This window comes from Lissotriton vulgaris, chromosome 3_1 (genome assembly GCF_964263255.1).
Source record: "Lissotriton vulgaris chromosome 3_1, aLisVul1.2, whole genome shotgun sequence".
Lineage (NCBI taxonomy): Eukaryota > Metazoa > Chordata > Amphibia > Caudata > Salamandridae > Lissotriton > Lissotriton vulgaris.
The window spans coordinates 1,413,789,860-1,413,934,038 of record NC_141689.1 but is presented as its reverse complement, the minus strand read 5'-3'; positions in this window follow the sequence as shown (position 1 = coordinate 1,413,934,038).

The window sequence follows — 144,179 nt, the reverse complement described above, 5'->3', positions numbered from 1 at the left end:
TTTCCTGTATTTTTATGTCCCTTTCTATCTGGTGTTTCACCCCATATGTCTTCCTCATACACACCCCCTAGTAACCACCTTCATAGCTTCCCATTCCGTGAATCTGTTTGTCGTAGATCCCCAATGTTCCTCAAAATAGTTAGTTATGGCCCCCAACACTTGTGCCGCATAGGGTGGATCAATGAGCGCTTCAGCCCGTAGTCTCCATAATGGGATCACAAGATGGCCTTCTCCATTTTTCAGCGTCAGTAACAGTGGTAAATGATGGGAGAGGTATTGGGCAGATAAGCTATTCCCTCTGTCGCCGCTGACAGCCCAGGCGTCAGGCAGCAATGGTCTATGCGACTTAATGTGTTAGCTGCCAGTATGTAGCATGAGAATGTTTTCTTATGTGGATTCCTAGCTCTCCATTCATCTCTCAGCTGCATGTCCTGCATTATTGTTAGTAGTGATGCAGTCATTCAGGGTTTTGTTTTACTTCTAGGAGGCTCTCTATCTACTGTGCCATCAAGGATACAATTAAAATCTTATGTGAGTATAATCTCCGCACCCATACATGGCTTCATGATTGTAGGAAAAAATTCTGAACAATCCGAATTCGGTGCGTAAACATTTATAATACAAATTCCTTTCCCTCCCATTTTCCATGCAGTATAACGAATCTCCCCTCTGGATCTAGAACATGATGTAAGTTCCGGAAGGGCACCACAGGTGTCACCCATTTGAGTGCTTCCCTTGCATATCCTGAATAGGAGGTCGCGTAGGTCTGTCCCCTCCATCTCCTCCTCACACTGGTAATCCTACCTCCCCATATGTGAGTCTCTTGCAGACAAGCTATTGCCACTTTAGATTGTTTCAGGAAGGCATGCATTCAGTGTCTTTTATCAAATTCCGCTATACCCCGGACATTCCTGCTATTAATCTTTAATGCTTGTGCAGCCATTATTAATTTTCTTAATCCTTACTTCATCCCTTTCCAATTTAGCATTGTCCCTTCTCCCCTTCCGTATACACTGGGTTTGGACTGGAACCCTTGTTTTAGACACAACAATATGATCTTCCCCCAACTTGATATAAAATTCCCAACTGAACTGTCCCTTGTACCCTCCCTCCCCGTGGGCAGTCACTTGGTTCTCGCTTCTGCCATTTATAACTGATGCAAGTTTCAACACATACCACCTCATTACCCTCTTCCTCGATACATATGTACTTTTAGCTTTTATAACATTGATTTCAAAGATCAGGTAACCTTTACAATTATTGAACCGTAGGTATGTGCTAGAGTTCCTGTAAATAGTTGCTGTGCTAGTGGACTGATCTCCGGCCGTGGTGCAAGGGGACTCCTCAAGCTCCTCAGATAAACTTCAGCCTCTGTTGGGGGAGAAACTGCTCCTCGATTGCCCGCGAGAAAAAAACAGAACACAGTCCTCATTTTCAATGCGTAGCTTTGCTGGTAACATGAGGCTATATTTTAGGTGTAGATCACTGAGTCTTCTTTTGACCGCTATAAAGATTTTTCTCTGCTCCTGGACTCTTTGTATGTAATGCTGGTACACTGAAATACCTCATAGTGAATTTGTCCTATAGTGCAGGTAGCCTGCAAAGTGAAATCACGATCCCTGTAATTAAAGAATCTGGCAATGATGGCCCATGGAGGTGCGCCCGGCCTGAGAGGGGGAACTAATGCCCTATGTACTTTCTCCACATTGAAGAATTTAGAAAGTCTAGTAGGGGCCAGTTCCTTAATGATCCAGTCGTCTAGAAATAGTTCCGCTGAGGGGCCCTCTGCCTTTTCTGGAAAACCAAGAAATCATAAGTTGATCCATCTTGATCATCCTTCAGAGTAAAAAAAAAAAAAAATTGATACTTGTATAGCGCACTACTCACTTGCAAGGGTCTCAAGGCCCTTGTACGAATACCGCTGTGGAACCCATCCTGGCTTTCCCTGTGAGGCGTCCACTCCTGGGCACCCCCATGGTGGAGGTCAGGCATCCTTAGCGTTGTGGGGGCCGTTGTGAAGATTAAGCAAGCTATTGCCCAGAGTTGCAGAGTGGGACTCCACGATTGGAATAGGCACCGAGGCGAGAATTATCAGGTCCGTGGAATTTTGAGCCCAAGACCCGCCGAGGCAAGGAATTGAACCCTGGTCCCGGGCCAGACCTCTGCATCAGGGTCTGCCGCTCTAACCATTGAGCCACACTTCTCCACTTGTCCACGAGTCCTCTGCCCTCTCAACCAGCCTTATTACCCTTTTTTTAAGCTCAACCACCGTGGTGCTAAAATTGCGCACTTCCTTCTGAAGTGCATCTACGTTGTTTTCAGTGGTGGTCACCTGTCCGACACTTGCTCCACCTAACTTGTGCAGAATTTTCTTGATGCAAACGCACAAAAAGTTGCATCAGGCCTGTGGGAATACCCGCATCAATCAGAGAAGCCCACACTGTGTCGCAGAATTGGATCAGTAGCGGATTTAAGATCCACAAACATAACATAAAGGGCGCTCCTTCCCAATGACAACAATCTTCCAAATGACCAATAAAAAGCATAACACCAAGGTACTTGTGGATGCCCTAAAACCAGCTTGCAAGTGCGACAATATCCTATTTTCTTCAATCCATGTTTGTGTCTGTGTCAAGATTAGTTTGCTAAAAACTTTCCGTGCAGTATCTATCAGGCTAATTGGCATGTATTCATAGAGTTCCCTTTATCCCCTTTCTTGTAATTTGGGCGAATTTGGGCACCATTCCATGGGGTTGGAATTTCCCCCCCACGAGCAATAGTGTTAAATACTAGATTGAGAATATAGCCCCATATGGACGGCTCTGAACAGTAAAGATCTCCAGGGATTCTGTCTAGCTCCGGTGCTTTGCCCCTTTTCAGACTACCTATCGCTGTAACAGTGTCCTCCAGTGTAAAGCTAACTATATGACCCTCCCTCTATGTCTGGAGGCATATGCTGGACTACCTCCACAGTCCCAAATCCCCCCAAAACAGGTGAGTAATTGCAGCACAAATTACTCCTACGGCAGATATCAGAAGGTTCTGCTCCAATCTGAGTCTTGCGAAAATTAGTTGAGACCTCAAAGTGATGTAAATTCACAAAAAAATTACTCGAGTACCAGAAGCAGTAACATCACTGATCCCGTGATGACATAAGCAACAGCCCACCAACATCATCACAGGAAGTTTCATTGCGTGACCATTGACCCATGTGACATCACAGCAAGTGACATCACTAAAGTATAAAGTTACTATTAGTTTAAGAATAAGAAAGTAATAAAGTTACTAAAGCAGACAACAACTTTTTTTTATAATTTATACATACATTAACTTGGGTATTTTCATATATGCTAGTGATGCATTAATAATATATAAGTTGCAACCCCCCCTTTATTTCACACTTGATGATCAAATACAATGTTCTGCTTCATATAGCTAGTAACAAGCTTATGCCACACTCAGTCTCATGTTAACCGGTTCAGCCTTCACATGCAGAGATAAAGACTCAAATGCCAAATCACTGCCTCATTTGTGTAATTACTAGATTCATATTCTAAGAGCACCTCAGATGACAGAGACAATCACTAAATGCCCATATGCCTCCTCATATAATAAACCAAAACCAAAGGGGATGATGGACGGAGTGTTGAACAATACAAGCACTCACCCCCAGTCAAATTATCTGGGTTTAATCCATCTTCATTCTTGAGCTCACATCGCCACCCCAGTTCAGACATGGCCATATGCAAATCAGTCTGACCCTGTGCCTCATGGGAACAGTCCAGCCCGAACTGCCAAGCCATGTCTTCCCTGGACCAGAAACAAGCATCCTGGGACCGGTTTCTGGCTAATCAGCTGTCATCAGCCAGGCTAGCTAGAATCCAGTGGCAAAGTGAGCAAGGGACTGGGGTGAATGTATGACATTGTTCTGCATTCTGTCCATCAACTGTTGTTTTTGCATTCTTCATATAATAAGGCATAGCACCATATATTCAGCATCATATTTATCTGGACAGTGCATTTTGACATGGCCAAATTTTGTTTCTTGTACCCAGAACCGACTACAAACCTAGCAATAAAATTGTGTGCCCACAATGATCCCCAGATGTAACATTCTAGCCTCATATGCCAGCATCAGCCTCATCTGCACAGATATGGCAACATATTACCAGGCTTACACTTCTGTATCTAGTTAGATTCTCATATGGCCTTGAACACCCACTCACCAAGAGAGGCTTTGTGGTTGAAAAATGCCTAAAGCCCTGATTCACATAGGTAAACGTACTCTTTAGTTTAAGTTTACTATTCCTTTTGGTGTTCACAAGTGGCAAGTATAATTTTATCAGAGTCTCAGTAGCCGTAAAAATACTATTGGTAAAATCAAGCTCATAGTTCATGAATACCAAAAAATAGTAAACTTACACAAAAGTAAGAGTTTACCTTTGTGGATCATGCCCTTAGTATGTAGCCCACTGCAATGCTTGTAGAACCCTCCGAATAGTAACTGTCATTGCTCGTTTGAGGCATATGTGCATTCTCAGGTACAGTCTTGAATGCTCATATCAACCAATTAAGCTCAGTAAAACATTAATATTACTCAGTTGACCAATCCAAGAAAGATGGAACTTTGAGTTGTCCTGTCTGGCATCTGACTTCCTGAACTACACTTCATGGTAGATGTCAACAGTGAGCATGTACCTAACTGAACGATTTTGCAGTCATCAAGTAAAAATGTATATGCCTAGATAATGCATTATATACTTAAACTTAGCTATATAATTTCTTCCAGTAGTCTCATATGCCAACTGCAGTCTGACATGGACCGCACACCTCTCTTAGGTAGCTGGGTAAAGAAAGTAGCGCTGTAGCTCTTCCCTCAATATTACCCACTCCTTCAAGCACCCCTCCTTGGGCAAGGAGACACTAGGGCCTGATTAAGAGTCTGGCAGTCCAATGACCACCAGACTCATGGAGGCGTGGTGGTGGCAGGATCCCGACCACCCTATTATAATCTGGGCGGTGGGACTGCCATAGCCCCGCCGCAGATGCCATGGAACCACCATTCCCTGGAGGTGTTGCGGCGGTCAACAGGCAGTAATATGCTTGGCAGTACTGCTGTGGTCCCTCCAAGCATATTACAAGTTTTGTCTCCACCACAGTTTTCACGGTGGTTCCACCACCATGAAAACTGTGGTTGAGAAGGCCCTCTTGTGCCTCACGCCCTGTAGATGCACACACGGGGGCACATTGTGCCCCCCCTGTGTGCACACACCCCAGTTCCTGCAAGGCATGGACTTTACAGTGCATCCCTAACCCCGTTATTAAATCAAATCACGAGCTCAGGGGTCTTTCCTTTGAGCTGGAAAAAGGCTTGTATCAGACCTATACTAAAAAAAAAATGCTCGATCCCTTAGAGACCAGAAACTACCGCCCGATCTCCTGCCTTCCCCTACCCTCCAAAATCCTGGAGAAAGCCATGACCTCTGAACTGACGGCATATTTGGATCTAAATAACATTCTGGATTCCACTCAGCATGGCTTTAGATCTCTGCACTCTACTGAGTCAGCCCTGATCATGGCGACAGAAGAGATCCGTAAGGTGATGGACGGAGGTGGGAGGGCCGTCCTTATATTGCTTGACCTTACCGCATCCTTCAATACCGTAAATCATGCGGTAAGGCTGCAGGCTGTCGGTATTAGTGATCATTGCTGTCAGCCAGGGAGCAATTAATTCACTGGGATGGACTTCTGTCAGAAATGTTTACTCTCCCAGGTAGAGTTCCCCAGGGATCGGCCTTGTCCCCAACCATGTTTAACATATAAGTTGCCCCTTTAATAAGTCAATTCAAAAATCTTTATTCGGATACAAGAATATATCCATAAAAGTACAATCAAATGACGACATAATGCAATAAACATGATCCAATAACAAACGGTAGACAAATAAATAAAAAACAGTTTAAAATAAAAAGTTTCCAATTAAAACAGGTCCTCCAATGATACAATGCACATTAAAAGGTACAGATGCAAGACAAAAATTCATCAAGAAGTTTGTTTATCAAAGTCAAAATAATATAAAAGCGAAAGTAGACATAACAGACTTCAAGGAGTGCACATTGAGTTACGAGTGCGCACTGCAACTCTCAAAAAGGATCCGACCCAGAAGGTTAGCTCTTCATCTTCCAAGGCAATAACCTTCCCATAAGCTGTCTTATAATCAATCACAGGTGTGGCCTTAAAGAATGTTATCAAAAACCTTCTGGTGTATTTTAAATAGTAAATACAGAAGAATAAAAATGCAGCATAGATTGTCTATATTGGCTATTACAGGGACATGGTAAATGATCAAGGGTAGAATTGTACCCCACTGGAAAGCAAAGCAAAAATGTCATTGTGTCAATCCTCAACTGAAAAAGCAAACCCCTTTCCCAATGACCAATAGGTTTCTTAAGATAGCTAGATGGGGCGTGGGAAATGTTCTTGATATGCATTTATCTGGCAACAGAAGATTTCTGAATCTCTTTGTCATTTCTAGCTTTTCTGTATAATGCATATAAACCCCTCTGAAGGGTTTTCTTACTTATAGTACCAATATGGGGCGGATTTAAAAATAAATGCTCATAATTCACACTAATTAGACTTTTGTGAACAGCGGCTAGCCAAGGTATTTCCATGCCCCTATAACATTTTAAGCAATCTGATTTAATCTCCCGGGTGAGTTGTGCCGCGGGATTATGCCATTCTGAGAGCCAGAATAGTGCGGGACGAGCCTTGATATAATCTTCAATGTATGGCAAATGAAGTTTACTGTGGCAAGCGTACTGTGAAGAGGAGATAGGGGCACCCAGGATTTTACGGCAAAATCTATTCTCTTTCCCCAGATACTGCCGCAATGGGTAAAGCCCCAAACTTCTGCACCATAGGTAGCAGTTGGAATACATTGAAGTTTAAATATCTTAATGATGGCAGATATGATCTCCGAGTTCCTAGGTTGGGGCAAACCAAGTATTGTATTAGTGGAATAAAAAAACTTTCTCCTGCTATACACCACATGATCAGCCCACAGTCCATTAGAAGCAAATACCAATGAGTGTTACTAATGACTTATTCAAATCATTAATATAAAGGATAAAAAGAAGAGGTGCCAGGACACAGACCTGCCTGACCCCTCTACCGACCTCAATATCTTTCTATACCTCTCCAGCCCTACCGATACGCACCGGGCATGCAAGTCTTTATGTAAATAAGCTAAAAAATGTACAAGAGACTCATCCAGGCCATAGATTAAAAGAATAGTCCAAAGCCATGAACTGTTGACGAAGTTGAAGGGCGAGGTAATACCCATAAAAGCTAAGTATATGGGTGATTTTTTTTGGCAATGGTGTATTTACCAATAATCAAGTGGAGGTTGAGGCACTGCTCAACAGTGCCGATATTACTTCTGAACCCCAGCTGACAAGTTTGTAAAATGTGGTCATCCTCGGCCCATGCCCCAATCCTATTGTACAGGACCCTCCCCAAGATTTTCAGCGTGTTATCGATCAGGGAGATCGGCCTATAACAGTTTGGGTTGGAACAATTACCCTTTTTAAAAATCGGCACAATAATACTGGTGGACCAAGTGTTAGGTATAGTGGAAACTGTTAAATTATTCAAAACATTTAACAATAAGGACGCCCAAAAATCAGGTTGGTTTTTAATAAGGTCGATGGACAGGCCGTCGTTGCCTGGAGCTTTGCAGCCCAGACTCTGTTCGATAGCCTCCTCTACTTCCGACAAATTAATCGAGACTCTGGTGGTAACTGCATACTCATTATGGGCTGTAGCTGAGACTGGTGCAGAATACATCTTGGAAAAATGGACTTCCCATGTCTCACTGGCAATATTACAGCTAATTGTATACAAGGGATGTCCTAAAGACCTCATATCTTTAACGGCCAGCCAGAAATCCTTCCCTTTTTTTAACGTGACTGCGCAGGCAAGATTGTCCCAGCGTTCCCAAACTATTTCCTCCTTTCTAATCGAGATGGCTACTTTATAGCGTTGTCTAAGTGTTTTAATGAGGGTTCTATCTCTAGGTTTTTTGGCGAGTGCCCTTCGAAGAGCTCTGTTAGCTGCAGAACAATCAGAGTTAAACCAACTTGGGCCGGGTGTGATTCCTTGATGGGCCTAGATAACAAAGTTTTAGCGCCCACACTTAGCTGCATAAAAGCAGCGAGTACCGCAGGATTATATTCCTTAGAAGACAGACAGGTAGGACCTTATTATCTATACCACGCCAGACCAATCTAAGGTTGTCAGTGGAGGGGGACAAATCCCTTGCTCCACACGCTTTACTATAGATCGGTCCAGGGGGCAAGACTCAAGGTTACGTTGATGGGGTTATGGTCCCCATGAACAGTAGGAACAACCTCGGCTTTCAACATGCACTTTTCTAATGAAGAGGAAATAAAAATGAAATCAATGGTGGAAGCCGAGCCCCTGCCTCTGTATGTAGGTTCTATAGGGTTACCTATTGTAGATCCTGTGGCGACCGCCATCACGTACATAAAGTTATTAGTGCTTATATAGTTTAGTAATTGGGCCCCCCTGTTACATAATGGTGCCTTGCTGGTGGGGTGAATAGCAGAATTAATTCCGCTAGGTAGCTTAACATTGAAGTCACCCCCTAGGCAAATTCCTACACAGCTATCAACACATTTAGACTTCTGTAAGAAGGAAATACATTTAAACAAATTAATAAAATTAATGTTAGGGACACTGTTAAAATCATTATTATAAAAATGTATTAAACAAACCGAAACCCCCGTTTATAAATTATTGCCTAAAATGTATAATTTTTAGTGTCAAGGACTCTTGCACTACCACCTGACATGATATTAATCCAGATTGAAAGACCTCCTGTCGGTCCGCCAGAATTTGGAATAGGGACTACAGTATTAAAACATTTGAATCCCTCCAGCAATAACTCCTGTGTGGCTCATGTCTTCTGAAACATTAAAATATCCTGTTTTTGGACTAGCTCCAACCAGTCAGGTAAGTTTATTTTAGATGCCAGACCCGCAACATTCCAGCTTAATATTTTCAGAGTGGAATCAGTGTCAAGCGTAATTGGATTATCAAGTTTGCGGGGTGGAAACACAGTTGAAAAGGAAACTGGCTCAGCTAATACTGATGGTGCTAGTGGGGGAGACAGTCAATCCTGGCTATCCAAACCCAATAATGGCAAAAACCTATTATGTTGAGAGAGGGGAGGAGCGGCAGAGCGAGCATCAGAAAATGTAGCTCCCAGAGGGGGTCTATAAAAATAGCCAATGGGTAAGGCGCATATGCTGGTGGCAATATTGGGATGAGCCTCCTGTGCCATTATTATCGAATTAGCCACTGATGGATTACGAAAGTTAATGACTATACAATCCTTCTTGATATTCTTTGGGGACTGCCCCACCCAACTAACTCTGCGTACCATGATGATATTTTTGGTGAGTGACGCCCTAAACCCTTTATGTTTAGATAGCCAATCAACACTTTTGTTGCATAGTTGATCCCACGATTCAACTTGATTAGCCTTAAGAGGGGGTGCACCCGCCAAGACCACAATGTAAGGGCAGGCTGCTGGGGGTAAATTTAGCACCTCCCTACTACCATTAGAACTTAACATACGTGTAGTATTGGTACCACCCACACACAATATGCTACCTCCGGGGATAACACTGGTCTGGGCTAAGCATGAGCGAATTTTGCGGATCTCGCGTTCGCGAATTTTGCGGATTTGCGGATTCGCAATCCGCAAAATCCGCGAATTCCCGCGAATTTGCGGATTTTTTTTTTTTGTGTTCGCCCGTGTTTCTGCCAGTTCGCGAGGGTTTTGTACACTTTCGCAAATTGCGAACTTACCTGTCGGGTCGCAAGTTTCGCGAACTCTTTGTTTCTACGTGTCCAGCCTGTTTGGGACACTCTTCTTCATCACTGCCACTCTCTGTCACCACTGCCACTCTCTGACTACTCATGCCACCCTCTGGCCCACCCATGCCACCCTCTGTTTCATCACCACACCCTCTGGTTGTCCAGTGTACATTATTTTCGGCAAAGCAAAGCACACCTTCCCTGCCTCAAGTGACCTGAATTAATTTGGGGCTGATTCATGTGTCACAGAATATTTTTTTAGCTGGCACCTGCTTCCTTAGTGCGCCCTGATTAGTGATCTTTTGCACTTGCTAAGTGCTTTCATTGTTGCAAAATTAGTTACAACACCTGCCCTGCCCCAACTGACAATAATGAATTAGGGGCTGATTAATGGATTTTAACTTCCAGCCTGGCTCCTGCTTGTCTCCCTTAGCTGTAATTCAGGACCTTTGTGGCATATGTGTAACTATTCTGAGGTTCAGAGCAGGGTCACATACTAGTTTCAACTGGCAACTGAACTCTGGAGGGGCCCCTCAGGAAGCACTCCAGGAAATGGCTACTAATGATGAGCCTGAACTTTTGAACCTGGTAAGTAGTTACTTTCAGTTTTGCTAAGATCGTATTTCTGCAATTTTGCACTTATTCGCGGGGCGCGAACTCACGCGAACAGTGCGAGCAGTGCGAGCAAAATCCGCTGCTCGCGGATTTGCGGATTTTGCGGGAAATTCGCAAATCTCGCGGATTGCGGATTTCCCGAAAATCCGCAAAATCCGCGAGCGGAACGGATTTTCCGCCCACGCCTAGTCTGGGCTACAATAGGTGTACTAACAGGGGTAATACGCTGGGGCATACTTTTAACAAGTACATTTTCTACACCACTGTTGTTAAAGGTGCTATTTTCCACACTACTGCGCTCAGGTGCAAAGCACTCCTTAACTTTGTTACAAACACCACAAGAATTGGTAGATGGAATAAGTTTAGGTGCACAGAACAGGGTATTAGAATTGTGCACGTTGTTAGATGGTGCGATTGGTTCTGTTCTCCCGGATATGACATGCTCATTAGAACTGGCCTGAGTGCTTGAGTTCATGCCTATTGATTCAGGCTGGGGCAGTCGTTCCCTCAAAGTTGCAAAGTGGCTGTCGAGTAGATTTTTAACACGCTCAAGGACAGTATCCACAATACGGTTATTGAAGGCTTCTTCGTAACTGCAACTGACAGAGGAAAACAGGCCAATTTCAGTCTGAGTACTAACTGAACGACAAGGTTCAATAGTTGGAGGGTGCACAGAAGCAACAACAGTCTTGGGGGTTGAAGAAGCGCGTATCCAAGAACTCAAAACAGTACGGGGTGTACTAGAGCGGTTGGGTTGCTTCCTCTTGGCGCTGATGATTTTAGCAGGCTTTCTTTTACGTTTCGCCCCAATGATTGCCTCAGGGACCGTCTGTGTTTCCAGAGGATCGAGTTTGATGAGGGAGTGTCAATTGTAACACCATCAGGGGGTGCATCAAGGGAAGCCTCTGAATTAATATTAGTACCGTTGGATAAGGTAGCGTACAAATTGGTGCCCATGAAGCTGCTTGGAGGAGGGAGTGCCCCCATGCCGAGGGAAAGATGCCTCTCCATCAGTTCAATCTCGTTAGACACAATACTGACAGCCCTTTCCAGCATGCTGTCAATGCTTGTAGTTCTTACTAAAGACAGAGGTCCCTAGAAGACAAGCATACATCAATTGATTAACATAAGCTAAATAGACAATATGTTCCTTGTCCAGCCGGACAGAATTTATTTTCAACAATATGATTCTAGTGACAAGATATTTAGACAAATTTACAAGTGGAGCGCGACCTGCAACCCATACGGACAATACAGGGAAAAAGAAAATTTGAAAGGGGTTCAGGCAAGGAAAGGGAAAGTCTGCTTTCTGTTTCTCTTTTGACAGACTTGATTTTGTGTTAGTACCACTGTGCGTTACATCCACAATAATAAGTGCCAGGTGGTACAATAGTGTCGACGTTTCGATCCCCTAGCTCAGATACATGGGATCATCGTCAGGACAGTAGTTATACAATTGCCTGTCATTGCATAATAGTGTTGTTGTTTTTTTTTTTTTGTTTGTTTTTATTGAGAGTTCAAATATAGCAATGCAATACAATTGAAATCCAATTAATATAGTACGAGGAAGGAAAATACTGGAAAGCATTCATACAAATTGTTGTTTTAACATTTAAGTTATAAAGTGCAAAGTTGTGTAAGAGCAGACAGTTAGTAAACTCGTTCAAATAACCAAAAGATTTTGTTTAGAATTGAAAAAGTACATAGCATACATATATAATAAACGTTTTCACATTTAGTATTCCAAAGATAAGTTCTAAAGTGCAGCGTGCGGAGGTAGAACCGTCGTGTTAGACTAATAAATAATTTCAATAAAGCATAAATCAGGTTAAGTAATAACAAGAGAAATCTAAACTTCGAACACACTCCAATATTTATCATATTTTTTGAGAGCCCCTGATCTAAGGGCATATTTTTTCTCCCTTCCCTGGATTCGCTGTAATTTTGCCTTCCATGCCTGGAAGGATGGGACAGAATCTGTTCTCCAGGACTGTAATATAAGGGATTTAGCTATTAGAGAAGCTATGAAAAGGGGCTCATCATATTGGGTGTGGACAGGAGAGCAGCATAGGAGGGGAATTAGGTCGTTAAATATAATATTTGTTTTAAGGACGATTGAAAGATATTTTTCTATTTCCTTCCATAAAACCTGGATTTTTGGACACTCCCAGATAATGTGTTTCCAAGTGCCTTTTTCTTCACATCGAAAGCATTTATCGGCTACTAGGGGGAAGATATTATGTAAAAAGGACGGGGTTCTATATAATAACCATTTATTGTAAAATTGCATACGTTTAAAGTTTGCTCCTCGAAAGATGGCTTTATTGAATTTGTTTATTTTGTCCCATACCTGTTGATTAATTATAATATCTTCCCTTTTTTCCATCGTTCAATTATCTTGTTGTAAAAGTTCTGGTCCTTACTTTCTGTTAATATTTTAATCCAGATACTCATTTTCTTTTGTGTTTTGTTATTAAGGGAAATGGAAATATTCTCTTTGTGGGATAAATTTCCTATATTGAGTTCCCTGAGTTTTGGATTTATCGTAATAAATGACCAGTTCAGAATTGTGTGCGAGTGAATTAACTGGCTGTAAATTTCATCCCAGGATTTCCACCTATTTCCCAGTAGGAAGTCTTCAATTTTTTCAAAACCATTTTGCTTCCAAAGAGTTATTATATTTTTATCCATATGTCCTGCTTCTCCCAGGCTAAAATTCATTAAATTTGTCTTATTACTCACATTGGGTAAATCATAAAATTTAAAAAACTGAGTTTTGACCTTAAAAATCCACTGCAAAGTTTTATATCGTACTTTTTTTGGGTCTTTCGTGGTTCTGACCGGATCATAGATTTTCAATTCCAACAACATCCTTTTCATAAAAAAATTGTCTGTCTCATGACAATCTAGAAAAAAAAAAACCTATGGGTGTAATGTGCAAAAGACGCAAAATATTATTCTTTGATATTTGGGAGGGACAGCCCTCCTTGTGTGGAAGATAAATATAAAGTGCTCAGTGCAAGTCTAGGGGATTTTTTTGCCCATAGGAAAGAGGAAATCAGAGCTTCTATTTTTTTAAAATATGAGGCCTGGATTGCGCAGGGAATCGCACTGAAAAGGAAATTAAAAAGGGGTAATATCGACATTCGAATTAGCGATGCCCGCCCTATAAGAGACAGGGGTAGTAGATTCCAACGATCTAAGAGTGAACCCACCTTTTTTAATAAAGGTAGAAAATTTAATAAGTAAAGGTCGTCTAGGTTATCCGATATAAATATACCAAGATATCTCTTTGGGTCCGTGTTGTATATCTGCCTGAATTCAGGAGCTAAAGTGTCTATAGTGCAGTTAAGTAGAATCATTTCTGTTTTGTTTACATTAATTTGATAACCCCCTAGCTTTTGAAAGTCAGAGAAGATTTTTAGAATCTTCAATTGACTTGAGGGTTTAGAGTCTAAAAAAAGGGCAATATCATCCGCATATAGTTTTATATTTGTCATTCCTAAAATTGGGGCGGTGTCAGCTTTAATATTCCTAATGGCGATCGCTAGAGGTTCAATAAAAAGTGCAAATAAAATTGGCGACAAGGGGCAGCCTTGTCGTGTGCCTCTAGTGACCTCACAGGACCCAATGTTGGTATTATTGATGATAATTTGTGCCCTAGAATTCGTGTACAAGTGTCGTAAAAGAGAGATAAAAGCATTCGGGAAGTTAAAACTATGTAAAACTGCAAACAGACAATCCCAGGAGACTAGATCGAAGGCTTTCTCCGCATCTAAAAACCAAATTTGAGCCTTCACCTTGTTAGTTTTAAAATAGTCTAGCGCCTCCAGTAAAAATGTAGTGTTGGATTGGAGATGCCTGCCTGCAATAAAACCGCACTGATCATAAGCTATTAGTGATCCTATTAGTTTATTTAATCGGTTTGCTAAAAGTTTAGTAAAAATTTTATAATCTGTGTTCAGAAGGCTAATCGGTCGATAAGAATTTATATTTTCCTTGTCCTTTCCCTTTTTTAAAATACTGACCACCACCGCTGTGTGAAAGGAGTCCGGTGGGGGACCACCTTGAAGTAAATTATTAATTAAGTCCAAGAATTCTTTATGCAATATTCCCCCAAATTCTTTAAAGAATTCAATGGGAAGGCCATCCTCACCATTGGCTTTGCCATTGGGGAGAGACTCTATCACTTCATCTAGTTCTGATAATGTAAAATCCTGTGTGAGGTAGTTCTTGCCCTCAGTATCCAATGGCTGAAGAAAATCTGTGATAGATTCAGGTGTAGTCTCTGCAGTTGCTTGATATATCCCCTCATAATGTTTTAAAAACAGCTCACCAATGGCAGTGGTGGTCTTAACTTGATTTTTAGTGATGGGGTCAGTTAACTGATCTATTCTGTTTCGAGCCTGCTTTTCTTTAGATTGCCAGGCCAGAAGCTTTCCTGTGTACTCACTCTCCTCATAGATTTTTTGTGCCTGAAAATTACTATTTGTCTCACCTAGTTCATAATAAAATTCCTTCATCTTATGCTTCGCCTCATGGAGATTGTGGCTGGAAATCTGGGATCTAACCCTATAATGCTCTTGGGTAGCCTGTGACAGTTCAGTTTGAAGTTTGATTTTCTCCTCCCGTTTTGCCTTTAGTTTGGGGATCTCTTTAGATGTAATTATTCCACGTAGAGTAGCTTTAAATGCATCCCAGATTATGTTTAAAGGAGCTGTACCTCTATTCTGTGAAAAAAATAGCTCGATCTTTTCATTAATATCAGTGCACCATTGTTGGTCAAGGAGGTTGAGTTTGTTAAAAAACCATCTATTTACAGATCTTGCTTCATAATTCCCCAGTTTAACCTCCATGCAAAGAGCCACATGATCCGAAAAGGCATTGGGTAGGTAAGCGTAATTATATAACTCTAGATCGTGGGAGGACAAGAAAAAATCCAGCCTTGACGCAGAGTTATATTTTGCTGAATGGCATGTGTACTCACGCTTGTTGGGATTCAAATTACGCCAATGGTCAATAACATCAAGATCTATCTTGCAGCTTTGAACAGCTAAGGAGACTTGGGGTTTATTCTGTCGACGGTCTTTCTTGGAGGAGTACAATCGAGGGTTTTGTAATAGATTAAAATCACCCCCCCAAATTATTGGTCCAGAAAGGCCGGTTAATGCCTGCTTAACCTGTAAAATAGGTTGTGGGTCGTCCAGAATAGGTGCGCAAATTGTGGCAAAGATAATGTTGACATAATTTAATTTACCGTGTGCGACTGCCCATCTGCCTCTAGGATCTATGTACGATCCTTCAAGGTTAAAACCTACATGTCTTCCTATTAGAATGGAAACTCCTCTCTGGGCCAACCCTGCAGGAGCAGATATGTTATAGCCCGTCCAGTTTTTAAAGAGTTTAACTGATTCTGCCTGATCTTTGTGATGGGTTTCCTGCAAATAGATGACATCAGGTGTTAGATTTTTTAGCCAGCATTCAATAGCGTTCCTTTTACGAACGTTATTCAGCCCATTAACATTTAATGAAATAAATTTCACCATGTCATTGATGTTCAAAATATTGAACGTAGCCCTCAATTAAAGTGCACGAGTGCAGAATGAGCAAATATGCAAACAGCAGCAACAACATGAAAAACTGAGAAATATTACAAATATATAACAATGAAAAAACAAAAGTAGCTGATATTCATAGAAAAAATCATAAGAAATCTAAAGTTCAATGTGCAAATATGCAAGCGAGCAGCAAAAATGTAAAGTGCTATCTGAGGAGACCCATCATTCATTACACAAGACATGAAGATAAAAAAAGATAGCAGCTCGGTTTTGAAAATTTAGATATTCAAGACATTGGACGTGGCCCCTAGCTGAAGTGCAAGTATGCAGAATGAACAAGCATATAAGCAACAGCAGCAGGATAGATCAATGATAACTAATAAAAATATTTAACAATAAAGAGCAATAACAGGAAAAGTTCATAGAGATTTTCATAAAAATCTGAGTTTCCATGTGCAAATATGCAAGCTAGCGGAAAAAGTGTAGAGTGATGTATGGGGAGACATGCCATTCATTGTACTGGACATGAAGATAGATGTACAATAGAGTACCCTTGTCTGTGCAAAATATGCAAATAAGCAGCCAAACAATTCCCACAAAAAAAAGAAAAATTAGCAATAAGTTTAAGACACCTCCCAGTGCAAAATGGACAACTATATCTATATGGTCTTGTCAATTTATCGTTATCCATAAATGAGCCAAAGTGACATGTGCTAGAGATCGATGAATAACCTTCATACCGTAGTCATAAGAGTGTGAAAAAACATATTGCATTTGAACTCTCTTTTTTTCCCCCATGCGACACCCCCCTTCACCCCCTTCCCTCCCCCCCTGAGTGGACGGAGACCCCAGAGTCCCACTTCCGTCCTACTCTCTTGTCTCTTCCTTTTGGATGCCATCTCTTTGCATCCTTGTGTGCTTCCTGTTTCCGAGAAGTATCCGCCGTGCATTAGTGATTAGTGATAAATTCAGCAGAGTACATCAACTTGATTTATGATCCCCCAAGGCCGTCAAGTAGTGTCTGGGCTTCGTGTAGGGTCGTGAATATAAAGAATTTTCCTTTAACCAAAACTTTAAGTTTTGATTGCTGCACTATCATGGCCTGGGCTCCCTTGCTCTTAAAGGGGTCTATGAGCTTCACAAAGTCTCTGCGTCTGTGTGCAGATGCAGCCGACATATCGCCAAAAATCCTGAAATTATTCACCCCCTCTGCATTGAAAGTTCTTTTAGAGAATGCGGTATTTAGGATTTTTTCTTTAACCCTAAAGTCTGCAAAGTTGAGGAGGATTGTGCGGGGGAATTTTGAATTATTGGGTTTATGTGCAGGAACTCTGTGCGCCCTTGTTATAGTCAAGTCACCTTGTAGTTCAGGGATAGCTTTTTTTAATAATGAATCTGACCAGCTAACTACATCCTTGTTTTCAAGGCCCTCTGGTATGCCTACTAATCGTAGATTCGATCTCCTATTGTAATTCTCAAGGTCCTGGAGCTTTTCCTCTAGATGTGTTTTCTCTCTGTTGGCCTCTGTAAGATTTTTCTGAATTGTAGACAGTGAGTCCTCTAGAGATGATATTCGAACTTCGGCTTCGGAGACCCTCAGAGGAATGTTCCCAAGGCACTCTTCCATCTTCGAAAGCCTGCTGTGCAGAAGTGAGATTTCCTGAGCCTGAGATAATTTGAAATCTCTTAGTTCCTGGAGAATCGTAACTAGGATATCTTCCATCTTACTTGCTTTTGTAGCACTCGGGAGAACGCGCAAGACATCATCCTGGGAGGTCAGGGAATTCTCTAAACTTAGGGCTTGGTTCGGAGCTGTCGTAGTTTGATTATTGCCTGGGGCTAGACTAGAGTTCGCACTTGTGGTTGGCGACGACAGGGGGTGCAAGAGAGGGACCACATCCAAGGCGGAAACCGTTGGTGAAGGCAACGCTGCTCCTTCCAGCCTTGCTGCCCCAGCGATGTTTAGCACCGGAGTCTTCTGTGGCGACTTTTGCGTTGCGGGGCTGCCTGCTCTCCCTGCCGTGTTGGAGGACACCCGTTCTGAAGTGACTCTTGTATCCCCTTGTTCTCTCTCCCCTCGTGAAGGAGTGCTTGAAAGTTGACCCTGCTGCAAAAGGGGTTTTGAGAAGAGAGGGTATTGTTTGAGGGTAGCTCGACTCTCAGGGCGCAAAGAAGGGGATGTATTAGCGGCCTTAACCGGTTGGTCCACATTGACAACGTCTCCCCCCCCCTGGACCGTTTTTGTACCCTTATCTCTGCCATCCTCCTCCCCCTTGTCCCCCTTGTCGCTGGCAGTGTGCAAGCTCAATTCTGCTGACAGTTCCGACAGAGTCAGGCTTTCTGCCTCTTCATCCTCTTCGCCCTCCTCTTGTTCATTGTCCCCGTTGATATCATTATCTTCCTCCATCTGTTTCCTTAATACATTATACTTATTTTTTCTACTTTGATCATTGAGTTCCATTACTTTCTGTTGTAGAGCTTCTTTTTGTTGCTTTTTCCTTCTGCTTTTTCTCTCCCCCCTTGTAGTTGATGGAGAGCTAATTGGAGTAGGGAGTTTCGCTTCCTTTCCCAGCTCTGGCTTGAGCTGTTTGCCCCTCGCTCTTGCCGCCATCAGGATTCGTAGTTTGCAAATGTGTGTGTTTTTTTTTTTTTTTTTTAAGGCGCACCTGTCTTTGCTCAGGGGAATAAGAAAATTTTGAACAAGAGGATTTTCTTAATTTAACAGTGAGTCAGTGAATAGCTCCCCTCAAAGCAGATGTAAATGTGTAGCAAAATCGCAATGGTACAGAAGCCAGCCTATCTCCTTTGCTCTCCTTACGCCATCAAAAGATCAAAGACAGCAGCGTGCAGGTTAATGAAAGATTGCAGGGGGGGTGTGGTACAAACAAAGCGAAGCGCGAGCTGGGAGAAGCCCTGTCAGCCCTGTCCAGCGCGCCTCACCTCGCAGAACAGATCAGACCAACGGTCTCCCCCGACTCCCGGTACCTCACCGTTCACTTGCGGGACCCCAGCGTTCTTTTGCTGCTCTGGCTCACTTCCAATCGCCTCCAAATGCTGGACAAGATATATTGCGCCGGGTGAGGTCACTGGGTGGCGCTCTCTCCTGCCTTAGCGCTTGGAAGCTTCTTGCTGCAGCCACCACAGCCCTCTCCTCAGGGGCCTGCGTACACCATCCTCCGCGGATTTCGGTCTGATTAGCGGCTGATTAGTGGCTCCCCCGCTGCTGCAGAGAAAGCAGGGGAAGCCCGTACACCTCTCAAAAATCCGCGCTGCTGTTGTTGTTTGCCGCGCTGTAACAGCCCGCAGGACCCCCTGGCAGCTCCGAAACGAGAGACAGCTAGCTAGCAGAGCAGCTAACTAGCGAGGACATCAGGAGGTCGGGGAGCATCAGGGAGCATCGGGAGCGGGAGCGGCGTTGCGGCGAGCATAGGCGTGCCCGAGGCGTGCCTGAGGAACAGGAAACAGGAAGCACAGCAGCGGCGGCGCGGGTGGGGCCGCGTCAGCCGTTCATCCTTCTGCTGGATCCCCACCTCAACAGGAAACAGGAAGCACAGCGGCGGCGCGGGTGGGGCCGCGTCAGCCGTTCATCCTTCTGCCGCATAATAGTGTTGTTGATAAACTAAGGAACGGCCAGATGACTCCACCTGAAAAATGCAGGTTCTTCGAGCGCTTAAATCCGCTCTTTAGGAGCTGAACGTATTACCAGGGGTTTGAACAATATGCTTCCAGCCACAATAACTATTAAGTCAGGGAGTGGTGCCAATCACTGTACTTCCAACCACGATAACTGTTAGGTCACGAGGTGGTGCAGTTTAATGGAGCCATCGCAAATGCGCAATTACGGCAAGACTTGCTGCTGCATTAGAACCCCACCGTCTGGCGCCCTCACAGAGTATCTACTCGGTCTTTCCGTAATTGCGCATTTGCGACGGCTTCATTAAACGGCACCACCTCGTGACCTAACAGTCATCGTGGCTGGAAGTACAGTGATTGGCACCACTCCCTGACTTATTAGTTATCGTGGCTGGAAGCATATTTTCAAACCCCTGGTAATACGTTCGGCTCCTGAAGAGCGGATTTAAGCGCTCGAAGAACCTGCATTTTTCAGGTGGAGTCATCTGGCCGTTCCTTCGTTTATCAACGACACTATTATGCAATGACAGGCAATTGCATAACTACTGTCCTGACGATGATCCCATGTATCTGAGCTAGGGGATCGAAACGTCGACACTATTGTACCACATGGCACTTATTATTGTGAATTTAACGCACAGTGATACTAACACAAAATCAAGTCTGTCAAAAGAAAAATAGAAAGCAGACTTTCCCTTTCTTTGCCTGAACCCCTTTCCAATTTTCTGTTTCCCTTTATTGTCCGTGTGGGTCGCAGGTCGCGCTCCACTTGTAAATTTGTCTAATTATCTTGTCACTAGAAGCATATTGTTAAAAATAAATCCTGTCCGGCTGGACAAGGAACATATTGTCTATTCAGCTTATGTTAATCAATTGATGTATGCTTGTCTCTAGGGACCTCTGTCTTTAGTAACAATTAATCACCCAAGGTCCCTAGTGAAATACCTTTGGGTTCCCTTGTTTCCTGAAAAGTCAATGCTTGTAGGGACAGGCGTTAATGGCGGCTGCCCCCTCGCTTTCCCATGATTACGACACAACTATTAGGTCAATATATGCGTTCTCACCTCAAATGTTTTGCAAAACACCAGCGAAAGAGGTGTGACCCAGCCCAGTCTCATCCGGGCTCTGACCGGAGCAGAAGGGCCCGCCTTTGGCCCAGGCTTTGCCCGGGCACGTCCTGCACCGCATGGGTGAGGCAGCGCTTTGTGCGCGATGAAGACTCAAGCGCCTCCACCCTTACTCGCAGCACCTGTGGTTGGCTCGGTGCACCCTGGGAAATGTAATCTCCAACCAGGGTGTTGGCGGTAATAGCGTGGCTCACTGGGGGCCCTGGTATTCCTGTCCCACCAGGTAAGGACAGCAGGACAGCGTACACCACAAAGACACAAGGGTTCAGCAGGCTCCCAAGATTAATAAAAAGCCATGGGCTTATGCTTGTGTCGTACGCTCATGACACCCAGTTAATGGTGTCCGTAACACAAACACGACAGCGGAATAGTTTTGCAACTGCCTCACAGCACTGATGTCCTAGATGAAAACCAACTTTTTAGAACTTAAGACAGAAAAAAAACGAGGTTGTAGAGTTCGGTCAGAAACCATCGGTTTGGAGCCAATTATGGTGGCCCTCTGAAGCCGGAATATGCCCTGTTCCGGTGTCCAAGGCTAAGAACCTAGGCTTCCTGATCGACAAAGTTCAAACGCTTGCCCCTCAGATAAACCAAGTGTCCTCAGCCTGCTTTAACATGCTGAAAGTCCTACAGAAGATCCTTCCTTACATCCCTTGCTCCCTGAGGAAAACGGTAGAGGGAGCTCTAGTTCTATCAAGAGTAGACTACTGTAATGCTCTTTACTTGGGAGAAGGCGTAAGTCAGTTCTCTAAACTCCAATCACTCCAAAATGCAGCAGCGCAAGTACTGCTTAATCTACTCAAACACAATCCTACACCCGCTAGCATAAAGCATCTTTACTAGCTTCCAGTAAGACGACTGGTGGTTTTTAAGAATCTTTGCTTAGTGCACAAAGCCTTTTACTGAGGTGGGGCAAAGGATCTACAATCTTTTCTTTATTTCCTCGCTATGTGCCATCACGCTGCCTAAGATCTACTGATACTGGATTGGTACACCTCCCCAAGTTAAAAAGAGTAAGGTGGGGAGGGAAAAGTTTTTCATTCCAAGCAGCTAAGCTATGGAATTCCCTCCCTATACAACTACGACGTCAGTCCAGCAGGCTGCCGTTCACGTCACGAAAGATATAAAAACTAGCTTTTTTACTCAACTCTAAATCTGTCAGCTGTTTCGGTTTGCATATAGCATAGCGCCAAGACGCCTCGGCAATAGTGCGCTTTATAAATATTCAGTCAGTCCGCAACTGTTTTTGGCATTCCCATTGTGGTGCCCATTTTCAGGTCACCACCTTTGGAACATCAAAAACAAAGCCCACCAGTCAGGAGGAAACTCCTAATCTGGCAGGCGGTCTGACCATATCTTAGGCGGTGTGACGGCAGGGCGGACCCAGCACTGCACCGCCAAAGTCGTAACCAGGCCCTAGATAGGCTCATAGCCTCTCAATGCCTTGTGCACTGACCACCACTGTGCCAGGCGGAGGGATGCCATCAGCAAAAGGCCTAGTCTTCCTTCGAATGATTGCACTCACTACTGCTTTCTTCTCTTGTCCAGTGCATGAGGCTCTGGTGTCACAGGAGGAACCTGGAAGTCCTATTCTCTGAGGAATTCTGACAAAGCAAAAACGGCTGACAGCTCTTTGGTAGGACTTTCCTTCCTGTAATACACCCAGGGGGTTTAGCAGAAGGAGGTCATGCAGAGGCATAGCTACCATTGGTGCAGCAAATGGGCCATTGTTCTTGGTTGCACCAGGACCCATAGCATCCTTGTTCTGATACTAAGGTCATGATTTCACTCTTTGTCCTCATATAGTGAAATAGCAGCAACCATGGCTTTCTGCGGACCATGTTTACTTTCTGTTCTTCCAAGCCCCTTTCCCGCTGATTATCCATCACTTCCTACATGCTGCTGAGAACCGAGGGGGAGGACAAGCAATATAAACTCTAGAAAGGACACGAGCATCTTCAAGAGCTCTACTTACTTTTTGCCCTATGATTCCTGAAAAAGAAACCTAATGGAAATGTTAAGGGCCCCAAAGCACTAGCCAGGCGTACTGTTACAGCATATTGTAGCATCTCTCCCTCCACCCAATTGTAAGCATTTTTGACAACTTTGCCTTTTCTGTATGTAGAGTTAAACTTCTGAAACTAAAAGTTACCAAGAACAGATTTTGTTGTGTTCTACACAAAAAGAATGAGAGTAGTGATACCTTAAGTCTTTGCATTTCACATGGCCTGTTTCTAAATAATGTTAAATGCAATAAACACGTCTTTTTAGGGCTCGCCCCTTTTCTATTTCGCAGAAATAGAAAACAGGGGTGAGTCCTTATGTCGCTGATCCAGTTCTTTCCCCAAAGGCTCTCTTCAGGCAGCTGATTGGCTCTCTTCAAGGAGGATTTCCAACAGTTCACATGAATCCCAATCACGTGACCTGCTCTCATGCACGAGCCTTCAAAGCCTCAGCCATTTGCTTCCCAACCAGCGCTGCAGGCCGTGACTCGCATCAAAGGCAGCCCAGCCCAGCTTCTCCCAGCAGGTAGCCCACCCCCTCCCTCTCTTGACTTTCAGTGACTTCACACTTCGTGCCCCTGTCCCTTCAAGGCAGCCCAGCCCAGCTTCTCCCAGCAGGCAGCCCACTCTCCTCCCTCTCTTGACTTTCAGTGACTTCACACTTCGTGCCCCTGTCCCTTCAAGGCAGCCCAGCCCAGCCCAGCTTCTCCCAGCAGGCAGCCGGGTGTCTATAGATTAATCTTATTTCACCTGTAAACCTTGTGAGCAAATCAGAAAAGGGCCTTTTCTTTTGAGGAAAATAAATGTTTATTTCTAAAGCGCTACAACGTATCCAGGGTTTCTCAGCGCTACATCGAAATGTTTATAATTACATGTTTTTTAGCCTGCCCAGCCTGTGCCGTCTCTCCCTACCCCTTAACCCTTCACCCTGCCCCCACCTCCTTCTGTCTCCCAGTCCCTTGCTGTCGTCCAGTTCCTTGTTTCATATTTGTTTGCCCTCTTCTTTCTCTTTCGTTCTCCCTCCAAGTCCATCTCTGAGCTGTCTTTATCTTTATCTTTCTGTCCCTCCATCTATCACCATGTTATTTTCCCCCTGTCGCCCTTTTCACTCTCTCCCTTCTCCGGCCGCGAGTTCTCACAGGCTAATAGCACCCCCCCTCCTCCCCCAGCACACAGCGCGCACTTCCCTTTCTCTTGTTTTTGTTAAGGGCCTTTTCTTTTGAGGAAAATAAATTTTTATTTGTAAAGCGCTACAACGTATCCAGGGTTTCTCAGCGCTAGATCGAAATTTTTATAATTATATGTTTTTAAGCCTGCCCAGCCTGTGCCGTCTCTCCCTACCCCTTAACCCTTCACCCTGCCCCCACCTCCTTCTGTCTCCCAGTCCCTTGCTGTCGTCCAGTTCCTTGTTTCATATTTGTTTGCCCTCTTCTTTCTCTTTTGTTCTCCCTCCAAGTCCATCTCTGAGCTGTCTTTATCTTTATCTTTCTGTCCCTCCATCTTTCACCATGTTATTTTCCCCCTGTTGCCCTTTTCACTCTCTCCCTTCTCCGGCCGCGAGTTCTCACAGGCTAATAGCTCCCCCCCTCCTCCCCAGCACACAGCGCGCACTTCCCTTTCTCTTGTTTTTGTTAAGGGCCTTTTCTTTTGAGGAAAATAAATGTTTATTTGTAAAGCACTACAACGTATCCAGGGTTTCTCAGCGCTAGATCGAAATTTTTATAAGTACATGTTTTTAAGCCTGCCCAGCCTGTGCCGTCTCTCCCTACCCCTTAACCCTTCACCCTGCCCCCACCTCCTTCTGTCTCCCAGTCCCTTGCTGTCGTCCAGTTCCTTGTTTCATCTTTGTTTGCCCTCTTCTTTCTCTTTCGTTCTCCCTCCAAGACCATCTGTGAGCTGTCTTTATCTTTATCTTTCTGTCCCTCCATCTTTCACCATGTTCTTTTCCACCTGTCGCCCTTTTCACTCTCTCCCTTCTTCCTCGCTCTCTCGCTTCCTTCTTCCTCTCATTGTTCCTCACGCTGGAAAGAACGTGAAACACAGTGCAAGAAAGTGTGTTGTGCATATGGAGCGGTGTAAAGCTTTCGAGACTAAGCTGCTCGTGTGGCATTATACCAACACTTTTATTAAGCTCACTGAGTCGATAATGCTGATGTTTGTTGGTAAAGCGAGTCGGATATTGTGCAGCGCGTGCACCGTGCGACACCGGTGTGCAGAGCAGATTGCCTCTTAGAACACGCTGAAGTTGTGCAAAGCACCCTGCTGCAGATAAAATAACACACCAAACCAGCTGGACATTGACCATCATCTATTAAACCCAGAGCACTTCAGTTCCGTCCCTCCTCCCCCCTAATTACATCCCTGTCACTCGAGCCCTGAAGCTTTTTACTGAGCCTGCAGAACCACGTCCTTTGCTCTTTTTTCCAAAGCATTGTTCTAGCCTCCAGCCTCCCATCCCCAAATCGAGGGGCTTTTGTCCATGAGCAGAGATTTATCCTAGTGTAGGGGCACATCATAAGGGCTGTCACAGGGGCACACATTTTCGAGTAGTGAAGTGTGGACAGTTGATCCTTCATCAATACTCATTACAACTAGACTTATTCGGCAGGGAGGACACTAAATTATGCATCAAGGTTGTCTAAATTATGAGGCAAGAAAAGACAAATTATGTGGTACAATGTGCAACATTTTTAATACTTTTAATTCATTATTTTGTCATTTTACACATGGTAATGCTCTCTGATGAATGATTTGAGCACCAGTTATGTTACACAAGGACACTTTCATTGTGTGGTAGGGAGATAAAGTGATTTGATCAGAATCACAGGATGCTGAGCCCACACCGAGGCTCCAACTCGGTTCCCCAGCAGCATTTGGCACATCAAAGGCTTCGCTGCCCCGCCCCCCGCCGTCACTTATTCACGGCCGCAGGCCTGCCCTCCTCTTGCTGTCTGTAGTTCCTTTCACCCCCGCCGTCGTCCTGCTGCCCGTGGTAACTCTCACTCATTGTTATTAATTCCCAAAATTTCAAAACAAAAACATAAATAATAAATTTGTCATTTACAATACTAATCCCTCAAACTTTACTAAAGCGAGCCCTATTGCATTGCAAATGCTTGTTTTATAAAACGTACGAAAAGTGTAGTACTTTTATGTCAATTGCACCAATAAATTGCCTACTTCTGAGCTTTGCAAAATAGGTTGCATACTCAAAACAGTCAGTCTTATAACATCACTTTGTAGAATGTTTGGTAAATTGGCATGCCACAGAATGCATGCAAGCACCTTGCCTTTAGTGAATGCGCACCCCAGAGGAAAACAATCTCCTTGGCCCAAAACATTAAAATTATGTTGTGTAATGTAGCTGGTGGTAATGAAATGCACACCAATACCATCAGGTTGAGTTTGTGCTATTCTAAAAAAATAACTATGACTGTTGGTCCTTTCTGCATATGGGCCAATCCCTGGGGGCATATAGTTTTGCCATGGATTTGTTTTCACTGCCAGACGTTTGCCTTTTTAAATGGTTGCTTACATGTCTGATTTGTTCCTGGGGGAAACTTATTGTTGTGCCTGAGTCTACTTTTGGCCCCTGTCTGACTCAGATATGTCTTTGTTCAGTTGTCTCCCACCTACAATTTTCTCTGCTGCATGTCAGTGCCATAATAATGTTATGTTACGTGAATTTGTGTGGCGCAGCTTTTCACCAATGAGGGTATCCAGCAGGACCGTAGGACGAGTGGTGCTTCTAGTTGAACACCCAGGTCTTCAGTTTCTTGCTGAAGATGAGAAGTGACTTGGTAGACCTGATGTGTAGAAGTTCATTCCAGTTTTTGGCAGGGATGAAGGCGAATGCACACCCTCCTGCCTTGCTTCTATGGATAAGAAGAATTCTTGTGAGGAAGAGAGAGGTGGAGCATAGCTGTCTGTAGTGTTTCTAGAGGGGGAGTCAAACAATGAGGCACGCTGGTCCTGTGTTATGGAGGGCTTTGTAGGCGTGGATGAACAGCTTGAATTTCCAATGTTTCTGGATGGGTAGCCAGTGTATTTCGGTAAGGTAATGAGTAATGTGAGCACTTCTGTGGACATCTAGAATGAGTATGTTGCCAGTGTTTTGGATGGCCAGTGGCTGGAGTAGATTCACCCCTTTTACATTGAAGTATATTGTGGTGTTGTGTATGTGGCAAGGTGAAGTAATAGTTTGTGTTTTTTTCCCTTTTTTAGAGTCTTTGGAGAAGCTGTATCAATCAGATAAGTATTTTTTGCTTTTTTACTTACAAACATCTCGCAGCCGCACACACACACCCATTGATAAGTACTTTGACACTCTGCATCACACGCTAACAAGACATAATATCGAAGTAAAAATATAGAATGGACATAATATCGAATAAAAAATATAGAATGGACAAAATATCGAATGGACACAATATAGCGGTTAAAAATATCGAATTGAAGGTAAGGAATATCGATTGTCAAAATATCGAAATCAAAATATCGAAGTATATAATATAGGCATTAAAATATATCGAATTTTTAATATTATCGAATTTTTTTAAGTGTTTTGTATGTAAGGGTATGTGTGAAAAGTGTATATTATTTTTGTAATGTATGTTTAATTTTTTTGAGTAATGAATTTTATGTTATTTAATTTTAGCGTAATTTAATTCTGTAGCGGGTTGTGGGTTTATAGGGGAATAGGGTGGGAAGTAATTTAATTATATTAAATTAAATTAAATATTAATTTTTAGCAATTATTAATTATTTTTAATTTAATTTTGCTTTTTAGTGCTGTAGCGGGTTGTGGGTTTATAGGGGAATAGGGTGGGAAGTAATTTAATTGTAATTAATTAAATATTTTTATTTATTTATTGGTATTAATTTTGAATTATTGGTAAATAATTTTTAATTGGTAATTATTTTTTATTAATTGGTAATTTATTTTTATCAATTGATTAATTGATAATTATGTTAATTGTATTAATTTATTTTCCATAGCGAGTTGTGGGTTTATAGGGGAATAGGGTGGGAAGTAATTTAATTGTAATTAAGTAATTTTTTTTTATTTATTTAGTGGTATTGATTTTTAATTTATTGTTAATACATTTTTAATTGGTAATTATTTTTATTAATTGGTAATTCATTTCTATTAATTAATTATTTGATAATTATGATAATTTTATTAATTTATTTTCCGTAGCAGGGTGTGGGTTTATAGGGAAATAGGCTGTGAAGTAATGTAATTGTAATTAATTACATATTAAAAATACTTTTTGTATATTGATAATTAATTTACTGTTCATTAATTATTAATTGGTATTATTTTTTATTAATAATTCGTTTTTGTTATTGAAAATAATTAGTTGTTAATTAATTATGAATAGGCAATTGATTTTTAATAACTAATATTTATTTGTGTTTCTAATTAACTAATTATTACATAATATTAAATTGGTAACTAATTGTAATTAATGTTTTATTGGTATTGATATTTAATTTCTTTTTAATATTATATTAAATCATTACTTTCCCTACTGTTAAACTCACTGGAGTGGGAATAGTAATTTTTACTCCTACGCTATCCAACACATTCCCTACTGTTGCACTCTCTGGAGAGGGAAAAGTAATTTTTACTCCTACCCTATGCAACGCTTTCCCTACTGTTGCACTCTCTGGAGTGGGAACAGTAATTTTTACCCTCCCACTATCCAACGCTTTCCTTACTGTTGCACTCACTGGAGTGGGAATAGTAATTTTTACCCCTACGCTATCCAACGCTTTCCCTACTGTTGCACTCACTGGAGTGGGAATAGTAATTTTTACCCCTACGCTATACAACGCTTTCCCTACTTTTGCACTCACTGAAGTGGGAATAGTAATTTTTACCCCTACGCGATCCAACGCTTTCCCTACTGTTGCACTCACTGGAGTGGGAATTGTAATTTTCACTCCTACGCTATCCAACACTTTCCCTACTGTTGCACTCACTGGAGTGGGAATCGTAATTTTTTACCCCTACGCTATCCAACTCTTTCCCTACTGTGGCACTCACTGGATTGGGATTAGTAATTTTTACCCCTACACTATCCAACGCTTTCCCTACTGTTGCACTCACTGGAGTGGGAATAGTAATTTTTACCCTTATGCTATCCAATGCTTTCCCTACTGTTGCACTCACTGGAGTGGGAATAGTATTTTTTACCCCTACGCTATCCAATGCTTTCCCTACTGTTGCACTCTCCGGAGTGGGAATAGTCATTTTTACCCTCCCGCTTTCCAACGCTTTCCCTACTGTTGCACTCACTGGAGTGGGAATAGTAATTTGTAGCCCTACGCTCTCCAACGCTTTCCCTACTGTTGTACTATTGGAGTGGGAATAGTAATTCTTACCCTCCCCCTATCTGACGCTTTCCCTACTGTTGCACTCAATGGAGTGGGAATAGTAATTTTTACCCTCCCACTATCCAACGCTTTCCCTGCTGTTGCACTCTCTGGAGTGGGAATAGTAATTTTTACCCCTACACTATCCAACGCTTTCCCTACTGTTGCACTCACCGGAGTGGGAATAGTAATTTTTACCCCTACGCTATCCAACGCTTTCCCTACTGTTGCACTCACTGGAGTGAGAATAGTAATTTTTACCTCTACGCTATCCAACGCTTTCTTTACTGTTGCACTCACTGGAGTGGTAATAGTACATTTTACCCTCCGCTATCCTATGGTAAAAATATTGTATATTTTTTATTAATATTACGTTCATATATATATATATATATATGTATTAAAAAATCAAATTGTATGTTTTTTTTAACTTACAATAATTATTTATTAATTTTAAGGTTATTTAAGTATGTTTTAGTTAATTATATTTATTATTTCATTAATTTTCAATTAATTTTAAGACAATAAAAAAAATCGATATTTTGACTAACTATATTTTTTACAACAATATTTTTGATTCAATATTTTTGTACTTACCTGTTTGGAGATAGGAATTCGATATTTTTGCATTCTATATTTTTTCCTCGATATTTTGGTAATTCTATATTTGTGTAATCGATATTATGTCAGTGATCTGCATCACACATCTCACAGACTGATGTAGGACAAACGTTTTTGAAGGTAGGTTTTAGACAGTCAGCAGAGATGGCGTCTTGATGGTTGACTGCTGCCGAGGCCCTAAATGAGTTATGGAAGAGAGCTCTGAGACAGGATTAGATACTGAGCAGCATTTGAGGGAGAGAAAATTGGAACAGAATCTGGAAGTGATTGTTCAGTTGGCAGAGTTCCATCCAACAACTAGTTTTACAATGGTTCTGATGGACATGATGATGGCAGTTATGCTGTCCCTTTACAAGTATATCTGACTTAAGACCTTGTATAAGGCTACCACACTAGCCAAGATAAATTTAACAACAGTACTGGTAGGTCTATTCAGCAAATGAGAAAGGAAAAGCAACACAAGGAAAAAAATTTTTTGTTCGAAACTTATTTATCTTATTCAAATCAGGTTCAAAGTCGTAAAAACGTACAAATTCAAAGGAAATGGGGGGTACAAATAATCAAGAGAAAAATGCATGTAACTCTTAGGTATAAGGAAAACAGTAAAATCAATCCATAAATACATAAGAGGAAGTCTAGTCTGGAATTCATAAACATAAACAACTCCTTTTTAAATTGATCAGAGAGTTAGATGTAGATGTAGACATAGACTTTAAGTGTCGACGTTTCGGTCTCATATGTTAGATCCAGAGACCATCATCAGGACGGTTGTCTTTTGATGCAATGTTCGCCCTTTGATCCGTCTCGACGAGCAGGAGCGTCATTCTGACAACCAATCAGAACTCGATTTGTGAAATTGGATAAACACGTGGAGCATTAACCAAGGGATAATCTGTGGAATCCCTAAGGATACAAGTGACTCTGTACCTTCACAAACAACAAATGTATGCGTTTTCTCCATCTTTATGAGGGTCTCTCACATTGCATCAAAAGACAACCGTCCTGATGATGGTCTCTGGATCTAACATATGAGACCGAAACGTCGACACTTAAAGTCTATGTCTACATCTACATCTAACTCTCTGATCAATTTAAAAAGGAGTTGTTTATGTTTATGAATTCCAGACTAGACTTCCTCTTATGTATTTATGGATTGATTTTACTGTTTTCCTTATACCTAAGAGTTACATGCATTTTTCTCTTGATTATTTGTACCCCCCATTTCCTTTGAATTTGTACGTTTTTACGACTTTGAACCTGATTTGAATAAGATAAATAAGTTTCGAACAAAAATTTTTTTTCCTTGTGTTGCTTTTCCTTTCTCATTTGCTGAATAGACCTACCAGTACTGTTGTTAAATTTATCTTGGCTAGTGTGGTAGCCTTATACAAGGTCTTAAGTCAGATATACTATTGAAAAAAAAGTGACTGAACACTACAGTCCAATAGTCTTAAACAATAATATAGACTATAATAAATCTGGTCTTTACCAAGTTTTTCAAAAAAAATCCCTTGCTGGAACCTTTCTTTAACAGTCTATCTGCCCGATCCCGCAAGGGTCTATTGGGTTACCCACTCCTCTAAATCACGTCCCTTTACAAGCACACTCTGTGCAGATTTTGCCTGGGCAGAGCTCGTAAAGTTTCCCTCAGTGTAATTCCACGGAGTTACCAAAACACTCCGCCAAAGTCCCCAGAGTTCCGTGAGAAGGTGGAGTTACCGGCTTCAGTCCAATTCGAATGCGTGTGAGGTCCTGTCAAACCATTACAATGCAGGGACACGAAAAGGGATACCCCTACCTCTGAGAAATCCAGGGATAAATGTAATCTGCTTAACAGTGTATCCCAGAGATATCCCCTGCCAGCCCAGGCTTAGCTCCAAATGATCTCAGGCACTTCAGCTCACCCCCTTGGGGTCCACAGTTTACAAGAATGGAGGGCTACTCAAAAAGAGGCAGAACAATAATCAGCTAAGATTATGACCTCAGTTTGTTATTTTTGTGGCTCTAATTACATGCAGTATCTGTACAAGGCCAGCCAATGAGCATGGATACTGACCTGTGGCATCCACTGATTTTACGTTACTGGGATCCACGTGCAGCTCCGTCGATCACCACTTATCGACACAGTGCAGTAGAGTGAGCAGCAGGATGTCCTCCTTCCCCAAATAGCAGTGGTGCAGCTGCTCATTACTCTTACAGTGAATATAGTGCTTGACAGCATGTTTGACTACGCTACCAAGCAAACACTGGGGACCTGCACACAGTAAGTATATTAGTGCAATAGCTCTCCTGGGGATCTCGCCTTTCTCTGCTCACATCCTTGATGCTGGCTGCTGGGGCGGTGGAGGAAGCCGTCTCTAGTGGCGTTTTCCCATGCCACTTCGGGTGTGCATGGTTTGGCCAAACTGTGGGCACAGGCTCCGGGGGCTGCACAGAGCCTGGGCTGTGGGGCAAGAGGACACAATTCTCCTGCTATCTACGGGACTAGAGTGGCTCCCCTGAGATGCCATCAGTAGTGCTGCTGAAGAGTTTCCTGAATGCTGCCTCTCACTACTGCTGCATTGCTGCCTCTCCTGTAAATGCTGCTTTGGCTTTCCAATAGTGTGTGCGTCTCTTGGGCTCTAAGCGGTTACACTACACGTACGCTTGAGCTACTAGCTGGGGCACGTGCCAGAGTAAGTTTCATTAAATATTCATCAGAAAGTATCCTCTGTTTTGTATACGTGGAGGAAAAACTGCTCTGACTAAATCTTTGGCGTGAAATTAACCGAATGCCCCTGACTTAGTCATGCTAACGCTATACTGAGGTGGCTGGTATTGGTGTCAGGCTGGCACCCAAAGATTTTGTGGCTCACTGCTGCCAGCTCTCGTCCGTCTGAGCCCGCTCTCCTCTGGGGAGTTCCGGCACAACGACCACCACCAAACAAGGCCTGCAACAGTCTAGCACCCCATCATCGCCATCTTGAATCCCTCAATCAATCAATCAGGGGTGTGTAAAGCGCAGCTACTCACCCGTGAAGGTCTCAAGGCGCTGGGGGGGCTCCATTGGGTGCTGGGATCATCTGAAGAGCCAAGTATTGAGGTCCTTCCTGAACTGGAGCAGTGTAGGGCTTTGCTGGAGGTGGAGGACGTTTCAGGTCTTGGCTGTCAGGTAGGAGAAGGACTTTCCACCTGTTCTGGTCCTGTAGATGCTTGGGATGGTGGTCAGGTAGAGGTCAGCTGATCAGATGTTTCTCTTGGGGGACGTGGTACGAGAGACGTTTGTTTAGGTATGCTGGTCTGTTGTTGTGGAGGGCCTTGTATGCATGCATGAGGAGCTTGATGGTTCTTCTTCTTTCGATGGGGAACCAGTGGAGATCGCAGAGGTGTTGGGTGATGTGGTTGTGATGGGGGATGTCTAGGATCAATCTAGCTGCAGCGCTCTCAAAGGTCTGGAGGTTGTGGAGGAGTTTTTTATTGATTCTGGAGTAGAGGGCATTGCCGTAGTCCAGTCTGCTAGTAATGAGTGCATACATGACAGTTTTTCTGGCTTCAATTGACAATTGACCTTTCTGGAACAAGGTCAATTGTGATTGCTCTGATATGTGGCCAGATGCAGCTGTGATTGGTCTGTTGCATGCCTGTGAGGGTAGGGACTCTGAGTCTGGCTCCTAATTTCTAAAGAAGATGAGCTGAGCGCTAATAAACTCTGCCCAGTGGCGGAGCGCAGAGTTTGGTTGAACTTTGTGTTCTAAGTGGAGCGTGGAGTGCTAAAACCTCAGTGAACTCTGCCGGTGGAGTGAAGTTTACCACCGAACCCTAGTGCAGAGGAGCAACCATAGCAGGGTCGATCAACCCAGAGAGCAAAAGACACACATATGATGGACGGAATGCTGAGCAAATCAAACATCCACCCAGTCCAAGGATGCTTATTTCCAGTCCAGGGTGGACCTGGCCTTGCAGTTCGGGTAGGACTGTTCCCATGAGGAGCAGGGTCAAGACTGATTTACATATGGCTGGGATTAAACTGGAGTGACATCGGGAGCACATAAACAATGGATTTCGGCCCAGATCTCTTGGCTGGGGTGGATCTTTGACATTGTTCAACATTCTGTCTATCTATTGCTCTTTTTGCAACCCAGAGAGCAGGAAAATGTGGCAGAAAGCACAGAGTGAGGGGTCTCTTGGCAGCCCTCAAATTCACAACTTAGTGCAGCTCCAAATGATGCTGTTCACTGGCAAGGCTGGATGTAAATTAGATACATCTAATTCTTTGCAGAATATCTACATCCATCTCTTTTTGGATGTTGACTTCCTTGAGCAAATTGTGCAGCCAACACATTTACATGTTGAACAATTTCTGGGGGAGCACGGAGTCCCTCAAAGGCCTCAATCTAAGGCACACCAGTGGACTCCAGCTGCACTTGAGGAGTTGAAGAAATTTTTGGGCCTTACGCTCAAAATGAGGTTAGCGCACAAACCAAGGTTGCAATCCTACTGATATACTGACACGGTTTGGGTAACACCCATCTTTGCAACATACATGAGCAGAGGTCGGTTTTTGCTATTGCAGCATGTGTGCTGCATTTCAATTTTAATTTGGTTGCAGTGCCCCAGGACCATGAAAGCAGATAGTAAGCAGACTTCTGAGGCGGAAGCCGGGAGTCAGGGACCAGAACTGTTTTAAGAATTTGTATTATGGTGTGATTCGATTTAATTTGTACCATTTTTAGATCGCTTCTGTGAGGCATCTATGAATTTAAAATGACAGAGATCGCTGTGCTGCTACATTTTGAATTTTAAAATATTGCCCTTGCCCCTACCTACTCCTTTGCCTGCCCAGAGAGTCCACGCGGTTCGTTACTGCCGATTTAGGGCACTTTGAACGCGGGACCAGGCACGACTCATCTCACCACAGGCGCCATATTGGGCGTACCTCAGGTCGGCCTGCTAGTGTTCAGGGCGATCAAGGCCCGCACTACAAAATGCCCCTCCTACCTCGTACGCGCAGCGGGTGCGTCGATGGCGCGCCGGAGGTGCGCCAGAGATAAGCCCGTCAGCGCCCGTCCGCGCCAGGCCAAGCTCAGAGCTCAGCACTAGGGCAGTTGGCCATCTTGTGCCACTCGAATACTCCAGAGAGGCTCTGCTCCAGCTAAGACAACTTGCCCCACCCCTTTGCTCACATTCCATTTTAATGAATGGTCCCTTTAACCATTTTCGTCATTGCCCCTTTAGGCTAGCAGCTAATGAACCCTGTTGTAAATATGGCCCTTGTAAACTGAAGATCATTACCAAAACACGCCGAAGAAATCTATAGGACTTTAGAGGACCTCCAGCTGGAGATCCTCTTTCTAACAGAAACCTGGATAGGGCCTGATTCAGACCCAGATATTATAAAATCTCTTCCTCCAGGCTTCCTTATTCAACATGTTGACCGTCTAAAGGGAAAGGGAGGGGGAATCGCTATAATCTATAAAGACCATTTCTCCTGCCGACTTCACGGCAGCCCTCTCTCAGATTGCGAAAATGTTAACTTTACGATCCAGATCTCCCCATGTAAATTCCTTTCGGGAATTCTCATCTATCGACCTCCAGGCGCTCTGGGACAATTCTGTAGCTCACTTCTGGAAAGTTCGTTCACCCTGGCCACCACTCTTTCAAATCTTATGATTCTTGGAGATCTTAATATCCACTTTGATAAGGTCGGAGACAAGCTGTCCTCTGAACTGTTATTGGACCTAGCAACCCACCAGCTTTAACTGAAAAATCTCCATCCCACCAATACGTTGGGGCATCTCCTGGACCCCATCATTTCTAACATACCAGGCATCAGGATATCCACTCCCATTCCGATACCTTGGTCAGACCATTTTCTTATACCACTTTGTTGGCGGTCTCTTACCATCCACCACCCCAGACCAACACCCAGTAGATCTACACGCTCTTGGGCCAAACTTGACCCGGACAAATGGAAGGATATCCTGGAGCTTTCAAGATAAACATACTAAGATTCCCCCATGGTCAATTCGTGCTTTCTTATGTGGCAAAGCTCATCAGTTTAATCAATTAGCCTTCTTAGTAACATAGGTACAACAAAATAAGTACTTTCATTTTACGTATTTTATTTATTATTTCTTTTTCTGTAGTGTATCAAAAATATTTTTTTCCTTTTTTTTAGATAATTTCTTGTGTATACATCAAGTTCATAGATGTTGGTTCTAATTCAATCAATTATAAAATGCAGTAAAGAATACCATGATCTATACAGTGTTTTTAAAATCTAATTATTTTTACAGTACAAGACAAAAGATCCCTGTCTGTCACACACCAACCATAAAACACACTTACTCATTCATACATCTTCACATTTATTCCAATCCCAACAAAAACTATTTCTAAGGTTGAGGTAACACAGATGTTGTTTGTGTATTTTCCACGCCAGGTCTACGCGCGTTTCGGTGGGTTACGACCACCTTCCTCAGGACCAGATCAGAAAGAGTTTTATTCTACCTTAGATTGGATGATAACCAGAAGTATCTGGATTCCTTTATGTATGGGTATAAACTTTTCTTTGTAGTGGATAAACAAACAAACAATCCCCAAATTTATCATAAGTACATCACTTGGGGAGTATTCCTTATCTTAGTTTGTAGGGAGGAAGCAGGCATTTTTTGGTGTAGGTCTTGTGTTGAGTCGTCCTTTACTTTAGACGATAGAGTGCATTCTTTGATCTTCATTTGCATTCATAATGTATGGTTCAAGTCGATTCCCTTTCGATTCCTCACTTTCCTGGTAGGAATGGTCTTTTTTGATAGTTTCTAGCGATGTGCGTGGTCGTCTTGCCTCGTCTCCCCTGCTCCAACATCGTGCGATACGGATCCTGTAGCAGCAGATATTGAGTTCTCAACGTGGATCGGAAAGGCACTGGACACAGCATTACCGAAAAAACCCACCTGCAACCCCCGAGGTAAAACCACTTCGCCCTGGTTCACTACCGACGTACCACTACTAAAAAAACTTTGCAAAGAAACTGAAAGGGCATGAAGGAAGAACTTCGATCCCCTCAAGAAGTTGGAATACAAGCGTATAATCCTTAAATATAAAAAGGCCCTTAAAATTGCACAGTCTACTTTCTTTGAAGAAAAAATCAGGTTATCGACCAATTCCTCGAGGGAAACCTTTCAAATAGCAAAAACTCTTTTAAAAATTCCTGACCCACCTTCCCCTGTAGAGCCATCGATCAGCCGCTGTAATGAACTAGCTGAGTTTTTTTATTGTAAAATCAAAAAAATTATTAGTTCTCTCCCCCCGCACACCATTGATACCATTGATTCGCAAGACCCACCTATTTTGATATCCCAGACATCGGAGATCAAACTGGATCGGTTTGTGCCAATAACAATAGACACTCTGTTCTCTGTTTTGCAATCAATTAAAAGCGGATCTCCACTCGACCCTGCACCACTAAACATCTTAAAATTAGTGACCCCTACCATACTTCCCTATATGGCGAAATTGATTAACATTTCGCTATGCCATGGGATTGTACCTCCGAGTTGGAAAAAGGTAATTATTAAAACATTGATTAAAAAACCCAATTTGGACCCCTTTGACCTGAATAATTACTGGCTAATTTCCATGCTGCCTAGCATCAGCAAAGTTGCTGAAAAATTCATTAATCACCAGCTACCTTGAAGTTAACGGCCTACTTAAACCTTCACAGACGGGATTCAGGCCGGGCCAGAGCACGGAAACCGCAATAATTGCGGTAGTAGAGGAGGCCAGAAAGATCATAGACTCAGGAGGATCAGTGGCAGTGATCCTCCTGGATCTGAGTGCGGCCTTCGACACTGTTAACCACTCCACCCTGGTCCACAGACTTGAGGGTTTGGGCATTTCAGGATCTGCTCTGTCCTGGCTGGAATCCTTCTTGAATGGCCGGTCTTTTCAGGTGGTACAAAAGGGGGTGGTGATGGACGGAGCATCTGAATCAATCAAACACTCACACCCAGTCAAAAGATCTGGGTTTAATCCATCACCGTTCTTTAGCCCACTCTGCCACCCTAGTTCAGACATGGCTATATGCAAATCAGTCTGACCCTGTTCCTCATGGGAACAGTCCAGCCCGAACTGCCAAGCCATGTCTTCCCTGGACCGGAAACAAGCTTCCGGGGACCGGTTTCTGGCATTCCAGCTGTCTTCAGCCCAGCTTGCTTGAATCCAGTGGCAAAGAGAGCAAGGGACTCACGTCTGAGCATACCCTGCCACACTTATGGCGGCCAAAAGCGGGACAAAAGGGGCTAGTGATGGACAGAGCATCTGGATCAATCAAACACTCACACCCAGTCAAAAGATCTGGGTTTAATCCATCACCGTTCTTTAGCCCACTCTGCCACCCTAGTTCAGACATGGCTATATGCAAATCAGTCTGACCCTGTTCCTCATGGGAACAGTCCAGCCCGAACTGCCAAGCCATGTCTTCCCTGAACCGGACCTCACCTTTACCACCCAAGCCCGAAAAACTGTTGGTATTTGCTACGGCCTCTTACGCACCACCTGAAAAATCCTACCTTTACTTCCCACCCATTCCCAAAAGCTGCTGATTCAGGGACTTGTATTGTCCCGTTTTGATTTCGGCAACGCCCTATATCTTTGGGCCCCTAAGAAAGTGATGGGAAAGCTCCAGGTCGTGCAAAATGCTGCTGCCCGACTTCTTACGGGCACGAACAGCTGGTGCTCAGGCAAACCAGCCCTTAAGTCACTTCATTGGCTGCCCATTCAAGAAAGAGTGCATTTCAAGGCCCTTTGTACTACTCACAAAATCTTACATGGGAAAGCACCTCCCATTCTAAAGGATCTAGTCATTCCCTACAAAACTAATAGAACTCTTCGCTCCACACACCTGCACCTGACGTCTATACCCAGGATCAAGAGGGTTCGATCTGGAGGTCGTCTCTTTTCATATAACGCCTCCAAATTGTGGAATGCACTGCCACTACACATCCGGGCACAGCCCAATTTGCTTTTGTTTCTCAAACTTCTGAAGACATGGCTGTTTCCTTAAACTACCCTTTGTCATCCTTCTGTTCTATCATTAGTGCTGGGACGCTCACGGGCAGCCATGCGCTCTATAAATCTGTAAAATAAATAAAATAAATAAAAAGGTTGTTCAAAATTCGGCCTGTTGTGGAACATTTTTTTGCCAGATTTGCTAAGACTTATACTCTTGTAAAGAATATAGCTATTGAGTCCTTGATACTGTACAAAGGGCGGCTGCTGTTCAGGCAGTACATTGCAAGCAAAAGAACTCGCTATGGCGTCAAGTTGTACATGCTGTGTGTGAACTCTACTAGCTATGTACACATCTTGAGAGAGTATACAGGGAAGGATTCAACTCTAAACCCTGTAGGTTGCCCTCCCATGCTAGGAGTCAAAGGAAAGATTTTATGAAAGTTTGTCCAGCCACTCCTTTACAAAGGTTATAACCCGTAAGTGGACAACTTCTATACAGGAGCACAGCTGTTTAGTGAGATGTACAAAGCTGGCACAATGGCATGCAGTACAGTCCGCTATCACCACAAAGGATTCCAACAGGAGCTTGTTTGTAAGAAACTCCAAAAATATCAGAGCACTGCATTGTATTCCAGTTAACTGCTTACAGTCAGGTTCTCTGATAGGCGTGATATTTACACTCTCTAGGTACGTGTGTAGTGTAGTTCCTAGTTTCCCACTAGGCCCTGCGCATTGGAATAACATAAACAGTAGTATCGACGTGGAACTGCGGATATTCCAGGCCTCCACTGACTATGCTAAACTTAATTGGGTTGTGTTACCAACTAGCTCAGAGGTCACTGGAAACTTTCTTCTCTGCATAGGAAGTGATCAGCTTCCTTGGCACAGACAAGAAGGGATTCAGCTTTCCAACAACCGTGCAACATGACAACTTTGCTCCTCAGATCAAGAGTCAATCTCTAGGGTCGTGTGAAACAATAGACATGTATTTCACTCAGTCAGTCTAGTGCAGTTTACTTTCACGAGATGTAGAGAATAGAGAGACGGGCGTTTGTCAATAAAGGGTTAACATTTATTGAACAGTCTTTCTTCTCGTACAAGAGAAATGTATTGCCACAATTGCAATAATTGTTATTATAAAAAGTACGTACAGTAAGATAAGTATTGCTGAGGCGGAAGCCGGGAGACGCTGCATTTTAAAGTGTGTAACTTGTGTTTTTATACCTTACCTGCTGCTATTTGCTGACTTGCACATCGAGGGCTCCGTGCAGCGGATCCATCGCTCACGTGACGCCCTCCCAACGGCTGGCCACGCCCACCTCCAGGCCACGCCCCCTTCCCGCCCTTCTTAAACGCCAGCTAGCGAGCGCTCATTTGGTTCTATGCTCCTGAGGCGGAAGCCGGGAGACGCTGCATTTTAAAGTGTGTAACTTGTGTTTTTATACCTTACCTGCTGCTATTTGCTGACTTGCACATCGAGGGCTCCGTGCAGCGGATCCATCGCTCACGTGACGCCCTCCCAACGGCTGGCCACGCCCACCTCCAGGCCACGCCCCCTTCCCGCCCTTACGGCCGCCTTTATCTATGTGTCAATATAGAACGCGCAGCGGACGAGCGCAGCGGGAGCGCCGACTTCGCGCCGAAGTCGCGCATAAGTCAAGCCCGTCTGCGCCCGTCCGCGGCCGAACGGGGCAAGGGGCACGACGCTATGCCCAAATTATATCATATTCCTCCAAAGACCTTATCGCCCTCCAAGGCACCTGGCCACTTCCGGACCCTGTCCGTAGACTCGTCGATTCATTGGGCCTTGCCCCCACCCTCCCTGCACTGCCGCACTCCCCGCCGCAATCTCCCCTCCCACCCTGCCTCCCCTGCCCTGACCCACCCCCCTCCACCCCAGCTCTGTCCGTTATTCTACTCAATACCAGGTCGGCGGTCAAGCATCACCACGAGCTGTTCGTCCTACTCGATACCGAGAAACCTGACCTACTGCTCTTGACCGAGACCTGGTATTGCGATACCTCCCTTCCCGCTCTCCTGGCCACCCTTCCACCGTCTTACGTGGCCCTACGTGCCGATCGACCGGCCGGCAGGGCGGGCGGTGGGGTCGCACTAATTACTAGGTCAGACCTGCACTTCCAGTTACTTCCCTCTCCCCCTATGGCCCCTGTCGACTTCCTGGTGGCCCGTTCCCTCCAGACCGCCCCTCCCATCACTTGTCTCCTCATGTACCGCCCCCCTCAGCCCTCGCCTTCATTTCTACCTGCCTTCCAAGACCTGCTGGCAAATCTGGCGGTCAACTTTGCCTCGGTTTTGGTGCTGGGGGATTTTAATTACTGGCCCTCAGACCCACACGAGTGCTCCGCCTCAAAAGAATTTACCGAATCTCTGTCTTCCCTCAACTTTGTCCCACACATTTCTGTCCCCACTCATTCTCACGGGCACACACTTGATCAGGTCTGGGCTCTTAACCTCCCACTGGCTTCGGTGGCGGTCTCCCCTTGCCCTTGGTCCGATCATGCCCTCATCTCTTTCACCATCCCCCACAACTCATCCCCCAAAACCCCGCTTGCCAAAAACACCTGGGCGCGGAACTGGAACAGGTTGGATCTCCCCTCCCTGACCTCCCTGCTTCACAATTCCATCCCCCCCCTCTCTGGCTTATCATCGGCCTCACAGGCCAAGGCCATTAACACCTGGCTGGCTGGAGCCTGTGACTCAGAGGCCCCCTTACGACGCATCTCCATCCGCCGGCTTAAGGACTCTAACCGATGGTTTAACGACCATCTAAAAGAACTTAAGCTGAGCGTTCGGAGGGCGGAGAGGCAGTGGAGGAAGAACTACTGCCCGTTATTAAAAACCCACTTTCTGACACTGTTGGCTGATTACAAATCAGCAATTCTAGCTGCTAAGACCGACTACTTCTCTACGAGAATAATGTCGGCCGCCAACAAACCCAGGGCTATTTTTGACATCGTAAACGACCTGGCGTTCTCAGATCGAGCCTCGCCCCAAATCCCTCCTTCCCAGCTTCTCTGCGACCAATTAAACAACTACTTCGTGGATAAGATCACCAATATCAAGGCCAATATCCCTTTACCCTCGCCTACCTTCGTCGATCCCTCCCCCCCCCCAGTACAAAATCATCTCACTGTCATCCCTCCCCTCACTCAGGAATCCTTTCTGTCGATTCTTCCCAAAGTTAAATCTGGGTCACCGGCGGATGTCTGCCCTGCTCGCATCCTACAGCAAATCTATTCTAGCTGCCCTGATCCCCCGATTGCCTTCCTCAACAGCGCCTTGGCACAGGGTGTGGTGCCCCCGGTACTAAAAGCAGCCACCATAGTACCCCTGCTGAAGAAACCCGGCTCGGACCCTTCTATCTCGTCCAACTTTCGCCCCATCTCCCTGCTGCCCTTTCTGGGCAAGGTGATGGAACGCCATGTTACCGCGGCTCTGAGCACCCACATTGAGGCGAATGGGGGGCTGGCTTCTCGTCAGGCAGGATTCCGCCCCAGGCACTCAACAGAATCGGTCGTAGTCGCCGTCCTAGACAACCTCAGAAAGGGCATGGATGACAACAACCACCAGGCACTGGTCCTCCTCGATCTTTCCGCCGCCTTTGACACGGTGGACCATACCATCCTACTCACCCGTGTCAAGGCGGCTGGCATCGGGGGATCAGCCCTTGTCTGGCTCTCCTCCTTTCTGAGGGACCGCACCCAGGCGGTCCGTCTAGGCGACTTCACCTCCACTCCCCTCCCTGTCACTTGTGGTGTTCCCCAGGGTTCCTCTCTCTCCCCTCTTCTCTTCAACCTTTATATCTTTCCTCTCATCTTTGCTCTCCAGCAGTTGGAGGTCACCGTCTTTAACTACGCGGATGACCTCCAGCTCATCTTTGATCTGTCCCCCTCTTCTCTCTCGGTCTCCAATTTCCAGTCTACTATGACATTCATCAGGGACTGGATGAATCACAACCACCTTAAACTGAACCCCGATAAAACTGAGCTGGTTCTCACTGGTGGTTCGTCCAGTCCCTGGAACTCTCTTTTCTGGCCCCCCTCTCTTGGCCCTGCACCCTCCCCCTCCACCACTGGGTGTAAAAATGAACAATCAGCTCACTCTTCACTCTCACATCAGCTCCGTGGTCTCCTCCTGTTTCCTCACTCTTCGAACTATCCGCTCTGTCTCCCGCTTCTTCACCCCTCAGGCCCTCAAGACCATCATGGCCGCCCTGGTAATCTCGCGTTTGGACTACGCCAACGCTCTTTTCCATGGCATCCCTGCCTATAGTTTGCGTAGACTCCAAGCCATCCAGAACCAGGCGGCCAGACTGATATTTGGCCTCCCACGTTATCACCACTCCACCCCCCTCCTAAAGAAACTCCACTAGCTCCCCGTGAAACAACGTTCCCTCTTCAAAATCGGGTGCATGGTTTTCCAGGCCCGTCAGGGCACTGCCCCTGCTTTCATCACTTCACTTATTAAACCCTACGTCCCCGCAAGAAATCTCCGGTCCTCCTCCAAGTCCCTTCTCCTGATCCCCCGTTTCTCGCGCAAAAAATGGGGTGGATCCAATTTCTCTACTCTGGCCCCTTCCTTTTGGAACTCTCTCCCTGATAACCTCCGCTCCGCAACTCAGTACCTTTCTTTCCGTGGAGACTTGAAAACTTTCCTATTTAGCCAGGCTTTCCCCGCCTAAATTTTCTCCCCGGTCTTCCTTCCCCTCAGCCACTGAACCTTCAGCGCCAAGAAACCGCAAGGTGTATGCTGCGCTTTACAAGCATTTTAAATTAGAAATTAAATTAGAAATTATTGCGAAATAGAACTGTAAAAGCATTGATATGGTTTCTTAGCCATACAATGGTTTAAAAGTAATAAAACATATATACAGTCATATATACATTAGGCTAACATACTCAACTGGTGCTTCTAACTAAGCCTACCCCAGTGTGCCTGACCTAAGCCTAACACGTGAAAGGGGAGTAAGTAAGTAGCTTTAAGTTAAGTTGGTTTTGCCAAGGTTTCTTTCAAGAATTCTCGTCTAAGGGTTTAGTCAACACCATACCTCTGAATAGAATGATGGAGGATTGGTATCTCCTTCAGGGGTCTCTCTCGATATCCCAGTCACCCGCGAGGGTAAACGGGAAACGCCGTGGCTGGATTTCTCTGCACGAGAAAGGCAGCGGGTCTCTTCAGCGCGTCGAGGAAGGAGGGGGGACAGCGTCCGCGGGCAGCTGGAATCTGCTGGATGTCTTCGCAGAGGACAGCTGTTCAGCTCCTTAAGCGTACTGCACCATAGTTCGCGCTTTAGCGGCGATAATGGTATCAGCAGCTTCACCACCACAGGATAGCAGGCTGCAGCGACAGAGTGCTAGATTTACCAACACGGGGTCGTGCAGGCAGCTGGCTTCAGTAGCTCGTACAACAGACATTGCTTAAGGCAACGTTGGTAATATTTATACCTGACAGGTGCCGGGTTTGACGCAAGTTTTCTGGACATAAGACGTCAATTAAAGATGTCACTAGGAAGTGATAGTTATCAGTTGCTCATTAGAGTTCCATTACTAATCAAAACATAGCAAGCGGGGATTTCCAGGTTTGCTGAGTTTTTATCTTGTTGAAGAACTCGGAGTGTTATCTAGGAATATCAGATAGTGACTACTGCTCTGTCATTGCACTAATTGGTCGCAAAGGAAGTGGCAGAGGGAACTATGCTGGAATGTGGCTCTGTTCGTGTGAGGCCAGAGATGACTTTTCAGAAAATCGCACTTGAACGGTTATGCCAATATAGGAAATAAATGGATTTATAGCCGAATAGGGGCATAAGGTCACAGTATCGATCAGGAACCTAGATAAACACGCAACACCCACTCCACGGGTTAATGTCCATCAAAATTACTAAAACTAAAGCAATTAGATGCATGTGTAACATTGCCCACCCCAAAATACATAAATGCATTTGAAATAGGCGTACTTGTAATACATGAATTTAGGTACTGTACGTTTTTTAAAGCATAGAAATCATTCAAAAAATTATTGCATATGAAATCAATGAACGATTATGCAAAAGGAATTACACATGAAGTATCTCTGACAGAAGAAAAGCGAGATAAATCATCACATAAAAATGCATTGTAATAACATGTGTGCTAGAGGCTGGTGTAATGTTGTTATGTCTCTAGATGTGTTTAGAAATAGAAGTGTGAAGCTTCTGTTCTCTAAGAATAGTTTTTACGTTAAGCAAAGAATTGTTTGTGCCAAAAAAGGTCAAAATTAGAAAAATTGTCCAATTCAAAGAAAATAGATTTCCAAAGCTCTTGGCAGTTTTTGTTGATCAAAACTGAAGGCCGAATTCAGAGTTCATGGGAACGCTGTGTGTCGGAAAGCTTCTAAAAGTTATTGTTTCTCTGTGGGTGAGAACATCGTATCAGACAGGCTCTCAAAGAATTGGTCTACAAAATCAGGTGATAGTTCAACCAAATTAGATAGCGCTGTAACTTGGCAGGTGTGAGAATGATTGCTGTCATTGAAGGCAGGACCAGCAATGCTCACAGAACGTTGTACCTGGATGATGTTGCTTTTGTCACTCGCTCCACTGTTACCACTTGGTTGTAGAACAGGAGTCTCCACGAATGCCGTCATCAGGATTGGTAGCCGCTGGGGACAACACAATGCGTGAGCCGTTATTGGACTGAGCAAAGTATCGACGTCCATTGGTACTGCTGATGGAAGTGAAAGACAGATGTCCAACACGCATTCATCGCCGCAAAGCATACACCGTAGCACAGGTAAAATGCAATTTTGCCATATCGGTCTGAATGAAAGGAACCAGGTCATGTTTAGATCTCTCAGCCTGGCCAATCCAAGGACGTTAGTTATCCTGTCCCGGTAGCGCATTGCTAGGATTGTCTCTTCCATTCCCATGGGAGCTATGTCTGAGCCGAGGCTTGCCATAACGTAGCAGGAGGGTCAAAAATAGAATCCCTGCGACGAGTCCCAAAAATAATGGTATGCCGCCAAAAATGGAGTGCACAAAATTAGGAAAGATTCCCAAAATTGCCTGGAAGGGTGTTAGCAGTCCCGTAAAGACTGTCTTAAATATGCCTGGGATGCTTGTTGCACTTGACATGTTAAGGAGTTGGCTGAACATTTCTACGAAATGCACGGGGCAATTTGTTGATAAAAGGTCATGAATTTCAGTAGCTGTCCTTGCAACTAGAAGATCATACGTCTCTTTAGATGACGTTATAGGCACTGTTGTCTGTAAAAGTACAGATTTCATTTTGCTTAATGTATCAATTCGTATAGAATAGAGATTCAGACGAGGCCAGATGGGAGTCACTATGTCTGGAGGCCCACTCGGAAACAATGCTTGCATACAACATTTGACCATGGACGTTACTTCTATTAGATAACTTTTCCCTGGCGTGAGGCCACAACATCTGTGATCCGTTCTAAGAATGTAACTCCCGTTCGAAAGTTGCATAAAGAAGGGCTCTATCTGAGTTGCAGGTGTGACTAGCTGGTGGCATGAAAGGTTGTTTGAATTTCCATCACATGCTCCGTGTAAATTAATACCCTGACACAAAAGTATACCGCTTAGTGAATGTTTACAATTTTCACCACTAAGAAATACATTTTTGTCACTGTCACTATAGCAAGAATGAGTGTATGGTAATTTCCATTCGGATTTTACATATCCTTTACCCAATTGTTCATATTGGCCAGCAGGTATGTACTCAAGGCACTTTTTAAATCGGAAAGTTGTTATCGGAATTGTGATAATTCCGTGTATTATCCATTCAATGACAGGACTCTCTGACATTGTCAATGGTAATCTCTCGAGTTTTTCGATGCTCAGGATTGTATAGTCTGCTCCTTTCTGTGCCAAACTGATCTGTTTATCAGTAAGGTTAAAACTGGAAAATAATGACGTCGTGTTGATTAAACGCCGAGGCACATAGCCTGAATGAAGATTTTGCAGCGTCCAGCCTAATTCTATAATAGAGCGTAATTGAGATTGGCCATGTTGTAACATTAGCAAATCTCTGTCTATCACATCAAAGGCAGAGGATACAATATTGTCCAAAGAATATATTCTGGAAGACAGAGACGTTAACCCATTGTCTAACACAGAAAGTGATTTCTCTAAATTAATACGATCAATTTCTCGTATTTTTTCAGCAGTTTCAATTTGCTTTACTTTCCAAGCCTCGTTGTAAGCAGCATAGATACTGGTCGCTTATGAAACGCTTTTGACGCTGTTTGCGTGGTCCAAGAATGAAATCGCGCAAATCAGCACCATCTTTTAGTAAAGACAAGTGTTGCTTAATTTCAGCCAGTGTGGACGAGGTTAGCCATTCAAGGCAGAGTTTCCCTACACTGTATGTTGTTATAATCCCTGGATGTTGTCTCTGGGAATATCTAGGGTCTAATCTGGTCATTTTTAACCCCTGTGTTTTATTCAGGAATCTATCTTGACAGCTATTTGTGTCTGTAGGCCAGATTAACCACTTTTTCCAATCAGGATGTGTTCTGTTGAAATGTAAAATTTGTGACACGTCTAACTCAATATCTGTGGTTGTATTCTCAGGTATTGGCTTCGGTATGGACGGTGTTTTAAGGTCTTTGATCTTAGCTAGGCCAAGACAAGATGTTTGGAGTATTGTGTCATTTAAAAATAACATTTGTTCTGGTATCATGCAGGTTCTAAATAGTGCTTCAATGCCTTGCACCTGCCAATCTTTTGTACCCCAAATTGTTTTCGTTTCAATATTATTTTTCCAATAATCAAAACCAAATGTCATCATTTTGTCATAAAATGCTTCTGAATATATCAATTTAGGATTTGTCAGCATTGTTTTCATTCCTGTTTTATCTAACAGTTTATAATAAAACGTTTCTGCATCACTGGTGTTAAACCCTGAGAAGTATTTGAATTTCGCAAAAAATGCTTTAGAACTGCTTTTAGGTGGTGTAGAACAATGTTCCCATTGATTATACATAAAAACATTTCTAGGCTGTGCAGATTTATGCAAGTAATGATCCCCATAGTGGGTGTAACAGAATAACTGCTCATAACTAGATGAACCTTGTAAATTATCATGATCTGTGAATCTAGCTGACATTACTAAATCAGACATCATGTCATTAATACTGTTAAAGTCCCAATCATCAAAGAATGTACTTGGTGTTACAAAGTCACTTAAGGAAACCTTTAGTTGATGAGGATACTTCAGGATTTCGACCGGACCATAGATCTCATAGTCTGTTTTCTCCCATACTACCCCACCAGGTATTGGAATTGCTGTGACATTTACTGTTGACAGTTCTCTTTTCTTCATGTGGGTTGATCTGTGTGGTTTCAGGACTAGGTTGATGTTCTGACTTGCTGTGTCTATTGTAATATATTTTCCTTCAATGAATTTTCCCAAACATAGTACCATGATGAGCCAAAGCAGGAGGAAAAATACACCTAGACCGAACCAGAACTCTAGCCAAGGGGAAATAAGGTAGATTTCCTTCAGTTGATGAAAGAGTTCCGTTGCTTTTTCTTTAAAAGACTTTTTAGTTTCTGGCATCACTTCGGGATCGTTTTGATCTTCAGAGAAGTTGTCGAAGTTGATGAAATAACCAGAGGCAGTTCTGTCAATTGATGGGATTGTTCTTTCAATCTGTCTCTCGGTAGCACTTTTTGATGCCACATCATTGTAGACCGGTGTTGTTTCTTGACGAACTGTTTCAATCTGTGTTTCAAGAGGCACGAGTTCCATGGCATTATTGCATAGTCCTTCATTGTGCACTGCAGGCTGATCGAATGTGATTAGTCTTTCAGTTTGAACCTCTTGGATTGTTGCAAGTTTGGGTATTCTGTTGTTTCTTGGGAGTCCACTGGGCCTACTGTTGATTATAGGCCACATGCTTGTGGTTTTACCAGATCGATAGACACGACTCTGTTCTCCTTATTACCAGCAAGGGGCGGTAGCACAACTGATCTTGTTCCGGTGACTGCCAAGACAGGTACTGCTTTTCTGTAAGAAGGCCCAAATTCCTTCTTAACCGCGATCTTTCCTCTGACTAGATCCCCAATCTTTGGAATCCAGACAGGCCTTGCTGGGGCTGTTGCGGGCGGTGCCTTGTCAGTGGTACTTGGCTGTTGCTTTAATTTTATGTTGCTTAATGATTTTCTTGTTTCATTCAGTTCCTGTAAAACAGCCAAACGATCTTTGATGTCAAAGTCTGTTGTTTTTTCTTGTACCACTGACATCTGACTATCGAGGCCCTGAACTCGCATTCTAATTCCGAACAATAGTTTGTATGGGCTGAAACCTTTTAGAGAATTTCTTGGCATGTTGTTAAGACTAGTCTGGACACTTATTAAATGTTTGACCCACCCAGCGCCTGAACCTAATACCTTCGCTGTTATAGATTGCTTTATGTCACGTTTTTTTCTTTCTACCACACTGTTCCCTTCCGGGGTATGACGGACAAGAATACCGCAACCCAATTCCCATGTTAGCCATGGCCTCCTTATAGGCTCGAGAGCTGAAAGCAGGACCCTGGTCAGAATGGAACGTGGTAATTGCGTATGTGCCGATAAAGACTCGCAAATCTTTTATAACCGTTCTAGCGTCAGCCGAGCGCTGGGGCCACATCCATATGAACCTCGTACAGGAATCCACTGCTACCATGATATATCTATAGTTACCGTCCCTTTGTAGGGGACCACAGTGGTCCAGGTAAACACATGCAAATGGTTTATCCGAGATGAGAAGGGGTGTCTGCGCTGGTCGTTTTACTGTTGATACTTTTATCCTTTGGCATATGTCGCATTCTAATACATACTTTTTAGTTTGTATTCTCAAGCGAGGCCACCAATATCTCTGTTTTAATAGTGATATTGTTGCGGAAACGCCAGCATGTGCAGAAGCAATCCCTTCGTGTGCCGCTTTGATTAGTCCTAGTCTGTGTTCCCTGTTTGGAATTACTCTATCCCCCACTCCAGGGATTCGAGCAAAAGGAACATTATTTGTATTCGTTAAGTACAAGTACTTTTCAGGAAAGCCTTTTGGGAGCGTTTTCTTATCATTATTTACTGACGCACTGACAGCTTGTAGAATATCGCTGTCTATTTTTGTTTGTGACCGAGTTATCGCAGCTACGGAAGCCGTTTGCACAGCTGCCTTCGCGGCTTCATCAGCCAATGAATTCCCTGCAACGTGAACGCCATCACGTTGATGACTCAGTGTATGTATCACGTGAGTCTTTTGTAGTTCTTTTTTTAAAAGAACTACCTGTTCCCAAAGCATTTTATGCTTTATTGTGCCACCTTTTGCATCTTTGAAACCATTTTCCACCCAATTCTGCAAGTATTCATTATAAGATTGTACGCAATAAAAAGAATCGCACACTATTAGTGTGGGGAATTCGCGATCGGTATTTTCTAGCGCCATCTTAAATGCTACTAATTCAGCTCGTTGAGCCGAGCAATCTCCTAGAGATTGAGTTTTAGTGACCAGTGGTCTGAATTTTCCTTTGTGCCAGCGACCTTTTACAATCGCGCACGCAGCACTGTAAGCTTGCTTACCCCCAACTGCGGGTTGTGCTGATCCGTCAGTATATATAATACTTCCGTATTCTTCGAGAGGCAGGATTTCAATTGGCAGAGGACATTCATATTCATATTGTAAAAATTCCTGTGTTTTTAAGTTAGGATCAAATTCGTAAACTACGTCTGTTGCAGCAAGAGAATTAACCCACTGAATCCATCTCGGATGTAAAGCTTTAGCATTAGGAATGCTTGCTTTAGTTACCGCTTCTAAAGCCGGTATAGGTGTTACGATTATTATTCGTTTACCTTGTGCTAGGGGCCTTTCTTTCGCTACAGCAGTCTGAACCGCAGTTAGAATTTTCTCAGTTGAACTGAATTTTATTTCAGCCTTTGTGTACAAATGTGATTTGTAAGCTATTGGTACCTTTTCTCCCTCATTAGAGGTCAGGTACGTGAATCCGCATCTTCCTGGGATGACTCGGATTACAAGATCACGTGTGTTGTCACGTGTATCTAATTTAGTTTTTGATAACATGTCTGTTTGCAGTGATCTCAAAATTTCTGTGTGTTTTTGAGTCCAATTGATTTGTTTAAAATCAGGTTTAATTAGTTCGTAGAGAGGTTTAACCCTCTCTGCGTAATTTAGTATGTAAGTTCTTCCGAAATTCAGAAAACCTAGAATGGATTGTAAATTCTTCAGCGTTTTTGGAGCTTGGAGTACAGCGCACTTCTCTAAGAAGTTGTCCGCTAGGCTTTTCCCTTCACTTGATAATTCGTACCCTAAGAACAGTACTGTCAGATGGGCAATTCGAGACTTTTTAAAGTTGAATTTGTAACCCTCTGCTGCGAACCCAAGTATAATGGTGTTCACTCTTTTCAAGTGAGTATCCAAGTCGTCGTCTGTGAGATAAATATCATCTACGTAAGACAATGCTTCATCATCATAGATTTGTAGTAACTCTGTTACCCTGGCTGAGAATAGTCCTGGGCTGTTCTTGAACCCCTGTGGGAGTCGACAGAATTTTTTCTGCGATCCAAAGGCAGAGAAAGCGGTCAAATATCTGCTTTCTGGTGCAATGTTTTGACAAAAGAAACCATTAGAAATGTCTAATGTCGTTTTATATTTTTTCCTAACTATGTTATTCATTAGGGCTGCACTATGCGAGTTTTGTACTGCAAAAGTTTTGCAACATGTATTAAGATGTCTGTAGTCCAAAACTAGACGATATGAATTGTCTGGCTTGGAGACAGGAAACAAAGGATTGTTCATTTGAGAGGAGCATGTTTCAATCCCCCCCTGGTACTCAAGTTGATCTAAGATCTCCCTGACTTGTTTTTTAGCTTCTTGCTTTATGGGATACTGCCGTTGGGCAGTTGGTTCACTTTTTAGTTGGATTTTGTGAGGAGGTGATTCCTCATCCCATCCTACATGATTTTTATATAATGCAGGTGCCTGGGCTACTGCCCATTTCCTTGCATATGTATATTTTTTGTGAATCGGTATGTGATTCGAGAAGGCAGGCATAATCACCTCTTCGCCACGAGGGCACTCCCTGACAAACTCTGGGGGCCAATCTTTTTCAGCTAACAGAATATCATAGCCTTTTGAGAGCTTATCCCAAAATAGACCCTTAATTTTCCTAGTCTTATCACCCTCTATACGCAATGTTATTTCGTATATTTTATGGGGCTCGCTAAGTCTGGCGTCGGCAGTTTCAACCTGAATGTATTCATTCGTGTCCACTGTCTTCAGATGACTCATCAAGATCTTGCGCGCTATACTGATTTCTGCTGCACTGTCCAACATTGTCAATGCCCACTCCCCGTTTTTCAACTGTGTCCTCAGTATTCTCGGCATGGTTGATTACTCTAATACTGGCTACCTTCTTTTTCTGAAATTGAAATTTCTTATTTTGAGCAGGTTCCTTGTCTTTGGACTTGGTGTGCTCTCCTGGGTCTGACCGTCCTCTTCTTTCCGAATTCTGTGGAAGAGATCGAGAGGGACGTGTATCAATACTTTGATATCTATCAGGTTTTTTCAGATTATCCCTATTTCTAAGGTTATATCTTTTCTCAGAGGGCTCCCTCTGGGGAGACTGGCGTTCTCGAGTCGGAGTTCTTTCCCTCCGTCGAGGAGACCTTCCTCTGGACTGGAAAACTTTTTCCTTGGGAGTGGATTGTTTATTTCCATCCCAGCTCTTTTTAGGAGTATTTGAATTATTTTTAATAAATAATTTTTCAGGATTTTCGAGCAGTCGGGGCTTAACTGGTTTTCCACCCAAGCTGTCTCTACCTAATTCTTCATAGCATTTTTCTATGATTTTTGCAAGCTCAACAGGATCTTTTATATCTGTTTCCTTCAACTTCTGGCGGATCGCCACAGATGCTGCTTCTCCCTTTATGTTGGCTAATAATATAGCCGTGGCCTGCTTGAAGTCTTTCAGTAATTTCATACCTAGATTTAAAGCGGGTTCTGGACCGAATTCATTTTGAATCTGTTTTAGCACTTCTGGTATTACCGCCATAGACGGAACACCGTGTGTTTTTGTGTAAATGGAAGCAAAGACTGTACCCCAAGTGTCACAGTCCTCCACGTGTGGTGCGATTCCCATAGGAAGGCAGATGGTCAAGATTCTGTGTTTATCAATAGGGGTAGTATTAGGAAATACTGCCTCTATTTGAGTGATTTTCTGTGCTAACCAGAAAGGAATTTGTTCCTGTTTTACGGGTGTTTTACCAAGACATGACTGTATGTTCTGTGGTGTAATTTTATTTGTGTTCCCCTGATGAGGGGTCAGCTGTGGTGTATTAACAGCTGGCTGGACTGTTGCAGTCCGCATTACATATTGGACTAATTGCCTATGTATTTTTATTAATGTGTTTAGCTGTACTAACAGCTCTTCCTTAGACATTTTTGCAATGTCAGGATGTGGTGTGTAGCTGGCTAGAACCGGCCACGTGGCTCCTGGTCTACCTAGTGGACCGAGCCTGGTAATGTGATCATTGTGTTTTAGGGCGCCATTAAACCAGAGCAGGTGCTCTTGAAATTTAAGTGGGATTTCAATCTCCTCGAAAGGAGCGTACTCTCCCGGAGGTTCCTCTATTTTGTAATAGTGAAACTCTTTTGTTATAGCGTTTACCGCTGGAAAGTTTATCCATGAATAGAATACCTCTGTCTGCCGATACTCGTGAGCCTCTATCACGAAAATTACTGTACCACCTTGTGGTGTCAGTCCATTTTCTATAAGTTTTAAAGTTATAGATCTTCTTAAGTGGACCGGGATGATAATAGCATTCGGGTCTGTGTATTCGGGACCTTGCTGAGTCGCATCTGCTGCGGCCCCATTGGTTCCGTTATTTTCTCCTGGCATTGTTAAAATGCAAGGTTTGCAGAGTAGGTCTCCAAGGAGACAAAGATTAGATGCACAATATTTTGGAACACTGTATCCTTCAACGTTGAATAAACCAGAGCTTTACATAGGAATCTCTTCCTACTAAGGTCGGGCGGATTTTAACCTTTCACCCACTCCAGACGTCTATTGGAGTATTTACGGGAGAAAGGGGTGTGAAATATGCACGACTGAGTTACTCTAACTGTCTTGCGTTAGTTTATCGCCTTACCAAACGTTTGGGCGCCATGTAGTGTAGTTCCTAGTTTCCCACTAGGCCCTGCGCATTGGAATAACATAAACAGTAGTATCGACGTGGAACTGCGGATATTCCAGGCCTCCACTGACTATGCTAAACTTAATTGGGTTGTGTTACCAACTAGCTCAGAGGTCACTGGAAACTTTCTTCTCTGCATAGGAAGTGATCAGCTTCCTTGGCACAGACAAGAAGGGATTCAGCTTTCCAACAACCGTGCAACATGACAACTTTGCTCCTCAGATCAAGAGTCAATCTCTAGGGTCGTGTGAAACAATAGACATGTATTTCACTCAGTCAGTCTAGTGCAGTTTACTTTCACGAGATGTAGAGAATAGAGAGACGGGCGTTTGTCAATAAAGGGTTAACATTTATTGAACAGTCTTTCTTCTCGTGCAAGAGAAATGTATTGCCACAATTGTAATAATTGTTATTATAAAAAGTACGTACAGTAAGATAAGTATTGCGAAATAGAACTGTAAAAGCATTGATATGGTTTCTTAGCCATACAATGGTTTAAAAGTAATTAAACATATATACAGTCATATATACATTAGGCTAACATACTCAACTGGTGCTTCTAACTAAGCCTACCCCAGTGTGCCTGACCTAAGCCTAACACGTGAAAGGGGAGTAAGTAAGTAGCTTTAAGTTAAGTTGGTTTTGCCAAGGTTTCTTTCAAGAATTCTCGTCTAAGGGTTTAGTCAACACCATACCTCTGAATAGAATGATGGAGGATTGGTATCTCCTTCAGGGGTCTCTCTCGATATCCCAGTCACCCGCGAGGGTAAACCGGAAACGCCGTGGCTGGATTTCTCTGCACGAGAAAGGCAGCGGGTCTCTTCAGCGCGTCGAGGAAGGAGGGGGGACAGCGTCCGCGGGCAGCTGGAATCTGCTGGATGTCTTCGCAGAGGACGGCTGTTCAGCTACTTAAGCGTACTGCACCATAGTTCGCGCTTTAGCGGCGATAATGGTATCAGCAGCTTCACCACCACAGGATAGCAGGCTGCAGCGACAGAGTGCTAGATTTACCAACACGGGGTCGTGCAGGCAGCTGGCTTCAGTAGCTCGTACAACAGACATTGCTTAAGGCAACGTTGGTAATATTTATACCTGACAGGTGCCGGGTTTGACGCAAGTTTGCTGGACATAAGACGTCAATTAAAGATGTCACTAGGAAGTGATAGTTATCAGTTGCTCATTAGAGTTCCATTACTAATCAAAACATAGCAAGCGGGGATTTCCAGGTTTGCTGAGTTTTTATCTTGTTGAAGAACTCGAAGTGTTATCTAGGAATATCAGATAGTGACTACTGCTCTGTCATTGCACTAATTGGTCGCAAAGGAAGTGGCAGAGGGAACTATGCTGGAATGTGGCTCTGTTCGTGTGAGGCCAGAGATGACTTTTCAGAAAATCGCACTTGAACGGTTATGCCAATATAGGAAATAAATGGATTTATAGCCGAATAGGGGCATAAGGTCACAGTATCGATCAGGAACCTAGATAAACACGCAACACGTGCTCACTACAATTGATGATGAGAACACTTCCCCCATCATGGTTTGGAGTCAGATGTCTGAAGTTAGCAAGTCCACATGTATATTTAATTACAAGTACATGGGTGGAGTGATTAACAATTGCCAGGTTCTTCAGTCATATAATGTGCGTCATAAAACCTGCAGTTGGTATAAGAAGCTGGTTACCCATTGATCCAGATGGCAGCATACAATGCGTATGTTGTTTATTGTCAGACCACCACAGGAAAACTCATGTAGTTCCTTGACTTTCAGTTGACCGCCGCCATTAAAGGTCTTACTGTTACAGAAGCAGCAGCCTCCACTTCATATGCTCTGAAGGACGTGCATGGCTGCAGGATTGACACTTTGCCCCAACATTCCTGTCACAGCTAAAAAGGCTCAGCCATGCATTCTAAGCCTTACACAGTACTTACCCAGCATGTCTCAAACCCAACTCAGATTTCAGAAACCTTCCTGATACCTTTGCTCAGCTGGAATCCCACTCACACATATCCCATGCATATGCAATCCCAAAACAGGGAGAAGTGACTTCTCCCAATTTGCTCCGAAAGGGCGGAATGACAGGCCCCTATCTGCACGGTCTCTAAAATTATTGCATTCTGCAAAAAGCTGAAAACTTGGCTCTTCAACTAGGTGAATCCATGGATCAGCCATGATTGCTCCTCGGTCAGCAACAGGATACCCTCCCAGGTGATACTGCACTTTACAAACACACAATACGTTTCAAGAAACTCGCACCCAATGCTAAAAGTATGGGTGATGTGTCCTGCTTGCCATGTTCATTCTCCATCAGAACATAATAAATGTAATGACAAGTTCATTACAGTTACAGTACTGAAGGTAACAGTGGGCGGGACATAGGCCACGTTCTCACTGACTACCCTGTATGTCAAAAACGAATGTTCATCATAGTTTAGGATGTGCACTGCCAGGAATTGTCTTCCCCAGTATGATTGCCTTAATATCAACAATAGATATGCTCACTCACTGTGGGCCTTGCATGGAAGTCTGAGACACCCCCAGCTTGCATCCACAAACTGCAAGGAGCTGGATTTAGCCCAGTGGGTTGGCTAAAGGCACATAAAAGACACATCATCTTGAGCCTCATGTGTTTGTCATAGCGGGCATTAGTAAATGTTCAGTAGGCACGCAAGCAGAATGTTCAGGTTATGTGATCAAAATATTGAGTTGTAAATAGCGAGAGAAAGAAATATTTCAAGAAATATCATGATGCAAAAATTTAATGGTGCTGAATTTTTTTGTCATTAATAATGTTTTTACAGGTAAAAAATATTGTTACTAACAATATCGTTGTAAATATGGTTTTCAATAATATAGTTGTAAGCCTATTTTTTAGGTAATTTCAGGTTCTAGTTTATATATTAATGTTATGTGTTAATATTGTTTTGTAATTGTTATTAACTTTTTAAAATACAGTTTGTAATTTTAAGGGAGCTCGAATTTGTTATGTAATTATTAATGTATAATGTTGTAGCAAGTTGTGGTTTGTAGGAGGATAGGGTGGGAAGTTAAGTAATTTTAATTTATTAATAAATGTTAAGTATGCGATTGATATTCATTATGTATATTATGTAATATTGATTTATTATACTTATATTGTAGGTGCAGTTTGCTATGTTTGTAGTAGGATAGGGTGCGGAGTTAAATAAGTAAAAATGGATTAATACTTAATTTATAATTTACCAGTAATTATTTAATTGATAATTATTAGGGCTCCTGGTTTTATGGTATTTATTTTTGGGCCATTTCCGTTTGTATTTATCCATATTTATTTTTTGCCCATTTTATCTATATTCATCCATAATTATTTTGTGTTTTTCGTATATATGAAGTTGTAAAATTGTACATTTCTGTATCTATTTAACTGATAGACGCACACTCATACTATGATGTCTGTCGCATTTTAGCTATTTAAGCGGCTAAATATTACATAACAGTACATCCACTGGTAAATACTAGCATTATACCATAAATGTTTTCTATTTATTTTTATTTATTTATAAAGTTTTATATAGTGCGAACCAGACCCCAGAGGGCATCAGAGCGCTTTACGTTTAGGATCGTTGTGTTACAGGTTACATCAGTTACAAGAGCATACATAGTAAGGTACAGTAAACAAAAACAATGTTGCAAGATATTGTAGGAGGGAGGGGAGAAGGAGCCATAGCAGGGAGACGAGGAAGAACTGTGCCCAATATCCGGCTGGGTAGGTGACGGTCGAGGGGGAAACCAGGGCCAATCTCCTCTATATCTGTCTAGCAGCTCCACTGGGCATCAACCATGTTGCTCTGGTCTCAGCGTTCAGGAAAAACAGTTTAGAATAGATACATAGGCTACAGTCGAGTAGCAGAAGGACATGTCCCCACTAGAGGGCTAAGGAGAAAGAAAAGAGAGGGGAGTAAAAAAACAATCCAGAGAAGGAGCTGGGAGCTGCCATTAAGGCTTCAAGATGGCCTTCATGTCCATCTTGAGTAAGTGCATAATTCGGCCTTGAATTTCTTCAGAGAGGATATCAAATCTCTTTTAGTGAACACCATGTTCGTATCAGAGTCTCTTTAGTCTGGCAATTGCTTCTTCTACGCAGGTGAAAAAAAAACCTCAAGACCTTGCTTGTGGCTTTTTTTGGTATTATAGGTGTTTTCAGATGCCTCCCCGCATTCGTGGGCGATGCTCGCTCCCGGGTGGCTTCGACCTTCCACTTCTGAACGGGAGGCTCACATGGGAAGGTGTGACCGCAAATGCCCCTCGAGGATCAATCAGCCTCTACTGGCGAAATTCCTCTCAACCTCCCTTTCATAAGGGTCTTAGCTGATATCCGCCATCTTCACGTCAGGCAAAGTTCTAAAATTGATCCTGCGTTCACTTTAAATGATCTGGCCCCTAGGCCTGCCTCTTCTTACTCCCAAAGTCTCTTCTGCTGTATAGGGAGACTAAACCGACTCTTATTGTGGCCTTTTCACCTTCTCAGGTGATCGATGCACAGTGTGCACCATGCTGAGGTCAGGCACAGCCCATGCTAGCTTCCCATCTTTGACTCTGTGCCTTCAGTTTGACGTGGAGTCATCCCTGGTCCCCCGGCCCTCCATGCAGTCCGCCGGGTGTTCGGGCAACCCTTGAATTCACCGCCTCTGATCAGGACTCCTCAGATCACCAACAGCGTTGCCGAAGTTTTCCTCGCAACCTCAGCTAACTCCTTGAAAGTCCCGTGGTTGGCGCTGGCCATTGCTCCCTCCGGCTCTTCCCAGCTTATGTTGACATATTCTGTTATTTAAAGAAATTTCATCCTGTGTTTTAATTACCTTTGCGGTCCAATTGCTCAGTTGTTGGCCTATAATTTATGAAAGACTGCACGGAGAATTACTTAAAAGAAGCACAATTTTCTCTATTTATCCACTTTAAAAAATAAATGCAGACAGAAAACACATTGTCTGTATTTATCTGTAAAAAAAACCCTCTGAAAACGGAAAACAGGAAGCCTTAATTATTATATGTGTAAATTGTGTAATAATTGAATATGTTAGTTATATGTTAGGTTTGGGCTGCTGGCTTTGAAGGTGTATACAGTGAGAAGTCAATTAATTAATAATCAATTAACAATTAATTAATAATGCATTAATAAATATTTGATTACTAATAATATTTATGATCTCATATTGATTTATTTTTGTCATATTAAGAATTATTTAAGTTGTGGGTTGCAAGGTGTGTAGGAGCATACAGTAGGAAGTTTAATTAATGTTAATTTAAAAAATATATAATTATTATTAGAACAGCAGCTGGCCACACTAGGCTTTACCCTTGTCAAGTGAGAAATAGCCAGGGGATAGGTGGCAGTGAACTCACCGTCTATCCAAACATGGGCAAAAGAACTTGACAAATTTATGATTGCGGAAAAGGAAGTATTTACAACACGTGGGTGCCCTAAGAAGTGGGACAAGAAGTGGGACAAGTGGAATGTTTACCATGGGACTATATGTATCTCCCCATCGGTGGAACTTGAATTGAGACGAAGTGGTGACCGAGATGTAGTCATTATGTAAATATTGCTTTTCTCCCCTTGAAAATGTAATTTCGCAATATGTGATTGTTGGTAACACTGATTTGTAAAGTATGCATAACTACTGATGAAACTAATAAAAAAAACAATACGAAACAATTATTATTAATGCATACTTCAATATTTAATAGATTAATATTTATGAACATTGTGTGATAATTATATATTATAATTATATTATAAGTGTGGGTTACTGGGTATGTAGGGTTTGTGGGTGGGTAGTTAATTAAGTAGTAATCAACTATTAACTGTTAATTATATAATTGTCAATCAATTATGTAAATTGTGTTATACTTATTTTTTTTCATTATATTTTATGTGTGGGTTGCTAGGTTTGTAGAGGTGGAAAGTTAATTAAGGAATAATTAAATAAGCATCATTTTTATTTGAAAATGAATATTTACATTGTTTATGAATTTTGCAAATTGGATAATTGTTTATTTTTTTATTTTTTTACATCTTTTATGTTAAGCAATAATGTTTATACTTAGTTGTATCTGTTTTCTAACTTTATAGGGTCATTCAAGTATGTAATGTTTTTGAAGTGAAGTATTTTACCTACTGTTACACAGACTGGAGTAGGAATGGTCAATTTTACCCCTCTGAAGTCCAACTCATTCCCTACTGTTGCACCGAGTGGAGTGGGAATAGTAAATCTTAACCATCTGAAGTCCAACAATTTCCCTACTGTTGCACAGGTTGGAGTGGCAGTACTAAATCTTACCATTTTGAAGTCCAACGCTTTCTCTTTGTTGAGCAGACTGTAGTGGGAATAGTAAACTAAACCTGTACAAAGTCCAATGCTCTCCCTACTGTTGCACATACTGGAACGGAAATAGTAAATATAACCCCTGTGTTGTCTATACTGGAGTGGGAATAGTAAATGTAACACCTTCGAAGACCAACGCTTTCCCTACTGTGCACAGATTGGAGCAAGAGTAGCAAATTTAACCACTCTATAGTCCAGCGTTTTTTCCACTGTTGCACTGTTTGCTATGTTTGTAGTAGGATGGGGTGCGGAGTTAATTAAGTAATAAATGATTAACAATTAACTTATAATTTACCAGTAATTATTTAATTGATAATTATTAGGGCTCCTGGTTTTATGGTATTTATTTTTGGGCCATTTCCGTCTGTATTTATCCATATTTATTTTTTGCCCATTTTATCTATATTTATCCATATTTATTTTGTGTTTTTTCGTATATATGAAGTTGTAAAATTGTACATTTCTGTATCTATTTAACTGATAGAAGCACACTCATACTATGATATCTGTCACATTTTAGCTATTTAAGTGGCCAAATATTACATAACAGCACATCCACTGGTAAATACTAGCATTATACCATAAATGTTTTCTATTTATTTTTCTTTATTTATAATGTTTTATATAGTGCGAACCAGACCCCAGAGGGTATCAGAGCGCTTTACATCTAGGATCGTTGTGTTACAGATTACATCAGTTACAAGAGAATACATAGTAAGGTACAGTAAGCAAAAACAATGTTGCAAGAATTTGTAGGAGGGAGGGGAAAAGGAGCCATAGCAGGGAGACGAGGAAGAACTGTGCCCAATATCCGGCTTGGTAGGTGACGGTCGAGGGGGAAACCAGGGCCAATCTCCTTTATATCTGTCTAGCAGCTCCACCGGGCATCAGCCATGTTGCTCTGGTCTCAGCGTTCAGGAAAAATAGTTTAGAATAGATACATAGGCTACAGTTGAGTAGCCGAAGAACATGTCCCCTCTAGAGGGCAAAGGTGAAAGAAAAGAGAGGGGAGTAAAAAACAACCCAGAGAAGGAGCTGGGGGCTGCCATTAAGGCTTCAAGATGGCCTTCATGTCCATCTTGAGTTAAGTGCGTAATTTGGCCTTGAATTTCTTCAGGGAGGATATCAAATCTCTTTCAGTGAACGCCATGTTCGTATCAGAGTCTCTTTAGTCTGGCAATTGCTTCTTCTACGCAAATGCAAAAAAAACTTCAAGACCTTGCTTGTGGCTCTTTTTGGTATCATAGGTGTGGTCAGATCTCTCCCGCATTCATGGACGATGCTCGCTCTCGGGTGCTTCCGACCTACCACTTCTGAACTGGAGGCTCATATGGGAAGGTGTGACCGCAAATGCCCCTCGAGGATCAATCAGCCTCTACTGGCGAAATTCCTCTCAACCTCCCTGTCATAGGGGTCTTAGCTGATATCCGCCATCTTCAGGTCAGGCAAAGTTCTAAAATTGATCCTGCGTTCACTTTAAATGATCTGGCCCCTAGGCCTACCCCTTCTTACTCCCAAAGTCTCTTCTGCTGTATAGGGAGACTAAACTGACTCTTATTCTGGCCTTTTCACCTTCTCAGGTGATCGATGCACAGTGTGCACCATGCTGAGGTCAGGCACAGCCCATGCTAGCTTCCCAACTCTGACTCTGTGCCTTCAGTTTGACGTGGGGTCATCCCCGGTCCCCCGGCCTCCCATGCAGTCCACCGGGTGTTCGGGCGGCCCTTGAAATCCCCGCCTCTGATCAGGACTCCCCAGATCACCAACAGTGTTGCCGAAGTTTTCCTCGCCACCTCAGCTAACTCCTCGAAAGTCCCGTGGTTGGCGCTAGCCATTGCTCACTCCGGCTCTTCCCAGCTTATGTTGACTTATTCTGTTATTTAAAGAAATTTCATCCTGTTTTTTAATTACCTTTGCGGTCCAATTGCTCAGTAGTTGGCCTATGATTTATGAAAGACTGCACAGAGAATTACTTAAAAGAAGCACAATTTTCTGTATTTATCCACTTTAAAAAATAAATGCAGACAGAAAACACATTGTCTGTATTTATCTGTAAAAAAACCTGTAAAAACGAAAACAGGAAGCCTTAATTATTGTATGTGTAAATTGTGTAATAATTCAATATTTTAGTTATATGTTAGCTTTGGGCTGCTGGCTTTGAAGGTGTATACAGTGAGAAGTCAATTAATTAACAATTAATTAACAATTAATTAATAATGCATTAATGAATATTTAATTGATTACTAATAATATTTATTATCTCATATTGATTTATTTTTGTCATATTAAGAAGTATTTACGTTGTGGGTTGCAAGGTATGTAGGAGCATACAGTAGGAAATTTAATTATTGTTAATTCAAAAAAAAATTATTGTTAGAACATTAGCTGGCCACACTAGGCTTTACCCTTGTCAAGTGAGAAATAGCCAGGGGATGGGTGGCAGCCAACTCACCGTCTATCCAAACATGGGCAAAAGAACTTTACAAATGTATGATTGCGGAAAAGGAAGTATTTACAACACGTGGGTGCCCTAAGAAGTGGGACAAGAAGTGGGGCACGTGGAATGTTTACCATGGTACTATATGTATCTCCCCATTGGTGGAACTTGAATTGAGACGAAGTGGTGACCGGGATGTAGTCATTATGTAAATGTTGCTTTTCTCCCCTTGACAATGTAATGACACAATATGTGTTTGTTGGTAACAGTAAAGTATGCATAACTACTGATGAAACTAATGCGAAATTTTTTTATTAATTATGCATACTTCAATATTTAATAGATTAATATTTATGAACATTGTGTGATAATTATATATTGTAATTATTTTATAAGTGTGGGCTACTGGGTATGTAGGGTTTGTGGGTGGGTAGTTAATCAAGTAATAATCAACTATTAACTGTTAATTATATTTGTTCATCAATTATATACATTTTGTTATACTTATTTCTTTTCATTATATTTTATGTGCGGGTTGCTAGGTTTGTAGAGGTGGAAAGTTAATTAAGTAATAATTAAATAAGCATTACTTTTATTTGAAAATGAATAATTACATTGTTTATGAATTTTGCAAATTGGATAATTGTTAATTTTTTTTAATATATAATTTATGTTAAGCAATAATGTTTATACTTAGTTTTATATGTTTCCTAACTTTATAGGGTCATTCAAGTATGTAATGTTTTTGAAGTGAAGCATTTTACCTACTGTTACACAGGGTCAATTTTACCCCTCTGAAGTCCAACTCATTCCCTACTGTTGCACCGAGTGGAGTGGCAATAGTAAATCTTAACCATCTGAAGTCCAACAATTTCCCTACTGTTGCACAGGTTGGAGTGGCAGTAGCAAATCTTACCATTTTGAAGTTCAACGCTTTCTCTTTGTTGAGCAGACTGGAGTGTGAATAGTAAATTTAACCTGTACAAAGTCCAATGCTCTCCCTACTGTTGCACATACTGGAGCGGAAATAGTAAATATAACCCCTGTGTTGTCTATACTGGAGTGGGAATAGTAAATGTAAAACCTTCGAAGACCAACGCTTTCCCTACTGTGCACAGATTGGAGCAAGAGTAGCAAATTTAACCACTCTGTAGTCCAGCGTTTTTTCCACTGCTGCACTGTTTGGCATGGTAATAATATATTTAATCCATGCGAAGTCCTACAATTTCTTTGCTGTTGCATAAATCAGTTGCATTTATATATTTAAAAAAAATGTATTATAATGTAAATGTTATTGTATTTGTTTCATATTATATTTCTTTTTACAATTTTATAATATTTTTTGCAACTGTGTTTTTTTTGCTTTTATATTTTTGTTATTTTATTTGTTTGGTAATTTATTTAATGTTTTGAAATTGAATTGTTAATTTTTTTTACTGTTTTGTGTAATATATATATATACATATCCCACAAGTTAGACACGTGACATATACGCCAGCTTTACTTATCTCACAGTTACCTCCGCCTGCTTCATTGCAGCACATGCTCGGGTGTGAGGACCCAATATATAAGGAACAAACAGCCCCCACAAGTGTCAGAGAAAGACACAAGTACTCCAATTAGGTATAATTCAGCTCTTTTCCTTATTTGTGGCAAGCACAGTCAACACGTTTCGACAACCCCAGTTGTGTTGATCACAAGGAACTAATTACTCTTAAGTAAAAGTGGACATTTGAACACATTGTGTACAAATGACGATGACAAAGGACTGCTGATATTACTTGCATCTAATACCAGCGCCATTTTGGAAGGCTTAAAAAGAGTGAATAATCAAGGATTATGATAAAAATAAGGCAAAACAATATATGAGTTCATCACATAGTATTGCATTAATGTAAGGTTCAGCATTAGGAGCCACATGCCATTCATACTGCAAAGAAAAACATGTAACTAAAGAAAGAATGAACATTTCGATAGTACTTCATGGTACTTCAGTGAATAACACCCCAGTGGGCTTGCCTATGATGTCAGTCATTAAGTGGCATGGGTTACACATATTCTGACAGGGGCGGATTATCCATAGGAGCTTTGGAGCGGCGCAGTGCCGTATGTTTTGAACTCCCACCCAGGACCTACATTTGGTGCACTGGAAGGTTAATAGAAGGTTTCCAGCAACCATGCTGCATGACAACACCCTTTTGTTAGAAAGTGGTTTTAAAAGCAAACTCACGCTGCACATGTAAGTGCTGGCCCGTCCATCCTATGTTCAGTAGCAGGGAGAGAGGACTCTTTAAAAGTGCTCGAGCTACAGAGTAAACGCAGTCACTCTATAGATCGAGCGCCCATGCAAGGGCGCGAATTCGAAACGCCCTTTCACACAGGCACAATCCATTAGCCACAGCCAATCATACTGCTCAGGCCTTACAGAAGCGCACATTGTCTGCTATCGGACTGTTAATGGGCGAGCATAAGAAAACCCCCGTCACCAATTACAGCCCGTGTAGTACATAAAGGGAGGGATGACAAGACCTCTTCCAGTTCGTTATAGGCATTAAACCTTCACCCTTTGTCAGAGTCTGAGATGGAATCCGAGGCAGGCCTCTGCCTACCTATCAGTTTTTGTCTTTTACAAGTGCTTCAGGGAAGAATTGATTAAGAAGCTGAAAATGCATGATTGTACTATCAGGTGAAGTAAGCGGAATTTTAGTAAAGTAAGAGAAATGTATCTAATCTTGCCATATGGGAACAGGCATGCAGGGTTACCTTAAGTATTTTTAAAAAATACAGGAGACAAGAGCAAACTCTTTTTGTGCCATTAGTTATTGTTGCAAATAATTAGAGTAGCCCAGAAAAAAATAGGTGCTGAATTTCCGGCAATTATTAATTTATACTTTGGAGCTTTAGTTACAGTGTGTGGTGGCCTTTTATTGCGTGGCATTGTCATTCATTCCACCAAAATACTTTGTATGTATCCTTTGATGCAGCGTGGGGGGAGGGACAGAAAGTGAAAGAGAGATTGGGTGGGAGAGGGATGGGATGAGAGAGGGAAAAGGAAGAACGGTGAGGGACAAGGAAGACAGATCATCTGTCACACATGAGATGAGAGAAATAGGGTGAGAGAGAGGATAAGGAAGAGAAATGATGAGGGAGAGGGCATGCTTGAGGTGGAAAGTGATCTGACTGTTGTAAAGGCTCAGAGGCGAACAGCTTTACTACGCACACACCTAGCAATCTCCAAACCCGCTTTAAATAAAGTGTGCGTTTTTGTACTTATGTGTTATTCGTGGCTACACCTGGACCATTACTTCTGCTTGGATTCCATGCTATGATTACATATATTTCAATGAGTTGTTGCATATTAGGTATTAAACCAGACAGTTTGTTGTTTCAAGAGCTGTCTCTGATAACAACTCTTATGTTCTTTCGGTTTTTAAGTTTAGAAAGATGAAACACAATACTGCAGTCATTGTTGATATATTTTGCACCACTGGATGAATGCAGTTTTTTTAAGGTTAACATTAACAAGCCAGTGATAATATGATATGATAGATCATATGGGTGAAAAACATTGTAATTTATGGTGACACTAAACAAGCAGCAGTGCTTCCTTTTTAGGGCTCGCGAAGCGAAAAGCCCTGTGTATTGGGTTTAAAAATGGAACTTGAAATTCCACATAGCTCGTGCGTGTGCATTTCCAAGATCCATTTTGATTGGGCTTTGCGTGCGTGCTGTATTTTAACAGAACACGCAATAGGCCATAGGAGTTCGTGTAGCTCTGCCTATGGCCTATTGGTGTCTGTTACGCACACCAAAGCCCATATGTCTTCAATTATCGCGACCAGACACGGCCTCGATAATTGAAGACATATGCTCGGACTGGCGGGCGCGCGCGCACCACTCGCAGGTTTTCTGTTTTTCCTCCTCTACCAGCCCAGCTGTTTTGGACGGCCTGATTGAACTGGATTACTAAATTCACCAAGTTTAGCCATTTGAAAGCAGAAGTAAATCCAACTCGAACGAGAGTTGTATATTAGCGCCCACCCCTCGAAATTGTACTCTAGTTGCGCCTTTGCCATTTTACCCTCTCTGCCACCTCCCTCCAGAAACCTTCCCTCTTAACCCCCGGGTATAGCTCATATCCGACGTCCCAGGAATACAATGAAGCCGGCAGGGGGTTGTCACGGCGGCTAGGGGCTAACGGGGTTGGGACTCAGGAGTGGTTGATGCGCAGGGCTAACTACAGTATTTCAGTTACTACTACAGCTGTGTGCAGCTCTATAAGGGATTACATTTACTGCCCCTGGGTGTACAAGTCAGTATGGGGGGGCTACATAGGAGGAGGTAACCAACCGCAAACAGCTGATCAGTTATTTTAAAGCTCCTCGTATAAAGCACTCTATCTAGGAGCGCCTAGGAGCTGTTTAGTTATGCAGTGGGCGCTGAATAAAAGAAAACCGTCTCGAAGGTGTTTTGTTTGTCCTCTCACCACTCCCTGCTCCACCTGCGCAGCATGGGTACCTTCACTCCCATCTCTTGACCTTTCACCCTCACTCCACTCCTCAAATTCAATCCTGGCCTTTACAGAGGCTGTTTTATAAAATTTGTTAAGTAAAACCCAAGTATTGCTTCGATCGGTTGTCACATGTAAGAAGGACCAGTCCCTTCCGCCCTCATGAGCACACCAGGACCCCCATCCAATCCTCGGGGGTGACCAGGCTGGAATGTGAAACAGTATCCTCAAAGCGCCCAACGCACCCCCTGGACCCCCCTCCTCCCCTTTAAAGCTCACCCCAACTGCCCAGTTTTGTATATTTACGTGTGCACTCCCTGGTTCGTGCAGGTGTGCACACAAGGCTGGTTCTCTCTGAGTTTGCACTGGTGACCCTAACACCAGCAGTGCATTGACTCAGCTGAGCGGCCTTCGAGGCACCCACACAGAGTCAGAAAACAATTCGAACAGAACTTCGAATGCACTAGAGCACGACTGACAAATAGAGTCGCGACAGCAGAACATTGGGGAAGGTTCAACCTCGACTATCAGACTCTTATAGATCATAAAGGGGCCTATTTACAAGCCCCTTGCGCCCTCGGTGACTCCCTTTTAAAATGGGAGGACAGCGACCTACATGCGGCGCAAGAGGCTTATAACGAATCCCCAAAATGCGATTTGTAGCGTTCATGTTCAGCCTACAGAGACTCTTGGCGTTACTGGGAGACAGTGGATTTTTATTGATACCCAACACAACAATACCGATTTCTTTTTATCTTTTTGCATTTTTCATACAGACAGAACTTGTCCCAAGGGCATTTTAGCGCTTTAGGTAAGTACCAGATTACATTATTAGGGCGATGTAGGTTAACACCAGTGCCCAGCTATAACTCTGCTGATCCTGAGAGAGCAGACCCTTTATCTTCAACATTCTTAGCGCCCTGACGTACTGGAAAGGAGACACGAGGCACTCTATAAAACTTTCAAACTTTCAAACAGATGAATAATAAATACTTTGCCCCCCCGCCACACCCACACCACCCGTTGTGCCTGCTCAGCTGCTGATCTCAGGGGCTCGGGGTCCTACACAGCACGGATCACCTTTGACTTACAACCCTTTTCCTCACCAGGGTCTCAGCTGGGCAGTGCCTTTCCAGGGCGGGTGTGCTCTTATCCCAAAACACGTTTAGCCCATATTTTTGGGAAGGTTCTAAACATTTTGGCCTCTTCTTCTTTTGCTGGAACTTCCTTCCCTTCTATCAGTTTGTTGCTTTTTTATAGTCTATCACTCTTCTTGATATCTTAGTGGGATGGTGCTTCTGGCGCCCCCATTGCTACAGGATAAGTGTGGGCATTATTAAATATAATGAATATCCTATATTATATAAAGCCTCCTTGGTCCCTCCTGACCTCTCAAATGCCTGCCTGTTGCTCCCTTCTTTGTGCCTGTTTAATGTCTCCCCACTACCCATTCAAAAATCCTTTCTAATACCATCCACCACCCTCACAATCCCGCCCATTTCCTTGACGAAGTGAATCATAATATAGGATGAATCCATGCAGCAGTGGAAGAAGAGATACAAGGCATTTTCCAGTGGGTGACTGTGTGCGATGAGTAACTACCACAGCTCGGGTGCCACCTGTTTTCGGAACATGAAGGTGACTTTCAAACAGTTCTGGATCTCCCTAGCAGGTTTGTATTTATTTTAGCACCTAAACTGAAAGTAAAGGTGAGGTTCCGTGACAATTGTAAGTGGTGTTTTCGACTCGCACGAATATGGTCGAGTCTGGTATCTATGAACCGCAAATGACGAGTTTAGTAAGTGTGCGCAGTTTCGCTGTGCTAACTTAAACCGTTCGTTTGTTATGTGGGTTTTTCATCTGTACCCACGGGTTCCATCTTAGATACGGCATCCATTTTGTCTCTTGCCCTCAAGTAGCCAGCGAACGGACGCTGTCCGCTTCGCGACCCTGGGACTCCCAAGATATTTGCAGAAGACACATGTTCTTTGTAAGTGTCTTTATGATGAGGGGGATGCCACTGGAAGGCAGATGACGCCGCTTGAGGCTCATCTTGCCGCAAGGGCTTATTGTCTCAGCCGTGCATCTCATTAGGCACGTCCCTTTGATGCCTGTATCTCGTGTTTCCCGATACCTCCCCTTTTACACCCTTTCCGATCTCCCCACTGTCTCCGTCTTCCTCTGCACCTGTCTTCGTTCCTATTTCGATCTGTTTTACTGCTGATTGGAATTTGCTAATGGTGGGAAGATGGGTTTTTACAGTTGGGAACCGCCAAATGTTTCCGCACTTATGTTCCGGACCTTGTGTGTTTCAAAGTGACCAAAGTGACCCCTCTGGGGGATAATTGTGGGAACCGGGTTGTAAACTTTTGTGTATCATGTTATCCTATGGGTAAAAACTGTATAAAAGGAGCGATCCACAGAACCAATTTGAAGCAGTCTCCCCGAACTACACTCGATGTACTTCCTGTGATTTCTGTGTTCCCTGCAGCAAATAAACCTTGAATCTTTGACGTCGAAGGAAGTGTCCCGTGTCTCTGTGATTCGTACGCCGGAGCAGGTTACCCACGAAGGTTTCAGGTGTTGTGCCCTGGCACCGCTGGGTCTTAAAGAACCCAGTCCTTCAGTTGGCGCCCAACGTGGGGCAGCATCAGTGGTACCGGTCCAAGCCCGACGATCGTGAGGAACTTCGTGTGAAATCTCCGAGGGAAGGTGCACTCCGCTTCATCGATCCTGTTGTCGAAATAAGTGGCCCGAAGACTTTTCCCGCGAAGATTCCCGCCTCCTGACGGCTGCGACGGACTGCTGCCCTGACTATAGACCTGTTTTGGCGCCTGGCGTAGACCTTGGTATAGCGAGACGATTGACGGGCCTTCCTGGTGACGCCATCGATCTTTGAGTTAAGTATTTGTGGGTCGCTCCCAGAGTTCTTGGTTGTGGTTACTTAGTGGTTGCATGGTTCCATTGCATTTGTGGTTCTTGGTACTTTGTTGTATTGTTTGACGACTGCAGCCGCCAAAAACCGAGGGTTTTGTTCTTTGCTGGGACTTGGTAAATCCCGTAACCCTTGAAGTTTGTGAAACTCGGCTAGCGTGCAAGATGCCTGGTCGCAGTACTTTGTTCAGTTGTTTCAGACCTTGTGGTGCGGATTCCCGACTGGAGGACTCGTGTCCGATACCTCCGGTTGGAACTCCCACTTATGACTTGTATAGTAAACATGGGCTAGGCCCGATTACCTTTAACGATTATTGGATTAAATATACAAAGAAAGACGGCGACCTTCGTTGGCCACCTCACGGTAGCTTCGAGGCGTCGATCTTAGATAATCTAGAAATGAAGTTGTTCGAACGTAAATCAAGGCCGGCCATGTTTGATGCTTTTCGGTTGTGGCGCAAAGAAGCCCGACAGAAAGAGATCAGACAGAATAAACGTAGTCAGCGAGATAATGTTGCCACCATAGTGAAGAAAGCTGAGCAGTTCCAGCGTGATAAGGAGGATAAGGATAAGGAAGTGTTTGAGAGGCTACAGCGTATGACCATAGATAAATGTTATCCTGCTTTGCCTACGGAGTCGGATAAGAAGGAAGAGTTAGTTGAGGATCCTTTAATGTCTTATCTTATGAAGTCGCCACCTCCGTACGTACAGGGTACCGCAGTTCCTGTGGTCCCTGCCGTACCTGTTCTTCCACCTATTGTTCCTCCGCCTGTTCCTCAACCTGCACCCGCTCTTCCGTCTGTTCCTGCTCCCTTGTCTGTTGCCATCCCTACGGCTCCTCCGCCTCCACATACTCCTGCTCCCGCTACTGCTCCTATTTTGTTAACCCCTGTTGCTGCTACTGTTTCTACTCCTTCTCTTGTTAGTCCTGTGTCATATCTCTCTCCCTCTACTCGTAGTCGTAATTCTCCTCTTGCAGCTAGCTTCTTTCAGTCGCTCGGACCTGTTTATGGGTCTGCTGGTTCCGATGGTCCTCAGAGACGTAGTCAGCTTCCTGGTAACAGGGAACGCGTTGCGCTATACAATATGGCGATGGGTTGGATGGTAAATCCGCAGAGAAATCCACCCCGTGTTGTTCTCGAAACGTTTAGTCAATTCAACATACCAACTCAGAGATATGTGTTTGACGAAATGTGTAAGTTCCTACATGATCAGATAGCGGCCGATGCGTCTGACGAGGTGCTGACCGCCCTGTCTGAACTCCGGCTTCAGTTCGCAACTGGACTGATAGTAGATACTAACGTTCGACGTGCTATTGAGCGGTTATTATCTTTCCGTCCCGCTCCAATACCTCATGCATTGTTTGTTGAGGATATTGAACACCAACCAGACGAGTCTGGCCAATATCCTATGCGTGAAGTCCCGCCAGTTTGGATACCAGCTGATACTAATGCTAATCCTCAGGTAGTGGCGCACTTTGAGAGAGTGTGGATACACCTCCCATGGAAACGATCGGAAGTGCTTCAGGTGAAGCAATCTTTGCCCGATCCTCGCAAAAATCCTACTGGGTACTATAAGGAATTATCGCAGCTCGTAGATGCTACGGTAATGAATCTTGCCGATATCGACATGTTGTTTGGCAACGTCGTACCGCAACCGGTATGGGCTAAGATTCGTCACCAAGATCACGCAAATGAATTAGGCGGTGATTGGGCTGCCATTACAGCGGCAGATGCTGGACAAGTGGCTGCTGCTAAACCCGACCAATTGATTACTGCTCTTCCCCAGCGAATAATAACGTTAATGAAGACTCTTATGCCATCTATGAGGGTAAATTGGGATAAACTGTCAGCTTGCAAACAAAAGAAAGATGAGAGTGTTTCGGATTTCTTTACGAGGTTTGAAGAAGCATTCATTGACCACAGTGGACAGGATATGGGTACTGAGGGTGGACAGAGGTTGTTTGTGGATAAATTTGTGTCGAACTTGTTGCCCGATTTGAGCAATAAATTAAAGAATTCAGAGAGTGCATGGGCCGTTTCTACCTCAGCTCAGATATTGGCTACTGCACAATATTATGAGAATAGGGAGAAAGAGGAGAATGACCGTGCTGATAAAAAGACGAAAGAACTAAAAACTAAAGTGTTGTTGCAACAAGCATATCCGCCGCGTTCTAATCAGAATGCGCCCCAACAGAATAGATCGCAGTCGCAATCGAATCGATCGCAGCCACGTAATGATTCCTCCTTCCAAAGATCCTCGTTAGGGTACAATCAATGTGCTTATTGTAGACAGGAAGGACACATTAAATTCAATTGTCCTGCTTTAAATGAACGTAATAGTGGTAATTCGTCTAAAGGAGGCCGTGGTGGTTCACAGCACGCATCACGTGGTAGAGGTCGTGGTGCTCAGAACGATCGCTTTGACAACTCGTCAAATTCTAATAACTGTTTCGATCAACGTGGATCGCCGCAAGGACGATCTGCGCAGTACAATGTAGACGATTATTACGTCGATCAGGGAACTGACGACAGTAATTACTAGGACAGCCAAAGACAAGGAGAGGGAGTGGTATCAGTTCCGGTTGATCAGAGAGGGCCTTACGTCGCAGTTGCTACATCGGGCGTCGTTGAGCCTTTTCTGTTGGACACTGGTGCAGCGAAAAGTTCTATCATGCATTCGAAACTCCCTGGCGCACCTTTGTCTGGCTTAAAAAATGTTTCCGTTGGATTCTCTGGCGCCCCCGTTAGCAATCCTGTTTCACGCCCTTTGCCCCTTCAAATTGGGCCACGTGAGCTAGAAGCTCCGTTGATTTTAACCACGGGTTGTGGCGAAAATCTTTTGGGCCTGGATTTGCTTAAACGTTTGTATGCAACTTTGTACTGTTCTCCTGCGGGTGTAAAGCTTACGTTAGGAGAGAGGGTAGTCTCTCCCATGTATTTGTCCCTCGATAAGCTTCCACCGGAATTGAGTTCTCTTCCTGCGTCTTTGTGGGCGACGGGTCCAAATGATGTGGGCCTACTTGATATCTCCCCCTATGTTGTTCAGTTGAAATCGAATGTGCGATTGCCACGTATTCCCCAGTATCGTGTCTCCCTTGATGGTGAACGAGCTTTGTTAGCGATCATTTATGATCTGATCGAGAAAGATGTTATCGAAGAGACTCGGGGAAACGTGTGCAATAGCCCTGTACTGCCCATTCTTAAACGTACAGATCCTACAAAACCGCCTGTTTATCGCTTTGTTATCGATTTACGAGAGGTAAATAAAATTGTGGTTCCTCAATTTCCTGTTGTGCCTGACATCACGGCGCTACTGACTCTGATTCCAGCTTCTGCGTCATGGTTTTCGGTGATTGACTTGAAAAATGCGTTTTTCAGCATCCCGATTGCCGAAGAGAGTAGGGACCTTTTCGGTTTCTCTCTCGGTGGACGTAGCTTCCGGTTCAAACGCGCTCCTCAGGGCTACTGTGAAAGTCCATCGATTTACAGTCAAGCCTTGAAGGGTCAACTGGATGCGTTTCGGTTGCCGGTTGGTGCGGCTTTAATCCAATACGTCGACGACTTATTGGTGGCTGCCGATACTCAGGACATTTGCAAAATTGCTACAGTGTCGTTGCTGCAACATCTCTGTGAGTTAAATCACAAGGTGTCACCTTCTAAACTCCAATATTGTTGTCAAGAAGTAACCTATCTAGGTCACTTATTGTCAAAGGAGGGAAGGAGATTGACCCCAGAGAGAATTGCAGCGATTGCGCGAATGGCTGTGCCCAAAACCCAAAGAGATGTGCGTGCCTTTCTAGGTATCACGTCGTACTGCAGGCAATGGATTCCTAATTTTTCATTGCTAGCGAAACCATTGGTGGCTCTTACGTGCAAGGATGTTTCAACTCCTTTACCATGGACGGAAGAATGTCAGAAAAGTTTTTCTGAACTACGTGATTCATTGTGTTCGGCTCCTGTGTTAGGTACCCCTGACTACGGCAAGCCGTTCACGTTATATGTTCACGAGAGGGAAGGTTGTGCTTTGAGTGTTCTAACGCAACCTTTTGGTGGTAAGCAACGTCCATGTGCATATTTTTCCTCGACCTTGGACCCAGTAGCTAGAGCATTGCCGAGTTGTTTGAGAGCAACTGCGGCAGCTGCGGTCTCCATCCGACAATCAGCAGGATTGGTCATGGATAATATGCTTACGGTGATGGTTCCGCATGCAGTCGATACTCTTTTGAATCGAACGAAAACTCAGCACTTGACGAGTGCGAGGTTATCTGGGTACGAATTGACGCTCTTGGCAAGCCATATTCAGATAAAACGTTGTAATGTCCTAAATCCGGCTACTTTGTTACCGATTAGTACAGAGTCAGATGAAGTAGCAGAACATGACTGCTACTTGAGGACTGAAGAAGAAACGAAAGGTCGAGTGGACCTTAAAAACACCCCATTGGAAGATCCGGATGGCACTCTGTATGTGGATGGGTCATGTTTTAAGTTGCCGAATGGCGATGTGACTACCGCTTATGCTGTTGTAACACTGAACACTGTTGTTGAAACTGCAAGATTGAATCAGAATTCTGCCCAAGCTGCAGAGCTGATCGCTCTCACTAGAGCATGTGTGTTAGCAAAAGGGAAACGTGTGAATGTGTACACCGACAGTCAATACGCGTTTGGTGTAGCGCATAGTTTTGGACGATTGTGGCGAGAGCGTGGTTTCTTGACGTCGCACGGTACGAAGATACAGCATGGCCAGCTTGTGAATGATCTTTTGGATGCATTGACTTTGCCTAAGCAAGTTGCAATTGTTAAGTGTAGTGCGCATCGTAGAGTGACGGATGATGTTGGTCGTGGTAATGCGTTTGCAGGTGAGATTGCTAAGGAGACTGCCCGGAACCTTAGCACTCGAATGTATGTGACGAGTTCGGTTAGGTGGCCTACAGAATCGAGTATGTGTGAAGACACTATCGAGAGTGTGAAAGCAATTCAGAATGAGGCCACCGAGACTGAAAAGATGAAGTGGAAAGAAAGTACGGGAAAGTTGGATGTGAGTGGTTGTTGGATTGATTTGTCGGATCAGAAGAGATGGATGTTGCCTGATGCGTATGTGCTGGCTGTTGTGACAATGGCACATGGGTTAGCACATATTAGCGCGAAAGGTATTTGTAAGTTGTTGTCGCCTGTGTGGAAGAATGATGGAATTACAAAATGTGCTGAACGTCTGGTGAAGAATTGTATGGTGTGTATAATGTACAATCCTGGCAAAGGAACCCCAACTCCCCCTGGCAGTTTTGCTCCTCCTTCGTATCCCTTTGAGGTGATTCAATTGGACTTCATCCATATGGAGCGATGCAATAACCTGAAATACGTTTTAGTCGTGGTTTGCGCATTCTCTCGATGGATCGAGGCCTATCCTCTCAAAGACAATACTGCTTTGTCTACTGCGAAAATCCTACTGAAGGAATATTTTCCTCGGTATGGAATGCCTAGAGTCGTGTGGTCAGATAACGGAAGTGAGTTTGTTGGAAGTGTGATGAAGAGTGTGTGTAAGGGCCTTGGAATAAACCAAAAATTCCACAGCGCCAATCATCCCCAGTCAGCTGGATTAGTTGAGGGGTACAATGGTACCCTTAAACTAAAGTTAGCAAAGATTCAGGCTACGACTGGTCTTTCGTGGCCTGACGCTTTACCCTTAGCATTACTGTCAACTAGGGCGACTGTACACTCCCGAGTAGGGCTTAGTCCCTATGAGATAGTGTTCGGCCGTCCTGCGAATGTGTGGGGGGTTCCTAGGCCAGGAATATTCTCTGATCTTGAGTATCCAATGTTGATTGACTATTTACATGACTTGACTGCTAAACTGAGGTTAATTCACCAACAGGTTTACGACGCATTGCCGACGCAGACGGAGGGTCCAGGCCACCAGCTCCAGCCCGGAGACTGGGTGGTAACACGCAACTTTTCACGCAAGAATAATCTGGACCCAAGGTTTACCGGACCTTACCAGGTGCTCCTGGCCACGAGGACTGCCGTTCGTCTTGAGGGGCGCAAAAATTGGGTGCACGCTACGCACACCAAGCGAGTCCCTATCCCTTTGCTGGCAGACCCGTGGGTAAGGAAAGGCATTGCGTCAACAGAAACAGAAACATTGCCGGCGTTTGTGCCTTTCAGCGACGCACAGCCTGTTGGAGAATCCTCAGCGCAGCAGAAAGCCACTGTTGAAACATTGTCAGCAAAAGACTCAAGACCAGAACAATCAACTGACCAGCAGGACGCTGTCTCTTCAACGGATCCTTTGTTCGACGAGCAGACACGTCCCGGGAAACACAGATATTCCCTGCGATCTCGCACTAAGGACAAATAAATTTTTTTCTTGCTTTGCTGAAATTGACAACTGCAATATCCTCGTTTCCCGTGATCAGTTTTGAACATTCGTATCACTGTGATTTGTGTACATATATATATATATTGAGTTTCCTTCCTTGTATCTTTTTACTTCCACAGCCTGAGAGACATTGTGCTTGTACATACATATTGTGTATTGAAGGCCGTAGGGCCGCGCGCGTACTTCCTTCTGGACAGTAGGTCTTGACGCTAGGTTAAAGGCCGTCGGTTCCTAGGAACTCCTGGGGATTGACTATTGCTGCACAGAACGAAGTGCGTCAAGAAACGTTGCGGACGGTCATAGGGAATGGCATTCTCGAAGCTGAATGATTTGGAAGGGGCTCAAGTCTATAGATTCAAGCTGCAGCAACTCAGTCGTACCAAATGCTTCATATTCCAACTGTTTGTATTGTTTTTGACTGCTTCTGCATTATTGGCGGGTGGGGTGTATTACACGATGTCTTACTTCTTACCTGCTACACCTACTCCTACTTCTTACCCTAATCTTACCTCTACTGCTTCTCCCCATTCCTTTCACATGTTACCGGAACACGAGCAGGCTAGACGTGTAGAATTCCGCAACAATTCCTTTATTCAGCTCCTCCATCAGCATCAGTTAGTGGTTAACACTACTAATTGTTGGGTGTGTGGGTTGATGCCACATACTACGGATAAGGGAATTCCATATCTGGTGTTACCGTATAGTTCCCAAGGGTCAGCTCGAGCATTTCAAACAATGTTTCGAAGCGCACTGGGTTTCCACCCCATTCGAGAACCACGTTCCCCCTACTCTGGCCCTACCTCGTATCAGAAGCCTTTATCGATAGCCATAGAGGACTTAGATAGTGAGATCTATGATCCTTCGCTTATCCCTGAAGAAGAGGTACAAGCCTATAAGGTCCTAAGTAGAGGTGAATATAGTGTGTTCACTAGTGAAAAACAGCTTAAAAGCTCGCCTCCAATATGGGTCGTACCCCACACTGGTAATTTTTGTCTCATGGGTCGTGGCCGAAGATCGCAAGCCCGACTTGGAGCAAGTGCTTGCATTGAAAATTACATTCTGCCGATGTTCTCGTCCCCTGTGTTTCTGGCTGCCAAGGGTACATACTTTATTTGTTATGATCGTGCATACACATGGCTGCCCGCTGACTTCATGGGCTCATGTTTTATTGCAAATCTGTTGCCTCCGACGTTCACTGTAGATGCCGATTATCATAAGACTAGAGTTGTGCGAGGCGTAATTAGCGAAGAGGATACTGCCGGTCAAGAGGCAGGAGACTTTTTCAAGGGTTTCCTCCCGTTTTGGGGACCTATGGTTAATAGTAGGAACCTGAGACAGTTGACTCGAGTGGTAGAATCGACAGCTAATATTACTGCCAGTGCCCTTGGTAATATCACCACAGAACTTCAGGCGGAGAGACTTATGACGTTACAAAACCGTATGGTTTTAGATGTCATCTTAGCAGATCGTGGTGGGGTATGTAAGGTGATCCATTCGAGCTGCTGCATTTTCATTCCAGATAATGCTCCTACCGTCTATCAAGCCATCTCGAGGTTGCATAAGATCTCCGAATCCATACACGTGGATGTAGGGGATTGGACGCTACTTGGATGGTTTTGGGGCCTGATGTCGACCTGGGGTTGGAAAATTCTGATGATCATCGGAGTTGTGGTAGTGTTCCTGTTCACGAGTTGCCTTTGTGTGCAGTGTGGTCCTGCCTTATGTGGCCTCTGTGCTACAACGTGTATGAGACAACCATCTGTTACCAAGGGGACTCGATTGGACAGAGCTATGCTACAGCAACATCTCGATGGTCTGATGAATATCGAATATGATTCCGACTAGTGCTTGCCTACATGAGGGCAAAAGGAGCGTCTGAGGTTCCGTGACAATTGTAAGTGGTGTTTTCGACTCGCACGAATATGGTCGAGTCTGGTATCTATGAACCGCAAATGACGAGTTTAGTAAGTGTGCGCAGTTTCGCTGTGCTAACTTAAACCGTTCGTTTGTTATGTGGGTTTTTCATCTGTACCCACGGGTTCCATCTTAGATACGGCATCCATTTTGTCTCTTGCCCTCAAGTAGCCAGCGAACGGACGCTGTCCGCTTCGCGACCCTGGGACTCCCAAGATATTTGCAGAAGACACATGTTCTTTGTAAGTGTCTTTATGATGAGGGGGATGCCACTGGAAGGCAGATGACGCCGCTTGAGGCTCATCTTGCCGCAAGGGCTTATTGTCTCAGCCGTGCATCTCATTAGGCACGTCCCTTTGATGCCTGTATCTCGTGTTTCCCGATACCTCCCCTTTTACACCCTTTCCGATCTCCCCACTGTCTCCGTCTTCCTCTGCACCTGTCTTCGTTCCTATTTCGATCTGTTTTACTGCTGATTGGAATTTGCTAATGGTGGGAAGATGGGTTTTTACAGTTGGGAACCGCCAAATGTTTCCGCACTTATGTTCCGGACCTTGTGTGTTTCAAAGTGACCAAAGTGACCCCTCTGGGGGATAATTGTGGGAACCGGGTTGTAAACTTTTGTGTATCATGTTATCCTATGGGTAAAAACTGTATAAAAGGAGCGATCCACAGAACCAATTTGAAGCAGTCTCCCCGAACTACACTCGATGTACTTCCTGTGATTTCTGTGTTCCCTGCAGCAAATAAACCTTGAATCTTTGACGTCGAAGGAAGTGTCCCGTGTCTCTGTGATTCGTACGCCGGAGCAGGTTACCCACGAAGGTTTCAGGTGTTGTGCCCTGGCACCGCTGGGTCTTAAAGAACCCAGTCCTTCAAAGGTGTGGAGAAGTGTGGCTCAGGGGTTAGAGGCGGCAGACCCGGAAGCTGAGATCGGCCCTGGACCAGGGTTCAATTCCCCGCCTCGGCGGGTCTTTGGGCTAAAAATTCCATGGACTCGATAATTCTCGCTCCGGTGCCTTCTCGACTCACGGGTTCACACTCTGCGACTCTGGGCAATAGCTTGCTTAATCTCCACAACGGCCCCTCGCGGCGGGATGCCTGACTTTCACCTTGTGGATACCCTGCCGGGGTTATCTCACAGGGGAATACCAGGACGGGTTCCCTAAGCAAGCGCCGGGAAACCCACTGCGGGTAGCTGTGCGCTATATAAGCTCAAATACATACATACAAAGGTATAAAATACTTCTCCAGGCTTAAAAACAACACCGACTGAAAGCCAGGCGCATGCCATAGGACATTTAAGATATGCTATGCGGTGAATTTTGTGCAGAGTGGTAGGGAACTTGGTAACCACCCTTCTGTTAGTGTGTGTTTGCTGTGCAAACACTGAACAGCCCAGGGGGGGACCTGAGCGCGGGTATCTGTGCTTGACTGTGTCTAATAACAGGGCATACTTGTGTCTATAACGCTTTGTCCAGATGCTGGTAACGCTGTAGTTCTCTGACCGTGCAATGCTGGTTTGACAGCAAAATATATAAGTTCAGGTGCTCGCCATACCACAGTACCTATGCGGCCCTTTAAATGAACGAAGTGCAGCTTCTAGCACCTGCCCATTGAACTCCCTGTAATGCAGGCTGTGCTGACGTAATCTGTTCCGTGACTGTCATTTATAGGTGGACATATCTGTGGTTCTCTTGATGACTGTAACTGCAGCGCCAACTTGTGCTGTGAATCTGACTGAACGACATGCTCATATACATTGAGGAGCTAAATGGTGGCCCCAGAAAATGGGTGGAGCAGGGTCAGACTGACATATTGGGCAATCAATCAGGCAGTGCCCCAGATGCTGATCTCACACATCATTGAGTGGGCTGGTGGGGCTGGTCTGACAAGTCAGTGAGGGGGCTGGTGCTCCATATATTGAAAAGCACCTGTAAGCGTGTCTTCACAAGTAAAAAATGCAATAGGTCTTGCATTTATGCTAGTTTGACCTATTGGCATTGTAAATGATAATGTCTTTTATTTATGTTTTGGTTTTTAAAACATAAATACAAGGCATTGTCATTTATAATGTCAATAGCTTAAACGCATTTTACAATGTGTTTACACACATCTTTTTAGCTTATTCAGATAATAGTTTTTATTAAAACTAACAAATACTGTTTCACACGCAATACAATTCACTTTTGCATATCCCTTTCATGTTTACCTAAAACTTTTATGCGTCCTTTGCAAACATCCACACATTTCACACTATCTCTAGACATTCCAGGCCCCACATACTGTGACCTTTTATTACTCCTACAAGATAACTATCTTTTATTGCCTTGTACTGCATTTAAACACAGAGGGGCAACATATCCGCACCTGTGGGAGCAAGGTCAGTAAGGGGTGGGGATACAGTTAAAACCAACTGTAAACTTAAGGTTAAGCACAAGCCCCTGTAGCGGATGCCTTAGCCCATTTAGCTACCAAACTATCTGTCTGTGTATCTCTGTGTGTCTCAGTCTGTGTGTGTGTGTCTCAGTCTCTATATGTGCGTGTCTGTCTCTGTGTGTGCGCCTCTCTTTATGTATAGGCCTCTGTCTGTGTGCACGTTTCTGTGTGCATGTCTCTGTCTTGTGTGCATATCTCTGTCTGTGTGTGTTTTTTGCTGTGTGCGCGTTTTTGTATCTGTGTCTGTGTGTGCATCTCTATGTGCTTGTTTCTGACTCAGTGCACATCTCTGTCTCGTGTGCGTGTCTCTGCGTGTATTTTTCTGTGTGTGCGTCTATCTCTGTGTGTGCGTCTCTATATGTGCATTTGTCTCTGTAAGTATCGGTGTATGCATCTTTGTTTCAATGCGTGTCTCTGTTTGTGTGTGTGTCTCTATACATGTGTCAGTCTCTATGTGTGCGTGACTGTCTGTGCGTCTCTGTGTGTATGTTTCTATGTGCGCGTCTGTCTCTCTGTGTGCGTTTGTGTGTGTTTGTCTCTATGTGTGTATCGGTGCATGTGTCTCTCTGTATGTTTGTCTCTGTATCGGTGCATGTGTCTCTCTGTATGTTTGTCTCTGTGTATATGTCTAATGTTAGCCACACTTGCAATGTAAACATGGCATGGGAATGCTATAATACACATACTTACTCCACAGATACATACAAACCTGCCTTTCCCTAACACACACAGTGCACAAACCAGCAAACATATCCAGCTAAATATAAACAATGCCAAATTCTCGCACTAATGCGAGACCTGTTGCATTGCAAATGCTTGTTTGTCCCATAATGTCAAAGTTTGCACTAATAGTCCTTTTTTTTACACTTCATATTTTCAATGTGATGTAATCGATTATTTTAACTTTCACTGATGGATGTGATCACCTAAAACCCTATTTAATTTTCCCTTTGATGTACTGGTACTTGCAGATACCACAGAGCTGCAGATGGAATAAAAATGTGAAAGATAAGTGGTACACTGTAAAGCATTTCACATGTAAGTAGTCACTGCTGGGCAAACCTAGCAAATAATGGACACAGTGCAGTGGTGGAGCTAGGTCTTTTGCCGCCTGTGACGGACCCTAATATAGCCTCCCACGGCGGCCGAATGTAAGAGCGGGGGATGCTGGCGGTTCCTCTGTGGCGGCCACTGGTAAAAGCGGGGTGGGAGGCTGCCCTCAACACTTGTGCAGCCCAGGGCAGACTGCCCCCCCCCCCCCCACCTTACACCACTGATATAGTGACAGGAGACAGGATAATTAAAAAAAGATAGTTACAAGCACAGGAGTTGTACAGAACACATTCCTGTAAATGGTTAAAGGTCAAACCCATTACATTCAGAAGAAGGCCTGTTTTACTGAGCAGGCAAAAAACATAACAGACAAAGTTGGACATACTGGCTTTTTCCTGGCACATAACTGGGTATACAGAGTGTACAGTCTGGCACGGTCAACCTGTTAACCTATTAAGTTGGAGAATCTTTTCTATCTTTGAAAAATGCATTAAGGACTCGTACGTTGGATTAGTTTGAAGTTTGAAGTTTTTATTATTTTAGCACAGTTACTTAAAACCATTTCTATAAAAGTCAACATTAGCACATTTATCGTATTAAAAAGAACAAATTAACAAGCATTTACAATGCAATGGTCTCGGCATTATTAAAGGTAGAGCTATTGGCATTGCTCATGACATTTTTTTTCATTTTTTTTTAAACCTAAATAAATGATATTGTCATTTACAATGGCAATAGGTGAGCATTAGAGAGTAGTAGAGAGTATTCGCAGACACAGAGGAACACACCACACAGTGGATGCTTACATCAGTAAACCCACACTGTCCAACTCCATACTGCCAAGATGCTCTTAACCGCCCATGCGAGAGGCTCCAATCCATTTCCACATGCGAGGAGATTATGAAGACATAGTACTATAAAAATAAGTAAAAGAGAACTCACTGTGCTTCTTAACGCTTTCTTCAACTGATGGACTCACACTTCCTGAGTTTATGATACTGTTATTAAGTTCCTATGTTACTGCCACCAGTAGTAGAACTGCCTAATAATATTTGATCCCTTCTGCTGCAAGACTTTGTTCATAAAAACCTTTCATGATGTGTCCTGATCTGGTGCAAGGCTTTATTCACACAACTTGCAACAGTCAGTGTCCTGCCTGGCTGTAGAAACCTCTCCTTTTGTCCTGTGATATCGAGTTTTGCAATTACACTTGGCACTGTTAAGAGCTGCACCTGGAATGGGAACTTTGGGGCAAAATTTTTTCGAGAGTACTTGCTTTTTTCTAACTATTATTTCAGAAACGTTATGTAGTGACAGTGCATTCCAAAGCATTGATCCCACATTCTACTGAGCAGCCAATGGATTCTGTACCTTCAAGGCTTTGTATGATATGGACCTCAACCTTCAGTTACCAGATGTGCAGCTACTTATATCAGGGCCAACACTGGAACATAGTCTGTCGTGAACAGTTCCCACATGTTTAATATCTGGGCAGTCTGTTCCCAGGACACTGGTTGCAGTGTATAGTTTTATTCCTCTGTCAGGATTTCTTCTATGCCCTGAATACCCAGTGTCTTCTGTAGCCAATATCCTGAATGAATTCTTCAAGATGTCATAAAGTAAGCTGGTGAAGGAGCACACAGGAAACACCCTGACAAGAAGAGAGTTTATTGAAATTAATTTGCATTTATAGCCCTTACTACTCCTGGCAAAGCGCTTAAGCCTATACATTGACAGTACACATAAATGGCCCCACCGTGAGCAGGTGTAGTTAGATGTTCAGTCCTGGCACCTTTGGCTCAATGACCTTCCAAGAAAGCCTCGTGACCTTATCTTCCCATGCCCTCATTAGGTACCCTGGCAAGCAAGACAGCACAGCTGAAAAAACATGTTTAAGTGAAACTGGGAGTGCATGGAAACAGGGCTTAAGGATTCTGTCACTGTTAGCGAAGTTCGAATATTGTGTGGGATACGAAGGGCCCTCCTTTTCTAATGCATTGGTACCCCTTGTCCTGTGTGCCACCATCATCCTATGCTGCCTTTAGCCAGAGCATCCTGCCTTGTGCGTAGTTAATTTTGCTTTTGGCACTGGAAGCATTCATCTTGCAAAGTACATCTGGCTAATAGCAGAGCAGGTGTACCTGTCCTATAAAAGCAGTGACAGCTCCAAGTACTTCAGTGGAGTTAGCAGACACCTCCAGGTCCTGGGCAGACCAGTTCCCAGATCTGAGCTGTCATCGAAGAAAGGGATTCTGGGAATTGTAGTCTTGGAGCTGTGCAAATGACTAATTTAAACAATGCACCTGGTGCAACTTGCCTACCCAATGAAAAGCTAGGACTGGACCCGCAATTGCAGCCAGGAGACATGCTGCCGGAGGGTAACACTACACACAGGCTGGTTTGGGTACCCGGAGGCGCTGATGAACTCACAGCTGCCTCGGGACAGTATTGTAGGGATGGGAGCGAGAGAGAGAGAGAGCTAGAGATTGGGAAACGGTAATGACGAGAAAGGGTAAAGCTCAGTGAAACTATATACACAAGAACATAGAAGCAGCACAACGAACAAATGCACGGCAGCCATCAAGTGCGCGCACATATTTTACACTATAGTCGATGTTTCTATACACACACGAGCGAGCCCACTGCACGCTTCAGCGCCACCCCAACACCCAGCCGGGTGGAACGCAGGCAGTGCCTCGAAAACCCCTCGTCAGCAGCAGGATTCTGCTGAGGAGGAGAGGAGCTGAGAACTTGCTTTGACATGTCCGAAGGGTTTGTGTTTTCCTAAACAGGTCATTAGTGCCAGGGCTTGGCGCAGCTGGCAGACATGAGGGTGAGGCTAATGTGCAGGTTTCTGCACACCCAGATATTAAGAGTGTGTGCAGATGTAGCCCGGAGTGGTTACACCTGGTCTGCGCGTGGGCCGCCGGCCATCTCTCCAGGGGGACTCCATTGCTGCTTCCCCACTAAGGAGACCAAAGACACCCCACAAATAATAAATGGTTCGGGCCGTCGCTCTGGCGAAAATCTGGAGGAACATTTATGGCGAAAACTGGCATTTCTAATTTTCTATGCAAAATATAAATACATCTCGCAAGCCGCAGCTTTCATGTTGAAAACAGAACGTAACTAGCATCATCCCTGGAACATGCCGGGCCGCCTCCTCCGGCACCGGAGACAATCATCCGGCTGACGGGGGGTGCTGCGGGGAGGAGGGGACTGGAGGCCGGCGACGGAGACTGCAGGGGACGGGAGGGGAGATGGAAGGCAGAGAGAGAGAGGGCGGAGAGCTGGGAGAGAGTGGAGAGCTGCAGGTTGGACAGCAATGGGTAGGTCTGAGAGAGACTGCTGGGGACGGGAGGGTAGAAGGAGGAGGGAGACTGGATGGAGGCGAGCTGGGAGTGAGAGTGCAGGGAGGTGGGAGGTTACAGGGCAGAGGAGCGCGCAGGACGAGAAGCGCCAAGAGGGAGCCTGCCGGAGCAGGGAGCTACGGACTGGGAGGACGGGTGAGAGCGAAAGGGAGTAGGGAGGTGGGAGTCTGCAGGGGCTGAGAGGATCCTTCCGAGGCTGACTGGCAAAGTGACGGAGCCCGCGGCAGAGCAAAACTTACCTAAAGTGGCAGTGGGCTGCCTCATGTCCTCTCACGGCCAGACGAGACAAACAATGGCGGACACAAGCTTCCGTTTTTTTTTGGATTTGGGGGCGTGTTCGGTGTTCAAAAGTAGGCGTGGCTAAAAAGTGGAAAGAAGAACACCGAACACACCTCCAAATCCGAAAAGGACAGAGCCTATTTGGAGTGACGGCTCTCTCCACCAATGGCTGGCCTCCGTTTAGGAAGCCAGCCAATGGGAGAGAGCCAAAATTAGAGGCGGGATAAAGAGCCCCTCTAAGAAACATAAGATCTCGCTACTTCCGGTTCCAGAACCGGATAGTACCTCGACCTAAAAAGCAGCTCTCCAGGCTTAATGACCATTACACTTATAAAGGAAGCAGTCTTGTAGTTGCCAAAGTAAACGTATTGTTGTGCTAGACCTAAAGTAAAAGATAAATTATGACAGAGTATACTAAACCGGGGGGCGCAAAAAGTCAGTAATAAGTTTTTGAGGGGGAGGGGACACAGAAATCAGAGAAGGTAAAAAAAGATTGTCCAAAAGTCTCACAAATTTTCCAGACCTTGCAAGTACTTGAGTGTCTGTGGACGCGAAGCACAGGGCTGATGCCTCCCAGCATGTCCTGATGCCCCATTTTAAATACAAAGGTTTTAAGAGAAACCTTCTGGGGCCAACCAGGGCGGGGCAGCAGCACAGAAGATGCAGCCATGATTCGGAATGGTAGTTGCACAGCCTGCAAGCCCCCCCCTTACTTGTTGGGGCCCATCTGTTAAAGGCCGTCGAACGCAGTCCTAGAAATCGCATAAACATTATTGCCTAGATGCATCAAGGGTTTTTGCATTCGCAAACGGTGCGAATCGCAAAATTCGGCCGTTTGCGAATGCAAATCCCGTTTTTGGGATGCATGAAGCATTTTGCTATTTTCGCTATTTAAGAAATCACAATTTCATTGCGATTTCTTAAATTGCGATTGCATTTAAGAAATTGCAATTTTGCGATTTCTTAAATGCAATGCATGATTACTTTAGAATTGCGAATTCGCAATTTGGAAGGGGTAAATTAGCATGAAGTTGAACTTCATGCTAATTTACTTAAAAGTTTCAAACATGCACTAGTTGCATATTTGAAAGTTTTAATTTACACACACACATGTCCTTGGGTCATGTGTGTGTGTAAATTGCACTTACAGGTCAATTTCAGGGGGTGCAGGGAGGGATTCTTTGAACCCCCCCTGCACCCTTGAAATTGCATTCACATTTTGCGAATCGCAAATTGAAATTCGCAAAATGTGAATGCCTTCCCATTGATTCCTATGGGCCTTTTGGCCCATAGGAATCAATGGGAAGGGTTTTCCTTAATTGCGATTTTCAAATTGTGAATCGCAATTAAGGAAACTTACCGAATCGCAAAATAAGTTGCGATTTTTTGATGCATTGCATTTTGCGATTTCTTAATTGCGATTCCTTAATTTTCGCAATTAAGAAATCGCAAAATGTTACAATGATGCATCTAGGGGTATGTTCTTCCGTGCCGCTGCATTTAGATTTTCCTGGAGATAAGGTTGCGGTTTCCCGGGAAGGTACGAGGAGTTCAAGAGAAGCAAGATGGTAGATGTTTTTACAGCCTGAAGGTCCATACGATGGGAGATTAGTTTGACCTGCTTGTTGATAAGTTTTTTCCAGACTGAGTATGGAATGGTGTCTGAAAAGAGAGATACGTTGTCAATCTCTAGCACTGTTATGGCCTTTACAATCTGAGTGTTCCAAAGGTTTCCGGGACTAGAAAGTGTTTCTTTTAGCAGGGATTTTAAGGTGTTGTCTCCAGCTTTTAGTGTCCTTATAAAATATTTCAGGGTGTCTGCCACACAATAGATTGATTGTCTTTGTAAGCCCAGCTCCAAACGAAGTCTTGCCCGCTGGATAAAACTTGGGAGATGTAAGATTTTTTTAAAGGTGGAAATTTGAGCGTGATCAAGACTAACAGAGCATGCGCCGGGGAAGGCCTGATGCCCGTAGGTTAGGGCAGAAAGTAGAGTAGCTTTGGTCACCTTCAGAATGGATTCTGCAGAGGGGCTGCTCAGGGACAGGTTTAATCATGTCAGGGAGTATGTAATTGCTCCTGCTCGCTTTTTCAAGGTGGCTAGATTGGCTACTGGTCTAGACGTCTCATTGAACCAGACTCCCAGGTAATTATATTTTAGGGTTGTATTAATCCTGGCGGGCCCAATGTTCCACTTCAAACTTTTCTTATTCTTGCATCCGCCAAATATCAATACCATGGTCTTTTCCTGGTTGATTTTGAGGGCGTTAACGGTGTTGTATGTGTGAAGCATACTTAAGGGCTCTTTGGAGGCCCGATTTTGCTTGGTCCATTATTACAATGTCATCAGCGTATTGTAATATGTGCAGAGTCCTTTTTGCAGGGCCCAATTTTGGCGGAAGAAGATTACTGCTCTCCAGGAATGTTCCGAGGTCAGCTGTACAAAGATTAAACAAGAGAGGGGCAAGAACGCAGCCTTGCTTTAGCCCGTCTTCAATGGCGATTTTTGAAGAGACTGTCTTTGGCCCAGTTTTGATTCACACCCACGTGTTCTTATGCAGGGAGATAAGAGCTCCTAGAAAGCTCTGCGGAATCCCCCACTTGTTCAGCTTCCTCCATAGGATGTTACGAGATACTTTATTAAAAGCCGCACTGTAGTCTATAAAGTAGCAGTAAAGTGGGAGATGGTTTTTTGTGTGCTGCTTGTTGACTCAGAATGGCTAGAGTTGTAATATTGTCTATTGCTTGGCTCAGTCCGCTTAGAGAGGGTCTCTACGTTTGAGTACCTGGAGGTAACTCTAAATGAGAAAATGACCTGGGAAACACACAAGACCAAAGCTAACATGAAACTTGTGCAGCTAGTGGGTGGTATCTCAAGGATGGTCAAGAACTCTACATACCGCCCACTGGGTCCAATCATTCAAATATATAAAGCACAGGCCCGGGGGGCAGTCACATACGGGGGCAAACTGTGGGGTCACACCACCGCTCAAAAACTGATGTGCACAGAAAATAAATGTATCAGGCAGATGGTAACTCTCCCCGCAAGTACGCCGCTGCTTCCTTTGAGACTCGATTTGGATATTAGGCCAATCGAAGATGAATTGGGACTCAAGCCACTAACCTTCTGGCGAAGACTCTGGATCAGCATTGATCTCATTAAATACAGGACTGAGCTTCAGGAGTTCTTAAACACACCAAATGCTAGCTCTATTCCATGGCTAACCTATATAAAAAGGTCATTTGAGACTCTTGGCTTACCAGAACTATGGACTGATCCGGCAAAAGCAAGCATCAGGATTTCACGGCAAGAACTATCAAAGGCTTATTACAACTTAAAACTTACTGCTGCCGGGAATGAGACGCGGGTGGGCTTCCTCACAAATTTATTCATCCAAAACAAAGACTATTACTCTTTAGAATGTGTTTTGGATGGTATGACTCCACCGCTTGCTAAGAAACTCTTTCTCCAGTGGAGGCATGGTACCCTACCTCTAAGGTCATTCACAAGCTCATGGTCTTCGCCCCCGACCACTGAGCGCTGCCCGACATGCGCCCACCCCCGAGAAAATGACTTACATGTGGTATTTTTCTGTGAGCCTTACCAAAAAATCAGGAAATATTGGCTTATTCCCCTCCTCAAAAACATGGGTTTTAGAAATTTTTTACCTGCGTACAGAATCCTGAAGACTGATTCTTCCCCACAGATAGTGTTTGCAATGGCGAAGTAATTAACAGCAATGTGGCACGCACGCTCACCCTTTCTCAAGCTGAACGCGGACTCTTAATCACGTTCTTTTAAATTTCACCTGGTAATTGATTTTAGATAATTTGATTCATTCCGCAGAGACCAATTTTTAAATCACTGTTTTGATGTATTGTATAAATTTCCTGCGATTATGATGTGTGTATATCTTTTATGATGTTAATGGTCGAAATAAAGTTTTCAAAACAAATATTGTCTATTGTGGAGGCCGATGCCCGAAACCCTGTTTGATAATAGGGTATGATGATAGGGTATGATGCTATTTTCTGCAACCCATTTTTCAAGCGACCGTAGAAGACACCGGCATATGCCTTTGCCTCAAGATCTAGTAGGGCAATGAGTCGATAATTGGCCGGTAGCGTGGGGTCTCCTTTCTTGAATATGGGGCACAGAGTCGAGTCTACCCATGAGTCTGGTAGCTGACATGACTTAAACACGTTGTTAGAGTGGGGGGTGCTGGCGATTCCTCCGTGGCGGCCACAGGTAAAAGCGGGGTGGGAGGCTGCCCTCAACACTTGTGAAGCCCTGGGCAGACTGCCCCCCCCCCCACCTTACACCACTGATACAGTGACAGGAGACAGGATAATTAAAAAAGATAGTTACAAGCACAGGAGTTGTACAGAACACATTCCTGTAAATGGTTAAAGGTCAAACCCATTACATTCAGCAGCGAATGTATGTGAAAGACAAAAACAGTCAACTGCCATGCTGAACCCAGAACATCCCTGTGGCCAGCACCCTCAATAAAGAAGCATAAAGGGTGAAGGAGACAACTAACAGGGCAAGCTGTCCTTTTACCTATAAAGAGTCAGCAATACACTAGAGCCAAATAATGGCAGAAGCAGCTACTCATGGAGAGGCACACCAGAATTATGGCAATTGATGGAAACATTCACATTTCCCACCAGTATGTGCTTTAGTCACTAGTCCAGTTTGAGTCACATTGTATGAGGTGGACGGTATAACAATAATTTGGTTATAAAGTCTTCATTTGAATTGCTATCACTGTCCTGAGCTACGTTCTCTGTACCATCTGCCTCTTTCTTCTTTTCCTTATCTTTTCATTTACCGGTCCCTTCTTCCTCACTTGTTAATGCACGATATAATCTAGCTGCCTTGATCATATCAGTTCTCACAGCTTTCTGTTCTGCATCCCATTTAGCATCTGAACAAGGGCCTATGGCTCTCTTGAACCTTCCTTGAAATCCTTGAAATCTCTCTGCTTCTGCTTAAGATGAGCTGTATGTTCCCAGGCATTACATGATTTGTATTGTATAGATCTAGGATGCAGATTCATGTCATAAAATTTCCTCCTTAAATGTTGAATGATTCTCAAACCAAATGTGCCATAAAGAAGAAATTTCAATGTGCCATCTTTCTTGATTATTTTTTTCCCATTGTTCGTGCCAAATGCACGTTTGAAGACCCACGTCTATTGCCATAATATGCTTGGGCTTACCTTCGGGTGGTGCCTCTTCCCCCTTTCTAAAAGGTACAGTCACATCTCCCTCCCTTCATTAGACTTTGTTGTGCTGTAAAGAATGTAATTTTCAATCAAATTATGCAAAATTTGACTTTTGCTTTTGAACAAGGAAATTATTTTTTTCCAGCCACAATTCCCTGTTCAACAGGTAATGGACATTTCACCATCACAGATGGGTTGGCAATCAAAACCAATACCAGCATGACTCTCTATGACGTATCCAACCAATACCAGCGCAACTCTACACCAACCGACCAATACCAGCCCGGCACACTGTGACATCACTCTCACTCATTGCAGCAGCTCACCCTCCTTCACAAATCTCCCAAGCACGTTGTCTCAGAAATTTAGGCATAAAACAAATGCAAGCAATTCCAACAACTAACTGTGTGCTCCTCTAATGAAATTGAAGATTTACTTACACACAAGAACCATTTCGGAGCAACACTTTCCGACTTGCTCTGACATTCACTTCAAATGAAACCTCCTTGTGCACTGAGATTCCGATGCCAACCACACCTCACAATCGCACAAAGATAAAGTTCCTACATCAATAATGATATCGACAACGTCTCACAAGCAGCTCCCCAAAACAGTAGGCAACTACACCCAGTGTCTTCTACACTGACAGCTTATCTTTTGTCTATCCCAGGAGCTTAGGCCACGATGGACCCAATAACCACTTCAACTTCTCTGCATCAAATGCTACATTCACACATCAACTTAAAACATCTGCGTAGAACACTGCAAAATACCGCAATCAAAGCATAGGCAATAGCAACATGCAACCCTATTAATACTCACACTCCTGTGCTGCTACAAATCGTTTTCAACACGCTGGAATGCCATCAATCCTCCAATCGATCCATGAACTTTAGGGGTTTGGACTGGGTTTGGGTAGTTTCTAAATGGAAATAAAAATTAGTTGTGGGAGAGGCACTCCTAAATGGGACACACTGACTCCCTTGCATCAGTAGGAAACCATCCGACATGCTGCCAAGTTGATCCAGCTCTCTGGGCCAACCCTCTTACCATTCGTCCTCTGATAGATCTTTTCTTTCCCACCTGAGAGGTGTTGGGAGCTAACAGTACATCAATCAATTTCAATTAAGAATGTGTACTCCATTTGGCCACATAATAAGGACCAAGAATCAGTGACTACAGTTAAGAAGGTTTCTTAAAAATTAGAAACCAAGTTAAGATACACAAATCATAGCACTGTGCTATAGAGATACAGAATGACAACTGAGAAACCCAACCTCCTGAAGAAGTTCAGTCACAGCAATACGAAATATCAATAACTGGATTTGATGTTCAGAGAAAAGTTTCTGGTTATCTCTTATGTACATGATTAAATTCTAGAATCATCTTAATTAAAGTCCAATCAAAGGAATCTCGGGATACAGGCAAATGCAGAAAAATAGGGAAAACATGTAATTTCTGAAAGTGAAGAATTAAGGAAATAAAACAAAGGTGTCAGCATTGTACAAGCTTGGTCAAGAGTCTTCTTGGATCAGGGGAATGTGACTGTTAAACTAAGCCACACTCACCAAGAGTTTAAGGGAAGAAGCATATAGGTTTAAACTGTTCAAGGTCCAAGAAAAAGGTGGCAACTAACACAGACAGTGTATACTCCAGTTATTTGCCCCAAAAACAATCAGGTACCACTCCTCTGTGCACATCATCAGGGGTTCCATTGTCCTTTTCCATTATCACGGTGTAAGCTGCAACATTCACGGACTGTACCACACTGAACAAGAAGAAGACATTGTCCTTGTTCCACCAAGCCATGTTGCAAAATTACTGCATAGGAATCTTCAGTTAACGCTTCGGCTCTCCATGTTCCTTTCTCAAGGAATTGATCTCAGGCTCTATCACTAGTACAGCGTTGTATCTATTCTCAAACTAACAATGTGTATGAACGCACCTGAAAAGGAAAAGTCATGCAAGCAGAAATGGGAAACAGTATTTTGCAGAATCGAATACAGACCTAGTAAGAGCAATTTTAGAATATTAACAATGGTGCGCCTTTAATATTTCAAACACAAATGAATAAAACTTATTAATGTAAATGTAGTTGAGCTTATATAGCACACAGCTACCTGCAGTGGGTGTCCCGGCGCTTGCTTAGGGAACCCGTCCTGATATTCCCCTGTGTGATAGCCCCAGCGGGTATCCACAAGGTGAAAGTCAGGCATCCCGCCGCAAGGGGCCGTTGTGGAGATTAAGCAAGCTATTGCCCAGAGTCGCAGAGTGTGAACCCGTGAGTCGAGAAGGCACCGAAGCGAGAATTATCGAGTCCGTGGAATTTTTAGCCCAAGACCCGCCGAGGCAGGGAATTGAACCCTGGTCCAGGACCGATCTCAGCTTCCGGGTCTGCCGCCTCTAACCCCTGAGCCACACTTCTCCTATTAACACGTTAGATTCATATTGCATGTGGTATACAGTATAATATTAATACAGTTGTGTAAGTATGGCTAAGAACTACATTTTAAATGAAATATATGTAACATTAGTGCATACATTATAGAAACCCATTGTCATTTCTAAAGTAAACACATTCTAAATATTGTGAGGATGGTTTCTATTCAATAATCTAAATTGTAAATCTCGTTTAGTGAATTAAGGCACACAGCTTATATTAATTTTGTAATTCTACGGTGAATGCACTTCAGTAATGATGTCAAGTGAAACTCCTTGTGTCAATATTGTTAGGCCATAAAGGAAACATGTGCTAAGTGCATGTTTATTATGCATTTGTGACTTGTAAAAGTGGAGCCAAAATTACGCTGCTTCAAAGCTAATGTTGGAAAAGGTAAACTTACGTGAAAAATGCAAACCCTGAGAAGGCAAACAGAGTTAGGAAGTGTAATCTACCAGTGGTGATATCTACACTGGAAATAGAAATGATGAGGGGTCACAAATGTAATAAATTAATCTTTGGTAACAGATGTTTACTATCATTTTTCCATATTTCTGGAAAATCTGGATGTCTGTCCAATGCGGCACAAATTGACGATGCAAGCTGAGAACACAAAGCCAAGATGAATATATGATCAGAAGACACTGTTAAATGCTTGACACAAACGTGTAGCTATTTTAGTGAGAAGTAGAGTGCACAAGCATAAACCATGCTATATAAGCCTAAACAGGAACCCTAGGTATATGATTAATGTAAATGAAGGATGGGCTATGGAGGAAAGCTAACTGACCCAGGCCTACATGCGGTATGCACGATTACCTGTTGAGTTATCAAGTTTTTTTGCTAGAATGATGTGGGGTACCACTGTCCAGTTTGAAGTGGGAGACTGGGGGGAGGGGTTTGTTACAGGGGTAATCTGGTAGAAAAGCACACAAGCTAGACAACTTAATATTGTACTACGTACCAAAATACAGATCACCAAGGTCAAGAAAAAAGATAGAATCATTCTAGAACCAACATAAAACTTGAGCACAATACACTACAGTGTTCAATCCAATTGAACTCAAGGCAAAGACCTGGACTATCAGGGGGATAAGCGACAGGGCGGAGGCATAACAAATACAAATTTACATGAAACATACCTAGTACCAGGAGAGAAATAAACTTTAGCCAGTTGCTTGGCTTCCCACATGCTTTTTGTCCTACAGTACACACTCTTGTGTAGCAATAATGATTCATAATAATGATGTAATTTTTAAACACACAAACACAAACACCAGCACAGGTGCTGAGGGGGAAGTATATAACTGTACATGGGGCTCTGATCCAATCAAGTCACTATTATTAATTCATATGGGCCTAATACCGATGACCCAGACTACTTTAAATATATATTTTCAGCATACACCAGCCTTGACACCTGGACAGAGTTGTGAGAGGGGGAGGGGTGACTTTAACCCCTTCCGTGCCAACGGCCGACGGGAGCACTCCCTCCCCAGTGCTACTCACAACCAACGGCCGACACAGCCCCGCCCACCCTTTAGAACGCCCGCACTGCAGCGGAAAAACCGCTGCGGTTAAGGCGTTAACACAGTGCTAAAAACACAACTTGACATATTTAGATCCAACACCTGTCCACATATCCTTGTGACCAGGCACTGGTTGAATTGGTTCAACAACATGACCTGATAGACATCTGGAATAATCGAAAGTTAGACAAACAAGAGTATACATACTGCTCCGCAGTACATGATGGCTCATAAGAACTGGATACCTGGCCTAGTACCTTGTAATCTCGAATCAAGGGAAAAATAGGGAGTTTGAAGTAAAATTGGAGGGACGCAATAGCTTCCAACTTTACATCAAGTAATCTAAAAAAGGGATAGAACTCTCCTTACCGAACATCTTTAGTTCCTCCTTTTAATCGATATAGGGAGGAGGAAACCTAATTGTTTTTTTTAAAGTTCCCTCGCCGACCAGTACCACTGGTGGCAGCACCAACACCTCCAGATCTCTGTTAGTGAGATTGTGTTATTTCCTCCTTTGTGTGGCTGCTGCAAATTTCTGTATCCCTCTTGCCTCTTTCTGCACCCCTGTTCCCTGTTCAGCTCCAGAACTGGTGGGAGTCATCGGACACTGTGAGTTGCGCCAACAGTGTCTGGTCCCACTGTAGAGGGCTCAATCAGCTCTTCTTCCGGATCATGGTTGAAGTGAAGATCACTGTTTCATCCAATTCTTGGGGAGATAGGTGGTGGTTGGCACGTTTATTGGACAGTCAGGAGTGGGTTGTAGGCAACTTAAAATAAACTTTCTCAAAGAGGCATCCATCATTTTCCAAGCCCTCACCACCGAAAACTTTTTTAGTGAGATCAGTTCATGAATTATTTTTTATTTTTATTTTATTTTTTAATTCAGTTAATTTTCTCTTTTATTTGACCACATTTAATATCTGATGTTAGTAATTCATTTATAGACGAGCAATCTAATAAACAATGTTTCTAAATTAAATGCAGTCTGAAACGTGAGGCTGTCACAGCTTTGCTGCCAAGAGTGGCATCTTCCTTGGCTGCAAAACTGCACTCCGCCATGATGAGGTAAACTTGGCAGTCATCTAATTTCTCATTGTGTGCAATGCCTCCCAATCAGTTACCCCCTACTCTTTGCCACATGTTGTCCACTTGCCCGATTTGGGCCATCCCGCTTTTAGAGCCTCGCCCTGTTTGCTATCTTCACAGTGACCTGAGCAATCTGCAAAAAACAGCGAATGGGAGAATAACTTGCCGGAGGAGGGCAGCCAGCTTAGATAAAAACTACAATAGCTGAACAAATGGTCTCCATTTGGAGCACAGAAGGAGCCACACTAACAAAGAGTTTAGGGCCATATGTATCAATATCTCCATTTATGATTCTCAAATAGCGATTTTTTGCGAATCGCAATTAGAGAATCACGAAATGCTATGTATGTAGGATTTGCAATAATTTTTGCGAATCCTACATATTCCTAAATTGCCAATCTCAAATTGCGATTCGCAATTAAGGAATACCTCCCCATTCCTTCCTATGGGCGTAGTAGCCCATAGGAATAAATGGGAAGACATTCTCAATTTTGCGATTAGCAATTAGCACTCGCAAATTGAGAATGCAATTTCAAGGGTGCAGGGGTGTCAAAAGGACACCCTGTTGCACCCCTGAAATAAGCATGGTTGCACATTTGGCAAACATACATGCCCTAAGGGAATGTATGTGCTTCACATTGCACTTTGAAAAATGCAAAAAATTGCATTTTTCAAAGAAATTGCAAATTACCACCAACTTGAAGTTGGTGGTAATTTGTGATTCCTTAAGGCCAAATTGCACTTTTTTGGTGCTTCTTACATTGCATTTAAGGAATCGCTAAATTTGCGAATCCTTAAATGCAATCGCAAAATAAGGAATCACAAATTTTGCGATTCCCTATTTTGAACGCAGATTTGCCTCATACATACCATTTGGCAAAATTGCGATTGCAAACGCCAAAATTCTGCGAATTTCGGCGTTTGCGAATGCAATTCTGCTTGTTACATATGGCCCATGGTCAATGATTGTCTGGCCTGTGATAAGGGTCTTTCTATCCCCTGGCTGGCCTAAGTCACAAAAATCCTTGGAAAGTGTGGGCCAAATAGATAGGTTTTTGGTAAGAGAGCCACAGACTGCCGCATGTAGGAAGCAAGTGAAGCATTTATTACTAGAGAAAGTTGAGAACAACACATTATGGGCCGAGAGCAAGAAAAGCAGTGTTTTAGATCATCTGCATTTTAACTTAGGGGAGCTCAGCCAAGATTACTTATGGAACAGGAAAAGGGCTAGAAGGATACAATATCTTTTCTGCTTCCCAAGTGGATATCAGCAGGGGCTTGAACTGAGGACATGCCCATGGAACAAATATTCTAAGCAAAATATGCAATTTTTTCTTTTTTTTCTGTGGCTTTTATATGTTATATACTCGGAAATTTCTCATACCAATTATGAGAGTTCGAAATCTATAATCTTTTATACAGGCATATCACTTCTTGTGTACTTAGTTCGATGTGAAACATTTTGCTACATAACCATGCTAGTTTAAGCTGCTGTATCCTGTAGGAAAACAATGTTATATTATTGATCTCTCTCTCTCATTTCAGTGTTTTAAATATTTAATGACTTATGCAATATGACATTTCTTTTATGTGTATTTTTTGTATTTTTTATCATGTGCTTTTATGACTATTTCACAGCCGAATAAAGATGGATTGAATTGAAATGGTCTTTTACTTTCGTTTTAGCTCCACCTTATTGTTTCATTTATTTATTTTTAACATTTATTAAGCGCGAACAATTGCCCGCAGGCGTCTCGGCGCTGTACTTTGTATGCTCTCCTGTGCGGTATTACGAGGTTAGAGGTTGAATAGACATGTCTTTAGTTTCTTTCTGAAGGACATGAGATTTGGGCTGGATCTTATGGATTGCGGGAGTGTGTTCCACAGTTTTGGGGCGGCAACTAGGAAACGTCTGTCTCCCCAGTTAACCAACTTAGTTCGTGGTATAACCAAATCGTTCAGTTTGGCTGAACGAAGTGTCCGAGAAGGAGTGTATGGGACAAGATGGTTTATCAGGAACTGAGGTGCTTGGTGATGTAACGATTTATAGACAATGCACAGTGTCTTGAATTTTATTCTGTTCCTGATAGGGAGCCAGTGAAAACTTCTCAGCGTCTCAGTTATAGGCATGAATTTGGGAATATCTGAGAGCAGTCTGGCTGCTGCATTTTGGACTGTCTGCATTTTCTTGATTACCCTGACTTGGGCATTGGCAAATAGGCCTTGCAGTAGTCTAATGCAGACAGGACAAGGGCGCTGACCAGTGTCTTGCCTACATTTTTGGGAAGAAAGGGAAGGATTTTCCTAACCAAGCGTAGTTTGTAAAACGCTGTGGTGGCCGTCTGGTTGGCATGAGCCATAAAGTTTAACTTGTCATCGAAGATGACTCCCAGGTTTCTCACCTTAGTGGCAGGTTTGGGCAAGGCTCCAAAGGATGATGGCCACCAAATTGGGGACCAATGAGGACTGAGGTGGCCAAAGGTTACCACCTCAGTTTTGTCGGAGTTTAGTTTTAAACAGTTTGCTGCCATCCACTGTCCGATGGCCAGCATACCTGTTTTAAAACTCTCCGCTACTGTTTCCCCATCGTTTCTGACAGCCAGAATCAGCTGGGTGTCATCCGCATATGAGGTAAGGTTCATCCCATGCGCTTTGATGGTTTTAGCGAGGTCCGACACATAGATGTTGAAAAGTGTCGGACTAAGGGACGAACCTTGAGGTACCCCACATGGCAGCGACAGCTCCGCAGACTCGAATTGTCCCAGGATAACTGCCTGGGATCTATCCGTCAGGAAAGATGCCAATAGTTTTTTTGCCAAGCCTTGCACGCCCATCTTTTCGACACGGTCGACTAAGATCTTGTGGTCGACCGTGTCGAAGGCGGCCGATAAATCTAAGAGCACCAGTAGTGCAGCACCACCTTGGTCTCTGATTAGTCGGATGTCGTCCGCCGCTTTGATGGAGTTAAATCTGTGAAATATCGTTCTCTCTCTTTGTAAGACTCTCAGGAAACAACTCATATCCACTAAACAGGCGTGGCTGTGCCCTGAGTGAGCAGACCTTTGGGGAAATTAAGATATTCTGTATAGACTGGGGCCTGTGCCCTGAGTGAGCAGACTGACCTTTGGGGAAACTAAGATATTCTTAGTTAGTATTCTGAAATAAAGCAGAGCTGGGGCAGTTGCAAGAATAATGTTGCAGTTGCAAGAATAATGTCAGAAATACTACAGTAGTTTGAGGCCCACCTGTAGAAAACATTGTGTTACACGTATTATACAGTTCAGCGGGTCAAGTCCTAGCAATACCAGTTCAGCTATTAATTCTTTTGAGGCTGATAAAAGGAGCATAATTTAGTTCAGTTTAGGAAAATTTAATAAATGAAGATCTGCAGAGAATTGAATTTGAGGCATATGCTTCATGAAAGGTAACATACGTATTCAGTTTATTCGGTCTGGCAGGATAGCACAGCTTTCTTCAAGACATATTGTTACACGTCTTTAGGATATACAAAGTGTGGTCTTTGGATCCATCCAGAGGAGTATTATCTCTCACCTCTGCAATTGGGTATTGGGTATGCCAGTGCACCTTGCATAGGGGCCAAACCCTTTCTCCTCTGGTCTCAAAGGAAGTGCCAGGAGTAGCAGGGAGCAAGCAAGAGATCACAGCTGCGACCCCTGACTACTCCCAATTGTCGTCCGTGATCCCACTCTACTCCAATCTACCCCACTCCACTCCAATCTTTTGCACTCCAATCTACCACACTCCACTCACTCTACCATACTCCACTCAAATCTACCCCACTCTTCTCCAATCTACCCCAATCCAACCCACTCCACTCCAAACTACCCCAGTCCAATTTACCCTACTCCATTCCAATTTACCCCATTCCACTTCAAACTCCAAGTGCAATATAGCCACCCCCATCTCCACTTTAATCAACCCCATTTCACCCCAATCTATCCCACTCCACCACAATCTACCCCACTCAACCACAATTTACCCCACTCCACTCCAATCTACCATTCTCAAATCCACCCTACTCCACTCTACCCACTTCATTCTGCCACACTGCACCCCACTCCACCCAATTCTACCCTAATCCACTTCACTCCACTCAACCGCACTCCACTCCAATCTAATCTGGTCTACTCCAGTCTACTTCAATCTAACCCTCTCCACCCCAATTCACCCCACTCCGTTCGATCCTACAATAATCTACCTCTCCCCAATCTATCTCTCTTCAATTTACCCCACTCCAATCTACCCCTATCTACTTCACTCTATATTACTCCGCTCCAATCTAACCCACTCTACCCCATCTACCCTACTTCACTCCACTGTTACCCACCACTTGCAATCTACCTCATCCCATTCTACCCCACTCCAATCAACCATATTCCACTTCAATCTACCACAATCCAAACTACTCCACTCCAATCATCCCTCTTCAATCTACCCCACTGCAATGTACCCCACTTCAAACTACCTTACTCCATTCCAATCTACCCTACTCTAACCCTCCCAATCTACCCCACTCCACCATAATCTATTCCACTATACTAAACCCTTCCCCACTGCATCCACTCTTCCCCAATAAATCTCACTCCACTCCAATCTTGACCCACTCCAATATATCCTACCTCACTCCAACCCACTCCACTTCAAGCTACACCACTCCACATTACCCCTCTCCACTCTACCCCAGTCTATCCACTCCAGTTCACCCAATCTACCACCCTCTAATCCAATATACAACACTCCATTCTACTCTAACCAATCTACCTACGCAACTTCACTACATACTGCCACATGTGACTCAAATATACCCAACTCTAGTCCAATCCAATGCACTCCAGCCCAATCCATCCCACTCCAATCCACCCTACCCTACTCCACCCAAGCTAGCCTACTTCAATCTACCCCATCCAACTCTCCCACACCAATTTACACCGCTCCAATCTGCACCCACTTCACTCCTATCCACTCCAATCTACCCCACCCCACCCCAATCTACCCCACTCCAATCTACCTCACTCCTATCTACCCACCCATTCCAATCTATCCTACACCACTCTATTCAGCTATACTCCAACCTACTCCATTCAATTCTACCCCACTCCACCCCAATCTACCCCACTCTAAACTACCCCACTCCTATCTGTCTCACACCAATATACCCCGCTCCACTCCAATCTACCCCACTACACTCCAATTGACTCTACTATAATCCACACAATGTAACTCACTCCAATCTACTCCACTCCAATCTACCCCACTCTAATCTACCTGACTCCCCTCCGATCTACTGCACTCCACTCTTCCCAATCTATTCCACTCCACTCCAATCTACCTCGATATCCCCCACTCCAACCTACCCCACTCCACTCCAGTCTTCCCCATGCGACTTCAACTTACCCCACTACAATCTACCCCACTCTACCCCAATCTACTCCACTCCACATTGATATACCCCATAACCCCACTCCAATCTACCCCCACTTCAATCTATCACAATCTACTCCTACCCACTATAATCTTCACCAATCTAGCTCACTCCAAGCTATTATATCCACCTCTGCCCTCCAATCTACCCCACTTCACCCCACTCTACCCCAATCTACCCCAATCCATCCTTCTCCATCCTACCCTATTCTGCCCCCACTCCACTCTGTGCCAATCCACCCCACCCCACTCTACCCAAATCTACCCCTTTACACTCTACCTCAAACCAATCTACCCCACCCCACCCCCCTTCACACCACTAGCTTTTAGCCATGCTGAACAAGCAGCCACACTGGTTTACAACATGGCTAAAACACATTGCCAAAGCCAATAGCTCTCACTTATGCGAGACCTATTTGATTTTCCGATGCTTGTTTAGAGGGTGCAACAGGATCTAAGATTAAAGTGCCTGCAGGTTACCCCTATAGTTATTGAGCACGTCCTTTTTCAGGGTATCTTTGGAAAGGTTAAAAACAATAACAGATTCATCTGGAATACAGGATCTAGAGGTTGCATGTAGGTTTACTGGCGGGACGTGAACACATGACAAAAGTGTGATTACAGAGTTCTCCCAATTTTCTCTGACCCTATGGGGCCCTAAACATACCAAACCAATATACAATAATGAGGAAAGTTCCCTAGGTATGATTTGTATAAATATTCTTTTTAAAAAAAAAAAAATTATTTGGCAAGCAAGTCAAAAAAAGATATACAATACATATTCTTAAACGTACACTTTTGAGTGATAGGAGGGATATATCATAAATTCAGAATGTACAACAAATACTAAAGCGTTGGCCCAAATTATGTAAAAAAGAGAAAAACATTCCAGCTTTGATCCTCAGAAGTTATAATTATAGAGAAGGCAAGAGGTATAGCTTAAATCCATTAAAAGTTATACAAAATTAATCCATATCTTTTCCATTTTAGCTACAGACTTTTGACTTCTGCCCTTAGCAAGGGCCTTTTCCATAGTATATATTTCATGTAATAGATTTAACCACTCTATCATGCAAGGTGGGTTTCGTGAAATCCAAGCTCTAGCTACCACCAGTCTTGCACAGGACAGAGCTATGTTTAGCCAGCTTGTATTGTTGTTCCCCGTCGTATGTAAAGAAAGTAATACCATGGGTGCAGTGAGTGAAGTATAGATCAGTTGTTTTTGAAGTAAAGTATTTTCTATTTCTTGCCAGTACTTTGCAAGCATAGGGCACGAATAAATCATATGGATGCCACCAGATCGCATTTAGGGCATTTAGTGCGGTCGCTGTTTAAGTTATTCTGTGACCATTTGGATATTTTTAATGGAGTATGGTATAATTGGCTGACCGTCCTGTATAGTTGTAGCTTTAGGCTAGAGGAATGAACTACTTTATTGATGTTAACGAAAGCATTTGAGATGTTCTGTGGTGTCACATTGATTCTTCATTTTAGCGTCCACTTTTGTGACAATCTTGGGTAGTCATCCGCATTATACTGACTAAGATGTTTATATCCCATGCTAATTAGCGACTTTTTTTTCGTACTATATAAACAACCCCAAATGTCCGAGCTGGTAACTTTTTTCAGCTTCATTTTCCGTATTAAATAATCCTTGATTTGCATATATTTGTATGTCATTGCGCCTGGCAAATTATAAAGCAATTGTAAAGTTGAAAACTGAAGGAAGCAATCTGAACCATATAAGTCACCTAATATCTTAATTCCATAATTGGCCCATTTCCTCCCCATCTTATAGCTGAAAATAGCGGGTAGCCCAGGATTGTCCCAGAGTGGTAAGTCTGTATGAAAAAAAGAAGTATCACAGTATTTCAAAATCAAATTAAAAATCCCTACTGCATCTCTTGCTGTCTTAAATTTAACTCGTATAAAAAAGTTTGGATCTTGTACTCTTGCTAAGAATTGATTTGAGTTTGTACCTAACAAACTGGTAAAAAAAGAAAATTTGGTTTTTGTCTAGTAAGCTCTTGAGCCGACCTAAAAATGATGCAAAAAAGTAAGACTTGAATTCCGGAAAGTCCAGTCCCCCTCTTCTAGTGGTAATTTTAGAATGGCCATCGACCTTCTAGGTTTTTTGTAACTCCAAATAAAACTGCTGCAGATTCCATCTAATTTCCTAAAAAAAATATTATTAACTCGGAGAGGGATAGAACGGAAAAGGTATAAAAATTTGGGCAAAATGTTCATTTTAATCAAATTGATTCGGCTCAAGATATTAAGTGGGATTGTATGCCATTTTTTAAGCATCATAGTCACTTCTTTTAGTAAGGGGTCGTAGTTTAATTTGTTTATTTCATTAACTTTGGAAGAGATTTTCACCCCTAAATACACAGCTGAGTTACAGATTCCTGTAATTGCCTGATTAGTTTGGTAATTCATAACAGTTTGTGTTTTGTTAAGGTTTAACCTATAGCCTGAAATATCACCAATATTTTTTGCTTCATCTGTTATTCCAATTAGTGTATCCGTTACATTTGTAGTATAAATAGCTAGGTCGTCTGCATATGCAGTTATTTTAAGAGTTTTATGTTCATGTTTTACCGGAATTATCTTATCTTGATTTTGAAAAGCATTGATAAAGGGTTCCACCAAAGACCCACCGCCACATTAGGATGGCAGGTGGGTCCTGGTTTCCGTCCGTAGCTGGCTTACAACCGCGGCAGAAAAGCACTAATATGGTGACGGTGTCTTTCAGACACCGTCAGCCAGATTAGGATGGGCTCTGATACATGCGTTTCTGCCGTGGAAAAGCATGTGTAACTTCACTGCGGGGGCCCGTTGCGGGCCCCCTAGGTGAAGGGGGGGTGGGGGGTGCACATGGGGGGTACCTATGGTACCCCCCTGCATTTGTATGCAGAAAGCGGCAGGCACCGCGCGGTGCCTGCCACTTTCTACATACAAATGCAATGCGTGCATTTTTAACATTGCTGCGGGTGCAGCTTGAAGCCGCACCCGCCGCAATATTAAAAATAGAGGATGTGACCACCAGGGTGGCGGTCACATCCTAATTGCATAGGAGGGAACTCCGCATGCCATGCGGAGGTTCCCTCCTACTCTGGGGTCGCGGACGGACTTGCGTCCGTCCGCGATCCTAATGGGCTCCTGAATTCGCACTTTCCACAAATAATCCCACCCCACTCGGTCAAACGCTTTTTCTGCGTCCAAAAGTATCATGCCGAGTGGGGTAAGATTAGTTGCAGCTACATCAAATGCCGTGATCGCCATGTTGACATGGGTGGTAGTATCCCTTCCAACTATGAAACCATGTTGTTGCTCATTAACTAAGTATGGCATGAGGGGTGCCAATCGCATTGATAGTAGCTTGGAGTAAACCTTGGCATCAGTGTTTATTAAAGAGATTGGTCTATATGACCCACATTCAGTCGGTGTTTTTTTCTTTTTTTTCAGAAAAAACATGATTTTGGCGGTTTTCCAGGATTCCGGGGCCTTTCCTGTTGTGCCAATAGAGTTCACAACTAAACAGAACAGGTGTAGTATTTCTTCCGCACAAATTTTATATAATTCAACTGGAAGTGTATCCTCCCCTGCTGCTTTGTTAGATGGGAGGGAACACACTGCTAAACGTAGTTATTCTATTGTGTAATTCTCTTCCAAGTTATCAAGGATATCCTGATCTAAATATTGTTTTATAGGGAGTTTATCATTTAAATAGGATTAAATCTGATTTCCTATAATCCCGGTTTCTGGAGTGTATAATTTTTCATAGTATGAAGCAAATTGTTCCATTATTTGTATAGGCTGCGAATACAGAATATCATTAGGGCCTTTTATAGATTTAATTAGTGTTGATGCTCGGTCTTCAGCCACCTCGTAGGCCAAAAGCTTTCCTACTCGATCTCCACATTCGTATTGAGAGAGTTTATATTTAAGTATCTTACAACAGTTTTTTTCTCTAAGAGAGCTTTTGATATTTGAGCGTAAAATCAAAAGTTTATTTTCCAATAGCATGATATCTGATCTGCTCGTCAGCCGGCACTAAGACTGTCTGCTAACTGTTTCTCAATATGTAAGATAGTGTCCGTCAGTGTCTTTGTCTCCTTCTTTCTTATTGCATTTTGTTTGAAAATATATTGTTGAGTTACTCATCTAATAGAGGCCTTGCAGGCATCCCATACTGAAAGAACACTAGCCGTATCCATATTATATGTGATAAACTCCTTTATATGTTTTTTGAGGGATGTTACAAAAACCTCATCCGATAATAAATATCTTGGGAAAGTGAAAGGACGCCCCTCTTTTACCCTTGGAGCTACTCCAAATGTGAATATGATAGGATTATGGTCAGAGGACATTTTTGGCATAATCTGCATATGTCCTGAGCTCATTAGTTCGTCTGAAGCCCACGCCAAATCTATCTTGGAGCAAAGTTTATGAGGAGATGAATAATATGTGTATCCTGGTACACCTGGATAAAGACAGCACCATATGTCTTTTATATTATGTATTTTTGCTAATTCCAGTATTGCTGCTCTTGTTTTGCGCATACGTGAGGATAGCCCTTTCTTCATTGCATCCTGTTGGTAGTTTAATACACAATTAAAGTCTCCCATCAAAATGAGCTCGCCCTCCCATGATAGTAGTTCTATCTTCAACCAGTCAAATAAGCGTGGCTCATCTTTGTTTGGCCCGTATATAGCACAAAAAACATAAATACTATCTTCTATCCGCATTTGCATTATTGCCCATCGCCCCCCCTTATCTGCCGCAGTTTTAATGACTTCCCCCCGCAATTGTCTTTTCTTTAATATTGCAACCCCTCTTATTGGTGCGTTTAATGTTGTGCAAACCACTAGTTCATATCCCAATTGATTCAGAAGTTTTTTTATCTTTAAAGCAGATATGTGTTTCAGTTAGCATAACCAACTGTGCATCGTACATTTTCAAATCTTGATAAACTAAATTTCTTTTAGTCTTATTATTCAGGCCTGATACATTCCAAGCAAGACAACTACAGTACGTCATTTTGAGTATTAAAAAAATCAGGAATCGCTGACCCTTTCTTATCACTCTTTTTAGTTTTATTTCTTTGTAATATCATTTTATCTACATTTTGACTTGTCATACCATTTTTAGTTTTCTCCCCCCATCCCTCACTCCATCCCTCCCCAGTTCTGATCTACCCCCGTACAATAGGAAAACACCCCGCCTTTATACCTGCTGCCGGTGGTTGGGCAGCCTCTTGAGGGTGCAGCCATCCGCATGACCCTCTCCTACTTCATTAAGTATGTCATTCCGTACCCCCTTACAAATGTAATCGATTTGTCAGTTTAGTCAGACCCTTTGAGATAATGATCGTCTGGAATCAACACTCGTAATTCTTGTATCTTATACATTAGTGATTTTTTCTAACACAATTTCTGCCTCCTTAACCTGGTTAAGAAAGTACGTATGACCAGCTTTAGTAACTTTTAAGCACGCAGGTTCTTGGAGAAAAACCTGAGCCCCTGCGGCTTTAAAGGAGTCGAATAATTGACGTAAATTCCATCGTCTCTCCATGGTAGTCTTACAAAGGTCTGACCTGACGAAGAAAGTCACATCTTCTGTGACAATGGGGGAGTTGGGTTTTGCTTTTAGAGAAACAGCCTGTCTCAGTAAGAAATTTCCGAAATAGATCAAAAACGGGCGAGGGAATTTACTTCCTTTGTTTCTGTTAACTAGTGGTAATCTGTGAACTCTTTGTAATTGAGAGTCCCAGTCCCATTCGGTGAGATCCGGAAATGCACGTTGGAAAAGCTTGACTATGTAAGCCCGAGGGTCTGCCCCTTCAGCGCCCTCTGGAACCCCAAAAAGTCTAAGAATTTGTCTTCTTTGTTTATTTTCCATGTCCTCGATTTTAAGTTGTAGGGCCCGAATCTCTTCATCATGGCGAGAATTTTTCTGCTCATTTTTGACCGAAGTTTCTTCTATCTGCACGACTCTGTGTTGTAGCTCCTCCACTTCTTGAGTTATCGTGTTCATTTTGCTATTAACTTCAAGTAAGTAATTTTGTGTGTTTTTGTATTGTCCTCTTTAAGTTGCAAAAAATATTGCTGTGCTTCTTGCCGTTGTTCGGTCAGCATATTTAAGATTAAAGCCAAAGACGGGGTCTCCACCAATGGTGTGTCAGGTGGTGCTGCCTCCTGAAGCGTATCTTTCACAAAGTGACCTGTTCCCTTAGCCGTAGCAGCCATGACAGCGAGATCATTAGGATTGAGAGCCTTTTCGTTAGTTCCTTCTCTGACATTAATATCTTCTTGGGGGCTCTTTGTTCCCATGGAATTATCCGAAATTGGTTGACTTAAAGGATTAGACGGAGTTGCATTATCCAAATCTTGGTCAGCTTGTAATGGAGTTGGTAGCCCCATGGAGCTGTTTCCTGACAATCGTAAAGCCATTGATTTTACCCCTACTTTGTCTTGGATCCACTTGCGCAGAGGACTATCGTCAATAATTGGTTTGCCTCTAGTGTTAGCAAAAGTTATAGCAGAGGAAAGAGTAGAAGGATTAGTATTTTTCTTCGTTTTTTAGTTTATGTTTAGCCTTCCCTCTTCCTTTTTTCTGTGACACTGTTTTCCAATCATCCTGTGAAGAGCCCACTCCAGTGTTCTCTTCTTCATTGATCAATTCCTCATATTCGTCATTAAACTCCACTTGTTTCTCATTAAATCCCTCTGTACAATCTCCAGAAAATCCCTTAGCTTCGTGTCCTTGAGCTATATTGAGCACTTCTGTTTCCTGGGCAGCCAGAGTTTCATGATTCATCTGAATAGGCAAATTGTTGAGTTCAGCGCCACTTAAATCTGGCTCCGTGTCCGTAGTCAGTATTAATTACGTACCCTCTGAGTCTGGAACATGTACCTGTGACTGTGCTTTATCTTTTTCTTTATAATTGTCAGCTTTGTCTGCTTCATATCGTTCTTCTAGCAATTCTAAAGCCTCTACATCAGTATCAAAGCCTGTGGTAGTATCACCATATTCAATGTTATCCATATCATTCACCATTTTCTTATTTGTTCCCTTGTTTGTTTGCGCTATAACATAATTGTTTAAACAATTAACTGAAGCAGCAGAATCTATATTTACATTGGCACCCTTTGCTTTTGTTAAGCTATTTTTTTCACCAGCAGTAAGCATAGGAGGTCGCGGTAGCTGTAGCTTACCAGCCATTAATGCAGCCTTATCTTGTTTCCCTGTAACGAGCAAGTTCTGCGAGCCAGTTCCAGCTCCAGCTCCTTCCTTCCCGAGGGACTTGGCTGGCGTCTTTTGTTTTTCCGCCGCCGATCTCTTCTCTCCCGCGGCATTACTGACAGCTGTGGCCCCCTGAGCACCGCTTTCCTCTGCGTTTACTGCACCCTTTGTGGTCCTGGTGCTGCGCGGTTGATTCTTCGGAGCCATTTCCTTAATTGAAATCACTTTGCAAGCCGAGCTACCTGGCGTTGAAGGCCCCCCCCCGGGCGTCGGAACCGGAGGCACTCGTCACGCACCCCACGCGAAGTAGTATGCCGCAGCCCGGGCCTGAAGAGCCTAGCCAAGAAAACAGCGTCCAGCGAGCCCAGCCTGCCTCCGCCCACAACTCGCGGCTACCGCGACCTCCTGCAGTCAGAAGCCGCATCCGTTTCTCCGCCGACGGCAATCACCCCTCCGCTTTCGAGGGTGATTCCAGGTAATTCTGTAGCAGTGTAAAAGCGTTTTTCAGTTATTGAAATAAAGTGTCCATTTAGCTCGAATGTTCGTTTAAAGCAGTCTCTCTATCCGCCGTTTGTGAAGTAGTCGGAGCTGCGTATTCAGGCTGCACCGGCGGCGTCCTCAATCCGCCATCTTCGTTTTCCGGAATTGCTAGTAGTACGATTTGTATAGATATTCATGTATCACAGGTGTAAGAATCACAAATGATGGGGCCACACAAGTCATGTTTAGTCATTAAGATAAAATCCAGTATGGATCTTTAAACTCAGCCCCCAATTGACCTTTTACATAGCTTCTATAGGCTGAAACATGTCGGCCTTAGATGTATGAGTACATTTCATGCTCTTGGGACATTTTATATATATTTTTATACTTGCCAAAGGTACTCTGAATAAATAATTGCTCAATAACTATAAGGGTATCCCGCTGGCAATGTTAAAATCTTATGTCCCCTTGCACCCTCTAAACAAGCATTTACAATGCAATAGGTCTTGCATAATTTAGGTTTCAGCTATTTGCATTGCTAAATATTGCAACACCAATTGCAACAAAAGTCTATAAATTGTAGGCCCAATATTTCTTTTTTTTTTTGGAGCAATGGTGGCATGCTGCGCTTTAAATCAATATGTTTAAAAGTAAAGTGTGCCATACTGCTATTGTTACAATAGTTAATTGTGGATGTGTTAACAATTGATGTGTGCACTGATGGCTGGTGGTGTGTGTGTATGTAGAAATTGTGCACTGATGGCTGGTAGTGTGTGTGCCTGGTGGAAGTGTTCACTGTGATGGAAGTATGCACTGATGGCTGATTGTGTGTGTGCCTGGTGAAAGCGTGCACTGATGGCTGGTGGTGTGTGTCTGATGAATGCGTGCACTGACGGCTGGTGATGTGTGTGTGTGCTTGGTGAAAGCGTGCACTGATGGCTGGTGGTGTGTGTGTGCCTGGTGAAAGTGTGCACTGACGGCTGGTGGTGTGTGTGTGCCTGGTGAAAGCGTGCACTGACGGCTGGTGGTGTGTGTGTTTGCCTGGTGAAAATGCGCACTGACGTCTGGTGGTGTGTGCCTGGTGGGAGCGGGCACTAACGGCTGGTGGTGTTTGTGTCCGGGGAAAGCGTGCACTGACGGCTGGTGGCATTTGTGCCCGGTGAAAGTGTGCACTGACGGTTGGTTCTGTTTGTGGTTGTGTGTGTGTGGTTGTGTGTGGTTGTATGTGTGGTTGTATGTGTGGTTATATGTATGGTTGTGTTTGTGGTTGTGTGTGTGTTGTTGTGTGTGTTGTGTTTGTGTGTGTGGTTGTGTGTGTTGTGTTTGTGGTTGTGTGTGTTGTGTTTGTGGTTATGTGTGTGGTGGTGTGTGTGGTTGTGTGTGTGCCTGTGGTTGTGTGTGTGTGTGTGTGGTTGTGTGTGTGGCTGTGTGTGTGTGGCTGTGTGTGTGTGGTTGAGTGTGTATGTGGTTGTGTGTGTGTGTGTGTGTTTGTGTGTGTGCGTGGTTGTGTGTGTGTGTGGCTGTGTGTGTGTGGGGTGGGTGAGGGGGCAGATAAGCGTAATGTTGTCAGCTCTGAGGAGCACACAGTTTATGCTCATATTCTGAAGCATTTTCTTCCAGACTCCCTGCTCCCCCTTGACGGTCGGTCCGAGTTATACCATGAACTGCTGTTAAGCCTCAATAAATACCAGGCACACTTCCTCTTTGCATCTATTACCACTGGGAAGAAGCCGTGTACCAGTACATTGATTAATTGGCAGGCTGATAGAGACCCTCCTGTGAAATCTAAAGCATTTAATAAAATAACCCTCATGTTAGCTCTTAAAGTGACCCTCACATTATATCCTCAAATGACCTTCACGAGAGATAATAAAGTGACCCTCCGGTGAGACCCGAGAGTTAGCCTCTTGATATCCAAGGGTGATTATATATGAGACGCCAAAAGAAGCTGCTGTGACATGTCCAGGAGCCACCTAAATTACCCAACTGTATTTACAAACACTACCGAAATGTGAGAAAATAGATGCAAAATAGGTGCGAGACCCTGACATGCCGCCCCATACGCTAGACGATTACAAAAGTATGCATATGTCTATTTCTGAGCTTTTAAACTCTCCTGACATAGAAATAGTGGTCTAACTAAAACATTATATCTAGGACCACTGGGATTATTTGGCAGTGATGGACCAAAGTATGCCGCTAAATTATATGGTAAGAAAAGGCAAATTCTGCGGCATAATACAACACATTTTGTTATATTACTTAACTATTTTGTCTTTTTTACTCATGGTAACACCATCTGGGCAAAGATTTTTATCCTTATTAGCAGTACCTGTTTAACATCCAAATTCACCAATAAACAAATGAAACTGAACTAGTCAACTATCGTAAAAGGTCTTCCACTGCGCTTGAACTCATCGTCAAGCTTTAGTGAGGCTTTAGTAAGCTAGAAGCATGCAGCGCTAGGAGAAAGCAACTGTGTGCAGAGCGAGGCGCTACGGGAGAAGGAGAAGAGACGCCTGTGCGCAAAGCCATCAGGAAGGAATCGAGGACTCGTGGCATCACCTTACAGTACACTCTTCGTTTAATGCCGTCCACATCAGCAGAGCAGAGGCCTGTTGAGAGGTCCTGGCAGGCTCGGCTCAGCTCCCTGAATACTGAAGGGAGGGGAGATCGCTGGCTCTGGTTCAGCCCGAGGTCCTGTTGGCACATCGAGCCCATGATGAGTTGAGCCTCCATGTGGCATTTCCTGCCCCTCTCACCTTACCCCAGGATGCGGTGTAATGGCCAGACCTGCTGACTTTAGAACTGGGAATCGTGTTCGAGTCACGGAGTCTCTCGATATCCTATAGTTCTGGATGAAAAAGCTAATATTCCCGGGACAATAAAAATGAATGTGACCTTGTGTAAGGTAACTGGAATGAATGACGCCCCTTAACAGGAGACACGCCCATCCAATACCTGGCCTCTCTGAAGAGAGCACGCAGCGATGGTCAGCTATGTGCGAGTGTGTGAAGGGGTGCACAGCGCTGAAGGAGGTTACAATGAGTTGAGAGGGGGTGAAGGGTGAAATAACTTGCAATACCACCTACCATCGTCCTGCCCTAACAGCCCCACATAACGCCTTAATTTGCTAAAATGTGAGGGACAGTACAGCAGCAAAAAGTGGATTGAAAGGATAACGCCAGCAGCGTGGGTAATGTAATAAAGGGAGTGGCTTAAATAAAGTGCAAAAAAATAAATCGTGCTTAGCTTAGTGTGCTGCCCCACTTGTATTTTGGCTGTTTCTGTCATTCCATCTCGATAAATGATGCAACGAGTAGCAGCATACTGACAATAAGTCGGGTCTATTGGCTTTGTCAATGGTTGTTAGTTGCATAAGATAACTAAGCAGCAATGATGGCTTGGGCTATAGTATGCGGCAGGGTTGGGTATCATTTTTTTTTTTTAAAAGAGGCCAAATTATGAGGTATAATGCAGCACATTTGGGTGCATGGGAGGACTAAACAGGCGCAAGCTGCGGAAAGATAGTGGAAACACAAGTCACTTAGGGGACATTACTTGGCCTGTAGTCACATCACATGGCTGATGTACGCCCATCCAATACCTGGCCTCTCTGAAGAGACCACGCAGCGATGGTCAGCTATGTGCGAGTGTGTGAAGGGGTGCACAGCGCTGAAGGAGGTTACAATGGGTTGAGAGGGGGTGAAGGGTGAAAAAACTTGCAATACCACCTACCACCGTCCTGCCCTAACAGCCCCATATAACGCCTTAATTTGCTAAAATGTGAGGGACAGTACAGCAGCAAAAAGTGGATTGAAAGGATAACTCCAGCAGCATGGGCAATGTAATAAAGGGAGTGGCTTAAATAACGTGCAGAAAAACAAAAAATCGTGCTTAGCTTAGTGTGCTGCCCTACTTGTATTTTGGCTGTTTCTGTCATTCCATCTCGATAAATGATGCAACGAGTAGCAGCATACTGACAATAAGTCGGGTCTATTGGCTTTGTCAATGGTTGTTAGTTGCATAAGATAATTATGCGGTATAATGCAGCACATTTGGGTGCATGGGGGGACTAAACAGGTGCAAGCTGCGGAAAGATAGTGGGAGCACAAGTCACTTAGGGGACATTACCCGGCCTGTAGTCACATCACACAACTGATGTACGCCCATCCAATACCTGGCCTCTCTGAAGAGAGCATGCAGCGATGGTCAGCTATGTGCGAGTGTGTGAAGGGGTGCACAGCGCTGAAGGAGGTTACAATTAGTTGAGAGGGGGTGAAGGGTGAAATAACTTGCAATACCACCTACCCTCATCCTGCCCTGACAGCCCCACATAACGCCTTAATTTGCTAAAATGTGAGGGACAGTACAGCAGCAAAAAGTAGATTGAAAGGATAACGCCAGCAGGGTGGGCAATGTAGTAAAGGGAGTGGCTTAAATAATTCGTGCTTAGCTTAGTGTGCTGCCCCACTTATATTTTGGCTGTTTCTGTCATTGCATCCAATTATATGATGCAACGAGTAGCAGCATACTGACAATAAGTCGGGTCTATTGGCTTTGTCAATGGTTGTTAGTCCAGTCGAGTTCGGTTTCAACAACAGGCACATACATTAAACATACTGAGGAGGAAGGAGGAAGGCGATCGCAAAAGTGAAAGCGATCGGGAAAACAAAGAAGCGAGTGGTGCGCGCGCCTTTTCTGCCATATGCTTTCAATTTTCGCGCCTGTGTCTGGGCACCATAATTGAAAGCATATGGCAGGAAATGCGCGTAATAGACACCAATAGGCCAGGGGCGGAGCTATGCGCTCACCTCTGGCCTATTGGTGTCTATTTTGCAAAACAGCATGCAGTGAAAGGCCAATAGCCGGCCGCAAATGGAAAATCACACGCACAAGCGTGTGGAATTCCCAGGCCCATTTTTAAACCCCCTACAAAAGGGCTCTCGCTTTGCGAGCCCGAAAAAGATCTGCACTAATCAACAGAGTCGAGCCCACCAAAATGTATTGGGTGTGAACTTGAGGATGAAGCATGCCACCAGTGGTACTGGTCGGTGAAGGTCCTTTAAGAAAATCAATTATGTTCCCCCATATTGATTAAAAAGAGACACTAGAGAGGTTCATTAACAAGTTCACCATATTAGATTACTTGTAGTAATGTGTGATGCCTGTGCATGGATTGCAAACATTAGCATTCTACCATTCACTTTATCAGATCACAATACAGAGTGTGGTATCACAGGTGGCCACAGTTGAAGAAGTTAGTGGTTCCCCGCAGAAGTGCTTTATGGTGAGGACTTCAAAGCTGAGATCAATGAGGCTATTACAGAATATTTTAAAATCAACTGTAAATAGTCCCTATTTAATGTATAATTTGTGAAGCTTTTAAGCATATATGAGATGAGTTAGTGTCTTCAAACAGGCCGGGTACTTAGGGCACTGCGGGACACACTAGCTGATCATGGCGTTGGAACAACATAAGAAAGCCAGGACAGTCTGGGTCAAATACACACACTGCTAAGGGAATAGCATGTGGCATCTGACAATGAGGCCAGGTACATGGGGGAATATGCGATGGTCAAACAGTATGGAGAAGGAGACAGACCTGGTAGGACTCTGGCGCAACTGATCTGACTATAAAGGACTACCAAAAATATCATTTGAAACTGAAATATCAGCTAGGGTAACCTATGGTCGAGTCAGGGCATACTAGAAGCATTCCATGACAACAAATTCTACATGAAAAGTCCAGAGAAACCTCTTACAGAAATTTAGCAATATCTGGATCAAATCAAGATGGCAGGGCTAGGAAAACATGAGAAGGTGCCACTATATCACCCAACAATGGTGACCAAAATCAGGGCTTTCTTGAGGAAACTAATGGCTGGGAAGGCACTAGGAAGTGAGGGCCTGACAGCAACATTTTATAAAGAACAGGGCAACATGCGCTGCATATAATAAAAATGTACAGAGAGGTAAAGCAGTGTTAATCCCTGCCTCCCGCATTATGCGAAGCCCTTATTACTTAAATCTCAAAAGAATCAATCACAATGTGCATCATTTCGGTCACTATGATATCATATCACGTCACTATTGTTAATAAATGTGGACACTAAGGGGTCTTGGGATGGCGGGCAGATCACTACCGCCCTACCGGAGGTGGCGATTTGCCCGCCAAAACACCCCGCCGGACGGCCTTTTACCCCGCCATATTAGCATGGCAGGGGGTACCTGCCGCTTTTCTACCGGTAGGCAATCATCACGATTGTCTACTGGGCGGAACAGGCCTGCAAAATGGTGGCGATGCTTTGCAGGCACCGCCGTCCATATTACAATGGTGGCGGTGTAATGCCTTTCCATGGCAGAGACACGCCATGGAAAGGCATGCAGTGCTTCCTTTGGGGGCCCCGTTGCGGGCCCCAAGGGGGGTGGGGGATTGGGGGGCTGCACTTGGGGGGTACCCATGGTACCCCCCAACATTGGCATACACAAAGTGGCAGGCACCACGGGGTGCCTGTCACTTTGTGCATGCCAATGTTCAACATGCATATATTGCATTGTGGCGGGTGCTGCTTACAGCACAGACCGCAGCAATGCAGTATGCAGGATGCGACCGCCAGGGTGGCGGTCGCATCCAAATTGGCGGTGCAGGCCCGCCGCACCACCGGCGGCTGGTCCCTGCACCGCTAAGGTGGCGGGCAGACTAGAGTCCGCCCGCCATCCTAATAGACCCCTAATATCTTATCCAAAGCAACTAGTTAGACACTGAAAAAAGCTTTAAATGAACTAGTTTGGAATTATATGTTCCTGGTTATTGCAAGTTCATCCATATGCAGAGAATTCTTCCGGTGCATTATTCTGACCAATCAAACACTGGCAACACGAGTAGTGGTGAATAGAAAACTGTTGTCAGTATTGACATTGGAAGGCGTGCCTGTAAGGATTGCCTCTGTCACCACTGTTATATGACCTTGCGGTGGAGTACTCCGGGTGTGTATTCCGAATGCATCACTGAGGAAAAGAAGTATATTTGGGAGGCTAGCATCTCCTAATATCATGATATTCAGATGCTACCCTTGTATACATTAGGCATCCAGAAGCCGACCTAGGACTGATGGTTAGAGAGATATTGCTAGTATATCTGGGCTATGTATAAACTGGAGTAAACCAGAGTTGTTTCCACCTACAGACATTACAGTATGTCCAGAGTTAGGCTACCTTATGGTGTTGGGAGAGGAATTTGTAAGATATCCGTGCATAAAGATACATCAAGATCATAATGTAGTGGTATGAGATAATTATGGCATAATGGCAAATAAATTGCATAGGCAAGTGGAAAGATAGATTTGCATTCCACTCTCCTTGGTGGGTAAAATGGCTATAATTAGAAAGGTAGTATTTCTCAAACTTCCATACATATTCATTAACATCCTGAAACCCCTTGCTCAGACATTCTTTTGTAACATTCATGCCCAACTTGGCAGACTGGTCTGGACTCCAGACAACCATGAGTACCTTAGACCACTCTGGTGTGACCATATGAATGTGGGCTTATATCAGCACCAGATATTGATCTATATTACTATGTGGCACAATTACAATATGCTCAGTATTGGTACTGCCACAGGTAGACAGTCCTTGTCCACTTAAAAAAGTGTTGAGACAGACAAAAAGACTCACGAATCACATGAAAATGATGAATTGTACTGTGCAGGTATAGTACAAACTGGTTAGATACTATAATCTCTCTGGTTTATATTCCACTGGGGTCCTGCTCAAAGATAATACCTGTGGCATCCACACTATTGTAACTTGACTAGGGTTTGAAAAACTGGGAACGATATACCCAGAAGAGAAATTCTTCTCACTGCAGCACAAAAAGGTCTTTATTAGTGGAAGGGCCCCTACAGGCCCGCGCTGTGTATGATAGAGGAATCGTGGTAAGTAAATCACCAATGACTAAGGACAACTCTGCTGCATAAAACCTAGAACAAGCACTGGCGTTGCCAATAGGTCTCGCAGTAGGAAAGTTGGAGCTATTGGTTTTGTAAATGACAAAGCCCTTTATGTTTTTAAAATGAAAACAAAAATAAAAGGCATTGTTATTTGCAATTGTAATAGCTCCAACTTTCCTACTGCGAGACCTATTGGCAACGCCAGTGCTTATTTTTATCCCACTTCGACCACTGGTCTTATGGATTTCACCAGGAATGTTTGCATACACGCAGACACAAATGTACCATGCGCTCTCTCCCTTTGCTTTGAAATTCCTTAAAAATGTAGCTTATTTTGCGAAATATTGTATTTTCTCTTACTTAGTGTCCCTACCAATCCGCATTCCTTTCCCTTTCCATCGCGCCGTAGGCCTCTGTCAAGCACCCTGCTGGTCATATAATCTATTTTAACAGTATATGCCAGCGTGTTTGTCGGGATATCTGAAGCCCCTCCACCGGTCTTAATGACCATGCCACTACGTCCCTGATCAGTTTGGCCAGAGGGCCGGGTTGTTATTGTTGGTTTGGAAGGATTCGTGTTGAAAACGCCTTCCATTACCATGTGAGGTGTTTGGATGGAGTGCAGTGAAACTAGAGTAATTTTGTGTGTTTTAAACTGCCCTCCCATTCCTCCCCGGCATCTCCCTCCCCCCCTCTCCTCGCCTCGCCCCCGCCGGATAATGTTCGCTTTTTACGACAGCTAGAGCGGTCGAGTCAGCAATGAAAACCCCTTACAAATGGGCACAGCCCTGGTATATTTTAGTGAGAATTTAAACTTAATTGGTCGCGAGACCTAAAATATCACATTACACTTTGCAGGTCTAGACACACACGTGTCTGTTTGAGTGCGTGTGTGTATATGTATATGTAGATATATATATATATATATATATATTACGTTTCACCACACGCTCAGGCCATAGCGTGAAATGCACTCGAAATCCAGTATAAATCACCATCAAATTACACCATCCAACAAAGTTTGTGGGAAATCAATTTATTCCAGCATGGAAAGACAGTTCATGGAACTAAACCCCCAACGCGTTTCAGCGATCACTCGCCTTGGTCACGGGTGAATAGTGTTTAGAACGTAAAACATTAAATAAAGTTTTCAAACACTCCCTTGTGTGAACATAAACAAAGGACAATGTGCACAAAATAAACATCGCGGCCATCTTGGCATGGTAAACTCATAAATGCCGAAACAGAGGACATTACACATCAGAATGTCAGACTCTAAAGTGATCAGGCATATATATGCTGTCAATATTTACAATCTACTGGCAGTATTGGTAATGTTCCTGATAAACACACCATGGTAAAAATAAAATTAAAATAAACCAACCATCATGTAGATATCCCAAGTGGGAAAACTTCAAACAGATACTGCCACAGTCAATAGTGAGAAAGGTTATGCACACAATGACAAGTAATAAATGACAACATAGAACAAAATTTAATATATCAATTTGTTGCAGTCTGATGCCAATCCTGCTAATGTGCTAATAGAACTTTCACGTTCTGCAAAATAAGAAGTGAATTGAGTCGGCATGATAAGTCGCACAGTCAATATAAATCAAACGCAATGAAATGAAATGAAATTGTCCAAGAGTCCCAAGTGGGAATATACTGATATGACCCCTTGGGGTAATCAATTCTTCTGCCCGGGCATATCTCCACGGTATTGCGTTACCTACAGGGAAACAAGAATGGCACATCAGGACTGCTAATACCACGCTCAAAAAACAAAAACGGCCACCAACATAACTTGTATAACAAATTAAAAGTGAAGTGATTTAAAAACAGTAGAATCATTGCTAGGAGTTCGAAAGGACAATCAACAAATATGTTCATACATGCATCATTGTAGACAGAACTTTAGACAGATTAATCTCCCAGATACCATTTTAGTTCTTTCTCAGAATTCAGCCCTCCTGGAATACGTGTGTCTAAGTCAAGAATGTATCTGCTTTCTAGTTGTCGCAGCCTGCGTATTCTGTCACCACCCCTCTTCATATTGGGAATCATATCAATCGCAAAGAATTTCAATAAGTTGCGATTGCCTTTATGGTTTTCTTCAAAGTGACGGGCGACTGGCGAACTTTGGTCCCTGTTATCAATCGCCCTCATGTGCTCAAGAATGCGCTTTTTTGCAGGGAACATGGTGCTCCCTACATACTTCTTGGCACAAGGACACACCAACACGTATATCACATGATCTGAGAGGCAGTTGAGATGTTGTGTAATAGGTTTTTCCCTATCTTCTATGGGATAGTAGACTGACTTGACATTGCTGCTGAATTTGCAAGCTTTGCACTTCATGCAAGTGAAAAAGCCCTTAATCTCATTCACCTTCCTAGGTATGGTGTTGACCTCATTTCTGCTTAGCCTATCCTTAAGAGAATCAGCCTTACGATACGTAATGCTGGGGTTGCTACCTAGTACCTCAGTTAGCGTGTGTTCAATTTGTAACACATTCCAGTGTTTTTTAAGGCTGTTCAGTACCTGCCATGAACTTGCATGGTATGTAGAGATGAACCTTATAACCACCTGTCCCTCAGGTTTGTTAACGTTGGGGACCAGTAAGGATTCATGGGTGACATTGCTAGCCTTCACAAATGCTGCTTTAATTACCTGTGGATTATACCCACGTTCTCTGAAACGTTGTTTCATATTTTCTCCCTCAATTGCAAAGTCCTCATCTCTACTGCAGTTCCTCCGAGCCCGGAGGAACTCACCAAAGGGGATACTGCGTATGAGTGATTTCGGGTGGCTACTCTCAGCGTGAAGCAAGGTGTTACCTGCCGTAGCTTTGCGGAACAATTTGGTAACAAGTTTATTCCTCTCAACCTCAACCTTCAAATCCAGGAACTCCATAACATAGTTACTGATTTTCCCCTCAAAAATGAGGTTGAGATCGTTGCAGTTCAGTTCACGAATGAAATCCTCTGCCAATGTTTTAGGACCATCCCAAATGATGAACAAATCATCAATGTATCGCAGCCAGGTCTTAACATGGCTGCGATACAGTATGCTGGTCTCAGCCACCTGTTGCTCCCAGTTTGCCATGAATAGATTCGCAAAACTGGGAGCAAAACAAGTTCCCATCGCAGTCCCTTGTCGCTGTCTAAAGTATATCTCATTGAAGATGAAGAAATTGTTTTCGAGACAAAACAGCATCATTTTCAAAATCATGTCAGTATGGTCTCGAAAAGAGATAGACCGTTTCTTGAGAAACCTCCGACAGGCATCAATGTCATCCATATGCCGAATGGAGGTGTATAAGCTGCCTACATCGAGGGAGATGAGGAGATAACTTTCTTGCCACTCATAGTTCTTGATCTTATTGATGAAGTCTCTGCTATCCTTCAAATACGAGGGTACATGATGATTGGTTTATTTTAATTTTATTTTTACCATGGTGTGTTTATCAGGAACATTACCAATACTGCCAGTAGATTGTAAATATTGACAGCATATATATGCCTGATCACTTTAGAGTCTGACATTCTGATGTGTAATGTCCTCTGTTTCGGCATTTATGAGTTTACCATGCCAAGATGGCCGCGATGTTTATTTTGTGCACATTGTCCTTTGTTTATGTTCACACAAGGGAGTGTTTGAAAACTTTATTTAATGTTTTACGTTCTAAACACTATTCACCCGTGACCAAGGCGAGTGATCGCTGAAACGCGTTGGGGGTTTAGTTCCATGAACTGTCTTTCCATGCTGGAATAAATTGATTTCCCACGAACTTTGTTGGATGGTGTAATTTGATGGTGATTTATACTGGATTTCGAGTGCATTTCACGCTATGGCCTGAGCGTGTGGTGAAACGTAATACAGACAGGGAGCCTCTGACCCTGGTGTGCACCGCAGTCTGAGTGTCCCGGTTTCTTCGGAGGAAGTGAACTGCATATATATATATATATATATATATATATATATATATATATATATATATATATATATATATATATATATATATATATATATATATAATATATATATATATATATATATATATATATATACACACACACTCACTCACTCACACACAACCTCAAAATACTCTACTCCTGTATTTATAAGCATATTACGTGTGAAACATCGTGAATGTGTGACAGAAAACGCGTACTTGGATAGACAGCAAATAGAGAGATAGAGACCGGAGGCGTTTCGTTGTACGAGCGAAACGAGTAACAACTGAAACTTTCAAAAGTAACAAAAATAATGTAAGACACACTGACACAGACAGCCCTTCGTCCTCGTGGAAAACCTCCTGATCGTATTTATTTCCCCGCTGCAGCGCACCTCCGTGAACTTTCATATTTATGTGAGGCGTGCCTGTGCAGCACGCGGTGAGGGTCTGTGTCTGTGCACTCGAACACATACTGTACACAACACTGATGCATTTGTGCAGCATGGATGTGTGTCTGTGTACACGAACATACTGTACACAACGCTGATTCATTTGTGCAGCATGGATGTGTGTCTGTGTACTCAAACATATTGTACACAAAACACTGATATACTTGTGCGGCGAGGGTGTGTGTGTACTCAAACATATTGTACACACAAAAGTGATGTTCTTATACAGCAAGCGGCATGGATGTATTTCTTTGAACGCAAAGATATTCTACTGAAAAGTTATACTTTCTTCTACAGCTAGCGGCGAGGTTGTGTGTGCTCTCGCACATACTGTACACAACACTCGTGTACTTGTGCAATAAGCGACACGATTGTGTGTGTTCTATAACATATTCTACACAACACTCGTAGCTACTTGTGCACAAAGCGGCAAGGTTGTGTGTGTGTGTGTGTACTCGAGCAGGTCATACATGCTTCTGCTTCAAGAAAACAGGTATAGGTTAGTTTAGTATATACATCGATCTTTTGGGCGTGGTTCGTGTTGGTTCATATCTTTTTTATGTATGTTTCGCTCCTTAATGGTTAACTTCGAATCATGTCTGGAACATTAATAGAGGTTTCCTTAGCAATTGGATGATAAAAACAACATTACTGTAGACTGTCAATAATGAAAAGATATTTTTAATTCTCAGGTCGTGACTTTACAATATCTGCATTTAGTCGGTTGGATCACACACACACACACACACTCACTGTCACTCACACATTCCCTCACTCGCTCACTCGCTCTCTGGGATATGTGCACGCCCCATGGAGGCGAGTGACGCCCGAGCCCGAGGGGACGGGCTGTGAGTGGCACTGTAGGGCACTGCGGATACTCTGCTTGCCCCCTTAATTAGCCAACTAATTGTGTGAAGATGTCCAAGCAGAAATGTCATCGGCTCCGTAAGTACCAGTCTGCTGCTGTTCTTGGAATGAATGATTTGGTGGTGATTACCTGTAGAAGCGGCATGCACGACTCTGCTAAAACCATTATGCAAACATATGCCCTGAGAGAAGCGCTGCGCCTCCCATTCAAGCAAATAAACTAAATGCGGCCCTGCATGGGGCTCCATCATTTTAATTATAGCCGGTGAAGTGTTATAGCTTTCCCGGGCAACACAAGAAGATGGAGGCGCTGTGAGTACGACGCCGGCGCAATCTTTGTTGGTACAGTACAGAGCGTAGGTTTACATGCTTAAAATTAAATATATGCTCAGGGACTGAACTCATTTAAATAAACACTTGGGTGGTTGCCGGGTTGATGTGGAGCCTGGGGAAGGGACATTTCAGATCAAATAATGGAGGAAACGCAAACACACATCTTATGGTGTCTCAGAACTGTACATGGAATGTAGTGTTTTCAATTGTTATAGATGCCATGATTTTATTTGTTTAAATATATTTTACTTAGCAAACTCTGAACAGAGCTTAATAAAATGACAAGAGGCTAATGCGGGGAGAGTGCGAGGACAAGAACGAAAAACAAGCGTTAAGAGCGGCCGGCCGGGAAACTGAAAGTACGGCCGGCCAGCCATGATTCAATTAGGGGAGGAGAAGATGGCGGGGAAGCGAACGGAAGACAACAACAATAACAAGCGTTAAGAGCGGCCGGCCGGGAAACTGAAAGTACGGCCGGCCTGCGGCCGGCCATGATTCAATTAGGGGAGGAGAAGCCGCAGAGCGCACGCTGGGCGAAGCCCTTTGATGTGCTGTGCGGCCGTGAATGCTCTCAGGTTGAAAAGGAGGAGAAGCGTGTTAGGGGAGGAGAAGCCGCAGAGCGCACGCTGGGCGAAGCCCTTTGATGTGCTGTGCGGCCGTGAATGCGCGTGCTTGTTTGGTCACGCGATTCACGTGAACTTAAACAAAACCGCACGAATGAAACCCTTGGTTTCACGAGCGTTTTGAGGACATGAATTCTCGCTACGCTCAATGCGCTTGCGCGCATTGATAGGTCACGAGACCTAAAAATCACATTGATATTAAACACAGTGTGATACCTGTTAAATACATAACCACCTACATCACACACTGGCTAGACTGTATATATTTGGCCTTCACAATGACCAACAATGTAGACGCTGTATATACTTAATACATTTGGCATTGACCTAACTAGGAATGTAATCGTTTTTTGTGCAATATATTAGAGTTGATAAATAAAATGTCAGGGCTACAATTGATGCTGTCACCCTTAATGGTGCCACTGAGATATGTTCCAGAGATAACGGCTAGTTTGATGATATTTGTGGCGTAACCTTTGTTAATATAGCTAAACGCAGGGTGGTAATAGCATGGGGCAGAGGACAGCTGCTGACAGCTAACCAATTTCATGTGGACTTAGTATACTGCATTGGACATGTAGATCTCGTTACAGTCACACACACATCTCGCCCGGAAGACACATGGTAATCCCTTATAATATATTTCAAGTCGGAAGCTCAAGATACCCACAATAAAATAGTAACACAGAGATGAGTAGGAGTAATTGACATAGACGTTAGGGACCGTATGAACCGCTGACTATTGTGAACAGAGTTAGAACCTACTATCTTATTTAGAGTTTGCCGTACATGATACTCTGTCAAAAACATGGCAGGGGTCCTGTACTCCATATAACAAGTGTATTATAACCGGTGGTACTTGAAGTAAGGTGGATGGGATATTCATCATTTTTTGATGAAATAGCGCATCCACTAAGCTCTAAATAAGCCCTTAGACAATTCAAAGAACCAAAACTCACATATATCTTCACTGAAAAAGTCAACGGTTAAAGTGACATTATAGTTAGGTATTAATATATTACTTTACATTGAAAAAACATAACAAATTCACTGAAAACAATTAAGATGAAAATATACTTAGTTAAAATACTAAGAATTTAAATTTCATTAAAAATTCAATAGAAATGTCCTGAAAAAACAACAGTTAAAGTGACGTTATTGTAAGGCCTCATAATAATATAAAAACTAGCATTTTAAAACAAAAAGACACTGAATTTCACTGGTTATAGTTCACTGATCTAACTATGACTTACAACCCTGCCATTCACTGCTAATGAACCTAAAATATTACACCACATACGACATATTCAAGCTCCGGGAGTCCTGTGGGATCACTTCAAAAAGGGCGGATTTTTTTTTAATGTTGGGTGGCGGCAGGGTATTTTTACTTTGCCCCCTTATGTTATTTCTCATGTTGTTGGCAGCCAATCAGAATGCTCACTCCTGGAGGCATCTGACTTCAGCGAGAGGGAGATGGCCCCAGGTGGAAAAAAATGCTTCTGGTGTCAATCAGAATGCTCAAATTTTAAATTGGCGCTCCTGCAAGACTCTCAACGACCCAACCGTCCAGATATGCAATTATTTTTTAACCTTCATTTCTCAAAACCTACTGAATGGATTTACACCAGATCACAAAAAGCACAATCTGTGAACAAAGATTTCTGCCAAATTTGGTATAACTTCGTTCGCCAGTTTTTCCTGTAGCCCTGCTTACAGAAGTCTATAGAAAATGCTTTGAAATTTTCGGCCAGATTCATCAAGGTAAGGAATTGCGAGTCCTTAATTGCGAATTTTAAGGATCGCCATTAAGGACTCGCAAAACGGGCTTCATGTAGGAATCGCAATTGAATTTGCGATTCCCACTGATTGCTTATTTGCGATTAGCTAATTGCTAATCGCAAATAAGGAATGACTCCCCATTCTCCTAAAGGCCCATAGGAATAAATCGGGAGTCATTCCTTATTTGCGATTAGCAATTAGCTAATCACAAATAAGGAAAGGATTTCAAGGGTGCCAGGGGTGTCCAAAGGACACCCTGTAGCACCCCTGAAATGTAATCTACATTGGTGTTGCGCACACACATGTCCAAAGGACATGTGTGTGTGTAAAATGCAACTTAGAAAAATGCATTTAAATGCATTTTTCTAAGTTTTCGCTATTTACCACGAGGTTTGACCTCGCGGTAAATAGCGGCCCAAAATTGCGATTTCGCCATTTTAAAATGGTTCATGAATTGCATTTAAGGAATCTCAAATAGAGATTCCTTAAATGCAATTCCTCGCAAATGTGTGAATTCTTCAATAGCGAATTTTGCATTTGGGATGATGAATCCCAAATGCAAAAATTGCACTCGCAAAGGGCCAGATTCTCAGAATGTGGCCCTTTTGTGAGCACAATTAAGCTTGATGAATCTGGCCGTTTGTGTTTTGGGACCTCTTATTTTCTTGGTCCCCGCTTGACGAATCACCCCAAAACGTTTCATGTAAAAGTAGCACCTCTTTGGAAAGTTTCATGTAGATTAGTCAAACGAGGCCAACGCAACACAAAAACACATTTCCTATTGAAGCGCTGACCAAACTATAACTGCCTAGTGATGACTGCCACTGGGTAATACATGTACAAATACATGGTTGTCAGTAGGTAGTTATATTTAGGACCTAGTTTTCACAGGAAAAGCATTTTTTTGTTTTGCTTATAACTGCGGCACCGTTTTGACGATTCGGTACACAAATTTTAAAAATAATTTGCCAGTCACTTCAGCTGCTACCTGGAAAGTTTGGGGGTGAATCGTCAAGCAGGAGCAATTTCCCATATGGATTTTAGACACGACTTCAGTAGGAAACACTGAACGGAAATACACCTAATTTGCCAGAAAGCTAGATGTTGGTCCACAAAGAATGCTTTTTGTGATTTGGTGTAAATCTGTTCAGTAGTTTCGAAGTAATATAAAAATTAAGATTCATGCCTCTCTAGAAACCTGGAGGGTCAGTGGATCTGACAGATCTCAAACTGAGATGTGATTGGCTGCCACCACTTTAACCAGGAAGTGGTGGCAGCTATCTTAGGACTCAGGACTCCGCCTGAGTCCTAAGAAAAAAAAGAGACAAAAGACATGGGGGCAGGGAAGGGATTCCCCTGGGATGGGGGCCAAAAACCGTTCCTATTATTTTAAATTTTGCATCAAATTTGCAGATGATCCACAGTAAAATAAAAAAAAGAAACAAGCGTGGTTTCATACTCTTGTTTTTTTTTTTATCCCTCCTGGGTGGACCAGGGGAACAAAGATTTATGATTTGGGGGAGGGGAACCGTCATTGCCCCATCCCCGGGCCGATTTTGGCCTCAACGACCCCATCACAAGGGCTCGGCCTTATTATATAAGGGAAAGGGGGTTATGCGGGACCCCCTCCCTGGCGTATTTCATCCCCGAAGACCCCACCCCTCAGGGCCCGACCGTAATGAAAAAGGGGATGGGGAGGGGAGACGCAGCATCCCTATTTCAGCCCTGTGTACCCCCTGTGAGAAAGTGAGTTTCTGTTGCAGTACCCCCCACTTTTTGCCTGACACCTGATGCACTTTTTCTAGGTGTCCCCTGGGTCCCTGCCAATCAGGTACCCAGGGCCTGTGTTCCTTCCCTAAAAACTATACTAAAGCCTAAACCCAATTGGCATCTCTGGCCACATGTCAGCCCCTAGTAAATGGTACCCTAGGTACCCAGGGCATTGTGACCAGAGAAGACCCCTAAGGGCTGCAGCACTTATTGTGCCACCCTTAGGGGTCCTGTACCTTGACACCCACACGCTGCCTTTGCAGGCTGAGTGTCTAGGTGCGGAATTAAACAAAGAGTCAACATGGCACACATCCCTGTGTGCCATGCCCACAACCCCACTGCCCTGGCATACCTCAGCCACCCCCCTAGCTGGGTGCCCTATGCCAGTGGTGTTGGCACAGGTGCATGAGCCATGTGCCCCTATAGTACCCAGGGCCATTCCTGGGCACTGTAAGTGTAGTGATGCCATTAAGAGTATATGGTGCTGGGAGGTTGTCATTACAAACTCCACAGCACTATAATGGCTACACTGAACACTGACAAGTTTGATATCAAACTTCTCAGCACATTAAACCCACACTGATGCCAGTGTGGGATTTAATGTAAAATGCACTACACAGGGCATCTTAGAGATGCCCCATGAAACCTAACCTACAATCCACATCTGGGCTGAGTGGTTGCAGAGGCTGCCACACAGCAGACATGTTGCTGGATCCCTGGGTGGAGAGCCCCCGCTCTCATGGGCCTGCAACAATGCATATCCTGGGCGAGGTGCTAGGTCTCCTCCCCAGGATGGGCAGGGGGAAGCTTCAAAGGCATGCCACCTATGTGAGCTTCTCCAGACCATTTGCTGTACCCAGCAACTGGCCCCCCACCAGTCCTGACCCCCACTCTGGCGGGAAGACTGGCGGGAAAAACTACATCAGGAAGGGGGGTGTACCAGCCTGTGCCAACCCCACCCCTCAGGTGGGGGAGACGAGGTGAAGCACGACCCCGGGCTCCGGCCATCTTGAAGATGGGGAGCCCTACCCAATCACAGCTAGGCTCCTGCCCCCCACCCACAGGAGAGGAGCAGGCTAAGGGGTGTACCCACCCCAGGACATGGACCTATTGGTCCCTGTCCTTGCCCTACCTGTAACGCCCCTAAATTCAGTATTTATGGGCCCCCTGAGCCTTCCTTCCTCAGATCCAGATACCGAAACAAGAAAGAAGAACAAGAAGCAAGAAGACCTGCCGTGCAGCTGCTAACAAGAGGAAGACACCAACTGATTTGGCCCCAGCCCTACCTGCCTGTCGACCCTCGAACCAACCTGCTCCTGCTATACCCCGGCGTCTCCAGTGGTCAGCAACCTCAAAAACCAGGGAAGATCTGACTGCCATACGACTCTGACTATCTGGGTCTCCCACGAGCAGTGTTACTGCTCAAAGCAAGTAACAAGCCCTGGCATCAGCCCGGAACCGCGAACCCTGCACACTCTTCACCCGACCTCAAAAGACACCCCTGCACCCAGCGCCCCATGGCCCCCTGTGCCCAAATCCTGGGTGTCTACCTATCCTCCAAGATCCCAACTTACCCTTCGAAGTGTTGGTCGCTCCTGAAGATCCACTGTCCCCGAGCCTGCAGCCTTTGTTCCCTTTGCAAGATCCTCTTTGAATAACATTAAGCGCCCGACGACTCAAAAGCACCCTGCACCCAGCTGCCCGAGTGCCCCTGGCATTGAAACCTGTACCCTATTCTACTTCCCCATTTGCCCTGAGCAAGTGACCAGGAGCCCAGCTCCCACAGCTGAGTGCCCTGCTAGCCAGCAGCCCCCAACTGAAGGCCCCCTGCCTCCCTTTGGATAACATTGGGCCTAACTACCTCTGCACCCGGCCGCCCCTGTGCCGCTGAGGGTGTACTAACTGTACCTACCTGACCCTGGGGGACCCCTGAGTATATGCCCAGAACCTTAACTTCACCAGTCGAGTACTCACCAGAAAACCAATGACTCACTTTCCTGGTTTGACTCGAAAAATCTTCTAAGTGTGAAGTTTTGAAACTTTACAATATTCATCTAAAATCAGCCGAATAACAAATTTCGAATTACTCACCTGTGATCATGAGAGAAGCCAGTACTGTACCTTGTAGCGCAGTACTGAACCGCAAAAGTAATCACAACCATGTTTGCTAGTAATCTAAATTTCTGCCATAGGAAACCATTGACCGTTTTCTGTGAAATTTCTTTTAAGTGTGAAGTTTTGAAATGTTAAAATATTCATCTAAAATCAGCTGAATATCGAAATTCGAAGTACTCACCTGTAATCAGGAGAGAAGCCAGTGCTGTATCTTTTAGCCCAGTACTGAACCACAAAAGTGATCACAACCGTGGTTGCTAGTAATCTAAATTTCGTCCATAGGAAACCATTGACTGTTTTTCTGTGAAATTTCTTTTAGGTGTCTACTTTTGAAAATTACAAATATTCCTTAAAAATCATACCTACTACTGAAACGTAATTGCTTACCTGTTTTAAGTAGAGACCCCAGTGCTGGACTTAGGAGCCCAGTCCTGGATTACAAAAGTATTGAGAACGTACTTTAACTGCAACTTGATTTTCCTCCCATTGGATAACATTGCCAGATTTTCATTGACAAGTTTCAAAGTGTGAACTTTAGAAATAGCTTTATATTTCTTAAAAATCATAGCAATAGCCAAATCGTTTTTGTTAAACTGTTTCCAGCTTAGACCTCAAGACTGAATCTATGATCCAGTCCTGGGACTACAAAAGTAATCGATACAGTAACTAGCTGCATTTATGTAGAAAACCCATTGAGCTCAATGTTAAATTGTGTTTAGAATTGTGTTGCCTACTGCAACCATTGTACCTATTGTGTTTACAAAGTTTATTGCTTCTTTGAAAAGTAATTATATGAGAGTACTCATATCGAGAAAAGTAAATTTTTATACCTGTTGGTTCTAAAAATAAAACAGCTATATCCTTTTATATAAAAACAATTGGCCTAGAGTTCAGTCCTTGAGTGTGTGAAACCTTTCGCTGACTGAGTGTGTACAACAAATGCTTTACACTGTCCTCTGGTACTGCCTTACTGCTCGACCAAGCTACCACTTTAGAGAGTAAGGTCATACCTGGCTTTAACCTCTGTTATACCTCTGGAGTTTGTGGCTCTATACACACTGTACCTTGTTCTGGTCCAGTATATATAGAGCCGCTTTGTCACACCCCCTTTTCCCAATTCCCAGCTGAATGTCCGGAGGGAGCAGCATCCTCCCTCACAAGGCCGATTTCGGCCCCCAGGGACCCCATCACCTGTGCGTTCAGTCTTTTATTCGATTTGATTTCGATTCCAAAACTTTATTCGATTAAAAAAATAATCATAAAAGCACATAAAAAAGATTTATAACAATTGCAATCCTTAAAATTATATTCTGGTACAGTTATCAAGGAGAAGGAAATACAGGTTTAAAAGTAGGCGTTGAGGGAAATCAATGCATATCCATGTAACAGTAAACAACAAAAGTCTTGTATTCAAAGGGGAGGGGTGTTGTGTGGCTGCCCCCTTCCTGAACCATTAATGGTACTCAGGTCCCTATCCCCAAGGCTGGCTCATGCTATGTCCCAGTGTCCCCACCCCAGGGCATAGCGGTTTCCCTGACTGCACTGGCACAGGCAGGGAAACCTGTGTTTGCTCTAACTTGGCAGAAGCAATTACAAAACTCCTGCCAAGCGGGAGAATACACCAAGTATGCTCCCAGGGTGCAGGAGCATGAAAAATGCTTCTGCCTGCTGGGAGTGGACGTCTCATTTGTTTTCCTTCCCACACTAAAGCGGGCAGTGAAACAGATGAAAAGATTTCTCCCAGCCGCAAGGAGCAGCATTTTTAGCTGCTCCCTGCGGGTGGGACCAATGCCAGCTTCTTCTGGAGGCAGGAAGCCGTCTGGGTCTTGGGGCTCCCCGTAAGGCTACCAACAAAAGTTTGGTGGGTGCCCTGGGTGGGCACCTGGGCTCCCATCCTTTGTTGGCTCGGCCCTGGGGGATGGGGTCCCTAGGGCCGAACTCGGCCTAGAGAGTGGGTCTGCATGCCCCCTCCCCCTTTCCAGGTGCAGTCAGGCATCGGGGTATTGAGCTTGTGCCAAAATTGGCATTGGGAGGAGGCGGCTTGCCCCCCTCATATATGTTGGTGGGTCCTGGGGGGTGGTGCTCAGGGGAAATAAAGCAGCCTGTGGATGGGGCCCCCATGCCCCTCTCCTCCTAAAAGATGTGCTGTGCCCCACAGAGTGAGGTCTCTGGGGCCAAAAGCTGAATTGGGAGGCGGGCCATTGACCCTCCCTCCCGCTTCACATATGCGGCAGAGGGATGGAGTCCCTGGGGCTAAAATCAGCCTGGGGCAGTGTGCCCCCCTGCCCCTAATATGTTGCTGGGACTTGTGGGATGGGGTCCCTGGGGCCAAAAGCAGCCAGGCAGGGGGTCTCTGTGCCTGCCCCCTCCCCCTAAAAGATTTGCTGGGTCCCAGCTGATGGGATGTCTTGGTCCAAAAGTAGCCCGAGGAGGGGGCCCGCAGGTAGGCTACTTTTGAGGGATAGGCTACAGGGCCTGGCTACAGGCCAGCACTTTGCAGCCAATCCCCAAATGCGAATGGCCAAAGGCAGTGCACATCGTGAGGTTGGTTGCATGTGAGGGATTGGCCTCAGGGCCTGGTCACAGGTCAGGGCTGGTGGCAATCCCCCCACTGTGCCCTACCAAATGTCGAGACCAGCGTGTGGTTGGCTGCATGTGGGTGCGCTGCAGGTACGACCAACCCTCGCCTCGCACAGCTGGATGCCGCGCAGTTGGATTAACATGGATTAACATGTGGTTAATAAATATTAATTCATGTTTAAAAAACACCTAGAAATTTGAGCCAAAGAAACCAAAGGTTACAGGGATGTTATAGTTAGGAAATAGAATTTAAAGAAGCTTAGAAATTCACATAAAAACAAAGGTTACATGGATTTTATAGTTAGGTTCAGATTTTACACACACAAAACCATAGACATTTAGCAGTTATAGTTATGTCAAGAAACTATAACTCCTGCCCTGGCCATGCACTGCTAATTACCCCAGATATTACATTAGTCATGACAGCTTCTATAACATCATTAGTAATATCACTACAACATTTGGACGCAATGGGGCGAGTTATGGTTAACTTAGGGCACGAGTCACAGTTATATGAGATAACTATATCTACCGAAATTCTATGGTTTTGTGTGTGGAAAATCTGAACCTAACTAAAACTCTCTCTCTCTCTCACCCTCCCTCCCTCCCCCTCCCTATGAATAGAAATATTGCACACAAAAAAAATGAATAGAAATATAGTGCCTATTATAAATGCCGATGCACAATGGGTTCAATATTTAAGAAATTGTCTAGGCATACGATTTTGTACTGGAAGGGTTATGCTTCTAGTACAAATCCTATGCTAAACAGCATGCACACACCTCGGTACCATAGTGCAAAGATTGTGTGTGGCACCAAACAGCCTTTATAGTGTGCAAGCACAGGGAGCGACAGCAGCGCTGCTTCTTCCTCCTTGTGCAACCCAAAGCAGCAGCCCTGGTCGCATCGCTGCATTGGGCTAAAAAAATAACTCTGCTCCTGTATGTTACTGTGCGATTTGCAGAGGCTTTCCTAAAATCTATTGGCCAAACAACTGTTAAATCAACAAAGCAGTATTGCTGTACAGATAAAGCCTTAGAGTCACCACAGGAAAAGGCCAAGCCTCATAATCGATTGTGGAAAAGTTATGACTAACCTTTTGCATGTGGTATTTGCATTGTTCTTTGAAAGGAGCAAAAAGTAAGGTCTTTAAAGGTTAAAAAGGTCAATTGTGACATTCATCATTCATAATGGGTCTTTTCGAAGGTCAATGTGGCTTATTTCCACAAAATGACATTTAGAACCAAACCTGTTCATGTTGTGATTTTTTGGACCATGCATTTTACGTAGAGGAGCAGAGGCCTGGTCGCGGTCACTGCATATTTACCACAGCTGGACCAAGCACAGCATTTCAAACCGCGGCCAGCCCTGAAGTAAGTGTGTGTGCAAAAAATGAGATGTTCGAGTCCGGATCAACATGCTTCTGCACAAGGGTTTCCCTAGAGAGTGCCACCAGTAATTTACCTGTGGCAAAAATGCAACTGCAGCCTTCGTTTTCGATCACGGTCCTCCCAGATGGCCATTGAGCTAATGAAAGTCCTGCAAAATGTAGCAATCACAAGGGTGCAATTAAGTCAGCATCCGGAATATAATTGGGACCATATATTGTAAAAAGCTTTGTGTCGAAAATATTTGAACGGGTCAGCAAAAGTAGCCTACAAGTACTTGAAAGGGTGGCATTTGAATTTGCCCACTGAAACTGGTATTTTCATTTGTTGGTCAAGATGGTATTCATGGGAATTATCACTGGCAGCAATGCAAAATTCGATAGATCTAATTCAGAAGTGGATAGAACCAAAATGTCTAGTATTGTAAATAAAACCCACTGGCCCCGATTACAAGTGCAGGACCGAATTCTGGTCCCTGTGCAAACAAGGGGTAGGACACACGAGTTGTGTAATTATCCCCCCTCACAATTGTCCTCTGACAGCTTACAGAAGGTCAAGTCTGACAAATTTATTGTCGGGGAAAAAAAGGCCAGTAAAAAGGCCAAACAAGCAGAATGTGTATTAAATACTGATTCCGCATGTAATGCCTCATTTACAAGCTAAAATCAGGCAATAGGAGGCATTTACCGCAAGTGGTAAATGCTTCACCCTAGGCCAGGGCAATGGCACTCAACTCCTGACTTGTAATGTGAGCCATTGTTGTATGACTTACACACACCGCCAATTCACAGATGCATTCATGAGCATGTGAAGAAGGACTACAGGAGTACTTCTTTGCATACGCATAAGTGCTTACGTGAATGGGCCCCCAACAAGTGCAAGTCAAAGTGCAAAGAGGACACATTAGTACTAAGTGTATATGGATATTTCCTGAACACACCCACTTTATGTGTATTTAAGGGGTACTTTCAAGCTTGTGAATCCATACATTCTCACCATGCAGCTTGTATATATGAAATATTTATATATATTTCTGTCACATTCTCCAACTTTACTGGAAGAAAACTCTGGGCGCTATTCATAATAGTTTGGTGTATTCAATTGAAGCAGAACCGAAAAGGGTTCTTTTGGGTGTCACAGATGGGAATACTCCAAGCATATGGACAACAGAAAAGATCATATCATCCGAGCTGCTAGGGTCCATTAGAATGCGAAAAGCATGAGATTGAACAAAGCCTATTTCTCTTGTGGGTTCACAATGGCGGCCTAAATTGTAACCTCCATAGGCCTTTGAAAAACTGACGTAGAAAATAGACCTGCGCAGGCACAAGTTCTTTTGAATCTTGAGTCGACTTCTGACCTAATTTGCAAGAACTGATGACGCTCTAACATGCCCTCAAACACTAACTAACTAATGCAATCGATTTATTACATTAATGTTCTGTTATAGAGACGGAAAATAACCTCTCACAAAGTAGATACTAAAGTGAGCCTCAGAAGAAGTAGGAGGGGGTCACTTAGAGGCGTGAAAAGAAATGCTGAATATGTAGAATTTTGAATTTTGTTTAAGAGAAATGTCACTTGGTGATACGGATTAAGCATCCAAATGGCGGAACCACATTGTAATACCTTATAATAAATAAATGGAAATAGATTTGAACTAAAATAAAAAATAAACCTCACTACTACGGGATTCTGGAGAAATGGAAAAATTCATATTCTGATTGTACACATTTTTGAAATGGGAAGAGACAATTTCATTAAGTTACTAGTGTGCAATTTTGCAACTATAGTAATCAAGAACGTCCTGATTATATGATCTACCGTATCTCTACTCTGGTGTACCAGAGTAGAGATACGGTAGATCATATAATCAGGACGTTCTTGGTTACTGTCTTTCACCCTGTCCTGGATTGGCTTATAGGGTACCACCCTTTTGGTTTTTGATCATTTTTGAAACTATGACATCACTGCTATTTCAATAATAGGGGCAGTCAATATGCAACTTAATTGAAATAATGCTTTATTTGCATGAAAGTAGGTGTTTTGCACTCATATTTTTCTCAGGGAAAAATTGATTCTCTTATTTTTAGGGGTGGGCAACAAACTCAGCTTCGCTGAGGTTTGCCCACTCTACATTGCACTTGTAATGCGGGTTCCGGCCAAACTCTGTCAATTGCCGTGTGGTGGAGTATTTTCTCACACGCAACTCACCAAAGTTAAGTTTGCGGGCGTGAGCAAGAATTTGCATCCCCTAGCTTGATTTTCCAGCACTAGAATACCACCCAGCAAGTTTCTCAATACAGACTGTCACGGCAGGTCGCATACATTGAAATTGAGAAAGCTGTCACTCAAGTAGAAAATCTATGCGAGCGGCAGAAAGAAGCAGCGTCCTCTGGTGCACCATGTGGTGCTGATTTGACAGCTCCTGGCGCTAAAAATCAGCGCGAGCAGTGTGACGTGCCAAATTCTGCCGTGTCGCAGAACTCGGTACAAAAGGGGGTGGTGATGGACGGAGAATCTGAATCAATCAAACACTCACACCCAGTCAAAAGATCTGGGTTTAATCCATCATCGTTCTTTAGCCCACTCTGCCACCCCAGTTCAGACATGGCTATATGCAAATCAGTCTGACCCTGTGCCTCATGGGAACAGTCCAGCCCGAACTGCCAAGCCTTGTCTTCCCTGGACCGGAAACCAGCTTCCGAGGACCGGTTTCTGGCATTCCAGCCGTCTTCAGCCAGGTTTGCTTGAATCCAGTGGCAAAGTGAGCAAGGGACTCATGTCTGAGCATACCCTGCCACACTTACGGCGGCCAAAAGCGGTACAAAAGGGGGTGGTGATGGACGGAGAATCTGAATCAATCAAACACTCACACCCAGTCAAAAGATCTGGGTTTAATCCATCACCGTTCTTTAGCCCACTCTGCCACCCCAGTTCAGACATGGCTATATGCAAATCAGTCTGACCCTGTGCCTCATGGGAACAGTCCAGCCCGAACTGCCAAGCCATGTCTTCCCTGGACCGGAAACAAGCTTGTGAGGACCGGTTTCTGGCATTCCAGCCGTCTTCAGCCCGGCTTGCTTGAATCCAGTGGCAAAGTGAGCAAGGGACTCACGTCTGAGCATACCCTGCCACACTTATGGCGGCCAAAAGCGGTACAAAAGGGTCGCAGAACTCAGCAGAATCTATCAGAGTTTTGATATAACACTGCTAAATTCCGCTGGGCGAAACTCTGCGAGTTCAGCCCACCACCACTTAGTTATGCCTAGTGATGTGAAAATAAATTTTTCAGACCAAGTAATGAAAAGAGTTACAGTAATAACAAAGAGTAACAAAACACATTTGATGTGGCACTGTTAATCTGTTTTTGTCTTTGGTGATCTCCTTTTATTCTGAAATGCAGAAACAAAGCTTGTGATAAGGTCTGAGCACACATTATCACAACCCTAGAAACTCACTTAAAAACATGCAATGTTATGGTTAGATGCTGAAATAAGATAAGTACTAAATTGAAAACAAAAAGACACTGAAGTTCAACAGTTATAGTTTACTGCATGCTCTATAACTTGTGCCCCCATGCACTTATGACTTCATATGTACATCACTCATTACATGTTAAATAACATCATTAACAACATAACTGCACTCCACACCCCCGTTGGTGGGCAAGCCCAGCAGAGCACAACCTTTAGCTGTGCACAGCGCATGGTAGGCCTCAGGGCCTGGGAACCCAACCCTCCATGAATGCCCATTCCCACGGGCACAGAACCCACAATTTGTTTTTTAATTTTATTTTTTAACATTTTTCATGGTCACTGTGGTGATACTCTCATAGTATCAGCCCTTAGGCCTCACCCCGGTGCAGCTCAAAACTGCCCACTCTTTACACGTCACAAAAATGTAAATGCAAATAATACCTGGCACAGGAAATGAACATGCATTTTGCACATGAGCCCTACATGTAATAATGATTCATGCACATGGTGCGTTTGACACTGCTGTTGCAGGAGAATCTTTACTGTAGAATTTATAGTCTCCTATAGAATGTTTGCTAATATCGTAGAAAAATACTTTGAATGTTTAACTTACTTACGTCTTTATTAAATAAGAGATGCTTTAATAAAATAGTTCATAAATAATCATTAATGTTGATAACTACTGTGACTGACACGTAATAATAAAACGTATAAGCTTCATAGCAACTAAAAGATTCATGAATTGTTATGTGTGGTATATTGCAAGGATAACATTCAGTAATGTGTGGTTTGCCTTAAACCATCCTCTTCACTTCATTGCTGAAGCCTTACATGTGATTTATAAACTGTGCTATATTATCTTTATATGTGTTTGAGATATCGTTCCTAGCTTTAAATTATCTTTATGCGTGTAGGATATTAGTATACATCAAACAATAACGCTTATTCAACATATGTACCAATGTGTCAAGTATGTACTTTCAATGTAGTTCCTAGGTATACTTGCTGTTGTGAAGTTTCATTGCTTATTGTGTGACTAGTACTGAAGAAATATGATATCATATATATTTAAATATGCACACACATATTAAATGTGCATCATTGCTTAATATCTTAAGTTAGCATTATTCTCAAAAGCCTGTTATTCACTCTATAATTATCTGTTGTCCTGTATTTTGTTGACTTGCTCTTTTTGCAAGTGTTTCCATGTGTTGCTAGTTTGAATAGATCCATTTCTTGTATCAGCAATTGAAAAATCTCTGGGAAAGGAATACAATGATGAGCACATGACAAACTGGTGGCTTAATAAAAGACTATTGTGTTGCAGTTTGAAAGTGTAACCAAGATGGTGTTCCCATGTCCCTTATGTGATTTGTTCTACTGTTGCAAACTGCGATGTATGGGTACTACGGATAATGTATGGATAAACAATAGAGAGAGTGAGGGTTTTTAGGGGTGCATCCTATCCCTGTAGTGTGAAGAATCAATGTGGACTAGCCTACTATATGCTTAGAATATGTGCTGTTATTCTAGGTCACTAGTAACTACGGCCTTGTGGCTGGACCCAATGGGTCTTGTTAATAAACCCCTCACACAGCAACCTGGTTGGTGTCATGCTTCATCATCGGGGTCCAACCAGGTAGCGGAGTGCCGCCTGGTTGTGCTTCCACGCCTGACTACAGCGGAGCGGGTGTCGTGCAATCGTGTGATGTGGATGAAGGTGAGTGTAAAAATATACCTCTGGGAATCCTTACCTACTGTTTTATTTTTGGCGGCCCAGGGTATCAGTTAAAAATATGTGGTGCAACTACAAATAGTAAAAATATTGTTATGAGTTGGCTCATGTGTTGCGGTCTACATGTTTCAGTACCTTAAACAATTGGGCAGGACATTCGTCAGGACCAGAAGAAGGGTGAAATGAGTGGCAAAAGTGGTGCCACGGGGGAATGTCTCCTACACACGCGCTAAGGTGTGTGGAAAAGGTGAAAAATAAAAGCTGTGTCTATTAAAATCTGTGTCTATTTACTTACAGACACTTGCTGCTTGCGAGAAAAAATCCTGTAGGAGAAAGGAACAAATACATGACATACATAGTATGAGCATCGTGCATTATCAAATGGAGCCCACTTGGAGATTTTTTCTGTCATGTGTCATGCACGATAATACCCAGTGGCCGGTACAGGTGACGGATGCTCACAAGAGCGTGGCATCCAACCAACGATTTGTACCATGCCTGTCGTCGGGTATGGAGATCAACTTAGTGGCGTGCCCAAGGAGCGGTGTGCTACATTGCGATCTGTTACAAGGCTATCCCCGTGATGTATGGGGGCCCTGGTGAGGCTATTGTAAAAAAGCTGTTTATTGGAAACAATATGGCTACCAAGGTGGCTATATAGTAGTGAGGCAATACAAACATGTAAAAATTACGTATTTCTTTTAAAAGTGTGCACCTGCACAAGCTAAAATGCACAGTGAGACGAACAAACATATAGAAATTCCGTAATGGAAAGATTGCACCAATATTTACTTCGCTGTAGCATTCTGCTCCAGAGTTTCGGGGTGCGGGGGAGAGGTACTCCCGGTACCTATCTGGGGGAGTTTAGGAGAGAAAGGGTGAGAATCCGCTTGGGGACAAAAAGATCGGGCGTGCCAGCGTATAGCTGGAAGGGAGGCAAGACCTAACTTGGTTGGGAAGAATTCTCTGCGAGTAACCTAGTTCGGGTCCCTCGGCGTCCCGGCTGGTGGATGTCCGCCGTTGGCGTCTGGTTTAAGTACAGGCTCGGCGTGTTGTATTTCAGGGCATCAGCAATAGTTGCCATGTCATTGGGAGCCTGTGCGCAAGTGCGTGCATGCGCGGAGGGGAACGGGGGGTCTGTTGCAAGTGCGGCCATAATGGAATGGGTTCTAGAGTCTGCTAGTATGCGCAGGTTAATGATAAAGTCAGCTGGGTGGTAGGGCTTGATGCCAAGGTATGGGCATGAGGGCTGTGCAGCTCATTGGTTTAGATGCAGGCTAGGCGTTTGGAATTTCACAGTGTCTGCAGTAGTGGCCGTGTTGTAGGGAGCCCTGGCGCTAGTGCGCGCATGCGCAGGGCGGTACCATACGGGAATGGGAAGAGGCCATGTTTGGATGGGTGCTGGATTCTAGGTGTCAATGCAGGTTAATGTTAAACTGAGCTGAAAGGTAAGGAATAACGCCAGGAATGAGCATGGGGGCAGTTTACAGCTCAATAGTTTAGAATACCAGAGGTATTGCACAGGTGTTAGGTGGGAGCCCATATATGAACGTGCTGTGGTTACTCCATTGTGGGATGGGGGTATATAGAGTACAGTGTGGGTTAAATAGGGGAGCCTGTGGCACCATGCTGATAGCTCAAGGGTAGTTAGTATACATCCAAGCGTGAGGATGGCGCAGGATAGGTCATAAATAGTGATCTTCTGCTAGTGCCAGTATCGCTTGTAATCAATTGGAATCGCAAGTGGTGGCTAGCTCATAGTCATGGTGGAGCCAGTTATCGTAAAAGATTTTTTGCAAAAAGTTATTATGGTAGGGACTTGAACAAGTGGGGTTAGTGGTTGCTCAAACTATTCCACGGTATATTGTCATTCAAGCCTGCCTTGTGACTCGACAGCCGGTTAACCCACCTCTGTTCTTTGTTCAATAATTTCTCTTGGCTGTTGGGCACGTTCGGATTGATGCTCTCAATCACTACCCACCGCATGTCGGTGGTGTGGCCCATCTCAAGGAAGTGGTGTGGTTGGTCAGTTTGGTGGTATTCTTTTTGCACCGGATGGTGCTACGGTGTTCGCAAATTTGTGTCTTAATTTTTCTGCTAGTCATGCCGATGTATGACAGGTTGCATGGGCATGTGATGCGGTAGATTAAATGTGTGCTGTTACAATTTGTGTGGGTACGTAGTTCCCACAGTTTTCCTGGTTCCAGTGCCAGAGTTTTTGTTGTGCTAGTCAAGTGACAGACACTGCAGTCGCCACAGGCTAAATGGCTGGTGATCTTAGGGAGGCCCCATGTATTGGTGATGGTATTTGTGGGGTTTTGCGTAGTTTTTGGTCTGGTGGAGACAATTGCATCTTTTATGGATCTTGCTTTTTTATGAGAGATGAGTGGTGGGTCCCATTGTAAGTTCCCTGTCCTGATTATCTTCCAATGTTTCTTGATGATTTTGGATACTTCAGTTGAAACTGTGCTAAAAGTGGTGAAACAAGTCAGCGGTGCTGGTTTTACCTCACGGGGGCATGTGTCAATGAGTCTTTCGCGGTTTTGGTTTTTAGCACGTTTTTGTGCTTTCTCTGTCATTTTCTTTGCGTAGCCTCTCTGGCTTAGTTTGGCACTGAGGTCTTTTGCCTGCTCTTTGTAGTCACAGATCTCACTACAGTTGTGTCTAAGTCTTAGGTATTGACCATAAGGCAGGTTTTCCCTCAGTGGTCTGGGATGAAAACTGGAAAAGTGAAGAAGCGAGTTCCGAGCAGTTGGTTTATAGTGTGTTTTGCTTTTCAGCAAACTTGCGGTTGCCTCTATGTCTAGATCCAAAAAGGTGATTCTCTGTGTGTCATAACTGTGGGTAAATTTTAGATTATGGTCACAGGTGTTAAGCCATTGGCAGAAGTGGATTAGTGATTCTGCGTTGCCTTCCCAGATCAGTAGAATGTCATCAATGTACCTTTTATAGGATTTGATTTCTGTAAATGTAGGTACATTGCTGGAGAAAAGATGCACAGATTCGAAATGGTGGACATAAAGCCCCACTATGCTGGGAGCGAAAACGCTCCCCATGGATGTGCTGTATGTTTGTAAGTATAGCTTGCATTCAAATTCAAAAAAGTTTGCTTTCAATGCAAGTTTGGCACAATCCCATATGAATTTGGTAGATGTGCAGTAAGGCTAGTCCGTATTGGCAAGTGCCGTTTCTAGAACTGTGAGGGTGTCGTCCTGTGGTAAGCTGGTGTACAAACTTTCCACGTCCATTCTGACCAGGAGAGATGTTTCAGGGTTGTAGCTCAATCCGTCTAGGAGCCTGAGTAGGTCTTTTGTATCCTGCAGGTATGTGTTGGTAGATTTTCCCATGGGTCCGCCACCCCAGAGGAGGAGGGACCGTCCGCAGAGGCAGCGGCGGTCCCTCCGTGCGAATTAGGATGTGACCGCCACCCTGGCGATCACATCCTGTATTTTTAACATTGTGGCGGGTGCCGCAATGTTAAAACTGCAAGCAGTGCATTTGCATTCACAAAGCGGCAGGCACCGCGCGGTGCCTGCCTCTTCTTGCATACAAATGCAGGGGGGTACCATAGGTGCCCCCCATGTGCACCCCCCCCCTTCACCCAGGGGGCCCGCAACGGGCCCCCAATGAAAAGACTGTATGCCTTTTCGTGGCGGCATTGCCGCCGCGGAAAGGCATGTCACAGGGCAAATCCTAATATGGCTGGCGTTGTCTGATAGACACACCACCATATTAGAGCTTTTCCGCCGGGGTCTTGTGGCAGAAAAGCGGCAGACAGTCTCCCCGTCCGCCTATGACCCCCCCAGCCATCCTAATCTGGTGGGGGGGGGTCTTCACACACACTGCATGGTGAATCCGCATCCCCCGGGCCGGCGGTGGCTTCCGACGGCCCGGAGGATGCGGATTCATCGCAATCATAATCGGCCCCTAGGTAAGGTCTTGCCTCCCTTCCAGCTATACGCTGGCATGCCCGATCTTTTTGTCCCCAAGCGGATTCTCAACCTTTCTCTCCTTAACTCCCACAGATAGCTACCGGGAGTACCTCTCCCCCACGTCCCGAAACTCTGGAGCAGAATGCTATAGCGAAGTAAATATTGGTGCAATCTTTCCATTACGTAATTTCTATATGTTTGTTCGTCTCACTGTGCATTTTAGCCTGTGCAGGTGCACCCTTTTAAAAGAAATACGTAATTTTTCCATGTTTGTATTGTCTCACTACTATATAGCCACCTTGGTAGCCATATCGTTTCCAATAAACAGCTTTTTTACAATAGCCTCACCAGGGCCCCTCATACATCACAGCTCCTTGGGCACGCCACTAAGTTGATCTCCATACCCGACAACAGGCATGCTACAAATCGTTGCTTGCATGCCACGCTCCAGTGAACATCCGTCACCTGTACCGGCCACTAGATATTATCGTGCATGACACATGACAGAAAAAATCTCCAAGTGGGCTCCATTTGATAATGCACGATGCTCATACTATGTATGTCTTGTATTTGTTCCTTTCTCCTACAGGATTTTTTCTTGCAAGCAGGAAGTGTCTGTAAGTAAATAGACACAGCTTTAAATTTTCACATTTTCCACACACCTTAGCGTGTGTGTAGGAGACATTCACCCGTGGCACCACTTTTGCCACTCATTTCACCCTTCTTCTGGTCCTGACGAAAGTCCCGCCCAATTGTTTAAGGGACTGAAACATGTAGACCGCAACACATAAGCCAACTCATAGCAATATTTTTACTATTTGTAGTTGCATCACATATTTTTAACTGATACCCTGGGCCGCCAAGAATAAAACAGTAGGTAAGGATTCCCAGAGGTATATTTTACCACTCACCTTCATCCACATCACACGATTGCACGACACCCGCTCCGCTGTAGTCAGGCGTGGAAACACAACCAGGCTGCACTCGGCTGCCTGGTTAGACCCCGATGATGAAGCATGACACCAACCAGGTTGGTGTGTGAGGGGTTTATTAACAAGACCTATTGGGTCCAGCCACAAGGCCGTAGTTACTAGTGACCTAGAATAACAGCACATTTTCTAAGCATATAGTGGGCTAGTCCATATTGATTCTTCATACTACGGATAATGGCCTTCTATTGATGATGCAACCAAAGGGGTGTTGCCTCATGAACTTGAAGACTATATAACCTATCAATCACCCCATTGCATAATGACAATTGTTCTCTTGGAGTTGCTGTCTCTTTCGACTAGTCCCTGAATCCTGCTGAAGTATTCGGACTTTCCTTTCTGAGCTGCTTTTTGACATGTTCTATGCAGAACCTTCTTTAAACTCCTACCCAAACTATGCCCTAAATCCACATTGCCTTTGAATGGACTCTTTCAGACATCCCCCTATGTCCCATGGTTTCCATTAAGTGTGATTTAGATGGACACTTATTTCCGAATAATTTCCGACTCCTGACAGAGTTTCTGCAATGCTACTGCTGGTGTTGCTAATACTCTTGTGCCTTATCCCTATCCTTTTCTGTAGAGCTGTTTGACTACTAAACTTTGAGTATTTCTGTGCCTTGCTCTGTGCTTCGAAGAATTAGATTACTAATGCATTGAAAATACAAACTAAGTTTGTGGTTTGAGGTTCAGCTTCCTATGTTATTGTTTTGTATTGAAGGTACAGAACTTCTTTATTGCGTAGTTCTGGATTGCCTTAAGTTCTTGAGGAGGTTTGGCCTTCTTGTTGCAGGTCTGTACTTATATATTATGGTCTTGAGAGTGATCTGTTTGAATCTGATTACTAATTTGTAATACACATCCTTGAACTGGCTACCGCTTCCTGGTCCTCATTGTGCAGTCAAATTAGCTGCACTACTAATTTAAATCGAACATTGATTTGACAAGTGGTGCTAACTCTCTTTCCCCTCAGTAGGACATATAAAAGATCCACTGGAGCACCAAGATAGAGAGTAAGTAAGTGTTTTAGTGAT